This window comes from Marmota monax, unplaced genomic scaffold (assembly GCF_021218885.2).
Source record: "Marmota monax isolate L192 unplaced genomic scaffold, Marmota_monax_Labrador192_F-V1.1 WCK01_AAM20220418_F8-fsc00176, whole genome shotgun sequence".
Classification (NCBI taxonomy): domain Eukaryota; kingdom Metazoa; phylum Chordata; class Mammalia; order Rodentia; family Sciuridae; genus Marmota; species Marmota monax.
Window position 1 is genome coordinate 154,229 of NW_026694774.1, and position 137,179 is coordinate 291,407.

At 32.5% G+C, this 137,179-nt stretch overlaps 1 protein-coding gene across 7 annotated transcripts; it reads right to left on the reverse strand.

The window, feature by feature from the left end:
* Positions 1-20,525: 20,525 nt before the first annotated feature.
* Positions 20,526-118,744, reverse strand: Rps6ka6 (ribosomal protein S6 kinase A6). Of its 7 annotated transcripts, XM_046425386.2 has the most exons (24): positions 118,159-118,529; positions 117,103-117,345; positions 116,424-116,533; positions 86,714-86,773; positions 76,172-76,288; positions 71,143-71,224; positions 70,443-70,523; positions 68,806-68,885; positions 58,487-58,593; positions 57,977-58,014; positions 51,418-51,560; positions 49,809-49,879; positions 49,486-49,574; positions 48,651-48,709; positions 45,129-45,231; positions 44,427-44,557; positions 43,726-43,848; positions 43,163-43,252; positions 41,973-42,131; positions 39,078-39,239; positions 35,434-35,510; positions 33,758-33,875; positions 24,889-25,029; positions 20,526-24,301 (listed from the first exon to the last, which is right to left on the reverse strand). In XM_046425386.2, exons 3-24 carry the CDS (start codon positions 116,502-116,504, stop codon positions 24,176-24,178), a joined length of 2,238 nt encoding a protein of 745 aa, XP_046281342.1. In that variant the 5' UTR covers positions 116,505-116,533; positions 117,103-117,345; positions 118,159-118,529; the 3' UTR covers positions 20,526-24,175. The 7 variants fall into 7 exon arrangements, with proteins under 7 accessions (XP_046281342.1, XP_046281343.1, XP_046281340.1 ...); XM_046425387.2 differs by lacking the exons at positions 116,424-116,533; positions 117,103-117,345 and adding an exon at positions 118,621-118,744 and having other exon boundaries at positions 118,159-118,224; XM_046425384.1 differs by lacking the exons at positions 116,424-116,533; positions 117,103-117,345 and adding an exon at positions 118,621-118,713 and having other exon boundaries at positions 118,159-118,273.
* Between the last annotated feature and the right edge of the window lie 18,435 nt (positions 118,745-137,179).

The following is a 137,179-nucleotide window of genomic DNA, read 5'->3' on the forward strand; positions in this document are numbered from 1 at the left end:
ATAAATATTAGAAATTCTCTCTCTCTCTCTCTCTCTCTCTCTCTCTCTCTCTCTCAAAAAAAAAAAAACTGCATTTCAGTGAATTCCCCTAGTTATTCCCTCTCACAGAGCAGAGGACAAACTGTTTTTTGTCTGGTGCTAAGGAACTGCTGGGATGTACACTCTTCCGCTAATTCACCATCTTCTGAATCCTTACATTGATTTATTTTTGAATTTTGCAGCAGCCTCACATTCCTCTAATAAACCCCATATGGATATTCCATGTGATTATTTTTTATATGTTGTGAATTGTTTTGCTAGTATTTTGTTAAAAATACTGAAATATTCATGAGAAATTTTGATATGTATTTGTTTTGTCATGCCTTTGTCTGGTTTGGGTATCAAAGTAATTGAGAAGTGTTTTTAATTATATACTTAATTCACTGAATAATTATAGGACTGTTCAAATTATCTCTTTCATTTTGTGTAAGTTATGGTAATTTCTTTTGTTAAGAACTTGGACGATTTCATCAATGTTGTCAAGTTTATATGCATCAATCTGTAGTATTTTCCTACTTATCCCTCAGATGTCTGCAAAATCTGTATTTAAATGTCCTCTTTAATGTCTGATACTGTTAGTTTATGTCTTCTTTATTTTCTCTATGGCCATCATGCTAAAAATATGTCACTTTCATTGATCTTTTTACAAGACAATTTATTGATTTTTCTCTATTCTTTCTCTGTTAAATTTTCATTGATTTCTACTCGTTTATTATTTCTTTCTGCTTAGTTTGAATTTATTATGTTCTCTTTTTTCAGCTTATTTGGATGGGAGGTTTGATTACTGATTAAGACCTTTCCTCTTTTCTAATGCATTATTTATTTATGAGTACCTTTTCTAGCCATGTTCCACAAATTTCAATGTTTTATTTTCATTTTCATTCAGTTCAATGAATTTTTAGTTATGCTTGAGCAACTGAAAATTTGTGGCCCATGAATTGTTTATTTTATTTTTTAAAAATTATTTTTAACTGGTACATTAATATTGAACATAGTCATGGATTATAATATTTTGATTTATTTACGTACTGTGTAAGGTTAAAGATATCTTATCAAAAGTTTATCATTTCTTTGTTTTGTTTCTGTGGTGCTGGAGATTGAAGCCAGGGAGTTATGTATGGCAAGCACTCTACCAAATGAGCTATATCCCCACCCCTGATCATTTTTTTTAAAGAGAGACAGAGAGAGAGAGAGAGAGAGAGAGAGAGAGAGAGAATGAATTTTTTAATATTTATTTTTTAGTTTTTGGTGGACACAACATCTTTATTTTATTTTTATGTGGTGCTGAGGATCGAACCCAGTGCCCCGTGCATGCCAGGAAAGCGCACTACCGCTTGAGCCACATCCCCAGCCCCCCTTATCATTTTTTATGTGGAAAATATTTAATCCTTTCTTCTTGCTTTTAAAAATGTATAGTATATTATTGTGACCAATAGGCACCCTACTGCACTATGTTGTTTATAAGTGTCTGGAGATTTTCCTGTTACTGTTTTCTTATTGATATCTAGTTTGATTTCATTGTGGTCAGAGAACACATTTTGTATGTTTTCATTTCTTTTAAATGTTTCAGTGTTTGTTTCATAGAACAAGATGTGATCTATTTTGGTGTAAATTCTATAAATACTTGAAAAATGTGTTTTCTGCAGTTTGGGGATGGAGTCCTGAATAATTGTAGATCAACCTGTTGGTTGTTGACACCATTCAGTTCTATAACTTTGCTAATTTTAGTGTTACTTGTTATATTGAATATTGAAAAAATGTATTGAAGTTCCCTTGATTTTATTTGTTTTTATTTACACTGTTCAAATCATAAATATTTAGGATTTCTATGTCTTCTTGGTGGATTGGAATGCCTCATTTATTGTGGTATAATGTCTTCTTTCTTTACTCTCAAGTCTAATTTATCTTAATACAGTCACTCCTGCTTTCTTGATTACATAATATATCTTTTCTGTCTTTTCCCATCTTTTTACTTTCAACCAAGCTACACCATTATATTTGAAATGATTTCCAGGTAGACAACATATATGATTGGGTAATGCTTTTTAAAATATTATGCCACTCTATATTTTATAATTGGTATATTTAAATCATTTTTCTCTAATGTTATTAGAGGAAAATGATTTAAATATCTAATGTTATTTAAGTGAGGACTTAAAAACTGTCATTTATTTCTTTTTGTTTACTGTTTCTCTATTTTATTTTTGTTATGTTACTTGGACTAAGTGCATATTTTTTTAGAATTCCATCTCAATTTATCTATAATGTTTTTGAATGTATGCCCTTCTAAGGCTTTTAGTGGTTGCTCTAGGTATTTATTACATGTCCATAAGTTATGATCATCTAGTAATATCATTTAGCCATTCTTATGATGTATAGAAAATTTAACCTCTTCTACATTCCTTTATTCTTGTAATTCATAATTTTTTCAGCATTCCATAACCTGAATTTAGAATCATTTCTAACAGTGTTATAAATTTTGCTTCAACCGTAGAAACTCAAGAGGTAATAGAATATCTAATATATTTACCCATATTTTTGTTTACTGTGTCCTTTCTTCGTTCCTAATGTTTCTAGGTTTCTTCTGAAAGGTTTTAATTTCTGTTTAGAGACCTTTCTTTTGTGATTCTTTTAGTGTAGAGTGGTGGCAACAAATCATTCTGGTTTTCCTTCATCTGAGAGTAACATTTTTGGGCGGGGGGCGGCTAGGGTATGAATCATTGTGGCTTTACCACTGAGGAACATCCCCATTGCTTTTTATTTTTTGTCTTGATATAGGATCTCACAAGATTGCTAAGGCTGGCCTTGAATTTGGAATCCTCCTGCCTCAGTTTCCTGAGTTTACAAGTATGTATTACCATGCCCAGTCCACCTGAGGATGTCTTCAAGACCCTCTTTATTCCTAAAAAAAAAAAAAAAAAAAAAAAAACCTCTTTGTAGATAAGACTCCTTATTGACAGTTCTTTCATTTCAGTACTTGAAAAAATGTGACACATTTTCTGCATGCATGGTTTTTAACAACCTATCCTGTCATTAACTGTTTTCTACATATAGGTAAACTATAATTTTCCTCTAGATGCTTTCTATTTTTTTCTTTGTCTTTAGTTTTCAGAAGTCTAGTTATGGATGTGTCTTGGACTGAATTTCTTTGAGTCTATTCAGTGGAGTTCACTCAACTTCTTGAATTTATAAGTTTATATCGCTTGCCAAATTTGGAGTTTTCATACCTATTTGAGTTCTTTTTCCACCCTACTCACTTTTTTCCTTCCCAGACTCCAACAACAATAACGTTAGATAGTATATCATAGTCTCACAATCCCTGAGGCTCTGTTCATTTATTTTCTTTTTCAGGTTACTTTATTTCTGTTATTGAAATTAAGTGATTTCCATTTTTATGTCCTCCCATTCACAAATTATTTTTTGTTTGTTTTCTCCATTCTGCTACAGAGCTCATACACTGAGGTTTTTTTAAATTTATACTTTGGTTATTATATTTTTCAATTATTTCAAAAATTTCAAAAATTTCAATTTAGTTCTTTATGTCATATTTTATTTACTGTGACTTTTTTCCTCCTGTTACAATCATGCTCATAATTGCTTAATGAAACAATTTATTTTAATAATGGCCATTTAAAAATATTTGCAGATAATTCTAACATTACAGTCATATTTGTGTTAGCATTTATTATCTTTTTCATGTTTGTGAACTTTCTGGTTCTTGGTATGATGAGTGATTTGTTATTGAAAACAGTACTTTTGATTACTGTGTTGAGAGTTTGGATCTTATTTAAATCTTCTGTTTTAGTAAGCTTTCTGACACTATTCCATCAGGGAAAGGAAAACTTTTCCCTCATTAGTTCCAGGTGGAGATAGAAATCTAAGTTACCTCCTCAGCCTCTCTTGTCATCCAACGGAAGGAAATCTTTATTACTGCTGGGTGAGAGTAAGAATTACAGCCTTCCACCTATGCCTACACACACATTTCCCATGTTGATTGGAGAAGGAATGTCTTATTACTGTTCTTCATGGGGCCTTCAATGACAACAAAAGGGAGTTGGGTTGCCTCATAATTGCTGTGTGATGACGAAAAAATTGACACTCCACCATGTGTCCTCTGATACAACTCCAGGGTGAAGAGTGAGAGGTGCCTGTGCTGCAAGATGTGGACACAAATCCAGCCTCTCTATAACCCCATATGGTCTACACAGACACTGGAGGGGGATATTCACTTCTGCTCAGCAGGAATGAAAGGCATGTCTCTCCATTCCACCTGCCCTGAAACCATCCTGGTGGGGAATTTGTGCCTCATTTCATCATAGAAGGAGAAGAAGTCTGGAGTTTCCACTTCGCTTTTGAGGGCAGGGGTGATGATGGATCTGCAGTTTATTTTATTGATATTTGGCAGTAGTATAGTAGTCATCATCTAAAATTTTTTCTATCTTATTAAGCTCACCTTTAATAAGAGTAGGCTTTTGTGAGGATTTTTCTTGTCTGCAACCTTGTACATTTGTTGATGGTTAGTTTTTCTAGCACTCAGTCTGGAGTAGATGAGTTTAAAAATTCCAGGAATCTCATAACTGTGTTGTTATTCAGGTCCCAAAGTCCCTTACCAATCGGTCTTCTGTCCATTTTTCAGAGATATTTTGTTTTTTATTACATATAATATTCAGTGATTTTTATTTGTTCTTACCAGGAGGAATAGGGTAGATTACATGTGTTTAATCTTCCTGGAAATGAATAACTTTCATGAATGTACTCCTCACGTTTATTTGGAAAAGTCCCAGGTGCCTTTTCTTTTTTTCTTTTTTTTTTTTTTAATGGACATGTCATTATGCTTTCCTAAAACGTGTGAAGGGAAATGCACATTCCCTTTTCAGAGTTCTATTTATTGACATTAATTCCAGTAAGTCTTTCACTACTCTATTTAACATAGATTTCAATCCTCTATCAACACTCCAATATTAATGAAAAATCAATTATTATCAAATTTTACCTGAAATTTATATTTTCAATAGAACATAGGAAAAGTATTCTTTTTTGTTTGTTTGTTTTTTACTCTTTTCTCTTAGTTTGCTTTGGAGGGATGATTATATAAATCAAATGGCTTGGAGAGAGGGAATTAGGGTTTTGTCTTTCAAGTATTCTTCCATTTAAAGATTGGAACATTGTAATGGAAATGGGATTTGAGACACTACCAATTGGCTACATTATGAGTATCAATAAGCACAATGTCAGTTATTATATCATAATCTGAGTTCAGCATATAAGGGTACACATAGTAGAAGATGAATAAATCTGGTCAAAATTCCTTTGAACTAAAATTTGAAGGAGGAAAAAAACCCAAAAAGAACTCAAAAAATTAAACAGTAAGATAACAAATAACCCAATCAACAAATGGGCCAAGGACCTGAACAGATACTTCACAGAGGAGGACATACAATCAATCAACAAGTACATGAAAAAATGCTCACCATCTCTAGCAGTCAGAGAAATGCAAATCAAAACCACCCTAAGATACCATCTCACTCCAGTAAGATTGGCAGCCATTATGAAGTCAAACAACAACAAGTGCTGGCGAGGATGTGGGGAAAAGGGTACACTTGTACACTGCTGGTGGGACTGCAAATTGGTGAGGCCAATTTGGAAAGCAGTATGGAGATTCCTGGGAAAGCTGGGAATGGAACCACCATTTGACCCAGCTATCGCCCTTCTCGGACTATTCCCTGAGGATCTTAAAAGAGTGTACTGTAGGGATACTGCCACATCAATGATCATAGCAGCACAATTCACAATAGCTAGACTCTGGAATCAACCTACATGCCCTTCAATAGATGAATGGATAAAAAAAAGTGGCATCTATACACAAGGAGTATTATGCAGCACTAAAAAATGACAAAATCATAGAATTTGCAGGGAAATGGATGGCATTAGAACAGATTATGCTAATCGAAGCTAGCCAATCCTTCTTCTTTGATATAAAGAGAGCAACTAAGAACAGAACAGGGAAGAAGAGCATGAGGAAAAGATTAACATTAAACAGAGACGAGTGGGGGGAGAGAAAGGGAGAGAGAAGGGGAAGCATATGGAAATGGTAGGAGACCCTCAATGTTACACAAAATTACATATAAGAGGTGGTGAGGGGAAAGGGGGGGGGAACAAGGGAGAGAATTAAACAACAGCAGATGAGGTAGAGAGGGAAGATGAGAGGGGAGGGGAGGGGGGATAGTAGGGGATAGGAAAGGCAGCAGAATACAACAGTCACTGATATGGCATTATGTAAAAATTGTGAATGTGTAACTGATGTGATTCTGCAATTTGTATTTGGGGTAAAAATGGGAGTTCATAACTCACTTGAATCAAATGTATGAAAGATGATATGTCATGAGCTTTGTAATGTTTTGAACAACCAATAAAAAATAATAAAAAAATAAAATAAAATAGTAGACAATATTGCTAGTGAACTGAAAGGAATTATAATGGAAAGACTATAGGATTTGGAAATAAGAGATGTTTTTAATTCTATATTATATGAGTAATGAGTCATATTACTTGAGATCTTTCAAAACAAGAGATTTCTATGTATATAAATTATAGGTTATATTTATAAAATTTATAAATCATAGACTTCATACAGAACTATAAAGTTAGTCTATTTAAATAGAACTAATTAAAATAATAAATAATGCTTGTACTACATTTACACTCACCATTAGTTCTGAAAATCAACTTCAGTATCATTCTAAATTCCTATCCTGTCTGAGCCTCTTTAAAATTTGAAAGAAAAGTGGTCATCTGATTTTGTTCGAATATCTCTGGTAATGGAAATCTCTTAAGAGGTGTCTCTTATATGCTTTCACAGCTCTAACTTGTATACTTATATGGAAATAAAAAGGCTGAATACAGTCATGTGGTGAAACATGTAGATGATAAACAAAGGAAAGGTCTAAATGAAGTTACAATAATATTCTAGAGAATAGTCAACTAACCAAAGGTATTTGGTGTTGCTTCCCTAACTGTACACAATAAAGAAAAGATGTAATCCTGAGAAGAATGTCATCTCTCAGGAGGACTTCAAACATGAAGTGTCATTTTGATAAGAAAAGTGCTCATAAAAAAATCCTTTACTTGCTATGCTGAACATTTTTTCTTTCAGAAGAGATTAAAACAAGAAAACTGTCACTCTAAATTTTGATCAACAGGGAAAACTACCCAGTGACACAAAAGTGACAGAAACCCTGAGAAGTAGGTAACATATCATGTTGAAGTTTGTGATAGTAAATGAAGAGAATTCTGGGGGGATGGTTATTATCTATCAGAAACTTATTGCATTGACTTAGAAAAATTCACAAATCAGATTGTTATATTCAGAAGATTATAAAAGGATAATTGTGGATCCATGCAATACAATAAATACCATAGAGGAGAGCCATCTAAAACCATGCAAAATAAAAGGGATTTGATGAGTCATCTAAAATTATCTAAAATAAAAATGAATCTGCTGAGATTGAGCTTGTTTACAAGTTTAAATATAAACATTTTAAAACAGCAGGCTCAAAAACTAAAGAAAACAATCAAGGTTTAATTTTTTGAGTGGTACAAATCTGTACAGATACTGTCTAGAAGCAGAGAATGCACCAAAGTCTATAAAAATGCTAATGACAAACAGGGGTGTTATTTTATTTTGGTTTCTTTTTCAGTGCAAATTAAAGGAAAAATAGGAGAGGAACAGACGCATTGTTAAGGAAGATTATATGATTTTAAGAAATTATGGTGAGAAAATATAATTGCTTAGCACATATTTTGCTTATATTTATATATCTAAGAGAATAAACTGCATATTAGAAAGCTGAAGTTAATTATAGTTATGGAGACATGAAAATATAAATAAAAGAACAAGTAAAGGTAATTTCCATATTATATTCTTTGTGCAAAAATTATGATTTAATAAATTCCCTAGGTTTGGTTGCTGATACATGATATTCAGCAAATAATCATAATGTACTATATTTATACATAATAGTGGGGATCATTTTGACATAATCATAAGTGTATATAACATAGTTTGCTCCATTTCAATACTGAGTACTTCCTTATCCCATCCCTTCCTCCTTCCCCCAATCCCCTCATTTACTTTTATCTATTTATTTTTTTATTGGTACATTACAGTTACATATGAAATTGAAATGAACTGTGATATATTCATACATGGTCAGCATAATTTGGTCAACTTCATTCTCCAGCTCTTCCCCTTTCTTTCCCTCTCCTCCTTCCCATGCCGTTGGTCCCCCATTTCTAATTTACTGATCTTCTCTACCATTTTTGAAAGATCCCCTTTTATAATTCATTTTTTCTATCCAAATTTCTCATGTGAGGGAAAGCACTCATCCCCTAACTTTTTTGAGTCTGTCTTATTTCATTTAATATCAATGTTCTCCACTTCCATCCATTTACCAACAAATAATATAATTTCATTATACCTGAGTAGAAATTCACTATGTACATATACCAAGTTTGAACAAGTCACCTAGGCTTGTTCCATAACTGGGCTATTGTACATTGTTCTGCTATAAACATCAGTCTGCATATATGAAAATACTATGCAGATTTTAGTTCTTTGGATAAATACCAAGGTGTGGAGTAGTTCGTTCATAGGGTGGTTCAATTAACAATAATTGATGGCAAGGATATGGGGAAAAAGGTATACTCATACATTGTTGGTAGGAGTTCAAATTAGTACAACCACTTTGGAAAGCAGTATGGAGATTCACCAAAAGCATGTTAAACTTTTTAAGGTGCCATATTATTAGAGAATCCCCAATCCTGAAAGATATCTTGTGCCTTTTCCATTCCCACGCCAGTTATTCTCAAACTTGAGCATACACCAACATCAGCTAAAGAATCACCTTGTTAAACCACAGGATACTGGGGCCTAGTCCTAGAGTTTCTGATTCTGTAGTCTGAGGCAAGTCAATGAATCTGCATTGTTAACAATTTGCATAAGGTATTGATGTTGCTGATCCAAGGGTCATACTTTTTGAACCAACAGCCTAAGTAAATCTCTGGTACCTAGGGGGCACTGAGACAATGTAGGCTGGTAATGAGAGCAGCTTTATTAAGGGAACCTAAATGACTCATATGTCGCCATGGAGAACAATGAACATACTCCAAGGGTGCAAAACCAGGGACTCACTGATCAGTGACTGGCCATTTCTAAGGCAGGGAATTCTTATACTAGTCCATAAGTGTGTTATGGTCTATGGACTGAGGACCATGGTGTATTATTGTTTCCACTGTACCATGATAAAAATGAAAAATTATATTGCAATAATCCTGTTCTCTCTATATATTAAAATCTAGCTAAATTTTTATGAAGCTTCAACAAGTTGATCCTAAAGTCCATATAGAAAAATAACCATACAAGAATGGCTATGAAAACATTGAAAAAAGAACATCTTAGGTCAGGGGAGTACTAGCCATATCAAATATTTAAACATTCTATCAGAAAGCCTCCAAAAGGAAAACAGTGTAGCACTGTAGCACTGAATTGGTAAATAATTGAGACAGAATAGAAAGTCAAGAAATTAAAAACAATTAATAATAAAAGTGTAGGGTGTCATAAAGGTAGTATTTCTCAAATTATTTTGGCACACTTAATGTTTTTATAACTAATAATAGGAAAACTAGTCACTTGAAAAAGGATAAAGATATATATTATAAATACCACACACAAAAATAAAATTTAGAAATATAAAACAATACAAATACTAGAAAAAAACATGTTACTCTATAACTTGGGTACTAATAAACGCTTTCTAGCTACATGGCTAAAAATCCTGATATAACAAAAGAAAATGTGATTTTTGAGTTAATAAAACATTAACATGCATGGGAAAACATCATAAAGTAAAAAACAAACAAAAATTTGGGGAAAATATGTATAACATGCATCACAGATAAAGGGTTAACAGCCCTAATATAAAATTTGAGAAATAGTGCCCAAAATCTTATGGACACATACATAACATATTCAATTTTGCTCAGAATATATACAAACAAAACCTCACTAAAATTTTTCATTCCTTAACTTAGCAAAATTACCAAAGTTTCTCAATGCACTATATTTTTGGGTCTATTGAAAACTGTATGCTCTCCTCCATTGCTTGGAAGAATGCAAAATGGCACAGTGCTTATAGTTGGGATTTTTGCAATACTTAACAAAATTATACATGTACTTATTATCCATCAATGGAGAAATCCTGCTTTCAGAAATTTGCCCTCATGATATATCAAACAGTATAAAAATGTATACATGTGAGATTATTGATTGCAACATTATTTATGGTTGTAAAATATTGGAAACAATAAAGCATAGGTGTTTTATTGATGAACTGAAGTACATATACAGAATGAAGTACTATGAAGCTGTAAAAAGGAAGATGGAGAATACCTATGAGCTCATGGATTTCCAAAATATACTAAGTAAAAAAGCAAAGTATAAGAAAATAGAGCATAATAACTGTGTGTAAGCAATAATGGAAATAATAAAATATACAAACATAGGTTTATCTTTCCATAAAGAAACACAGAAAGGATGAACTAGAAAACAATGACATTATTTTCCTACAGGGGTTGTGGAAAAATGAGGTACAGACAATACTGAAGGGAGTGACAGTTCTCTTGAGTGTATTTTTCTATATACATTTGACTTTTGAAAACATGTCATTGCTTTACATATTCACAAAATAAATCAGTAAGAATAGGAAAAGTGGACTAAAATTGAAATATTAATAAACTTAAATGAATTTGAAACCAAAAATGTAACCAGGCTAAAGAGTAACAACAACAACAAAAACGCTTAGCTCTAAGTCATCTAGCATTTTTACCTAAGAGAACTATACATCACTTAAGAGTTCTTGGTATATTACAAAAGTGGAAGAGACTTGGTATACTGTTTGGGGAAGAGCAGTACAATATATGCAATTTATATAGGCATATATATTTTAAAAAGTGTGTCCTTGCAAGGGATATTGGGCAGTCAAAAGAATAGAAAACATGATTTCTTGTCCACCATCCATTTGTTCTTATTCGAGTTATAATAATTAATTTCTATCAGAAGTATCCAAGCACTTCCCACTTTCAGTTCAAATATTTCTTATGCCATTGTCTCTACCCCCGAGTGCTAAAAGTTAAACCTGAGAGGAGGTATGGTTTGAATCAGGTATTGCCATCATATAGAACCTGACAATGGGCCAGCAAAGAAGACATCAGAAAGAAGGTAAAAAAAAATATTCAATGGAGATCCAACATGGCGGCAGGCGCTGAGAGATCAATTCTGTGACCTCTTCAGCTGCGCGGGCAAAGGGAGTCTTAAACCAACTGAATGCTGTTTGCTCAGGATCACTTGGCAATGCTGGGCTGAAGTGGTCCTGGGGCGAGCAGTCTGCGCCCCTCAGAACTCACACAGAGCCCGGAGGGGGTGAATTCAGGCTCTCCGTTCGCAGTTTCTGGCTGATTGTCTGCATCTCGCTGCCAAACCACCATGACTCAGAGCCTCAGCGCTACGGATGCTCCCGCGAAACAGAGAAACAACTCTTCGGTTCCTCCGTGAACCTTTTGAGGTGATACCAACCAAGCCTTCATAGGCAGCGGGCCCAGGATTGAGAGGAGACCTGGGAGAGTCGGACGGGACCCACCCTTCGCATGGGACACCCGGCAAAGGGAATGAACGGCCGCCCTTCGTGATAGACACCACCATGGCAGAGAACTGACATCACCAGAATTCGGCGAAGGGGATAGCTTCATTAAAACCGGCGACTGCAGGTGTGTGACCCCCAGCCCCTCCTCTCCACACAGCGGGAAATCTGAAGGGCCCCCCCCTCCAGCTCTCCCGTGAGCGCGATTGTCAGACCCAGGGAGCCAGGAGCGGCACCTGACCCCTGGCTACCACTCCCACCAGCGCTGACAACTGAGGTCTCTTGTGCCAGCTCCCAAGGCATGGCTACAGGAGGGCAGGCAGAATAAGCTGACAGTTCCCAGCCCCGTGCTCCACAACCTTAGGGTCTGGGGGAATGGCAAACAGAGAGAGTGTGTCCAGTCGTTCAAGAAAATAGGGATCCCGGGAGCGGCTGACCCGGCGTGTAGCTAGTTTTGTGGTGAACATCACCGGTGAGCAGGGCCTGGCTGGAGGAGAAGCAGGGAAGTGACTGGAGCCCAGGAAAGGCCCTGGGAGCCCAGGTTTGAATAGCCACTCAGTGGGGGAAGAGGAGCGGCCTCACAGGGATTGGTTCCTGCGTATTGAGAGGAGAAGCTTGGCCCGGTGGGCACAGCTCCACCTACTGGAAGAGAAGTTAATCGAACTCTAAGACAGCATTTTTAAAATTTAAAAAAAAAAATTTTTTAAATTTTATTTATTTTTATTTTTATTTTATTTTATTTTTCTGTCCTTTCATTTTTTTTTCAATTTCCTTATTCCCCTTTTCTTGAATTCTAACTGTTTACTCTCATTCCCTTTAGCAACTTCTTCCCTCCCAGGATTACAACGCTGTTTATGTGTAATTTACTAAATGTATATAGATAAATGTTCTGAGGCGTTATATAGTGCTACCAATTCCCTAGCTACCTCCAAATACTCCGGACCATTCTCCTGTTAATATCCCTCGTCAGTAGAGCAACCTTCCAAGGTTGCCATGATATACCAACCTCTATACCATCACATCACTCGACCTAAACATAAGTCCCAAGACCAAACCGCAGATCGCTATATGCCATCAGAATCTGTACGCATTTTATGAAATGAATGAATCTGCTTTAAAGTGCAATAAAATTCATCATCTCTAGTCATAGTCTCCCATCACAAAGGAGAGACTCCGGAGATACACAAAACCAAAATAAATTTATAGGAGTAAACAGTAACTCAGCAGTCAAACAGAACCGGAAGTAACACGAGCATCATGAAAAAGCAAGGAAGAAAAGGAGTACAAACAATGCAGGACAGCCTAAATCTACAGGAGAACCTAGAGGCATCAGAAAAATGGTCAAATAAAGAACTCAAAGAATACCTTATACAGATGGAATGGAATCTTAAAGAGGACATGAGACAGAAAATCCAAACAATGAAAGAACACATTGAAAATGAATTACATAAACAGATAAAAGAAGCAAATAAGCAACTTTACCAGGAGATAGAGATTATAAAAAAATCAAGCAATAATCCTAGAAATGAAGGAAACTATAAACCAAATTAAAAACTCAAACGAGAGTATCACTAGCAGAGTTGAGCAAGTAGAAGTCAGAACGTGAGACAATGAAGACAAAATATATCATCTTGAAAAGAGTCTAGCCAACTCAGAAAGGCTGGTAAGAAGCCATGAGACAAACATCCAAGAGATATGGGATAACACAAAAAAAACAAACTTAAGAGTCATCGGGATAGAGGAAGGTATAGAGGTCCAAACCAAGGGAATGAGCAATCTGTTGAATGAAATAATTTTAGAAAACTTTCCAGATATAAATAAGGAAATGGATGTACAAATTCTAGATGCACACAGGACACCGAGCATACAAAATCACAGTAGACCAACACCAAGACACATTGTTATGAAGATAACCAATATACAGAACAAAGAGAAAATATTAAAAGCTACAAGAGAAAGGAGGCAGATTACATTCAGGGGTAAACCAATAAGGTTAATGGCTGATTTTCCATCACAGACACTGAAAGCGAGAAGATCCTGAAACAACGAATTTAAAACATTGAAAAACCTTTAAAGAAGAATTAATACCAATACTTCTCAAGTTATTTCAGGAAATAGAAAAGAGGGAGCTCTTCCAAATTCATTCTATGAGGCCAACATCACCCTGATTCCAAAACCAGACAAAGACACTTCAAAGAAAGAAAACTACAGACCAATATCTCTAATGAACCTAGATGCAAAAATTCTCAATAAAATTCTGGTGAATCGGATACAAATACATATGAAAAAAAATGTGCACCACGATCAAGTAGGATTCATCCCTGGGATGCAAGGCTGTTTCAATATACAGAAATCAATAAATGTTATTCACCACATCAACAGACTTATAAGAACCATATGATCATCTCGATAGACGCAGAAAAAGCATTCAACAATGTACAACATCCCTTTATGTTCAAAACACTAGAAAAACTAGGGATAACAGGAACTTACCTCAACATTGTAAAAGCTATCTATGTTAAGCCTCAGGCTAGCATCATTCTGAGTGGAGAAAATTGAAGGCATTCCCTCTACAATCTGGAACAAGACAAGGATGCCCTCTATCACCACTTCTATTCAATAAGTTCTCGAAATACTGGCCACAGCAATTAGACAGACGAAAGAAATTAAAGACATAAAGATAGGAAAAGAAGAACCTAAATTATCACTATTTGCGGTTGACATGATCCTATGCCTAGGAGACTCAAAAGATTCTACAAAGAAACTACTAGAGCTAATAAATGAATTCAGCAAAGTGGCAGGATATAAAATCAACACACATAAATCAGTTATTCCTGTATATCAGTGACAAATCTTCTGAAATGGAAATGAGGACAACCACCCCATTTACAATATCCTCAAAAAAAAAATACTTGGGAATCAACTTAACTAAAGAGGTGAAAGATTTATACAAAGAAAACTACAGAACTCTAAAGAGAGAACTAGAAGATGATCTTAAAAGATGGAAAAATATACCCTGTTCGTGGAAAGGCAGAACATCATCAAAATGGCGATATTACCAAATGTTCTCCATATGTTTTATCCAATGCCAATCAAAATCCCAAAGGCATTTCTTGTAGAAATAGATAAAGCAATCACGAAATTCATATGGAAAAATAAAAGACCCAGAATAGCAAAAGCAATTCTAAGTAGGAAGAGTGAAACAGGTGGTATAGAGATACCAGACTTCAAACTATACTACAGAGCAATAGTCACAAAACCAGCATGGTACTGGTACCAAAACAGGCCACCGGGTGGACCAATGGTACAGTATAGAGGACACAGAGACCAATCCACAAAATTACAACTAGATAAAGGTGCTAAAAGCATGCAATGGAGAAAGGATAGCATCTTCAACAAATGGTGCTGGGAAAACTGGAAATCCATATGCAACAAAATGAATCTGAATCCCTTTCTCTCACCATGCACAAAAGTTAACTCAAAATGGATCAAGGAGCTTGATATCAAAACAGAGACTCTGCATCTGATAGAAGAAAAAGTTGGCTCCGATCTACATACTGTGGGGTCGGGCTCCAAATTCCAATAGGACACCCATAGCACAAGAGTTAAAAACAAGAATCAACAAATGGGACTTACTCAAACTAAAAAGTTTTTTCTCAGCAAGAGAAACAATAAGAGAGGTAAATAGGGAGCCTACATCCTGGGGACAAATTTTTACTCCTCACACTTCAGATAGATCCCTAATATCCAGAGTATATAAAGAACTCAAAAAATTAAACAATAAGGAAACAAATAACCCAATCAACAAATGGGCCAAGGACCTGAACAGACACTTCTCAGAGGAGGACATACAATCAATCAACAAGTACATGAAAAAATGCTCACCATCTCTAGCAGTCAGAGAAATGCAAATTAAAACCACCCTAAGATACCATCTCACTCCAGTACGAATGGCAGCCATTATGAAGTCAAACAACAACAAGTGCTGGCGAGGATGTGGGGAAAAGGGTACACTTATACATTGCTGGTGAGACTGCAAATTGGTGCAGCCAATTTGGAAAGAAGTATGGAGATTCCTTGGAAACCTGGGAATGGAACCACCATTTGACCCAGCTATTCCCCTTCTTGGACTATTCCCCAAAGACCTTAAAAGAGTGTATTATAGGGATACAGCTACATCGATGTTCATAGCAGTACAATTTACAATAGCTAGACTGTGAAACCAACCTAGATGCCCTTCAATAGATGAATGGATAAAAAAATGTGGCATTTATACACAATGGAGTATTACTCAGCACTAAAAAATGACAAAATCATGACATTTGCAGGGAATTGGATGGCACTAGAGCAGATTATGCTAAGTGAAGCTAGCCAATCCCTAAAAAGCAAATGCCAAATGTCTTTTTTGATATAAGGAAGGCAACTAAGAACAGAGCCGGGAGGAAGATCATGAGAAGATGATTACCATTAAACAGGGATGAGAGGTGGGAGGGAAAGAGGGAGAGAAGGGAAATTGCATGGAAATGGAAGGAGACCCTCATTGTTATACAAAATTACATATAAGAGGAAGTGAGGGGAAAGGGAAAAAAAGGGAGAGAAATGAATTACAGTAGATGGGGTAGAGAGAAAAGATGGGAGGGGAGGGGAGGGGAGGGGAAAGGGGATAGTAGAGGATAGGAAGGGCAGCAGAATACAACAGACACTAGTATGGCAGTATGTAAAAACGTGGATGTGTAACCGATGTGATTCTGCAATATGTATATGGTGTAAAAATGGGAGTTCATAACCCACTTGAATCAAATGTATGAAATATGTCAAGAGCTTTGTAATGTTTTGAACAACTAATAGTAATAAAAAAAGAAAAAGAAAAAAAATGTTCAATAATATTGATTCTAGCTAGTGAATGTCTCTTGCATATTTAAGTAAGTTTTGAGTTAGGTATGAGTGATTGGAACCAGAGGTTCTAATGGATTCCCTGTAAGACATGGTTTAAGACATTATTCTGTTCAATGCCTCTTATGTTAACTACTTTTAAAATTTTAATATCAGTCAAAAAGATATCTTAACAATAGATGCTTCTTGTCATATAATTATCACTTAACCTGCTGAGTTTCTCTACTTGCCTTTCCTATGAGGAAGTTAAGTTTAATGTTCAAAATAAATAATCTTTTAGCCATACATACTGTTCTCATAGTTTTATTTTTGTGTATCAATATTAACCACCTGGGCTGGGGCTGTAGCTCAATGTCAGAACACTTGCCTAGCATGTGTGAGGCACTGGGTTAAATCCTTAGCACCACGTGAAAATAAATAAAATAAAGGCATACTGTCCATCTACAACTACAAAAAAATTAACCATCTTTTTGTACATGTCAGTTGCTCTGTTCTTTTAGAAAAAGAATAAAAATCATTAATAGTGGCAGGCACAGAAAGACAATACATATTTTGTTGAGTAAAAAGTACACCTATTAACGAACAATGTTTTTGTCAGAAACCAAATAATCAAATGTAAAACATGGTGGCTTACTTAAAAATACTTAATAAAAATCGAAATTACCTATGTTCAGAAAATACACCCAATGTATCTTAGATTATTAAAGTAGGAGAGAAAGGCAAGGACTGTGGCTTAACATATGCATAAGCAGGGAGGTCATGTAGAGGGGTGAGGGAAGGAGACACCTGGAGTGCAAGGATGCCTTATGCTTGGGTAGAGCAGGTTCTAGGTTACAGAAGAGACCAATAATACAAGGACATGAAATTTCCCTTTTAAAAGAAAACCCTAGTATTTTCAGACAATCTGTTTCTTCAAGAGGACACTGGGGAAGTCACGGGGGAAACAAATTGTGGTCTGTGTTTTACATACCTCTCTTATCCTCTGAATCAACCTAATCAAATTAAATCATTTTTAGCCTGGTAGGCCCAAATTATTTCAGGGACCCACTGAGCAAAAAGTACATTCTCTATTCTGGTAGTTAATGCTTAAAGGACAACTGCAGAATAAAGTATTTTAGTAGGAATAAGTTTCTAAAAGTATTGTGATATGCAAATGGTAACCACATAGTTTACTATGGGATTGGGAAATGGGAAACATGGAAAAACAAAAGCAGAGAAGAGAAGAAAAGAAGTGACTAATGGGAAAGCAATTTTTAGACATCCTAAAGCTGGTCTAGGATGTGTACTATTTAAGTTGGAAAAAAAAGAGAGAGGTACATAGAGATACTGATCACTATGCTCCAAATGCATTTCTGAACCACATATGAATTCAAATTTATATGTGTGTATGAAAAGGTGTCATAATTTAACATGGTCTATAATGTGTGATGGTTTTGCTAAAATGTCTATTATTATCAAAGGAATTTTTCCAAACATAGTGACTAAGATTTTAATTTTATATTCACTGTAGAAAAGGTTGTTCACCTTAAGTCAGTAATTCCCAACTTTTCAATTCTGTGAATATTTAAATGTAATTGACACAGGAGCATCAAAATAGGTGGGAATCGTAATTTAGAACCTACACATCAAGTTTCTATTGTGTGTATAGCTGTTATAATTTAACATGACCTACAAACATGTGACTTCTCTTTTGGCTAAGTCTCCTATTATATTTGATTCCAAGTTTAAAAGAATTATTATTATTTAAAAGAATTATTGTTGTTATATAATTATATATTATAACATTAATTTTTATAGGCATGCCACATCTGGGACAATGGGACAAAACAGGTTAACTTACTTGGAGACAAATGCATTCTCCTGATAAGTCCTAAAAATTATGTTTATGTTTCCATCCTCATTTTCTTCAATTCCTTTGTTTTTTTAAGAACATTAGGTAAATGATTGTAAAGTGTGAAAAATATTACAGTTCAGGAAATATTAAAGTTTATGGCCAATAAGCAATATACTGATATTTGTTATATCTGGCTCCTGATGGATGTATGCAAGTTTCAATTAATTCTGCAATTATCTGTGTTTAATAAAAGCAGACAGAAAATTTTATATCCATAAATGATCAAGCAAGCTCAAGTATAAAATGTTAGAAAGTTGCAGCCTTTTTATTTAGTACCAAGAGAATGCCAGTAATTTAACATGATATCTTGATAATTGTTGCTCACAGAGTTTTAACAAGAACAAAAAATATATAAATTTTATGTCTTCTTTGGCATGTTATATATTAAAAATGATAGCCATTTCTTTAGCAGCACTGTGAGGGGAAAACACTGTAAAATACACTACTGGATTTGGTTTATGTGATGAAAATTGTGATACAATGAATCAAAACTTCAATGCCAAAAAGAACCATGCTTTAAAGAAAATATTTGTAAGATAAATAATGGCATGAAATTTATAATAGTCAAAAAGAGAAAACAGATTTATCTGAACACTGGGATCCTTTTTTTTCAATTGTAGCTTTTAAGTTTGTAACTACATGTGAATCAAATTTATACATAACTTCTATTTAACACCATTTCTATCTTGAGAAGTGCAACGAAAGGAAGTAAATTAATACTTCTATATCAGAAAGTAGGTATATAAATTCAAAAGTGCTTGGGAGTGGTGGCAAATTATTTTTTAAAGTCTCTATAGCATAGTATGCTCTCTGCATAAAGCCTATGTAACTCACAACTGCCAATGCTACTTCCTGTCTAAAAACAAAACAACAACAAAATATCAAACTCAGAAAAAACTTTTTCCCTTTCTTGTACTATGGAATTTAGTGCCATATAATTTTCCATTTCAAAACCATGCTAGAATTTGCATGTTTAATTAAGATTTTATATATAGCTTTAAAAATGATGGTTTCTTACTAGGCTGCTTTCCTGCCATTAAATATAATTTTATCATACTAAAAAAACTTATATTTTTGCTATAAGTGGTATCCATATCAGAGAGCAGGTATTAAAACAGAAAAATCAAATATGATCTGAGCAATATTAGTTGATAGGAAAGAAAAAAGTAAATAATCTAATTGGTCACGATATAAATTATTAAAAAACTAATGCACTTATTTAAACATACTCTAAAACTATCCCACATAAAATTAATAAATCTTTTGAAGAGTAGTTTCCATAACTAGACAACTAGAAAGTAAAACAGTCATCCAAAGAATTCCCATTATCCAGAGTTTAGAAATGTAAACACAGAACAAACCCTAACTTGGCAATTGTGTATGTGTGTACACACATGCACAAACACACACACGTCCATATACACATAACAAAAAACACATATGTATATATAAACATTTAGCTAAATTTCTTGCTATATAATAATTGAAAGATGCATCATGTGCCAATACAATATAAGTAAGCTTAAATTTGTCTATCCTAAAAGTACTTTTCCTTTGTCTTCTGCTTCATATTTCAAAGAAAGCTATGCCTATAATTTAGGATTTATTAACTTCCAGTTCCTCCCATCAATCAAATCAGTAAATCAATCAAATTAATTTACTTGAAGTATATGACAGATTTCACTATTTTGTAAGACTAAAACTAAGAATAGTGTATTCATGAGATTAATATGTTGTGAATAATCACTATCAATGCTATTACATTCCTTCATAGGAAGGCAGATAACAACAATATTGATTTATTCTACTAATTTCAGCTGCTGATTTTGAGATAAATGCTAAACTATGCCTGAATAAGTGCTGGAATGTAAAAAACATGTTCTAAAACAGTTTAATTGCAGTTGACCATATATATATGCTTGCATTTTTCTTGCAAAATAAATGATAAATAGGATTTATACATCCTGAAATCTAGACAAAGTGTTTAAAAACTTGGGATCCATAGATAGTTTGCATCCAAACTCTCTGTGCTTTTATTCTTTACCAATATAATGGGAGGAGGTATGAAAGTCCTTGTGTTACAAATTATGTACTTTGAGAAAAAAGAATACAGACAAATATGGGCTTAACAACATACACAGAAATGATCATCAATCACAGACTCTCTCCATACTATCTTGTAACAGAAGTTTATTACTACCAAAAAGCTTAGAAGATGGTAAAAGAAAATGCAGATTGAAAATCAGAAAGTACTATGGAAAAAAGAAACAATCTATTATATAATTGAACCTTGGACCTACTGTGTAAGTTCTTTACATACACACAAACACACACCCCAAAAAAAACTTCATTGATAATAACTGAATTTAAAATTAATTTCTTTTTGTTAGAATTACTGAAACTCCTATAAACTAGAAACCTGTCTGTTTAGTGGACATATTCCTTAGAAAATGCCAATTATCTATTAGCCAATATTGGAAAAATGTGAAGTAATTTAGCATGCATTTCACTTTTAGCTGAAAATAATCGTTCTGAGGGAATGGAAGTCCTGAATTGGGGAAGAAAAAAGGATTGAGGCCCTTTTGGCACACAGAAAACAGGATAAATCTTAATGATGGAGTACTCCCCATGAGGTGTTTAAGTAGGAGAGCAGCAGAAAGAGAATGTAGAGTGCCAAAGACAAACTCTGTCTTGGAGAAAATATAATTTTTCTAGTGTAAAGTAAGTGTTGTTTTGTTTTCCTTCTTTATCCATGAAAGGCCTCTTACTATTAGAATAAGACTATTCAATATGTATGAATAAGTGTCCATGGGCAGTACTATTTTAACATATTGTTTCAATGGGGGAGATATTATAAACACCAAATATCTTTTATTAAGTTTGTGGGTTGCCTAACATGAAATCATTTTGAGGTAACCAGAAGAGCCAACAAAAATGTTTTATTATATCTAGTAGCCAATGAAAATAAACTACAAATAACAAGGTTTAGGTATTCCTAATCTAACAAAAACAGGCTCAAATTTTATCTTCATAAAAGAACGGAAACTACTGTTTTACCCACAAAAATCAGTCAACAGTGCTACACTTCTAATTTTCTTGCAAATAGTTTTCTGAGTGTATTCTTGGTAATATGTGCCTTAGAATGAAAGACTGTTAATCTACTGAGCAAATTTGGTATTTTCCTTTAAGAAAAATAATAAATAAGTTCAATATTGTCTCCCTTTCAGGAAAAAAACTCAAACTGTTATATCATTAAATATTATAAATAACCATTAACTGGAAAGAAAAACAATGTAAAATAATTCATGAATTTATTAGAAACCACAGTATCATTTTGCTGGTCAAGCATTTATAGAAGTCTCATTAAAAATGTTCCATTCAAATCTAAATTTATGGTTAGAGTTATAGCCAAAAAGTAGATAATTAGGCATCCCTAGCTGGGCACCTCCTACAAAATGAGGGTACATTTTAAGCTTTCCTTTATAATAAAGTTGTCCTTACTACTGTAGTTCTTAGGTTTGCAAGTTTACATATTCCAGCAGAAAACTGTCTTACAATTATTGGGTATATCCACTTGTATCTTTCAGACTGTCAGTCCTCACTGGGTGATGAGGAATCATAATGATCACTGCTTATTTCTTATAGTGTTCCTTTCATGATGGAACTGTGTGACATGATCTTTTTGAACATGTTAACTGAAAATTGACCATCTACTTTTAAAAACCATTGAATATAAAAAGCCGGAAGTTTATTTTCTGATCATTTTTCAATTTCACTTCCCTTAATTTTATTACATGAAAAGTATATATGGATATAATATTTGTGCTGAAAAGTTTAGCACTGAAATTATACCTCTGAGTTTGATGTATCAATTCTGATAAGAAGATAGAAGATGGCATAACAACACAAACAAGATAATGACAAGAGGAAAATAAATATATGGACACAAATTGTTACATGCAAGCACTTAATGTAATTAAGCAAAATGAAGAATGAAAAAGCCAAATTGGAACATAAATAGCCATAAAATATAGTACCAATTTAACCACTTCTAAGTAATATTTCCATGTATTATTAGATATTTTTAATGTTTTTTAATTGTTTCAAAAATCACCTCAAAATAAGAACACATACTTTTATATATTACACCCAGAAACAGATTTTTGTGCATGGTATAGATCACTTACATTATAAAGATAAGATGTATAATTGGTTTATTAAATACCAAAGGTACATGTCTTCTAGCCTAAACTGTATACTCAGCAATCAACTGTCTCTGAATTAAGAAAAAAATACACAGCAAACAGTACACCTAGCACACACAAGTAGTTCACTTATATTCACTAAACAAAACTATGATATCCTGCAAATTACATTCATGAGTTCTTTCTGTCAGTAGTAGTAGTAGTAGTAGTAGTAGTAATGGTATTTTATTCAACAACACAATTTTTTTTTAAATTTCAGTATTTAGAGAAAACAATTCATATTAACACAGTGGTTCTGAATCATAAATTTAATAAGATCAATTTGGCCAGATATCTTTTATAAATATGATTTTTAAATGTGCTCAACCTTTTTGTAGATGATTAATATTACTCCTATTTAAAATGTTAGTTTTTCTTCTCAAAGCATAACTATTATGTAGCACTGTCTAAAGTTACTGAAATACATTATACTATACCATATGTGCTAAGAGCACAAGTCCACTACAGTACAACTTCAACTATATAATCATACGATTCAAGGTAGATTGGTATGCTACACTGTAGCTCAAAGCACATAGAAATCAGAAAAATAACAGTGTACTTCATTTATAAAGGGGATAGACGATGACTAAATCCAATTAGTGAACTTGAAAGTCTGGTTACATAACACCAAGATAGTGTTAACACCATGTACTTTATTATCAAAGGACTAACTATGACCTATTTGGAAGATTATAACACCAGTATAAAGTCTTTTGATATTTTTTCATTTGTACAACAATTCTGTTAGTTGTAAATTGTTAGAAACCTTATGAAAACCTTTCCTAGATGAGGCCACTTATGGATAAATATTTAAGTCTGTCTCACACATTACTGGTGATTTAATTCTTCCATAAAAACTTTGGCACCAATCATATCATATATTAGGATAAATGCATCTCGCTCTGGCACCAAACAACTATGACAATAATTTAGTAGCCATAAATGAATGGAGTCCTTTGGTTATGCACAACAAACTTCCACACATTTGCTTTTCTTTGTAGAAAAAAAAAGCCTATCCTTCAAGATCAGATGTTAAAAAAATACTGACGTTGCTTGGCATTACACTAAAAGCATGATTTCTAAACCATTATTATTTGAATCCACTAAAACTAAGAATAATTTTACTTGAAAAGAATTTTAGACATGTATGTGCAGAGAAGTTTTTAAGACCTGTGGATTACAATTATTTCCTGATACAAACACTTGGACATGACTACAAACAACATAGTATGAATATTGTGGACCTGTTTTTTTTTTTTTTTTTTTTTACTTCACTCCCCTTAAAAAAAGGGTCTAAACAGAATATTCAAGTAATATAGCAGAAAACAACGCTATTGATATAAGATTAGGCAAAAAGTCACATGTTTAGTTTTCTCTTCATCCTGTTTAGCTGAGGAACACTGCAAATCTTACAAGCCAGTTGATGTTCGCTTTTTCATGCTCCGTCGCTGAGCTAAGCTTGAAGCAGCTACAGGCTCTAGGACTGGTTGAAAAGTCTTGTGAGTCAGGGCAGAATATGTGGCAACAACTTCTCCCTAGAATAAAGTAATAATCTCAGATTAAATAAATAAATAAATAAATAAATAAATAAATAAATGAATACAAACTTCCCCATTACATTTTTCTAGAGCAAAATTTTGCCCCAGGAAAATAACTGAGTATATTCTATGCACTGATTCTGCCTTGGTGAATTAATAACTGATTATTTGTATGTTTTTCATTTAAACGATCATTCTTCTAATGCAAAATTGTTAAGACACTAAAATGCAATATCTAGGCTCAATGTCTATGAATATAGAAACTGGAACAAATGGTTATAATATAGGAATTAATAGCAATCTTGTTTCCATATGAAATGTGACCATTTAGATCACTCCTAGATCAAGTGTCTCTTATAAATAAGGCAATCAGTAATTAAGACTTTTTAAAAATTTTTTCATCAGAAAGCCAGTAGCAAAGAAAAGTTAAGAAGAGTACATGGTTGCTATTATTAAAAAAAATTAAAAAACTCTAAAAAATAAAGATATATTAAGAAATTAATTACCTATAATTAGTGAATATCATACAATGGCTTCATTAGATAATAAGTTTTAGAAGGCACATGAAAGTATGTTTATTTTACCTTAACAATGTGTGATGAATCATTTCTATATGGCTGATCATTTGGCAGCTGATCCCTGTGGGTTATCCATGAGTGCTTTAATACTTGTTCAGTAGTGTATCTCTGATGAGGGTCCATATGAAGCATATGGGAAAGCAAATCCTAAAAGAAAATGAAAAATATATATGGAAAATCTTGGGATTAGCTACATGATCAAGGGGAGAAAGGAGCTACTGAACTTGGCTGGTAAGCTGGGCCCTATGGTACAAGAGTATGTGTATTTAGACACAAAATAGAAGGGGCAGTCCAATGTAGTTAATTTGCTCATTAACTAGGGGCTTAATGCACAACATACTAAAAAAGCAAAATATAAATCCAATGTTAGCAATTAGATGCTATCATAGCATTGTGAGTTTTACATCAGAGTAATTATAAATATGCTTATTTGAACTGTCATAATAAAATACTGTGTACTTAATATACCCTAATAGTAAAATAAAATTTAAAAAAATTAGTTGTAGATGGACACAATACCTTTATTCTGTTTACTTGTTTTTTTGTTTTTTTTTTTTTTTATGTGGTGCTGGGGATCACAAGCACTTTACCAATGAGACACAACCCCAGCTCAAAATGAAGTATTAAATATTCTAAATTATGTAACATTTTAAATAAAATATCCTTAAAATATTTTATAAAAAGAGGTAGTAAATTCCTTAACAAGCATTTTCTAATAAAGAAAACCATCATTTGTGAATGAACCTTTCATCAATAGCAAAAGCAGAAACTAAAGGCTCTAAGTAGTAATACCAGATTATAATTGGCTGGAACTGTTTAAGGGACTAGGACAACCAAACAAGACAATCTACTAAGAAAACAACAGATGCAAATAAATAAATAAATAAATAAATATGTAGAATATTAAAAAAGATATCGGGGACATACTAACCACCTGATAAATGATGGCTATTATTGTGATTCATTAAAACAACCAGCATCAAGCTGTTTCATAGTGGGGTAGGGAGGGGGAGCATGGGAGGAACAGACAAACTCTAGATAGGGCAGAGGGGTGGGAGGGACATGGAGGGGGCATGGGGTTAGAAATGATGGTGGAATATGATGGACATTATTATCCAAAGTACATGTATGAAGACAAGAATTGGATGAATACAATTTGTATACAACCAGAGATATGAAAAGTTGTGCTCTATATACGTAATATGAATTATAATACATTTCATTGTCATATATAACAAATCAGAATAAAAAAATAAAATAAAATTTAAGAAAATAAGTTGCCGTGACAGAGCAGCAAGGGTTATATTTAAAGCAGACCACTGTTACAATGTCACAATAAACTTCGCTAAAAGCTTCCAGCAAAAAAAGATAATCATTTCAATAAGTTACATCTAAATTGAGATCATAAATTAAAAATAGAACCACTATATAATCTAGTATTCCCACTACTGGTAGGTATCCAAAGGAAATGAATTCAGTATATCAAAGAGATAACTGCATTCCAATGTTCATTGCAGCACTATTCAAAACAGCCAAGAAATAGAAACAACCTGTCTATACAATAATGAATGGATAAAAAAAATGAGTACATATACACAATAGAATCCTATTCAGCTATGAAAAAGAATAAAATCCTGTAATTTGTTACAAACTGGGTAGAGCCAGAATCATTATATTAAGTGAAGTAAATGATTCACAGAACAAGTGCCTCATGATCTCACTCGTTATATGTGGAATCTAGAAAAGTCAATCTCATAGAAGTCCAGAGATAAAACGGTGGTTATAATAAAAGGCCAAGGAGAACAGATGAAAGGGAGAAATGGGTGAAGGTTTATCAATGGGTGCTAAGTTACAGTTATATAGGAGCTAGTTCTTGTGTTACTGCATAGTAGGATGACTATAGATAACAATAAGGTACTGTATTTTTCAAAAGGCTAGAAGAAAGGATTTTGAAAATTTTCAACACAAAAAAAATTATAAATGTTGAAGGAGAAAGATACGTTTATCCTGATTTAAATGGATGTATAGATGTATTGAAATATTACTTAGCATTTTGCTAATATGTAAAATCTTTATATTTTCATGTATCAGTTAAAAATCTGACATGGGCCGGGCATGATGGTGCACGCCTGTAATCTCAGAGACTCAGGAGGCAGAGACAGGAGGATCTGGAGATCAGAGCTAGCCTCAGCAAAGGTGAGGAACTAAGCAACTCACTGAAACCCTGTCTCTACATAAAACAAAACAGGGCTGGGGATGTGGCTCAGTAGTTGAGTGTCCCTGAGTACAATCTCCAGTACCCACCAAAAAAAAAAAATCTGACATTAAGATTTTTAACTGATATATGAAATCTACTGCTATGTAAAATACAATGCACCAAAAAGGATAGAATTTCAATACTCCAAGGACTTCTGCTTCTGGCCAAAATGGAATATCATGAAATACCATGTGCTGGATTTACCCACCACCTACAATTCCAGAAAACAACAAACAAATCTTATGAAACAAAACAGATCAGATGATAGTCAATGAAGGTGAGTGATCCCTAAGAGATGAGAAACAAATCAGATAAGCATTATGTGTACCCCAACTTGAAAATATTTTTTGATTGCTGTGCAGTAAGGAAACCTAGTCAGAGCCTGTAAGTTTGAGTTGAGGAGACAGAACAGAGAATTAAGAGAGACTAAGGCAAACTGAGTTAGCAGGACAGGATATGAGAGAAGTAAATGTAGGAGAGAAAGAGATAATTATGGAGTTCTGGAGAGGATATTCCTCAAGTATTCAGATTGCTACAATAAACATTTGTTTGAAGAAACAACTGAAGAACTATCTCAAAGGATTGGAGTGAAATTGAACAAAAGCAATTTTGTACAAGTACAATGTGTCAATTAAAAAAATATTTTATACTCTGGAAAAATATTTAGAGAAAAAATTGATATACATTATGCTCATTTAGTTCATGCATCTTGCAAAAATAACGCAATTTCTTTTTTGGACATAATTTATTTGTATGCTTTATAAAAATAGAAAATAAAAATGCTATTGGGGGAGGGAAGAACACATATAGGGTAAGGGAGCATGGTTTTCAAAAACAAAGGCAAATATTACCAGGGATAAAGAAGGCCATTTCATAATGATAGAGGGGACAATTAATCAAGAGGACAAACTTAGTTTTATTGGTGCTTTATAATTATACATAATAGTGGGATTTATTGTTACATATATTTACATGCACATAACATAATTTGGTCAACTGCATTTGCCTACCCTTTCTCTCCCTGTCCTCCTATCTGTTTCCCCATCTATCTTCATAAGAGAGATGAGAGGAAGAAAACTTATAAATATTTATTTATGTAAAAATATAGCTTTAAAATTTACATGAAGCAAAAAAAAAACATTAAAACTACAGAGACAAATAGACAAACCCATAATTATAGATGAAAAAGTAAACATAACTATGGAGTCTGTAGATATGAACACAAAAGTAAAGAAATATGAGAAACTTTATGACAATATATCCAACACTGAGTAAATTCCTTGAATGTCAATGTCCATTGACAAAAAGAAACAGATAATCTAAATAGCCATACCTGTTTGAGAAAATGAATGTGAAGCTAAAGACTTAACAACAAGAAAAACTTTAGTCCCAGATTGCTTCAGTGGTGACTTATAAAAAACATTTAAGAGTAAGTAATTCCAGTTCTAAATAAGTGTTCCAGAAATTTAAATAGGAGGAAATACTTCCAATCTCATATATGAGACCAATATTACCCTGATAACAATATCAGACAGATATTACAAGAAACAACAGATCAATATCATGAATATAGATATTAAAACTGTAAATAAAATCAGCAAACAAAATTCAGCTATACATAAGGTCTAACTCATGATCAAGTTTATCCTGGTTGGGAAACGAGGTTTTTTTAACATTTGAAAAGCCACATAATTCAAATGTATGCCAATGTAATAGAAAGAAAATCCATGTTATGTATAAGTAATTAGACACAGAAAGACTTTGATGAAATCTAACATCCATCTCTAATAAAATTTTCTTTAAACCATGAATGAACAGGAAAAAACTTATTCCACTTAAGTAAAAGTACCTATGTAGAATATACAGCTAACACTATCCTTAATGGTTAAAAATGAATGCTTTCTCTAAGATTAGGAATAAAGAAGAATGCCCTCACTCTCCACTTTTACACCACACTGGAAGTTCTAGCCATTCACATAAAGAAAAAGATATCCATATTATAAAGAAACAAAACTACCTTTATCAGAAATAATGTCATCTACATAGAAAAAATGATGCTACAAATATGCCACAATGATGTTCACTATTTTGTATAATTAATACATGCTAATAGGATAAATAAAGAGAAAACTGATACAATCTATATAAAAGCTACTACAATAAATGATATTAGCAAGGCTGCAATATACAAGATCAATATACAAAAAAAAAAAAAAAAAAAAAAAAAAAAAAACTGTAGGTTATCTTTCCCTCTGGAGATAGCTTATATTCTCCCTTAAATGTGTTCTCCTTGCTTAGCCTCCAAAGTTTCTTACTACATAAATGTGCCAACATTCTCCCTTGATGTATATTTCCTACTTTACCCCGCTAAATGTATTTCCCCTGAGACAGTTCACATTCTCACTTGAATGTATTTCGGCTTTTTAAAATAAATGTCGCAAAAAGTGTATCATATAATGATGAAATCAAGGAATTAGCATACTATCACCTTAAATTTTCAAAACTTCTTTAGTAAATATTCAAAATACTCTTTTCCAGCCAGCCATTTTAAGAGGTGTGATGCATCATTTTTAACCATATGTGTGAGTAATAAATTTTAGAGGTCTGTGAAGAATGTCAGTGGCATTGTAGTTTTCTTAATTTTTCTTTCACTGATGTATAGCACCTCAGATAGAGCACTAATCTCTAGGATATATACAAAACTGAAAAACACTAACACCAAAAATCAAACAATCCAATCAATAAATGGGCTAAGGAACTGAACAGACACTTCACAGCAGATGAACGACAATTTATCAAAAAACATATAAAAATATTCATTATACCTAGTTATTACAAAAATGCAAATCAAAACTAAGATTTCATCTCACTCCAGTCAAATGGCAATATCAAGTATACAAGCAAAAATAAGAGTTGGTGAGGATGTGGGGAAAAAAGTACACTCATATATTGCTGGTAGGACTGCAAATTGGTGCAACCACTCTGGAAAGCAGTATGAAGATTCCTCAGAAAACTTGGAATGGAATCACCATTTGACCCAGTTATCCCACTCTTCAGTTTATACCCAAATAACTTAAAATCAGCATACTACATTGGTGCAGCCACATCAATGTTTATAGCAGCTCAATTCACAATAGCTAAACTATGGAACCAACCTAGGTGTCCTTCAATAGATGAATGGATCAAGAAACTGTGGTATATATGCACAATGGAATCTTACTCAGGCTTAAAGAAGAACGAAATTGTGGCATTTTCTGGTAAATAGATGGAACTGGAGAATATTATGCTTAGTGAAATAAGTCAATCCCCAAAAGCCAAAGGCCAAATGTTTTCTCTGATAAGCAGATGCTGATCCATAATGGGGGTGGGGGAAAAGGGACTTTAGATTGTGCAGAGGGGGGCTGGGGATGTGGCTCAAGCGGTAGCGCGCTCGCCTGGCATGCGTGCGGCCCGGGTTCGATCCTCAGCACCACGTACAAACAAAGATGTTGTGTCAGCCAAGAACTGAAAAAATAAATATTAAAAAATTCTCTCTCTCTCTCCCCCCCTCTCTCTCTCTCTCCCTCTCTCTTTAAAAAAAAAAAATAGATTGTGCAGAGGGGAGTGAAGGCAGGGGAGAGGGTGTGGGAATGGGAAGGACAGTGGAATGAGATGGACATTATTACTCTATATACATGTATGATTACACTACCGGTGTGACTCTGCACCATGTTCAGTCACAGGAAGAAGTTGTGCTCCATTTGTATATAATGTATCAAAATGAATTCTACTGTTATGTATAAGTAATTAGAACAAATTAAAAAATAAAAATAAATAAACTTAGAGAAGGAAGAAAAACAACATGGTTTTATTTACATATATACACACATACACACATGATTACACTACTTATAAATAAATAAATATAAATTATATATATATGGGACAGGGTCTCCCTAAGATGCTTAGGGCCTCACTACATTGCTGAGGCTGGCTTTGAACTTGTGATCCTCCTGCTTCAACCTTCCAAACTGCTGGGATTGAAGGTGTGAACCACCATACCCAGCCTCATATGGTACTTTCTTGTAAAGAAACTGAAATTGTCCACACATCTGCAGCACAGTTGGCTGCTTACTCCATACTGCATTTGCTCCAAGGGAGTGTATATGATCTTGTCCTCATTGCCATGTTGACATACCAATTGTCGGCCTGGAGGGAGATGAACTGATGACGTCCCTTCCCTAAAACCACTTTGTGGGTCCTCATCTCACATACACAGGCTCACTCCAAAGACTGATCTGGAGAACATGAAGCACTTTGATCACATACAGTAGGTGCATGGATGTTAAAATATAAACTGAGTTTTGGGCATACCATAGAGAGAAAGTAGATCCTCAATAAAAGTGGAAGATACAGCCATCCCAAAAGATGAATTAATCTCAATATGGAAATATAGGTGACATGAGAAAAATAAAGCAATAAGACTGAAAAAAGATCAAGAATGAGAACAGGATATCCATTCTTCCAATTCTTGTGTTATAAAGTACTAGAAATTTTAGCCAGAGCAATTAGACAAGAAAGAAAAATTAGATACAAATAAGAAAGGAGGAAGTAAAATTATCCATGTTTGCCAATGATATGATTCTAAGAAAACCATAAGATCTCCACCAAAAGACTCTTAGAACTACATTTTGTAAAGCAGCAGGATACAAAATAAAAATTTAAAAAATCAGTAACATTTCTATATAAGCAATAATGAACTCACTAGGAAAGATATCAGAAAAGCAATCTCATTCACAATAGCCCCCCCAAATGAAATAAAATATCCAGAAATAAACCTAAGGATGTGAAAGACCTCCACATTGAAAATTATAAAACTCTGAATAAAGAAAATGAAGAAGACATTAGAAGCAGAAAGTTATCCCATGTTCATATTTAAGAGAATTAATATTGTTAAATTGGCCATATCACCCAAAGTGATCTACAGATTCAATGCAATCCCCATCAAAATATCAATATCAGTCTTCACAGAACTAAAAATAATCCTACAATTTATATGGAACTGAAAAACATCCTGAATTTCCAAAGCAATCCTAATCAAAAAGGGCAATATTGGAGGTTTCACAACACCTGATTTCAAAACATACTACAGAGCCATACTAACAGAAACAGCATGGTATTGGCATTAAATATCAAACAAACAAACAAACAAACAAAAACAAGCACACAGAGCAATGAACTTGAATTAAAGACCCAGAAATAAATCCACACATCTAAAACCCACTGATTCTGGACAATGTGTCACAAACATAAATTGAAGAAGGCAGCCTTTTCAACAAATGATTCTGGGAAAAATGGATATCGATATGTAGCAGATTAAAACTAGATCCATACCTCTTACCCTGTATAAAAATAAATGTAAAAGGGTAACAGACCTAAATGAAAGATTTAAAACTTTGAAACTACTGGATAAAAACAGGCAATACACTTCAAGATACTGGCACAGAAAATTATTTCCTAGATAGTACTACAAAAGCCCAGCATACAAATCAAGAATTGACAAATGGAATTACATAAAATTATAAAGCATCTGCATAGCAAAAGAGAGAGTGAAGGGACATCCCACAGAGGAGAGAAAAATCTTTGCCAGCTGTTCATCTGACAGAGGATTAATATCTGGAACAGGTAAACTCAAAGCTATCAACAAGCACAAATAATTCAATCAGTAAATAGGTCAATGATCTGAACAGATCTTTTCACACACACAAAAAAAGCACAAATGGCCAATATATACATGAAAAAAATGCTTATGCTCAACATCTTTAGCCATCAGGGAAATGCAGTTCAAAATGCACTGACTTTCCATTTCTCTCCAATCAGAATGGCTATTAGTAATAAATATATAAATAAACAAATAAATACTGGTTATGATGTGGAGAAAAAGGAATCTTTATTCACCTTGGAGGGAAAGTTAATCAGTAAAGCCATTATACAAAACACTATGGAAGTTTCTTAAAAACTAAAAATACAATTACCACCTGATTCAGCTATACTACTCCCAAGTATATATCCAAAGAAAATAAAGTCAGCATTCAAAAGAGTTATGTACATGTCCACATTTATTATGACATTATTCACAATAGCCAAGATATGGAATCATTCTAGGTGCCCATTAACAAATGACTGAATAAAAAAAATGTGATATATGTACATAATGAAGTATTATTTAGCCCTAAAAACACTGAACTTATGTGAAGAAAGATGAATGGAACTGGAAGATGTCATGTTAAATGAAATACATCAGACTCTGAAAGACAAATATTACATATTTTCTCTCAAATGTGGAAGCTAGAGGAAGGAAAGAAGATGATATGAAAATAGAAGAGGGACATTAGTGAATGCGAAGGGGCCCATGCAAAAGGGAGTGAAAAGGGATGGGGAAAGAATGTAGAAAGTAGGGTGGACTTAATTGAGGTATGTACATGCATGTACAGAAATGTCACAATGACACCCATTAATTGATATAATATGTTAATAATAAAGAAATACATGACATGTCAGATACTCTGCAAATAAACATTAGGATAAAACTTAGAGATTTTAGCAAATGTAACAAAATAATACATTTTTAATTTATACCTTTGCTCCATCTGAAATATTATCCCAGTTTCCACCACTCAAAGAGAACTTGCCATTGCCTATACGAAGCAGAATCTCTTCAGGAGTATCATTGGGGCCATTAGCAAATGGAGTGTAGCTATTGATAAAATAATTTCAATAGACATAAAAGTCAAGCATGCATAATAAATATAATGAAGGACATGAATATATAATTATATGTAAATATTTATTATAGAAAATTACAATCATCTAATTCTTTCAATGTTAATATCAATTGTATACTTCAAATAATGAATTCTAATCCTAATAAAGTATTTAATAAAATTAAGAATCTTGCCTATATCATTTTTTCCTTTTGTCTTTGGTCCATTAATCAATGTGAAAGTAAATAAGAGTGGCTTTCAAGTAAAGTTAGTTTTAGAACCAGACCACAATAAAACACACATTTTGCATTCTCTTAGGTTAAGTAAGCAAACAAATATATTTACTCTTAGGGAAATGTTATTGATGTATATTTAAAATGTTTTTACTGTGTTAGTTGAATTTTTCATTAATATTTTACTTTTATCAACATTATTAGTGGGATAGGTCCATAATACTTTTAATGACTGTATATAAAAAAGGTTAAATATTTATATCAATATAATTAAAATCTGGAGACATCAAAATTATTATGTAGATCAAATTACTCATGGATGGGAAGATTAAAAATGTCAAATTAAAGTTGTTTTTAAAACTTAATCAGAATGAAAAAGTTAATCATATTTGTGCCATTTTAACAGGTGGAACTGAAATGCTATTCAAATTTTGGACTTGGAAATCTGATCCATAGTTACAAATGTGTGGACTGTACTGTCTGAATTACCTCATATAATAATTAAATTAAGAAAATACTAAATACACATATAAACCATAATTTCTTGTTTAGTCATGATGTAAATATTTGAAAGCAGCAAGTTTCAAATAGTATCCTATGGTTTAAAAACCAATAATGTTGACTGCATTTGATATGAAAATGTTAGCTACCTTTAATTTAATTTGAGCATTTATTGTAGTTTATAACTGAATATTCTGCATAAACTTGTAAGAACTAAAAATTATATGAAATTCAATGACATATGCAATTATCACTATGCCAACTGAAATTTCAAAGCAATTGTTTTACATTTTTATATGTAAAATTTGCATGTTTTTGTACCACTTAAAAAATTAAACATTAGGACTGGGGTTGTGCCTCAGTGGTAGAGCTCTTGCCTAGCATGTGTGAGGCACTGAGTTTGATTCTCAGCACTGCATATAAATAAATGAATAAAATAAAGTATAATTTTATTAAATATATATTGCCAGGAAAACTAGAATTCAAGTACCTAAAAAATGAACATCAATAAGTTCAATGGGCAAGTTCCTATTGAAATACAATTATCTTATGATCAGGTAAAAACATTAAAAAGTAATATGCTCTATGTAAACAATTAAAATATAAATGTACACTTTATTCTTAAAATTTTTATTTCACTTAAAATCCCTTTTCTAATTACTATAACTCAACAGTACCTCATATATAGTATGTTGCGGTTTTAATCTTTTGAAATGTTAGGAAGATTTTTCTTCAGGTTATTTTTTTCTATTCTCTTTGTAAGATAAAGATATATAGGTGAGATTTAAACAATAACATGAGTATATCAGTTTCTTACCCAGCCAACATCGTGTAAAAAAGGACTCCTAAACTCCAAATATCACAAGCAGCATCATATCCCTGCTGCATAAGAACCTAAGAAAGAAATATTCATTATGTGGTATTACTTAGTACAAACTCAATTTTCCCATCCAAAACAAAGTTGTTTTGCTTCTAATAGTCCCACAAACGCTCACAATATTGAAGTGTAAATCAGTTTATATACTTAAGTAGTAGTAAATATTCTTCTGCAATTAGCAAGAAGTGAAAAAAAAATGGCATTATAAATTACTTTAGTCATGGGCCATACCAAAAAACAACCTTGACTTTAATGAGCTTTCACCCCTCCACACAGGACCTGAGATATACAGACACCTAAATTTAAGACTGATACGTACAGAGAGTTTATATTATAAGAGTACTAAGACTTTTAATTCTGATGCTGACTCTATGCCAAAGGTATTATCATTCCAATTTTGAAGATGAGGGAAGAGACAGATGTTAGGTAAATTGTCCAGCATCACAAAGCTAGGCAATAGTAGAGCAGGCATTCTTACTCTAGAATATGTGCTTTTAATATCTATCATAACTGCCTCTTTAGTACACGAGAGATGGTAGGATAATATTTTTTTTCTTACATATGATGGATAAATGTATATTTTACATACAAGGCTGATTTATTGAGATCAGCAGTGTATTTCTAGACTACAAATACACATTTGATATATGTTGAATAGCTTTTGTAATTTTGCATACAATAATTTACAGAACGTTTTTGCTCACTGGGACAGTATTAACAAAAATCAAATAATATCTTAATATTCATGTGGGATTTCTCTATGAAGTTAATAGTTTGTTAGAAAAATAAAGATATGAAATGAAGCCTTTTGTATTTTTTTTAGAAAATAAGTCTACTGCTAAAGCCTCTAGACACAGAAACATTATTGATGCATTAACCCTGAGGACTACATAAACACTAGAATGGACTTTTCACCTACAAAAGGCTAAAACTATTAATGTTTGGTTTTACCAAATGGCAGGCATGAATAATGAGTACGTTACTGATTTAAAATGAGATATAATGAATTTTCTTATTCAAAGAATACATGTGCAATAGTGAGAAGCTAAAGAAGGTATCCCAAAATATTAAAACACATATACACAGAGGGACAGAGATAGGGAGGGAGATGGGAGAAGAAAAAGAGAGAGATCTATTTGCCTTAAGTAAATAATAGAAGTAGAGAATACAGTGGCCTTAATAAATACCACTATAGATAAACTACTCATATCAGAGTAAACTTAAGTTGGTATGCTCTAGTAAAACATAAACCTTTACTGCTAGCTCTTTTTTTTTTTTTTCATTACCTCTTATAGTTGTGAGAATCCCATATTTTCTCTGGTTGCCTTAAGAAGCTTTGAAAGCTTCCCTGATTATCCATTGCATAGCCACACTTGAGGGCCATTGTTTAAGCTGGGTAGGTGAGGGTTAAACAACAAATCAGCTATTGGTATTTCATATTTCTATATCCTTGCCAGATTCTGTGGCATGCACCTGTAGTGCCATCTACTCAGGAGGCTGAGGCAGAATGATTGCTTGAGCCCAGAAGTCTGAGGCTAGTCTGGGCAATACAGTGAGTCTTTTTCTCAAACAAAACAAAACAACCCATACTTTTATAATCTTCCTAGTTATGAGAAAGTGTGCAGGAGGTGTAACCCTGCTTAAATAGGGCTGACCATGAAAACCTGATTCTTAAAACACATACTGTATGGGTAAAGAAGAAGCAATTCACTTTTGTTCTAGATCTAGTCTCAAATGTCCTACAATAGTGAGAACATTCAGTTACAAAAGAAACATGGTAGGGAGATGTGATGAATAAACATACAGTACAGAGGCTTTGTCACACATGTTTTTACTTGCATTAAATTAAAGACAGAGGAGAAGGAAATCACAATTCAAGTAGTCACTGCCATAACTTTATCTGAAATTTGGCTTCTTAAGTTAGCAAAAAGTAAAATATACAGATATTGTCATTCCCTTTGCTCTAAAGTTTAAATTAATTCACATTTGGATCAAAACATATGCCAGAGCCAGTGAAAAGCAGGGTAACTTCAATATTACTTTATCAGAAGCTGCAGACACAACATTCCTCAGATCTGTCATAAGCTCCATTCAAACTTGAACATTTAGACCTTAGTAGGCATTAAATACAAGTTTAATAATATGACATCATAATTTTTCCTTCATAAAGTAATAAAAAAATTGGAGATATATTAACTTTTGGGACACAGTTATGTAGTAAAGCACATCTATGAAGTAAACCTTAAGAGGCTGATTGAAGTGATGCATATCCTAAATGGTGAATGAATATTCTCTCTCTATAATAAGGCTAAAGCTATAAAAATAAGTTGTTCTCTTAGTAAACCAGGACTCCATACAAACTATGATGAAATAATCTCAAATCATAAAAGGCCCATAAAACAGTGTCATGCCTGTTTTTAATATCAAAATCTTAAAACAAAGGCTGGTCTGTAGCTCAGCAGTAGAGCACTTGCCTAGCAGGGACCTGGGTTCAATCCTAGTGTAAATAAATAATATCTTAAAAAAGATTCATAAAATTTTAAAATAAGAACTTTTCATTATCAGAAAGTTATATTTCTATATTTCTAGTTTGATTATTAGAAAAATATTTTTCCAAGCTACTTTAAATATATATTACATTAATATAGCTTGAAAGGGCTGCCATTTATAAAAATAAAATCATAAAATATGCCTATGAGATATTACTTCATCTTTAAATTATTGTCCGATTTTTCCTGATTTGAAAATTCAAATTTTCAAACTTGAAATGGTATTCTGATTTATATTAAACATACAATGATTTATACCAATTATCAATATCCATATATGTAAGAACAATTCCTAATTTACAAACAAACTTATATAGAAACTTTTGTAGCCAATGCCATCCCTAACTCATTTTTCACCAAACTTACTTTCACTGCTGTGGGAGGTGCTAGTATCATAGTCTCTATCCCATGGTTGGAATAGTTAGAGCTTTCTATATATGAAATTTGCTCCTCTACTAAGCCAGTCTGACCTCTTCTATTTCTTCCCCCTGATATCTACATCTAAATGCATTTACCACTGTAAAATAAACAATGCCCTGTTTATAAACATTCCTGTGAGGTTATTTTCTCTGGCAGTTAGAAGATCCTAAAGAAAATCGGGGATACCACTGATCTTATATATTATACATCATGCTAACTAATATAAATAACTGCATGTTCAGCACAAACTGATTTTGTTGCTAAGCCATTGTTAGGTTTTGAAAAATCATTTAAGTACTTTGAGCCTCAGTCTCCTCATTTAGAACATGTAATATGTTGAGGCTGTGGCCTGTCTTTACCCTGTCGCCCAGTTCTAAAAATGGTACGATTCTAAAACTAGTATAAAGCCTGACAGAACAGTCTGATTATGATATTCAGATTGGTTTAAGATGCTCATTATTAGTCTGAATATTTACCTTAGGTATTACTGCAATTCACTAATTGAAAGAGTTTACAGCTGGGAAGGACAAGATAACTCAGCTTTTACCTGCCTGCCTTAACATATACATGGCATTGTTATGTTAATGAAAGGTGAACACAGAAGTATTTAAATACCTCAGGCGCTACAAAGTTTGCAGTGTAGCAGGGAGTTAAGAGAAGTCCATTTTCTCCTCGAAGCTGTTTTGCAAACCCAAAATCACAGATCCTAATTGAATCTGCATCCGCTGATTCATCCATGTATAAAATATTACTAGGTTTAAGGTCACGATGAACAACCTTGAAAATAAAGGAAAAGAAGCATTACATTTATATAGCTAGCTAAATATTTGCCAAACAAAACATTTCAATGTTTCCCAGAAAAGAAACTCCTAATTATTACATATTGAAAATGAGTATTTCTCTGATATATGGTCTAAAGTATACACAGAAAATTATCTCTATCAGATATACACTCCGGTTTCCACTCAAGCCACCAGTGTTGTTAACCTTTTCCAATTTCAACTCTTAGTTCCACTTTTGGATATTATGGACTAAGACCTTACCAAACATACCCCTACACACAGTAAACAACTTAAAAGCTGGATATAATATAAAAACTCAACTATATGAAGGTGCTGTGTGAATACAAGTAGAAAGAATCTGGTAAAAAACACACATTTGGTGCAAAGAAGAAATACAGTGATCTACAGGAGTAGGTTCCGGTAACTGTGCAATCCCTACAATACACAGTGGTGATAAAAACATGTATGGAAAATTCTGCAGTATTTCTGGCTTGAAGAAAAAGAAAATAGATTCTGGGGAACTATTAATGCTGACTCAGGAAATACTATATATAAGTGAAAGCCTGAACAGACTCCTGAATCAAAAATTTGTAAAACAGCCAGGCATGGTGGCACAGGCCTATAATCCCAGAAGCTCGGGGAGGCTGAGACAGAAGGATCAAAGCCAGCCTCAGCAAAAATGAGGCACTAACCAACCAGTGAGACCCTGTCTCTAAATAAAGTACAAGTAGGGCTAGGGATGTAGCTCAGTGGTGGAGTGCCCCTGAGTTTATTCCCTGGTAAACCACTCCCAAAAGTACAGAAGATGGTTTAAGTAGTTCCTATAAAGACAAAAGATAGGAAGAGACCAGAGCTGCTGCCCTCCAAATAGGAATTTTTAGTTCAGGAGCAACAGAGAAAATTACCAACTGAAACAAAGAAAATAACAACTAGAGAAAAATAAAAGAATACAAATATATCAATAACAGTATCAGAATAGGACAAAATTAAAAATTATCACAAGAACAAGGAAAACATAATACAGTCCCAAGAAAAAAGAAAATCAATTCTAACTCTGAGATGAACCAAAATGGAGCAGATTGGGACTTGCAAGTGACAATTATAACTCTTCTCAATGAAGTAAAACAAAACAGGTTTATAATGTATGAATTTTTAGCAGAAAAATGAGAAGTCTCAGGAAAAAACCAGAAACAATGAAGAAGAACCAAATGAAATGCAGAACTGGAAAAAATTCTGAAATTACCTATGTGATGACTTTCCTGCTATTACTATCTACTTCATTTAATTTAGTTTTACTTTTAAATTTTTTTTTTTAGTTGTAGATGGACATAATACCTATTTTTATGTGGTGCTGGGGATTGAACCCAATGCCCCATGCCTGCTAGGCAAGCACTCTACCAGTGAGCCACAACCCTGGCCCCTAATTTAGTCTTACCTTTAATCAGCAGTTTATAAAACTGAAAGTTCTTTAAGGACAAGGACCAAGTTTTACTCCTATTTGAATCTGTAATATAGTTTATAATGCCTAGTATGTAGAAAGGTTCAATATGTGTTTCTTATTAATTTATTTTATTGATGTAAAAAACTGAAAGAGTATAAAATAATAAACCAAAGATGAAATGATTATCATTCTCTTCTCGAAACTTCTGGTTGTCCTTTAGAAAGGACAAAGACAAAAGAGGATTTAGCTTGTAATAGAACTACTCTACTCCTTTAATAAGATGTACTGAAAATGTACTCTATTAAGCCATACACAAAACTGATTAGTTTAATTTTATTAAGATTTTTCACTGTACGAATTTTGCAATGTCAATTTTATTGTTTATAGTTAAGGTGTATGTATACCATTATACAAAGGGTGTATGTATATCATTACAACTGTTTGAAACTTAAATTTTTGAATTACTAGCTATTTTGATTACTTACACAGCTATATATAAAATATATAGCTATATATATATAAAATAGTTGACTTTTTGTAACTCAGTTCATTTGCCTTCTTTTTGAAGAGACAGGTATATCTGCACAAAGTGGTGTCTGCTTATGATTCAAGCTATTCAGGAGGTTGAGACAGGAGAATGCCAAGTACATGACTAGGTTGGACAATTTAGCCTGACCCTATATTAAAATAAATTTATAGGGTTAGAGATGTAGCTCAGTGGTATAAAACTTTCCTAGTATGTGTGAGGTCCTGGGGCTAACTCCCAGTGCTGAAAACAAAAACAAACAAACAAAAAGACAGGAGGCAAAATAACAAGTTTGCCTGCCTCTCCATCACAAATATATTAATATTTCAAATGTTTGGAATCTAAATTTCTTACTATATTTGGGAGAGTGATAATAAGGCACACAGGAAAACTGCAAGAACTTCACATGTCAGGTATAATTTCAACAATTGTTACAATATGTCCTTCAATAATTGTTTCACTTTTAAGTTTGATTAGGTTTAATAATTTTAAAGGCAAGATTAGGCATATCTGTATAGTTCAAACCATGTTCAAAACTAATACGCTATTAAATCAAGGCCAAGAGACAGTTAGAAGAAAATTAATAAAGCACTAGCCAATTTCTTAAATTCATAACCTTTACTACATTATGAGTTTTATTAAGATATTCTTTATTAAATATACAAGTGGCAGAAAAAGCAATTCATTTTAGGTGGCATCAACTCCTAATATAATTTCATGACGATATAGGTCCCATAATTATATGGAAGACTATAACTTACTCCTTGACAATGAAGATAATCAACTGTCTTAGTTATTACATACAGTACATCACTAGCTTCCTGTTCTGAGAAACATTTTTGCTTGAGAATACGGTCCAGTAGTTCTCCTCCTTTCATCAAATCCGTAACAAGGTAAACATATCTACCATCATCAAAGACCTAAAAAAGAACATATTTTTAGGTGTTATTATTTGCAATTATAATTATAAACTGTTTAAATTATACTTACTTTGCAAGTGAACCTCTAGTATATAAAATAGATACATTATTTTTTTTTAGTTTTGTAAGTTATAGTTCATCAAATGATATAAATGAAAAAGTAAAACTCCATGACTTTCAAATGATATACATCAAGTTTTTTTAATATATTATAGCTATTTTTTCATCCCTAGCAGTGAAGTTTCTTTCCAACAGTAAGCATATTATTTGTCAGTCCATTTTCTGACCTGGTATCTTAAGTCTATACAGCATTCAAATAGTGTTTCAAAGCAAATAAATCAGAAAACTATTTATACCCTTTACACTCCAGGCATGTGACATAAGAGGAGCGTGTTTGTATGTGTACATACAAATCAATATATTTTCATTCTACAAATACTATTTAACTCAAGGAACAATCCATAATGCCACAGCCAACTGCTATATAATCAAGAAAATAAGCCAGGTGCAGTGGTGCAGTCCTGTAACCCTAGTGGCTTGGGAAGCTGAGGCAGGAGGATCACAATTTCAAAGCCAGCCTCAGCAAAAGCACGATGCTAAGCAACTCAGTGAGACCCTGTCTCTAAATGAAATACAAAACAGAGATGGGGATGTGGCTCAGTGGTCAAGAACCCCTAAGTTCAATCCCCGGTACCCTCTCCCCCAAAAGAGAAAGTAAAATCTTCAAGAACCTGGTAGACAACTATAGAATGATAAATGGTGCTAATTACAATGTTAACTACTTAACCAGCCAGAATATATTGAAGTAATGAAGACACTCTCTTTTACCAACCACTGTAGTGTTTTGTTCTGTTTGTTTTGTTTTTGCAATTCTATGAGAGTAGGAGTACAGAATCTTAGGAAAAGAGAAATAATGTGGTAAATTTAAAAGTCTTCACATTTTATAGTATGACATTATAAACAGTACAAATATAAAGATCCAAGTCATAGCTTCTCTAATATAGATTATATCTATATTTCAAAATACCTACATCCTTTAAAGTAATAATGTTGGGATGCTGTCCATAGCGCATCAAAATTTCAATTTCTTCTGAGGGGTCTCGCTTACTTTTGTCAATGATCTAAGAAATTGGATGAAAGAAAAAAATCATTTTATTTGTCTAAAATGAATGGAATATTTTCCATTTGTTTATACATATAAACAGATACTTAAAACTCAAGGATACTGCTTATTACATTAATATTTAAATATGTTCTATTACTGAAACTTAACAAATAAGAACTTTCTTTAATATTATATTCCATTTCTCTGAGACTATATTAAATGATAATGTGTTCCAAATGAATTGTAACTGTCACTACCACTCAATCTTAATATGGTACATTAAAAGTATTCAAAAGCAAAAATTTCATGAAATGCATTGTTCCACCAAAAAAAAGCCTTGCAAAGAATTTCAAAATGAAAATATTCTTAGAATTCTTTTGCATCATATTATCTCTCCTCTCTCTTTCTTGTTCCACTGAAAATGTCTGCAGTTAACCTATACTTTAAATTGCCAATATCAAACAAACAAGTTAAGCTTAGTGACAATACCTTCACTGCAAATTCCAAGTTGGTAGTTGTGTGTATACATCGCTTGCAAACAGAATAAGAGCCAACACCAATATCCTCTTTCAATTCATATATTTCACCAAATTGTGCAGCATTTCCATTTATCTGTTTTTATTTTAAAAAGTAAACAACTAAGAAGAATGAAATATTTTCACATTTTCTATCTTTTGTTCTAAATATACTTTCATCTTAAATCTTAAAAACTCCAAAATAACTCATTCTAGAAAAGTTTTATTAATATTTATAAATTGGTTATATAGATTGTGAATCAATCTTAAATTACAAGCTTTCTGGTTCCTCAAGGCCAATATGATCAATCAATTAGATTTTGCCAACATTTTCTTGCCAATACAGATCATTAAGTATAATTTAAGGTTTTTAACTCTCTTTTTTTCTGAACCACACAGAAACACATTTAAATTACTTTTTAAAAAAATTATGGAACTGGGGTTGTAGCTCAGCGGTGGAGGGCTCACCTAGCAGGTGTGAGGCCCTGGGTTCAATCCTTAGCACCACATAAAAATAAATAAAATAAAGGCATTGTGTCCAACTACACATAAAAAATAAATATTTAAAAAAACTTCAAAAAAAATTATGGAAAATCCACCATCAATAACAGAGAAAATAATTATCCCCAAACTTATATTTTCCCAAACTGAATAATGTGATTAAGTAGAATTTACCTGAACAACTGGCAATACATTCGCACTTGTGATTGGAGTGATTTTATATTCTTCGGCAATAGAAGTTGCAACAAAGCTAAATCCTTTGAAAAGCTGATGAGCATTTGCACTAGCTGGCAAACCAGGAGAATCTAATGTTCAAATAATTATATAATTAAAATTATACAGAATTTTATGGTATAAAATGTGAGCAGTTTTTCAAATGTAAAGGAAACCATTAAATTTGACCATCTGACATACTATTTTATTTATACTATTTCATTTGTCTCTCATCCCTAGTATGCATATTCCATGTGGTCAGTAATTTTTGTCCTCTTTTGTTACTGCCACTTCCTCACTGTCTAGTACCTGGTAGGCATTCAATATTTGTTGAATAAATATATGACTAAATAACACAATCAGTAAACCATAGCAAAATCTAAACCGAGTCTCTATCTCGCGTCTTATTTCTTGCCCTTTACCCTGTATTTCATTTGCATGTCAAAAGAATTACGAAATGGGAAAAAAAGTGCCTCCCACTTCTCTAGTCCCTGCTTCTCTGATAGATATGTTCTATTTAAAGACTCTACTTCACAGGAGGCCAAGAAACGTTGTACATTACTCCTTGAAAACTTATTATTAATATTTTACCAAGGATTATAGTTTATTTAATCATCAATACCATAAAAATTGTGATTTTATGTGTAAGCGTGCATTACTTACCTTTGGGTGTTTTTGCAGTAAATTCAGGATCAAAACAAAAAGTATCATCTGGTTTTCCAGAAGCAGGTTTGAAAGGTGGCTGAATTTCTCTTTTATATAATTTCTAGAAATAACAGAGAACATTTAAAATGTTATTATATATGTTGAGCATTCCTAGTCCAAAATCTTAATTCAAAATGCTCCAAATTCCAAAATCTTTTGAATGTCAACAGGATATTATTGCGGAAAATTCCACAATAAATCTCACATGACAGGTTGCAGCTAAAATGCAGGCTGACTAAAAATCTTCTGTAAAATGACCTTCAGGTTATGTGTACAAGGTATATATGAAACATGAATGAATTTCGTGTTTAGACTGGCCCCATCCCGAAGGTATTACATACGAATATACAAATATTAAAAATCTGAAATCTATAATATTTCTATTTCCAAACACTTTAGACAAAGTAAGGTGAAGTAGAACATAATATTCACAGTTCTTAAAATAAGACTCATAATTCCTTCAGATATCTGTTATCTAAATTCTTAAAAAATTTAGAGACAATTGAGCATTTGCACTAGCTGGCAAACCAGGAGAATCTAATGAGACCAAAAAAAACAGCAATTATGCCACAACTTGCATTCACAAGGAATAAAATATTCAATTTCAGGTATAAAAAGCTGATTAGAATTCTCACTGGTGCTATAACCATATGGAATATGTCCTAATGTCAACCTGAAAATTAATCAATAATGTTTATATTATTAAAAATCAATATAGACTATTTTCAATAAGTATGTATTTTAATTAAAGTACTATGATTTCCCATTGAAATGCACATTAAATATACTATTTAGGGCTTTATTCACAGAATAAAATGCAGTATTTTAAAAAATATTTTTTAGATGTTGATGGACCTTTATTATTTTCATTTATTTATATGTGGTACTGAGAATCAAAACCCAGGGCCTCACACATGCCAGGCAAGTGCTCTTACCACTGAGCCACAACTCCAGCCCATAAAAATGCAGTCTTGTTTAACAATTTCATTTGCTAAAATTTTTATATTTAAAAACACAGTGGGGTGGAGCAAGATGGCAGCTAAGTTCCTCTGGCAATCTTTTCTCACAGATGCACTGAATACCTATTCATCCATCAATCCTACCTTCACAAAAGCTGATGAAATCAAGTCAGAGATTATAGTTCCAGTTTTTAGTATATAAAAAGGAAGCATCATATAAGGCAGGAAGGAAAGCAATATGGTGCCTACAACAAATATGCTTCATCACTAATGACACACTTAGACTGTAAGTGGAGGCATAGAATAAAATAGTCCATACAAAAGGAACACAAGAGTAGCCATACTTTTATCACATTAAACCAATCTTATCAAATGCAGAGACAAGGAAAAGTCACTATATAAGGATAAAAGGGTCAATTCAGCAAAGTTAAATAACAATCCTAAACATATATGTATCCAATATAGTAGTACCTAAATATATAATGCAAATATTAATATACCTAAAAAAGAGGTAGACTCGTACTACACTACTTAGGGACTTTTAACACCCTAGTCTCAGCAATGGAGAGATCATCCAGACAGAATATTGACCCACAACGAGTGGAGTTAAATTGCACCAGAGACCAGTTTTTACCACTAAGAAATAACAAATATTTGAGGATATTCGTTAACTTAATTAAAATACTATAAATGTATCAAAGGACTGTTACTTAAATAATATGTATAATTTTCTGCTTTTACATGTTAGTTCAAAGTAAATTTAGTTTTAAAAGATAGAAAATATATGTATGCAACAATGTTTTAGAAAACTACTTTTTCACAGCTCACAGTTCCATAGAAAAATTTAGAGAGAGTTACATTAAAGGAATTTTCACATATTGAAATATGTAAACTTTCCACTAATTTATTTAAATTAAAGACAATGAATGGTGAGAAACATTGATCAATGGGTACTAAGTTACACTGGGGTAGAAATCAAAAGTTCTGTTGAACTATTGCATAATAGGTTTACTATAATAACAATAATGTACTGTACATTTCAAAAAATTTTAACAAAAGATTTTGAACATTTTCAGAATAAAGAAATGATAAATGGGGTAAGGGGTTGTGGCTCAGTGGTAGAGCGCCTGCCTAGCACATGCTGAGTTTGATCCTCAGCATCACATAAAAATAAATAAATAAAATAAAGGTATTGTGTCCAACTACAACTAAAAATTAATATTTTTTAGGAAAAAGAATGATAAATGTCAGAGGCGACAGACATGTTTACTTTGATTTAAACATTAAAAAACATACATGTCTCTAAACATTGCATGGTACCCCATACATAAGTACATATTTATGTTTTAATGTATTAGTTAAAAATATAAATCTAAAAAAATAAACTATTTAGATATAACAATGGGAGAAATGTACTTTCCTTTTTTCTAGGTAAGTGGAAAGGAAGAATAGAAGAGCACTGTGAGAAAATGAAAAAGGAATACAAAGATACCTAAGATTTACATAGATATGACAAAGAGCTAGCTCCCATGCAGCATTCCCACTCAGTGGTGTTTTGGGGTATTACAACCAATGGATTACAAGATGATACGGTTTTGCAATAATCAAATTTTGCCAACTGAAACTGTGCATGGTGGCACATGCCTGTAATCCTAGTGGCTTGGGAGGCTGAAGCAGGAGGATCATGAGTTGAAAGCAGGCCTCAGCAAATTAGTGAGGCCCTAAGTGATTCAGTGAGATGTTGTCTCTAAATGAAATACAAAAAAGACTGGGGATGTGGCTCAGTGGTTAAGCACCCCTGAGTTCAATCCCTGGTACAAAAAAATAAAATAAAATTGCCTACTAAAACCTGTTCTACAAGCCAGAGGAAGAAATGATTTGATCAGTGAATAGCAGCTTTCTATCTCTGCATTAAAATAGATACTCTTTTCCTTTTGAGGGGATTTCAATACTCATGACAGAACCACATAATATCAAAAATGTTTAACTATGATTATTATTAACACATAAAATATATAAAGCTGCTCTATAAATCAAACAAAAACTAAATCTAAGAAACTCTTATTAGTTTGAGAAGAGCAAATTTTAAAAATCTATACATGACCCAGTAGAATTTATCAGTCTGATTTCCTATCCTGTCAAAAATTTAATAAAATTGTAAGATTCTTAATACATTTAAATTTTTCAATTAAATACACCTTACATTCTTCATATACATTTCCTATAAGAACTGTTACATACTTCACACCCTTTCCCTTTTTCTTCCTCTTATATTCCCTAGCTTAGAATAAGGGCAAAAGATTAACTACATTAAACAGATATAACAATTGATAAACAAAAATATACTATTATCACACACCTACTGGTTCATGATAAATTCCATGATTTGCAATATTTATAAAAAAGAATCTCACTCTAAATATGACACATGGATTATCAGCAAAGTCCATATATTTTACTTATAATTTTATGCTCCTTCTAATATAAAGTTATTTAATAAAAAAAATTCTACTCAACTTACATTCCAGTCAATATTTGCAAAAAAAAGATGTCTTTTAATTTCCTCAACTCCTTCTGAACCTATAAAAATGGAAAGAATACTTTAATGGCATGCTTTAAAAAAATCTTGCTACTTGGTTTAATTGGCTATTATCTGTTAATAGGACTATACACATTTCATAGATTTCTCAAAGTGAAAACATCTATGATTTCTTTTCTGGCATGTTATTCATTTGTCCTTTTACTTCACTACAATAAAAAAACCTGATGTTCATAATGAACTGTACAGGGTAGTGAATTCGTGTTCAATATAACATTAAAAGTATATTTTCTTTACTTCATAATTCAACCCAATACCTCAGGTGTGTATGACAAATTAAAAACTACAAGGAATAAAATCATTCTATTATTTTAACTAAACAATTCAAATAGGATAATAGGATCACATCTAGATCCAGAGAAGGCTATCAGAAAGTAGTCATATAATAAGTATTAATGGCAACATTCTATTTACTTTGAAAAATATTAGGAAGAACAAAATAATTATCCTCAAATATCTAAAAGGGTTACCTATACAAGGTAAGATTCTGTGAATTATGTAAAAATAGGTAATCCATAACATATACATACTGATATACATAAAATAAAAGTTTTGATTAACTAGTCTAGTCTATTTTTTAACCTTTTAAACTTTTATATAATAAAGTTTATTGTTTCTAGAACAAAATGCACAATTCCAGGCATAATTGTGTAGCAAACACAAATGAACTTAACACTTAAAACAAGAAAGAATAAAGATGTAGTTATACTCCCCAAGTTGCAGTATATAATTTTAAAGATAAGAAAATAAGCATTACCCAATCTATTTGATGGATTTCTTTTGAATAACATCCTTAGAAGACTCTGTGCTTCAGCACTAAGAAACTGAGGCATTCCAAGTTTTGCTCTGAAAAAGAGGATTTTAAAAAAATTTACTTAAACTGATCATACTTGTAAATGGACAAATCTAAAAATAAATCTTAACTTTTTTTTTTTACAATGGCAAATAGTGTCCCTTATATTGTAGGGAATATAACAAAACATTAAAATGTTCTTTTACCTCAATGTAAAATCAAATTAATTTTTCCCAAACTGAAAGCAAGTGATTTGTTTCGAAAATAAAATGAGTGTGCATACTTACTTTAATATCATATTCATGGTCTCATTTCTGTCTTTACCTTGAAATGGCAGAGTACCAGTAAGCATTTCAAACTAAAAGAATAAAATAACCTCAGAGTCAATTTAGCACAACTTAGAATATATAATAAAATTTCTTAGAAAAAACTTGAAACTTATAGTACATGAATATTAAATTATTCAAGATTTACATGAGACTGGGTCAAAATAGAACTAGAAAACTTGGTCACGTAAGGAAATAACATTGTTGACATGGGAATCTTAACAACCCCTCAAATGCTACATTTGTTAAAAATAAATTCTTTCCCCACTAGTTGTCATTACCATTTTCTATTAATGTACCACTCTTCCAATCCCTAAATTTCATAAATTTTAGTGATACCTTTTTCTTTGATCTTTATCCTTGCTTTCATCTGTATCACTTTTCCTGTTATTAAAGTTAGTCATGACTTCATTTGAAATGATTTCCTCTTCTTAAATTCTAGAATCTTACAAGTGTCTTGTAAGGTGTTCTTTTGGTCACCCTATTTCTAGTTTCTTACACTTCCAATCCACTTATATATTGCTGCCAAAGCTAATATTCATAAAGCACATATTTTCTCTAACTTGCATCCTGTTTAAGAATCTACAATACTGTATCACTTCTCAGAAAAACAACACAAACACTTACAGGTTTGCAGTTTCACTTCCTCCAACTTTGCCGTCTTTCTTCACTACTCTAGTCAAACTAGTTCCCAAAGCCTTTGCTAATATCATCATAATCCTCTCCTTCTTGACATGCAACAATTCAAATTTTACCTATCACTCAAGGCATAACCTGAGTTCTAGCTCCCCTACTTTTTCTAGGTCAACTTTTATGAAGTTTCTCTGAATCCTAAAGTACTTCTGGATAGTTTATTTAGCTATTGCAATTGTTTCCCCAACCAGATTGTATGTGTTCTAGGTCAGATAAAATGCCAAATATACTTCAAATCAGTTTCCACCTCACTGATGTGTCATACACTGTGTCATTCAGTGATAAATAGGCAAAGTGGATTATCAGATGTCAGAAGCAAATTATATCTGATTTAATAGCTATTTACCTATCATCCTACTTACTGCTATATATTCTATGTGTAATCTCATATCAAATTAGTCAGTCTGTCTTCAATAAGCATCTAATAAATGATCCCTAGTCTAGTTACTGTGTGATGAAAAGTAACACAAAACACAATTCTTCCTTTCAAGAGGATTACATTCTAGGCAATGCCTGAAACAAATGGACAATAAAACATTGTATGTTAAGGTGATAAACTCTAAGATATCAAATTAAAATAAAAATATCATATAACTGCTAAACTCAGCATTCCGAAATCTAGAATCTGAAATACCTTGCTCAAAGTCTCAAATTTGTAAAGTTTATAACAATGCTGCCATTTACCTTTGTAGTAACAACTTCAAAAGACTAAAATCCTAATTATTTTAAAACAGCTAGCCAACCACAACTTTTAAGCATTAATCATGAATTAATAGAAGCTTATTTTTAGTGACACATTCCAAAATTTTAACTAAACTAAAATTCTAAATAATATGAACTATATTCTGACATGATTAATAAAAATAATACTACTTACCATAAGTACACCATATGACCACCAATCAGCACTCTGTGAATGGCCTCGCCTATTTACTACTTCAGGAGCCATATACTCTACTGTACCACAAAATGAGTAGGCCTTCTTTTCCTGATCTACTGACTCCTTGCTGAGTCCAAAGTCTATAACAACAATATAAAAACATTGAAAACCTTCAGAAAATAGAAAACAACAACAACAAAAAATAAGGTGTTAAACATGAAAACAATTAATGGATAGTCTACAATTACTCCTAAGAAAACTATACAATGAGACCAACAATAGAAAACAGCCTATATTTCATAATGATACACTTGAAGAAGCGAAATACTGTTGGATTAAATCTCATGATCACAATACCTACCTTCAGGTCTGTGCTACAATATCATGCAACAGTTTTGAAAGAATAACATTTAAATCAAAGTTGTCATATGGATCTAAATTTTAAAACAGACAAAGGCGAGGTAGCAATTTAGTTTTAAAATATTAAAAAAGCAAAATTTTGCTAAGGCAAGTTGCATTTTTGTTTAAAGCTTTCAAAAAACTAAATATACGAATATAAAATAAATTTTATTTTTATATACTAGGAACAGAGATATGTAAATTGAAATTTTAAAGGTACCATTTTTAACACTCCCCAAATCCCAAGAAACCTACAGGCAAAAATATACAAAATATATGCAAAATCTGTATGCTGAAAATTGAAAACTTTCATGAAAGTAATAAAAGTAGACCTAAATAAATAGAGAGAAGTATTGTGTTTATTGGCTGGAAGATTCAATGTTGTTAAGAGGTCACCTTTCCAAAAACTGATCTATGGATTCAATAAAAACTTCAATAAAAACCCCTGTGATTTTTTTGTTAATTCAACAAATTGATTCCAAAATTTATGTGAAAAGACCAAACCTGTACCTTCTCTTTCCTTCCACTGCTAACTCCCTCTGCCCCATGATGTGCATGCTTTAATCTACTAAACCCCCTTCTATTTTTATTACTATTTTCATTAGTATATTAAAATTATATATGAAATCTGTATTCATTGTGGTACATTTGTACATGGATACATCATAATCTGGAAATTTCATTCCCTGTAACTTTCCCATGTTTTCCCCTGCTCTTTTCCTCTCAAACCCTTTCCACTACTCTACTAGTCTTCTATTTTCATGAGATTCATTTTTTTCCTATTTTTTTTAAATCTACAAATTCCACATATGCAAGAAAACATTTGACCCTTGGCTTGCAGGGTTTTTTTTTTTTTTTCATCTCACTTAGCATTATGTTCTGCTGTTGCATCCATTTACCAGCAAATAACATAACTTTATTCTTCTTTATGGCCAAGTAAAACTCTATTGAACATGTACACATTTTCTTTATCAATGTGTCTTTGGTGAACACCAAGAGTGATTCCATAACTTGCTGAGTGTGTCACTGTTTAAAGATTTTAGTGTTACACCTCTAACTCCATTTCCCCTGTAAGTTCTACAACTTCTACTATATGTATGGTTTTGCATACTGCAGTGATTAAGATCATATTAGGACCCACTGTAACAGAAGTGGCTATATACTGCCAAATGATTTATTGGAATATTGCAAAAAAAAATTCCATTGAAGGTAAGATTTTTAAACAAGTCATGCCAGAATAGGAAAAGTATTAATAAAAAATCCATCCTCATTCCAAAAGCAAAGATTAATTCAAAATGGACCATAGACCTGTATTCTCATAAAATTTCAAACTATAAATTTCCAAAAGAAAATGTAGAAAAAAAAAACTTGGTGAACCTGTGAGATAAGAATTTCTTAGATACAACATCAAAAGTATAATACATAGAATAAAAAAAGCTTATGTACTGGATGTCATCATAGTAAAAACTGGTCTTTAAAATATTCTAAGAGAATCAAAAAGAAGCTAGATGGGAGAAAATATTTGCAAATCACATATTAGATAAGTGACTTATATTTTTAGTATATAAAACCCACAAAATTCAATATGAAAAAAAATAATCTAATTTTTCCAAATGGGCAAAAGATTCAAAGAGGCACTTCTCCAAAGAAACCTATACATGTCAAGATGCTCAGTTTCATTAGTTATTAGAGAAACACAAAATAAAACCATAATTAGATATAACTACATGTCTATTAGAATAGCTAAAATAAAACATACTAACACCAGGAACTGGAAAGGATAAAGGGCAACTATGGGTCTCATACACTGCTAGTGGAAAGGCAAAATGGTACAACCATGCTGGGGAAAAGTGTGGAGTTTTCTCATTAACTATACACTTACCATATGATCAATTATGTCATACTTAGGTGATTACTCAAGTGAAATAAAAAAGTATGTTCATGCAAAAACTTATATACAAATGTTTACTGCAGTTTTATTCATTACTGCCCCAAACTGGAAATAATCCAAATACCCATTAATTGCCAAATGGATAAACAAACCAAGATACCACCATAAAATGGAAATATCACTCAGCAATTAAAAAAGTAGTGATACATTCAACAATACAGAAGAATTTCAAATGCAGTATCCTAGACAAATACAGCTGTGCTTAAAAGGCCATATAATGTATGTCTATGTTTATATACTTCGTGGTAAAGGCAAAACTGTAGTAACAGAAAGTAGGTTGTTGTTAGCTTGAAGTAAAGGGAGGACTGATTTTTAATGGTCTAATTTCAGGAGCTATAGAACTATTTTGTACTATTATCTTGTTGCTAGTTATAAAAGTGCAGTATTTGTTAAGACTTGCAGAGTCATATTTTTAAATAAAACTTTATATTTTTAAATAATTGCAGTTACATAAAACATTACAGGCATCTTATTTACCCTTTCCCCAGTTCCCTCATGATAACATCTTGCAAAATCATAATACAATAAAATAGCCAAGATATTGACACTGGTGCAATCAAGATACAGATTCCCATTACAAGGATCAGAAAGATCAGTTTTACTGTATGTGAATTATATACAATTTTAAAAATAAAAAGCTACATGACCAATATGGGTCACATTAGATTGGGTAGAGAGAAGTAATGGGAGGGGAGGGGAGGGGAGGTGAGGGGGGGGAATGGAAGGACAGCCAAATAAAACAGACATTATTATTGCTGTGGATATATTCATGACTGCATGACCAATGTGATTCTGTAACCTGTACACTTAGAAAAATGAGAAATTATATCCCATCTGATTCAAATGTATGATATGTCAAGATCATTGTACTGTCATGTGTAACTAATAAAAAAAAGAAATAAAATAAATAAAATAAAAAGCTACAAGACCAATATTACATCTTATGATAGAAGAGAACAATAACAATTTTAGGGCCCCTCAAAGCAGATTTTCTCACAAATGCTCAATATTTTCATTTAAAGTATCTCTTACCCTTATTTAATAACTTTATATACTATAATTTTAATTTCTAAAAATCTTTTTAATATCTTAAATATTAACTTGCTGTATTTTGAGACTTTTAAGACATGCACATTCCTTTTAGAAAATTAAATATAATAACAGTCTTTGAGGTCAGTTCAGCTGCATCTCTTATAGAGAAGGATACTGGCTTCTTCATTCACTTCAGGGAGAGGGGGAAAAGGGAGAGAATTTTTTTTTTTTGTCTTTCTGTTACTTTCCAGAGATTTACGCCAAGAGATAAAAAGTTCCTTTGTCATAAAATTTCTGACAAAACTGATGTTTAACACTAAAGTCTGCTCAGCAATTAAACGACAAAAATTTTACCATTATAAAACAAGCCACAAGATTAAATGAGATAGATATTAAACACTGGTTTCTCCAAGCAACTAGTTTAGGAAAAAAATATAGAAATCAGAGACATAAAGGAAGGGTTTTGGGAAGAGGAGGTCAAGGGTGTATTTCAGATGACTGTAAGCTTAAATGACTCTAAGATTTTAAATTTTAAAATGCATGCCCAGAACACAATCAATTTGATGAGGATTTATAATTAAGCAAAAGCAATTCCAATGATAAATTAGCAAGTAATCTTAAAAATTACTAAAATTATTTTCTTATGTACACATTTTCTCTTAAATACTTAAGAACTGTGTGATTTAAATTTCTATACATTTCTCATTCCTACCTTTCTTACCAACCCCTAAATTATGGCCCTCAAAACCACATTATAGCAACTACAGAATTTAATTCTGAGTTCAAGTTATATTTTTAATGTGTTATTATTATTAGATATTTTTTCTACCAACAGGCAAGTCCTTATATAATTAAGATTTTTTTATATACTATAGGGGGTAAGTTTTCAGAAATATTAAGTCGTGTACAATATAAATAGTGCATAAGCAAGTATGCAGATATCTGTGGATATCTACTCTCCTTTTAGTAATGTTTGGCTATACAATCTAATCTCAGTATGAGACAAATAATCCTGAAAGCACCATTAAAGCAGAAACTTTTCTATAGTCCATTGCCATTCCACAGTAGCTTGTTAAACATTAGGTCCATTCCTAAGGTTTGTTTTGCAATACCAGAGATTGAATCCAGGGGTGCTCTTACCTTGAGCTACATCCCCAGTCCTCTTAATTTTATTTTGAGACAGTCTTATTAAATTTCCCAGACTAGCCTTGAACTTGTGATTCTCTTGCCTCAGCCTCCAGAATAAATTGGATTATAGGTCGATGCTACTAACATCCAGCTGTCTTGAGAAGCTTGAATATCAACAGGTAGGGGGAAAAAGACCAATGCTTTTGTCTAAGATTACTCTTGGGAAAGTTTACAATGTTGGAGATGATTCTGCCTAGATAAGACATTCCTAAATCACTGTAGTCCACCCAGAGCCCACTGGTATCAATGAAAACAGCAATCAGCCTGCTATATTTTGATTATAGTGTTTAAAATATCAAATAGAAAATAGGAAAAGAAAGACAGAAAGGGGGTAGGACATACAGAAGGAAAGACAAAGCAGGGAAAAAAGGCAGAAAAGAAGAAAAATTAAAAGGAAGGGAGGAAGGAAGAAAGTATAAAGAAATTAAAGAAAAAATGTAATAGAAGAAAGTTTTAAAATAATTGCTGTAAAGGGTCTCACTTTAACAAACCTTACTGGAATACTTCTGAGGTTTAATTCACAAGTGTACTTTTTATCACAAAACTCTGAATTAGGTTATAATCATAAAACTATAAATCACCAAATAATATTCATTACTGTATATTTCCTTTAAAATAAATAGTGGTACAACTGTAACAAAAATACTCTGCATTGTAAAAAGAAATAATAAGTCATATTTTCTTACTATCACATACCTTGTGTCCAGTGCTTATAAACTAACATTGATCCTAACTACTCTTTCCTCCTCAGCCAGTTTAAGTCTCTAAAAGCTATACAAAAGCAGAATTCCAATTAGAAGACTAAATATAATACAACTTAGCATAATTATTCACCCAACTAAACTTACTCTTTTTTCCATCTCCTTTTGTCATCTCTGACAAAACAGATATGACTTATTAAGAAAAAAATGAAAGGAGCAATTAAATTCCAATTAGCTTTTTGATTAATGTTCAATTGCTTTAAAATAAAAAAATTATATGTTATATAAAATTTCAAAATTCTTTTGTTCTTTCTTCATACTTTTTCTTTTCAGCTTTCAATCCCTTGCAAACTTACATTGTTTCTTAGATATATGAAAAAGAAAATCAGGCTATGAATCAATAAGATTCACTAAAATTTATATTAACTTTGACACATTTACTTTTGATTTCAAAGTAACACCTTTATACTTTAATTTTACATTGATGCAGTGCACTAAGGAATTTAGAGCAACTAACCTTCTAAACTTCTACCAGTATAAAATTGTCTGTAAAGATCAAATCTTCATTTTTTCTTGCATGCTGATAATTAAACGTAGAATTTACCATCTACTCAAAGCATATGTAAACTTTGAGATTGGTCCACTCAGCAAAATGCCTTTGAAACCCATGCAAATTATACCAAGAATTAATGGTACTTTCCTTTTCATTGCTGAATAGGATTCCATTATATGGATGCATCACTGTTTATCCATTCACCCTTTGAAGAACACCTGGGTCTTTTCCAGTCTTGGGTTTTTACAAACAGAGGAGCTTTGAACATTCATGGATAGGTTTTGGTGTGAATGTAAGTTTTTACTTCTCCAGCTAAACAGGAGTGTGATTGCTATGTGGCTCTACAAAACTGGTTTATATAATACTCTCAGAATAATAAAATTATAGATATAGAACAGAAAAGGGTTTGCAGAGTAAATAAATGGGGAGAGAGGTTGTCACTATATTTCAAACATCATGAGTATGGTAAAATCTTTCAGTCTATGCTGAAAATAAGATCATGTATTTTTAGCTAGAAAATCAAACATTTTTATTTGTACAGTGCCTGAATTTTAAATTTTAAATCATAATTAAAATTTAATAAAAGCTACCTAACCTTTAATTAAACTTATTTCACTAGATTAACAAAATGCAAATCGAATGATGAAAGAAAAAAAAAAACAGACTGAGACAAACAATAAAATAATGAAAAATGAAAAACACTGGGTTTAGTACATATGAAAATTTGCATACCTGTTAACTTGATATGTCCTATTTCATCAAGCAAAATGCTGCAAAACAAAATTCACATTCAGTAAGATGGAATAAAATATTTCATATAACACATTTATATAAAAACATCAGGTCATTATTATGCAATAATGACCTATATAAAACAGGTCATTATTTGGTATATTAAAAAAATTTTAAGTAATTAACTTAAAACTAAGGTTTGTTCATATGAAAATTACTTTTCACAAATCAGTTTCATTATGTAATTCAGGGATTGTGGCTCAGCAGCAGAGAACTCGCCTAGCATGTGTGAGGTGCTGGGTTCAATCCTTAGTACCACATACAAAAATAAATAAATAAAATAAAGGTATTGTGTCCAACTACAACTAAAAAATATTTAAAAATTAAAACATGTAACTTTTACAGAATTTCTTATAATTTTTTAAAAAAAACTTAATGGGTTATGTCAAAATGTAGTTCTAATAGTAGAAATATAAAAAACAGTGATACATAAGGAGAATATAGTTTTACTTTTCTGGCTTCAGGTCTCTATATACAATTCCTAATTGATGCAGATGATCCAAAGCAAGGGCCAGTTCTGCGAGGTAAAATTTCACATCTTCCTCTGTAAACAGAACCTGAAATAAAATAATAATATACCATTTGATCTTTCTTCTAATATTGAGTATTTTAAAAAATGTACTTCTTTAAAAACCAGTAGACAAATTTGGGAAAATAATAAGAAAATGAGTGTAGTCAATTCTTATTGATTGGAATAATGATTATGTATACAAAGAATTAAGATTTCTAGATAGGTGAAACTAATTTCTTTATGAATCTTTTTTCTTAAATATTACCCATTTTAATGTTAATCTTTCTAAGACATGATGTTTTTATATCTTCTTATACTAAGTATACTACATATAATTCACCCTTTTTGATTATCTTGTGGTACACTTAGGTATTTGAAGTATATGATATTTTGCTTTAACACTGGTAATTCCATTATTTGTTACTCTCTCTTTCACCATCTACTCTCACTTCTCAGGTATTTCATTTCATTCAGCTACACAAACTGAAAGTCTCTAATATACCACTATGAGTTGTTGAACTAGTAGTTATTATATCACACACAATTCTAAACTCATCTCTGATCTAAGAGGTACCTCTAAGCCTCTTCTGTTAGCAAAGTTTATGAATTTAATGACACTGTATTCCAAAATCTTTCTGTGCTTGGAAAGAGAGCTGTTATAACAAAATGAATATAGTACTAAACTTGAAACCAGAAAACACAGTTTAAAATCAGACATCACTTAGCCCCCTTAGCCTCAGTTTCTAAGTCTAAAAAATAAGGAAAATATCTGTATTATCTCCCTCGGTTCTTGTCAGAATTAAATTAGTTTATATGGGGCAAAAATATTTTTAAACTGTAAAATATTTTATGTACAACAAGAAGCTATTGTTGTAACAGTTTACATCTATATTCATTCACAAGTAAATGTTAATTTATATTACCAAATTGGGAACTATTCCATGATTATATGTAAATTTTAGAGTTTATTAAGGGCTTCCAATTGGCAAAAGTGTTTTTTTTTTAGCCCTGAGTTATTTTCATTAAAAAATGGGTCATTAATAAGGCTCGAAATTTGAATAAAATATCATAAAATCCAATAACCAGTTTCGCCATTTAGTATTATGGCCACAACATTTCACAATATATAATTCAAACTACTAATAAAACTCAAGAGAGTAAGCAATTAAAGATACATTTTAAAATGATCAATGGAAAAAAAAAAACAAATATTCATTATCTAAGTTTCAGAAGTATTAATTTGGACTGTTTATATTATAGAAAACAATACTTGTTACTTGTTTAAACTTATGGGCAAGAATAATCAAAATGTTCATTGAAACCTAACACAAGAGTAAACCCTAAGTAAAAGTTTTTTACAAGTATAAAGGAAGAGGGCTAGGGATGTGGCTAAGGGGTAGAGAACTTGCCTAGCATTCATTAGGGCATGGGTGGTTTCATCCCCATCATCAGGGGAAAAAAAAAAACTCAAAGGAAGAAACATTGTCTAGGTTAAAGTTTATGTCAAACCTAACATCAAGCCATGAAGTTGTCTGGGTACAAAGCCTCATGATTTATACAAATAAGAAATTTACTAAGTAACAATTATGCACCAACTACAATTAATTATATGTTAAACAATGTACATTCATTATTTTAAGAGTCTTCCAAACAACTCTATGAAGTAGGTATTATCCACATCTTACAAATAAGATTTAGTGAGTAACTAATTTGCCCAAAATAATATACCAAGTATGAAGGTTAAGGATTTAAACACAGGGATAGGATATGTGCCCCTAAGAATGATCTTTTCCACAGAAGCCACTTCTATCACCTGACATACTATGATTTCTTTCTAAATTTTAAGTTTACTGCCAATAATGCTTTCATATTTTTTAATTATCCTACTCATAAATCCCTCTCCAAAATGAAAATCATTCAAAATTTCAGTATGAAGAAAAACTTTCTTAATCTGTTATTACAGTTTTATTACATTATTTGTGTATATATGTGTATGAATGTATGAATTATATTAAAATGCTTGAAATCATGCTACACATATTAGTGTTCTCCTTTATCAGAATTTAATATTATGTTATAATATTATATTATTTATCCTGACTTAAACAGTTTTCAACAACTGCACAGAATTAACCATACTCATTTGCCGTGATGTACGTCACTGTTCTCCTGGATAATTAGGATATTTCCAGTTTTTCACTGTTTAAAATAACTATGAAATGGGCATACATCTTTATAAGTATAACGATTATTTTCCCAAAATGAATTCCTCAGGAATAAAACAGGTATAAATAGGTATAAATAGTCCAAGATTCCTGATATACACAATAAAATTGGTTTCCAAAAAGGTTACAATAGTTTCCACTCCCATCAGCAGTTTAAGATGGCATTTGTCTTTCCACATCTATGACACCATGAAATAAATCATTAAAAATCTTTCTACATTTGATATACAAAAATGGGATCAATGTTGATTTAATTTAAATTTTTATTCTTATCGTGAACATTTCTTGTGTTTAGTAGTATGTTTTTATTTTCATGAAAAAACAGTAATGTTTTTGCCTGTTTTCCACTATTAACTATTTGGTCAATTGGTACAGGCCTTTTAAGTGTTAAAAATGTCATTTCTCCATCATATCAGTTGCAAATATTTTCCAACTATGTGTTGTTTTTTAATGTTCAATAGTTCTTACTTTTATATAGTGTAATTTATTCATCATTTCTGCATGCATTTTCTTAACTGCTATAATGCTTAATAAGACCTTCTCCATTCAATGGTCAACTTAATATTTATCTGTATTTTCTTTTAGGATACAGTAATTATTTTCCAGACTTAGCTCTTTAATATAAGAAAAATTTACATTTTATATGATAGAAATGGTATTTTCAATTAAGAAAAAACTAACCAATTCTCAAATGCCATTTACTGAACAATTTGTTTGCCACAAATCTATGATACTTCCTTTATACATAATAATATGTATAAAATTATACATAATAATATGTCATATATAATAGGATATTGTTAGGCCACATAGTATGCTTCTAATCTTACTTTGAAACTGTGATGTGTTGTTTATAGGGCCTTTATAAAGGCTGTTGTTGTTTTTGAGGCAGATCTCACTATATTTCCCAGGCCAGTCTCAAAACTCCTGGGCTTAATAGATCCTTCTGCCTCAGCCACCCAAGTAAGCTGGGACTACAGGTGGACACCACTGCACTAAGTTCAAAGCTTTAGAATTTTAACAAAGAAATAGAGAAATGGAAGAGTGCCCTTTAAACTTTTCAAAATTTCTTAGTTTTTTTCATTTGTTTAATTTCCTGCCCATAGTATAAAATAATTATGCCAATTTCAAACAAAAATTCCTATTGTAGCTTTGTTCAAATTTTGTTAAAATAATGAATTAATTTTAACCAACAGCTTAAAAATAACCAGTCATTCATTAAACCATATTTTACTGATGTTAGTAAAGTAGTGCCTAAATTTTGTGTGTTTGCATGTGTGTGTGTGTGTGTGTGTGTGTGCGCGCGTGTGCGCGCGCAATCTGTGGAAAAGAGATATTTTGAAACATAACTTTCCTTTAAAATATAAATAATATACACTATAAAATTCCTTAAAACATACCAAAAATGTACTTTCAAAAGTGTATTTCTAAGGAAAAGAATAAGTCTTATATTGGATTATTTAACAATGTTTTTATATATACAAGTGAAGTATAACCAACAAACAACTAATTATAATACTCTGCCTATAGAAGTAAACATTGAATCATTTTTTTTAAAGCCTGTTCAATGAATAAACTAATTTATTTTCTTTGGGAAATGCATTTAAAATGCTTGCTCTTACCTAATATTCCAGACTTTTAGGAATCAAAACTTACTGACTGCATCTCTGTGCTAGTATGGGTTTAGATAGTCCCACATCGAGAATGGAGGTCTGAAGAGTTTAAAAGAAAATTAGAAATGACTACAAGTAAGAATTTTGCACAAACATTTGTGACACTTCTATAATCTAATACAAGAAATAATGAACTCTGGAGCCTTGTCATATTGTTGTCCCTATAAACCTTGGGATCAGCTTTTAAAAAATTCTTTAAAGAACCATCTTGGAAGGGGATTCCTACACAGACCCTATCATATACTGAATTGTGTTCTATAATGATAAGTATACCAAGAACGCACTCTATGTTCATGCATGGCATGTCACTGTAGTAGAGATAGAGATATATAAGGCAGAGACCTTAGCCACTTAATCACTGGCTAATATCCCAGAAACACATTCTTCCTTTTTCACAGCAAGTTCCATAGCTCTGGGAAACCACAATAACTCTCCCACACCCAACACTGTAAATTCTGGAAGTGAGATTTTGAACCACTATCATCCAGTTAAAACAGTCCTCCCAGTCTATTTCAGGACAAAATGAAGTAGACAAGGACTAGAGTTGTTCTCCTGACTGAAACATCTAAAACACAGGACAAAATATATGAAATGGTATTTTTAAAGACAATGGACAACTGGCAACAAAAGACAGCGAATACTGAAAGATGAAGAACAAACAAGGCATGTCCTAAAATTTCCCCAGCTTACCACCTGAAAAAATTTCCAAGTAGTAGTGCAGGGAGGGCTAAATTAAGTGGAGCCCAGAAGAGTATCCGATGTAATGGGTTGGAGCTATCAGTCTGAGAAGAGGACAGAATTCACAGGATAAAGAAATAGAACAAAGAAAATAGCAGAGAGAACTCTAGAGAGATGTAGACAGTCTCCTCAAGCATACAACAGAGAAATGCTTAGCATATAGAAGTGAAGATATTACTCTGAACCAGGAAAAGAAACAAGGATTATAGGGATTGATCCATGGAACTCACACTAGGCCAGTAATAGTTCCCATTTCCTCCAGCCAGAGCAGAAAAACCTCATACATAAAGTATCAGATAGAGTAATCAGAAGGGTTTTACTTCAATAGTACAGAAAAGTTAACTCCTGGCCAAATGCTATTCTGGACCAGTTTAACAACCAGTAAGACCTGAAGATAATACTACTTTGACCTCCTGAAAAAAAATAAACTCAATTAATATCCACAGATATTCATTACCTTACAAGGTACATTTCACAGTGTTTGAAATCTAGTAAGAAACTCCAATCATATATCAGAGGAAAATACCTGAGCCCAAGAAAAGAATACCTTTAAAGGATTATGAGAATCTACCAAGCTCACAAAGGACCAGGATAACTCCAGTTCTCAACATTCAGAATACAATACCTCACAATTTCAAGTATATTGGTTAAAGCATTATGAAGAGTCTTGCTTCAATAGTGGGGAAAGATGACCCTAATCAAAATGCTGCCCTAGTCCCATATAACAAAGCTTAAAATCAAGACCCAGTGCTGCAGGTGTAACCCAGTGGTCCAGAGCTTGTCTAGCAAGTGTGAGACCCTGGATTCAATACCTAGTACTTTAAAAACAAACAAAACCATAACAAAAACAAAAACAAAACAAAAGATGATAAAAGTATTTCAAGAACAAAGTATTTTCAACTTTGTTTTCAACAACTTCAGTTAAGAACAAAGCTATATATCATATCATTTATAGGAAAACAAAAGTATCTAGCATGCAAAATATTATATTCACAATGTCTATCATCCCATAAAAATGATCATGCAAGTATGCTGCCATTAAAACATGACAGAAGTCATGGACAATACTTGCACAAATGGGGATGGCTGTATTCCAATTAAAATTTATCCATAAGGAAAAAAATCTGGCCATATTCAGCCTAAAGACGATAGTTTCCTGACCCTAAGTTAAAGATTCATATTATAAGCACTAAAGAAATTACTAAACTAATAACCAAAATGCTATAGTTAATATTGATAAGAAAACAGCAGTGATTAAAAAATAAAATAGTACAAAAATTATTTAAAAGGAAAAAAAAAGAATATATGAGACTTAAAAGAGTATAAGTAGCAACTGGTAGATTTAACCCCAAACATTTCAATGATCATATGAAATGTAACATATTTAAAATCCCAGTTAAAGATATTTCATATTGGATAAAAAGCCAGGAAACTTTATGATTCCTTAAATACCACACATTAAAATATGAAGATACAAATGGGTAAAAAAATTAAAATTTGGAAAATGATATACTAAACCAATACTAATAGTTTTTTTAAGCACCTAGAGTACTTTGATATTAACATCAAAGTGGATTTCAAAGTAAAAAAATGAAAAAGTAAGTCAACATAATGATAAAAGAGTCAATCCATCAAGAAGAAATAATGTTCGTAAAGGTTTATGAACCTGCCAGGTGCAGTGGAGCACACCTGTAATCCCAGCAACTCAGGAGGTTGAGGCAGGAAGATTGCGAGTTCATAGCCAGCCTCAGCAATGGTGAGGTGCAGAGGAACTCAGTGAGACCCTGTCTCTAAATGAAATACAAAATAGGGCTGGGGATGTGGCTCAGTGGTTGAGTGCCCCTGTGTTCAATTCCCAGTACGGGGGGGGGGGTGGGGGGTGGGCGCGGGGACAGATTTATGAACCTAGTGACAGAACTGCAGAAATAAATGAAACAAAATTTGATAGAGTTTAGTAACAATACAGTAGACCAAATGCCACTATTAACAAACTTGACCTAGCTGACATTTATAGAACATTCTACCACCCAATAACAGAACAAATATTCTTCTCAAAGGCACATAGAATATTTACTGAGACACTGTATTTTGAAGCATACAGTTTATTCTGAAGCGTAAAGCAACTATAAATTTAAGAGAATTCAAGTCATAAAAAATGTTTTATGACTATGGTGACATTAAATTAGAAATCAATATTAGCAAGATATTTAGAAAAGGAACAAATATTTGTAAAATAAATAATGTTTCTAAAAACCCAATAATTTAAGGAAATAAAGGAAAATTAAAAGTATATTGAAAAATGAGCAGGGGACTGCCACATACAAAATTGTGAGAATGACATTAAAGCAGTAATTAGAAGTAAATTTGTACCAATACCCACAATAGAAAAGATGAAAGTCTTTGAATGAATAGCTTAATATTCCATCTTAAAAAATAGAAAAAAGAAAAGCTAATGAAACACAAAGTAAGCAGTAATAAAGGCTAAAGCAGAAAAAAATGAAATGGGGAATGGAAATACAATAGAGGAAAAAATAAATAAAACCAAAATCTGGTTCTTTTACGAGAAAAATTAAATTGATAATCTCCTGACTGGACAAAAAAAGAGAAGACATTTATCAACATTAAGAATAAGAGCAGTGATACCATCAACAACTCCATAGTTAGAAAATAAAAATTATAAGGGAATATTATGAGCAACTTTGTGCCTATAAATTTGGTAACACTGACAGATAATTCCTGGAAGACACAGGCTAGCAAAGCTCACTAAAAAACAAAGAATACCTTAAGTCTACATGTAAATTGAATTTTTTGTTAAACATCATTGTAAACAAAACCCCCAGGCTCTGATGGCTTCACTGGTGAATTGCATCAATCATATAAGAACCATTATCACTGAATCTACATAAACTCTTCATAAACTCTTGAACAGGAAAAGAACAGGAAAAAAATCCTACCCAACTTATCTTATGAGGAAAGAATTACTGTGCTACCATAAATAGAAAATAATATAAGAATATTACAGTCAAATATCCATCATGAAAATATATGCAAAAGTTCTTAAACTTTTAGCAAATAGTATCCAACAATATCAAAAAGTATACTGCATCATCATGAAATGGGGCTCATATACAAATGCAAGTTTGGTTCAACATCTGAAAATCAATTACTGTAATTCACCACATCAAAAGACTAAAGATGAAAAAACAAAATCAACTCAATAAAATGGAAAAAGTATTTCACAAAACATAATATCCATTAAAAAACTCTTTACAAAGCAGTAGAAAAAGAAAAACATCTAAAAATACCAATGTTTAACTTAATGGTTTATGGTGAAATTCTGCTTCCCCCTAAGATCAGAACCAAGGCAAGAATGTTTGCTCCCACCAGTCCTATTAGACTGGAGGTTAAAGGCAATGTAGCAAAGACAAAAGAAATAAACAATGTTCATAATCGAGAAGAAGAAGTAAAACTACTTGGTCACAGAAAAGAAATACAATGTCCTTGAAATCTATTTTTTTAAAAAAAGTTCTAGAAGTAACAATTATGTTGAGCTACATAAAGGTATACAAATTAAACATAAGAGGAATAAGTATTTCCATCCAATTTAAAATTAAGAAGTCTGTTTTATTGATTTTTTATTGATAAAATTTATTGACTTCTTAGCATTAAAATAGGAACCACTTAGAGATAAATTTGACAAAAGATGTGTAAGCCCTATATACCGAAAAAAGACATAACCGAGAGAAAATAAATAACTGGTAAATAAATGGAGAGAGAAATCATGTTTATGGATTGGAAGACTAAATATTGTTAAAATGTCAATTAAATGCAAAGTGACCTATAGATTCAATGTAATCCCAATCAAATCCTATCAGGTTTCTTTTAGAAAGAGAAAAGTTAATCTCAAAATTAATATGAAAATTCAAATGAACCGGAAGAGCCAAAACAACTTTTCAAAAGAAAAACAAAGCTCAAGAATTATACTACCTTACTTCAAGATACATTATAAAGGTACAGTAGTTAAGACACTGTGGGATTGTCATAAAGAGATGAATTAACAGAAGAGAGAATCCAGAAATAGTCCTTCATATATATGATCCTTTGGTTTTCAAATAAAATAAAAAACAATTCAATGAAAAAAGGACAGTATTTTCCAATGATGAAGCTAGAAAAACTGGATATTCATATAAAAGACTTCAATACATACCTAAAACCATATATTAAAATGAGATTAAAATAGATGAGAAATCTAAATGTAAAACCTGAACTACAAAACCTCTATAATATATAGGAGAAAATCTTTACCTGAAATGAGGCAAATATTCCTTAAACAGGATATTATAAACACAATTTATTAATGCAAAAACTATAGTAAGACTTCATAAGAATTGCTAAGAACTTCTGTTTGTCAAGCGGTACCATTAAGATATTGAAAAGACAAACTATGAACTAGAAGAAAATCTGCAACAAACATATATGATCAAGGAATGTCATCTGAATATATAAGTAAATTTTAAAACACAGTAAGAAAAGAAACCAATTAAAATGGGGAAAAGGGTTAAACACATTTTATCAAAGAAGACTGACAGAAAATAGGTACAGGAAAAGATGCTCACATCATTTGCCATTAAGTGTGATGAAATTTATAACTACAATGAGGTACAGATTTATCAGATTTCCCAACTTATAAAAGACTGACCATACCAACATTACTAATGATATGAAGCAACTAAAACTCTTATATGCTGCTGGTGGGAATGTAAGTATATAACCACTTTGGAAAACAGTTTGTCAGTGTCTTTAAAAGCTATAATATCCACCTCGCATATGACACAGCCATTATATTCCTAGGCATTTACTCAGGAGAAATGAAACGTATGTCCATACAATCACTTGTGCATGAATGTTTACAGCAGCTTTATTGGTAATATCCCAAAACTGCAACAACTCAAACATCCATCAACAGGTGAAGAGATGAACAAATCATGGCGTATCCATAAAATGGGCAATGTTACTCAGTAATAAAAATGAACTGTTGATACATACAACAATGAAGGATGAATCAAAATAATTATGATAATTTAAGCAAGACTAAAATTAATATATATTGCATAATTCAATTTACATAACCTCCTAGAAGATACAAACCACATAATGACAAGAAGCAGATTCAGTAGGTTAGGGTAGGAATAAGGCATTACAAAGGCACTTTTGGAGATGATGGATATGCTACTTATTTTGATTTTAATTATAGTGTCAAAATTTATCAAATTGTATATTTAATGTGTACAGTTAATTGTATGTCAATTATACTTCAATAAAGCTATATTAATGAACACATTAAAAACTAACCTGAAAGGCATTTAGGTATCTTGAGGAGCCAAAGTTCTAGGCTTGATCCTATCTACTTCCATCAGTTACTCATATGATTTTTGTGTTTAAAAGTATAATGAGTAATAGACTAAGATGATTTAAATGACATGCAGACAGAAAATGCCATTGACTATCACATCACTAAATGTTATGTAATGAAACAATAATTACCAATTGAATTTCTATAGGAAAATATGAGTTTTCTTAATTTTTGTTTCTATAAAACAGTAAAAATTTATACATACTCACCTCTTTGGATAATCTTGTAAAGACATCTCCTCCCCTGAGAAAATCCAATATTAAATACAGCTTCCCTTCAGTCTGAAAAGCTAATTATAAATCATAATGTAGTAACAGTATAATCTAAAAGGCTTAAAAGCTTAATATACTTTTAAGTTAATATGTCTGTTTAGAATCTTATCCCTAAACACTATAAAGCAATTAAATATTTACTCACATGATCCATTGTTGGATAACATTTCAAAATTAAATGCATTGCTTAATCCAGTGTTAAAATAGCTATGAATTCCTTTTCAGAACATAATCAACTTTGCCTGTGGCTTTACGCCTTTACACAGAAACTTCTATCACCACTGTTTCCCTGATTTTTTGTAGTATGTTTTTCTACCAGTCTGAACTTTGCCCCCCAGCCATCTTTTGAAAATCAATTAATTCCATAAAGCTCAACAAAAATGATACCTCCTTCATTAATCCTTCCATGATTTCTCCCTTTTCTTACTTTTCTATAGCATCCTTAATCCCATCCACATGAAAATTATTTGCTATTACTCTTGATATCTCATCATACTTTATGTATGCCTCTTTTATGATACTTATTTCATTTTGATTTATAATTTTTTTTTCATTTGCATGTCTATCTTCTCTATAGAGTATAAATTTCTTGAGGTTCAAGACTTTAATTCCATAATCACTGCATTTAGTACCGTGTTTTGCATAAATAGATGCTTAATGATTAATGACATACTGGAGATTAAAAGTCCTCAGATAATACTACTTATATTCTATAGGATAACAAAGAGTGAAGGAATAATGGATGCACATTTTTTTGTAGGTTTCTTAAAATACAACTGGGTAGGGCTGGGGCTGTAGCTCAGTGGTGAAGCACTTGCCTAGCATGCGTGAGGCACTGGGTTCGATCCTCAGCACCACAAAAAATAAATAAATACAGATACTGTGTGTTCATCTACAACTAAATATAAAATATTTACCAGTAAATATTTTAATGTAATAGTTGTCGAAATTACTCTAAGTATAAAAAATAGCTGCTCCTAATTTTTTAAATGTAGAAAAATGACAGTGACACAGTAAACTGTATCAGTAGTTTAATTTTATCTTTTAGTTCCCCCGAGAACCATAATCTCATCCATAACTTAACCCTGGAGCCATGATTCAAATTCAGAAATACCTGACTCCAAAGCTCCTATTTTTTTCTATGATACTCAGTATTTTAAATGATAATTTGTTACTTCTATGTATAAAAAATAGTTCAAATAGACTAATGTAACTACATGGTCCTCTTGAACAAAACCAGGAAATAATTAATATTGTTATTATGAACAAATACCCAAATATTTTACATAAATTATCACAGTAGCATATTGCCTGAGATCACTGGAGGTGCAGACTAGTATAGGAATATTTCTAGACAAGTAAGTAGAAGACAATATCTTGTTACTTTGGACAAATTAACGAACATAGACAATAAAACAAATAAAACTAAAAGTTAGATGTTTATACTCATTTCAGATAAATACATTTTACATAGTTGAATACATTAATATGCTTGAAGTATTTGTTTCTTATTATTTTACTGTGTAAAAGGGAATCTTCATTTTCTAATTCTCTAAATAATAAGGATTACATACCATAGTGCAGTTTGACAATAAATGGATGATTTACTTCCACCAGTATATCCCTCTCCATCTTTGTCCGAACTCGGTCTCGAACTAAAAATTACAGGAGTAAACTATATTAAACTTGTTGATAATTTCAGTAATGATCTAATCAATGATTTACCAAACAAGAATATAAAAAATATATAACTTCATAGGTGCCTAAATTTACAGTATATATATTCCTAGATAATAATGACCATATTCTCAGAACATCAACACATTCAATATATATCTAGAGATAGGATACAGTGGCATAAATCAATATTTGCCTACTATGTATTTCTTGTGTATAAGCCTTTAATTGTGCAAATGAGTATATCATTTAAAACTGAGCTTATTGCTATTTCTATCACAGCCTAAAAGATAGTATAAAGTTTATGTGGGTGATTGTGCTTTCTTAATATGTAACACTAACACAGATATTACAGGAAAAAAACCCCAAAAATCAATGAAAGAAAAGAGTATATCTTGATAAAATTAAATTAAATATGTCACATTTCTAAGCATGAAATATTTACCCAGATATACTATCTTTAATCACTTACTTGCTGGTTAGAAAACTTAACAATTATTAATGTTAAGAAGAAACTACATCTACTCACATTATACATGCAATATATAGCATATTTTTTAAACAAACTGTGTTTTAATAAATTTTCTAATTTTCTACCTTTTAAAGAAGCTTTTTTTAACACCTTCATTGCATAGAGCTGCCCAGCATCAGGTCCAGTCTTCTTTCTAACCAGAAACACCTAATAAGAGAATTTTTTAAAAAGTGAAATTCAAGTCATTGTTCGTGTGTGTGTGTGTGTGTGTGTGTATTCTTTTTAATGTTGATGGACAAGTACTATCACTTAGACAAGAGCAAGAAGTTCTGGTATGCTATTGCAGTCAAGTAACTACAGATTTAAAAAAATAGGCTATATGTTTCAAAAAGCTAGAAAAATGAAGACATACTTGGCTACCCATAAACTCACTAGCACCTCTTTATTCTTGAATTTTCTCTAATGTTATAAAGATAGACCTTTCCCATAAGTATACTGTAATTTATATTTTTAGTTAATATACTCTCTCAATCTGCGTCACTGAGTAAAATCACACTATGCATAATACCACTTTAGAAATGAAAATTTTAAAAGGAGATGACACGGTAATATACTTTGAGAAGTTTGTGATGTAAGAAATTAAAAAAAAAAATGAATGACTAATTTGAGGTGGAAACCTCCTTCTAAGACCCAAGTCCATTTCCATGTCCTTAATAAAGCACAAACAAATCTTATTACTGTGAATTTAATACCTCCATTTCTATTCCCTTATTGGTCTATTTTAGAAGTTACCAGGCATTTTATTTTGTAGAAAGAAATCAGAGGCAATGCTTATCTTCTGTCTGCCACATGAAAGAATCAAGGTGACACATTATCTCAATAAACAAGTAAATGTTAACTCTTTAATATTACTAGCAAACTTAATTTATATATATATATATATATATATATATATATATATATATTCAAATTCAGAATATGATTCATTAAAAGCTAGATTTTGACAAGGCTTCAGTTATGAAGAGAAATACCAAAAGATTATAATTTTATAAGATGTATTATAAAATATTTATTTCCTTTTTAATTAAAAAGTAATTACTGTTCTCCATCTCAACTTGCTACACAAATCCTAATAAGTTCTAATCAAGTGTTGTTGCTTTAATTTAAAATACAACTACATAACACAAACTTATTCACCTAAAATTGCAGATGGGAGAGCTGTTACAATTATTTAATTTTCATGTTTTCTCTTCCCAAAGTATAACTCAAAACCCTTAATTCCATATCATCTATGTGATAATTATATTTCAGCAAAATGGGTAGGAACCTTAATTCAAAATCTATGACATGGCATCGACACCATTTAATAGTAATCAGTTTTCAAGTATAAATGGTAATATATTAAAAATTGGCTACTTCAGCTTACAGCTCAAAAAATTGCACAAGTGTTCTGCTTTAAGACATCTATTGTATTTCAGGATGCAGTTAAACGGTTTTATGTGTACTTCCCATTTCATCATAGAATATTAAAAATTAAGAGTATTTGAAGGTTGAGTTTTCATAAAATTTTAATAAACTGTTTTAATAAATTGTTAATCTCTCATCATGGACATCCTTAAGAGTGGGGCAGTAAGGAATACAATGATTACTGGTACTATTTGGACTCCCTACATTTATTGTGCCAATGTGCCAGCAGTTGTACAATTAATATCTTAGAATTACTATAAAATTGCTTTGACCTGTGCATTCCCTGAAAGGGTCTTGGGGATGTCCAGCTATATGCAAACCATACATGAGAAATACTGTTCAAGAACACAGTCCTTAGTGGAATTGCAAAGAACAGAGTATACAGGGTGAGAAGAGGGAATAAGAACAGAATAGTGTAGGCTTTCACAAATACACTGTCATACACAGCAACCATTTTTTTCCTAGCTCTTCTAACCTTCCTTAGAATCCCAATATGTCACATAATAAAAGTCATCATTCACAAACTAAGTAACCATTTGTTCATTTCCTGATCTGCCTTTTTTCAGCACAAGACATCATATCTCTCTGTCCTTTTTCCACAAACAGAGGTATTTCTGTGGCTCCCAACTATTGTATCTAAAACCAAATCTATCCAAACAGGAGAGAATCCTTTCCAGTTACACTAAAATAATAATAGGAAATTGCCCAGAAAGGAAATGAGTAATTCCAATATATTTTCTGTCAATCACATGGAATTTTATATTTTCCATTAAGAAGTAAGCAATTAGCATTGATTCAGGTGAACTGGAAAGTCACACATATTTAAATGCTGATTACAGAGAAAAGATCAACTGTAGGATATTTTAAAATATAAGAATATATTTTTTAAATAATTACTTGACAGTTATTCAGTTATTTAATAGCACAAGAATACAATTTTTTTAAATTCACTTTAAGTCTTACAATTAAAGGCTTTATTATCACAAAAGTAAAAACATTCTTTTTTATAATTCATGTATGATTTATATAAATATGATTTGGTATATGATGTATACATAAGTCCAATCTCATAATTTCAAACATGTTTTATGTCTGAATTTGTATATAATAATTTAAGTTGTTAGATATTCTACATTTTAAACCGTGCTATTGATCATTAATAGCATAATACTATATATGCTTAGTAAGGAATTTTGTAACTTTCGTGATGATAAAGCTTGTTTTTTAAAGAATAAATTTAATTGACTTTATTAGGATTCCCTCCAATTAAGTACACTATGAAGACATTCAATATCTTAAGAATTTACATGAACTAAAAATCCCATTTATTAACTTTTCAGTGCAAACTTTACAAAAAAATTAAATAAAACTATGCAGTCTCAAAGTTTCTTGGAATTGTTCCTACCCTTATCTGATTCACAACCTTTTCCAAATTCCTGAGTAGGTTTGACATATAACAAGTCATACCCACACAATGTCTACACAAATGATATATAACACTGATAAGAAAGTATATTCACATCTTAGGAAGGAAAAAAATAATAATATTTCTTTGGTTTGGTTAACGAACTGCATAAACATCACTATTCCATATTTTAGTGTTAGGAATTTTAAAAAAATTAGCATTGTCCTTGTTGAACCAAAGTTCTTACACAAATCTGAGTGTTCTATGAAATTAGGACTACACTGACAACTCACCATCATGTTGCTATATTGATTGTGAAGATATGACTGAAAAAAAGTTCAATAAGTTATACTATCATCTTTATGAAGATCCATGAGAGAAATTTTTCTAGTCTTTTTAATCTGTTTCTACCTGAAAGATACTATCAATAACCACACATTAGAATATATCAGCTTCCCTATATTGGCTGCCAGAAAACTGAAGTCTTCATTTTTGGCCCATTTTTAGAAGTCTTATAGGACCTTAAATCAAATATTTGTGAAAAACAAGATGAATTCTTGGCTTCATCTAATCTTTCCTGCTCTGATATTTCTGCTTTCATCTACTTTGCCACTTATTTTTAATTACATTTTATTTAATATTCATCTATTAATGCATTAAATCCTTTCAATAAGGCTGGGACTAAATAAATGCATATATGAATAAATATATCAAATAACAAAACAATTAATTTTAATGGTTTGAATGTTTGCCTGGTGAGATTTTTAAGTCAAATACTTATACATTTGGTATATAAAAGAAATTCATCTCTGTTCTTCTGAAATTAAAATCATAAAATAGCTAAAAATTAAAAAAATAGAGAAAGAAATACTCTCAGAATCATTCAAATAAAGGTATTTAGAATGCACATGCCTACTCTACAGGCCAATTTGAAAACCACCTATCTACCACCACTAATAGCCCTTTTTAGTTTTTCTCTCCCTGGAACCCTGCCTTATCTGCTGTCTTCAGATATCTCTTTTTACCAATTTACTTCCAAGCCATAATTCATCTCATTTTGTTCTTTGTGTGGCCTGAAAATGTTTCTATATATTTCACATATTATATTCTACAGTGCAGATACATTAAGTTACTTTAAGACAACTAATGTCTCCAATATATTCACCAATACTATTCATACAACTGTTGTGCACATACCAAGTACTCAATAAATGTCTTTCTTTAAAAATGTTCCAGAGCACTATAACTAATCACTGCTCAGTTGCCTTCCTTTTTCCCTTTGAAACTACCTCAACTAGTAAGAAATTAGTTTCTACTTAACTTTCCTCCTCCTTAAATTATTGTTGTTGCTGTTTTACTAAAGGCTGTTACTTGTTGCACATATGCGATAATCATGTCTCAGATGTTATATGTACAAAGGTCAGGAACCAGACCCACATACTATTTTTTCCAAGAAAACATGGTATCAAACACTTAATAAACAATCCTAATAATAAGTGTATGAGTAATTTTTTCAAATTTTTGCTTTCTTAAATTTTCAATTCTTTAAAGGCAGGAATTTCACATAATACCTATCAGCCAGTACCTACCCTTGTTCTACTATATACATCCATGATCTACTTCACTTTAACATATGATAGATAAACCTACAAATTCAAACATCAACTAAAATATAAATTCTAACTTCAAGGATAGACCTAATGTACATGTAATCATCATGACACAGCAAGTTGTGTTTGTAACATCATAAACAGGGAGACAAGGAATACTATTATCCATAAAAATCTAACTACCTTGATTTAGGCACTTAAAAAAGTGCATGCTGCATTTTTTCATAAAGAAATCAGTAATCCCAGGGATTCGAAAATCCTGACTATTACACAGAAGTATAAGAAAATAGAAATAAAAGAACAACAGAAATAAAATTAATAAAACTGGAGTTACCTATGTGTTTTTCCATTTTTATTGGTTCTTTTTAATTATATATACCATCAGGATTAATTTTGACATGGTTTATAAAGGCAGGTGTGCATATTTTGAGAAGTTTAGAAACATTTATCAAATTTATATTCATGTATATACTTTTTACTAAATGTTTACAAGAAAAACAAATGTAGAAGGCTGGGGCTGTAGCTCAGTGGCAGAGCATTTGCCTACCATGTGTGAGGCAATGGGTTTGATCCTCAGCATTGCATAAAAATACACAAATAAAATAAAGGCATTCTCTCTGTTTACAACTATCAAAACATTAAAAAACAGAAATGTAGAAAATTATTAATTACCTTTCCAAATGATCCCTGACCAAGAACCTTGAGCAACTCAAATTGTGCAGGATCTGCTTTCTCATAACCTTCCTTAACATGATGAATGATAGGGATTTCTTTAACAACACCTTCATCCTGTAAAATATAAATTCAAATAATACTCAAATATAGTTCTAACATCTTGTGATTATCTTTTTAGGAAAGAAATCATATAATTTCCACCTCTCTAGATCTATCACATAGTTTTACAGGCTACTGATATGCCCATTTAACTGTTTTCTAACTTAACAAACAGATAAACCACAACCATCTTCCCTACCATATATTTTCCTGTAAATGGAAGCAAAATATAAAAATAAAATAAAATCTCTGCTTCAGTTTCCAAACAGAAAACAATAAATGAAAGTATTAACAACTAACCTTCTTAACACCCTCACTGTAGTGTGACTTATGAGGCAGAGGAATTTTTACATAAAAATCTTGTAAATTGTGAAGCATGGAAAAAAATATAAACTTCAAGAGTTACTTTCAATACTGTTTTACTATACCCATTTTAATATTTTTAATACCTTTATTTATTTAATTAATTTATCTTTATGTAGTGCTGAGGATCGAACTCAGGGCCTTGCACATGGTAAGCAAGCACTACACCGCTGAGCCACAACTCCAGCCCCCTGCCATTGGAATATTTAAGTGTACAATTAGACACATCAATGCAAAAGAAACTGGCATAAACAAAAGAAAATTTTGAGAACCCAAACAAATGTTTCCAGGCTATGGCCCTAGTATTATTAAATATTTGAATATAAATTACATGCCAGATTTTCTACCATCTGGACCAGGCAGAAAGGAAGCCACTCAGGAATATTTGAACCCTATGATACAGGGCTCCACTCAGCTGTGATGACTACACTCAAGTGAGTTTTGATTCTAATCCCTAAAGAACACATAGTTTCTAGGGGAAAAAAAACTCAGCTACTTTACTTATCACAAAATAACACATCTGGAAAGATGTGGAAGGGATCTTATCCAATCCTTTTGCACAGAGTTTTTCACATGAACGGTTAATCACAATGTCTAGAAGTTTGGAAAGTTTTCCATTATACCATATTAATTCTGGTTTGGATGGTAAGAATGGTCTTGATCAATTTACCCTTAAATTGACTGACCAATTAATGATGGCCGTGGCCAAAGTCAACAAGGGTATGGTCCCAAATTAGACAGGCTTCATGGCAGCTTAAATAACTGTCATGTTACATAAGAGATGTGCATAAACAGAGAAATTTTAGTTTTAGGTATTAGGAACCATTAATAAATGAGTCAGAAAAAAAATATTAATTGACTCACAAAGTATGTCAATGGATGTTTCTTATACATCAAAGTAACATTTAACCAGATAGTTTTAAGTATTCAGTGATTTATAAATATTTTTCTAAAAATAAGGGCTGAGGATGTGGCTCAATGATAGAGCATTTGCCTAAGCATGAGGCCATGGGTTCAATTTCTAGTGTTCACCAAAAGATACATAAATCTACTGTGTCTGCTTTACCATTTGAACAGGTCCTTTCTTTTTATAGTGGAGAATTTTTTTTAAAATGTAAAAGTACATGCTCTGCAGCTGACATTTTGGGAATGTATTGAATTATGGTGTATTTGTATGGATCTTTACAATATATACACACCCCAAACAACAATAGATTACATGTTTTATTAATATTATGGATGGTTTCACTACATATTATGCCTATATTAGTGGTCTTCAAAGTATGAAAGTTTCTGAAAGTTTCCTCCTGTGGGAAGAACATTAGAAGAGACAACAGACTTTCTTTTGCTCAGCTCTGCCATGCACAAACTAAGCACCTTTGACCACATCACAAACTGTACTCTACTTCAGTATTTTCAGATGACAAAGAGATCTTGTTAGATGGGTGTCTAGGCCTGGCTTCCATATTGAACACAATATACTATTTTCATGATTAAGAAGGCACTTCAAATACTTTGCATGTTTAAGATCATTATAATAAGCATGGATCATGATAACATTAGGTTTTTTAAGAAGTGCTCTAAGTGTGGAAACAACTATATGCTAATTAGGTTCACCAAACCTAAACAAGTCTTCCAAATAAAAAATGTTTATTCAACATCCCTTCCTCCCTTTATTAAAATCCACACATGCCCATCCTTTAAAACTGCAATATGTCTTTTGATTTTCAACAGAAGTACCCTAAAAGCTCCAAACAGTAAAATGCTAGTAGATAAGAAATAACACTATTCCTAGCAGGCAGCTATCGTATAATAATGTTATAATGGGTTCTATATCTTGTCTTTCTTTCCCACTGGACTGTTAGTTTCTTCAATGCAGTTATTATCACATTCATCTCTGTACTCCTAACATTTAGTATAATACTTGTTTGATCTTATGGGAGCAGAAAGCTAAACATTTTTATAAGAACAGAGGGAAGAAAAACATACTTTTAAAAAGAAAAACAGCTCTTACCAAACATATGAAAAAAGGTAATTCTGTTCAGTAACAGAGTAATTTGTTTCACTATATTAAGCATTTCATTATACATATTGAAATATTTTGTATACTTAAATGCATACAATAAAACAAATTGTTTTAAAAGGTAAAATTAACCAATAAGAAAAATCAAAATTATTTTAAACAGTTAAAAAATTATTGGTAGATATTGTACAGAACAGTGGGTTTCATTGTAGTATATTCATATGTGCATATAACATAATTTGATCAATTTCAATCCCTAGTATTTCCCCTTGTCCTTCCCTCTTCCAGGCCCCTGACCCCTTCCTCTATCCTAATGGTCTCCTTCTATTTTCATGAAATCTTTTTTCCCCTTTTTCCCCCTCTAACTTCCACATATGAGGAAAAAAAATATATAGTGCTATCTTTCCCAGTATGGCTTAAATGGATAAAACTGGAGATCCTTAAGCTAAATACTTTCTAAAAAGCAGAAAAAAAATATATCCAGAATTTATTTTTACTATACAAAGGAAACAGGAATTTCATTCTGGGTAATGGAACTCTGTGAATTTTGAATATCATTAACCTTCTGTTAAGCAATATTTATAAATTTAATAAAATGAGCATTTTCCCCTTAGAATGTGGATGATGTTAACAAACTTTTCCCATTATTCATAATTAGTACATTTATTACACTGTACTGTATTCAACACAAATGAAAGGCATAATAACCCATAACCTGTATTTTTAAATGCTGATATTAATTTAATACTTACCATTTGCCTTTTTAATAAATACATTTGTTCATAGGAAACTGAAAACTACACATTATATCACTAAATTATGGCAGGTTTGCCTTTAAGTAGATAGTACTTTATATTATAGTTTGTCTTTAAGCAGATAGTAGTATATAATGACCTATGTACACATAAGGATCAGCTACAGAAGAAAAATGCAATTGATACACTTGTTTGGATCACAGTTTGAGAGATTATGGTTCAGGAAAACTAGGGTAGGTAAGGCACGTCTACTTTTAAATCTCACCAGATTATTTTGATACTTGGCTAGATTTTAGGTGCTTCCAATGGGTAGCTAAAGATATATATATATATAGATATATATAGATATATATATATATATATATATATTTGCATATATATAACTTTATACTGAAGAAAGACACAAAATACATATACAGATATATTTAATGTATGCACATACGTATATGTAAGTGTTTATAGCTACTTATTACAGAGCTGTTTTTATCATTTGTATTCCACTTTTTTTTTACTGTCAAAGTAACTGATGCCCTCCTCTGTCACCATTTCCAACATTGTTTTTTCTTATTTCCTCAGTTTCCAGCCACATTCCTAACTATTGCTGAACATGTTGCAGCATGCCCAAGTTCATTGTTTACTATTATAATTTTGTTTTATTGTCTCTGAAACTCCCCCTTCGCTCTCTACCTCTCTACCTTTCTTCAGGTTCTATTCCAAAAGCTTAAGAGTAGCAACAATCTAGCTTTATATAAGGTAGTAGTTTACTTCTGAGTCTTCTGTTTTTCCCTAAGGGTAAATAATGCTCAAGAAAGTTCTTTATCTTTGTATAATAAATTTGTGGTATATCATCTTATATCCCCATGTATATACTCTTTTAAATTATACTCAAATAATTGACAACATTCATTAAGCAATATTCTTTATCAGACACTGCTACACACTGGGGATACAGAGGTAAAATGCTTAGAGACAGAGGAGTCTGTCAGAACCATATCCTTAAAGAAATAAAAACCCACAAGCATGTTATGGGCTGAATCAGGTCCCCTCAAAATTGACATGTTAAAGTCCTAACACCTAGTACCTTAGACTACGACCATATTTAGGGGCCTTTAAAGAGGTAATTCAGGCAATATGATGTCATAAAGGGTGGTGCTTAAACTAATAAGACTGATATCCTTCTAAGAAGAAGAAATTAAGACACATCCACACTGAAGAAAGATCATATAAAGGCACACAGTGAAAGGACAAGTTAAAGAAAATCCAACCCTGCCAGCATCTTGATCTCAGACTTAATAGACTCCAGAATTGTGACAAAATACATTTTCGTTGATTAAGCCATTTAGTCTATAGTACTTTGTAAGGGTAACCCTAGCAAACTCATAAATGCTATCTAATCTTAGTGGATCTATGAAAATAAAGCTGCTACTAGGAAATGAAGATTCAGAAACTACCAAACAAGAGACTACTATTCTATTCACATTAAATGATAAATCTAAGGCAGGAATGACTATAAGTTGGGTTAGTTCTTCCAAGCTTGAAGTAATTGTTTAGGGAAAAAACATGCCATTTCCACCACAAGAGAAACAGAATGATCAAACCTCTAAAATTTTTGATCATTTTTTAAAATTCAGGTGGAGAACAATGCTGCAACACTGAAAAAACATAATGATAAAGTAAAAAATTAACTGCCAAATACACTACTGCTCTGTTTATTTGAAAACTGATTTCTTTAGGAAAAACAAATCACTTGTTAAAGAGAAAGAGAAAGAGCTGATAACAACCATTAATAATGTACTATACCTGAATCACAACAGTTTCACAGGATTATGGAATTAACCTCCAAAAAACAAGTCAAAAGAGAGGGGAGGAAGTGGGGGGAGAAAGAAACAGAGAGAGATTTTTAAAGTTTAAATGTTATTTTTTAAATAATAATAAAATATTTATCTGTAGAAAAAAATGCTTAATAAAGCAATAAATATATGTGTAGACTGTGACCTTTGGTAAAAAAAAAAAATTTAAAGATCATACTGAGATTCTAAGAAGCATTTAGTTATGGATTTGTTAAAGCATATGTGGAGACTCAGAAAAGCAGCTTGATGTATCCTTCTCATGCAGAAAAAAATTTAAGGGCCAGTGAAAACCAAGCCAAATGACAACATACTTTGAAAGAAGACTTAAGGTAATTACTATGTAAATGTCCAATGCCATTAGGTTGAAATAAATATATAAAAATAATACACATATTGGAAAGTAACTGCATAAAATGTAGCTTTGCAAACTTTTGTATTAAAGAATGGAAAGCAAAGAAGGGTGGCAAACTAATTTCTACTTGGGAAGGTTTATTTTTCTTATAAGTTCGTTAGTTTCTTCATCAATAAAATGGAAACAATATCTGCTCTATTTATTTCAAATCTGTTATATGAGGATCAACTGAGAACTTTGAACAGCTATTTAAAAACTAAAGCTACTGAACTTATTTATAATATTTATCTTTGTTTACTTCATTGGGCAGCATTAACTCTACCTTACAGTCACTGCCCAATCATTTTTATGTTAAACAAAATAAATACTCATCAGTGAATTTTGCATTTTGTAGTACAGGGTTCTAAATTTTAAAGAAAGAGAAATGAATAGAAAACAAATACAAGCATTGCAACAGAAAAAATATTGAAGAATGGCAAGGCTACAGTGCCCATCAGAATGGAAAGGCAAATACAAGAAGAAAAATCTATAATATAGGAAAAGGTTCAAGCCCATACTTGAAATACTACCTTCTTAATACCCCACACGAGTTTAACTAAGTAAAACCAACTTGTAGAAGATCATTTTAAATTTTTTAAAATGTATTTATTTCAGATAAATATAAGACTAGGATACACCCTGACATAACCACAAAAGCATGGAACACCACTGGCCCCATTTCATTCATCAGTACCTCCCCCAATTCCCACTCCCAGCTCATCTCCCTCTATTGCACTAATCTTTCTTAAAACCATTTACAGTTTACTTTTTTGTTGTTTATTTAATCAGTGTCTTGTGGATATACTCAATGCCAGGACCCACCATTCGACATCTATGTATACACATACAACAATTTGGTCAGACTCATTCCACTGTTCTTCTGTTTTCCCACCCCTTCTTTGTCTTCCTCAATCCTTTCATCTACTCTAATGATCTTCCCTCTATTTTGATGAAATTTCCTCTCCCTTTTTTCCCATTTCTTTTTTATTCCCCTCCATTATTTTGGATTAACTTCTGCATATCACAGAAAATATTCAACCTTTGACTTTGGGAGACTGGAGTATTTCCCTTAGCATGACAGCCTATAGATCCATCCATTTACTGGCAAATGCCGTAAGGGCATTCCTTTTTATGGCTGAGAATACTCCATTGTGATTGTGTGTGTGTGTGTGTGTGTGTGTGTCACATTTTCCTTGACAATTCATCTGTTGAAGAGTACTTCAGTTTGTTTCATAGCTTGGCTGTTGTGAATTGTGCTGCTATAAACACTGATGTGGAACATCACTGTAGTATCCTCATTTTAAGTTTTTTGGATATATAGCAAGGAGTGGGATAACTGGGTCATATGGTGGTTCCATTCCTAGTTTTTTGAAGAATTTTCATACTGCTGTATTTTTTTTAATCCTTATAAGGGGCATATATCAAGAATGGCTTTTCCAGGTACAATGGCATATGCCTGTAATCCCAATTACTCAGGAGGATTCCAAGTTCAAGGCCAGCCTTGAAAATACAGCAAGACTCAAAATAAATAATAAAAAGGGCTAGGGATCTAGCTCAGTCACAAAGAACCCCTGGATTCAATAGCACTGCCAAATAATACTAATAATTAATAGTAATAATAATAATAATAAATTTTTAAAATTAAAAAATAGGCCTTAAAATATTAGGAAATTAGTTATTTTACTATACATTTTCAGTTAAAGGTAACATTTGTATTTCTGGGTAGTAAACTATAAATAAATTAAGAGACTAAATATCTTGCTGACCTTGCACTAATGGAGTAAAAAAAAAGTAACCAAAAAAATAAATAACCATTAATTTAATCTTCCTTGGAAATCCTAAGATATTGATAGAATCAAAAATATGTCTATTATTTCAAGGCAAAAAAAAATTGGTACCAGGGATTTAACCCAGTGGCGCTTATCCACTGAGCCACATTCCCAACTCTTTTATAACTTATTTTGAGACAGGGTCTCGCTAACTTGCTTAGTGCCTTGCTAAGTTGCTGAGGCTGGCTTGAATTCGTGATCCTCTTGTCTCAGCCTCCCAAGACACTGGGATTACAGGCATGTGCCCAGATCCATAAAGCTTTAAATGTAAATATAAATGGATCATAAATTATCAAATGTAGGAGACAGATATACTTATTGTGAAAAAATATAAGAAATTAACTCATATCAGCCATCTTATATTAAAAGAGATGAATGGTAACATACTTTTTCTAAACTTGATATTGTTAGGAGACTAGGTGGTAAAATTTTATATCAGATATCTTTTATCTGTGACCTGTTACTTCTTTCCCAATGTGAAGGTTGTTTTGAAAAATAGAAAATGGCTCATGATAGAGATATATGGAAATTATAATTGGCATATATTTCAGCTTTGCTGATCATATGTTAAATATATATGGAGCCCAGGAAACATCTGATTTAATTTTACTTGTTTTAACTGAAAAAAAAATGACCAAATGACTATGAAAGTCTACAGTAACACAAGTTGAAATGGAGTAGATTAGTTGTCTAAATCAGTCAATCAGAAAACAGCATCAAGTCACACAGATAAAACAAAATTCAACTAGTGTATCTACTTATTTTTCAATGCTGGGGATTGAATCCAGGACCTCATGCATGCAATGCCCCTTCTCTATCACCAAGCTACATTACCAGTTCCTAATGTTCAAATCAAAGATCACTGTTTAAACAATGTGTAACACAGAGCAGTTTTTACAATCCTATACTATTTTACAACAAGAACAAAAAAAAGCCAACAAAAACAAACAGTTATGAGCATCACATTGGAATAAGCAATGACAACCAAAAAATCTTATAAATGAAAACAATTTTTAAAGGGATAAATTTATTCTGAGTCTGGTGATGCACACCTATAATCCCGGTGGCTAGGGACTGAGATAGGAGGATCACCAGGTTCAAAGCCAGCCTCAGCAACTTAGCAAGACCCTGTCTCAAAAAATAAAAATAAAAAAGAGCTTGGATGGTGGAAGGAGACCCTCATCATTATAGAAAATACATGTATGAAGATGTGAAAAAAAAGAGCTTGGAATGTGGCTCAGTGGTTAAGTGTGCATGGGTTCTATTTCTGGTACCAAAAAAGAAAAAAAAAGGATAAATTTAAATGGTTAGTGTTTTTCACTCATATAGTTTTACTGATAAAAACTGTAACACAAAACCATCACACACCAAAAGTATTTCTTTTTAAGTCCAGCCATGAATTAATCAAATTTCTGAAAGTGTTTCTAATTCTATTCTCTAAAACTTTGAAATCTACCTTCTAGCTATTTAAATTTATGGCATGCAATAAATCATATTAGCATCTAACAATATATATTTTTACTATCTTTTCAATAAAATGTATACTTCTTAATTTTAAGAGAAAATTAGAAAAGTGAATATATGAGTCATGCTACATTAATGGTTATGAATTTATTTTGACTTCCCATATAAAGATATATACATGTATACATACACAAAGTGCATGCACAAGCACACATATGCACACATACACACACACACACACACACTTTTTATCCTCCTGTGGTGTAGCGCTAGTTGTTTCCTCATTAATTTATTAATGCTAAAATATAATAAGGCGCTCTTTTCTTTTTTAAATATTTTTAGTTGCAGACAGACAAAATACCTTTCTTTATTTAGTTTTTCTATGTGGTACTGGGGATCAAACCCAGTGCCTCATGTGTGCTAGGCAAGCACTCCACTGCTGAGCCACAACTCTAGCCCCTAAATTAGTCTTTTCTAGTGCTTTTTGTAGCTTTTTAAACTCCTTTTATAAAGTAGCAACATAAATATTTCTATGCCTCATAGCCCATATGATCTGTATATAAATATTTAGATGATTTTGCTAAGAGTTAATATTTGATTATACTAAAAATTAAAATGTTATTAAGTAAAATGCAAAAGCTAAAATGACAACATTATACTGCTTGTCAATTGAAAGTGTTTCATGATCAGAGTTTACAGAGATAGTTACATATAATATTTCAAAGGAGAGTGTTGAACAAACCCAACTGCTGGCTTCTATGTTAGATAAATTAACTTAAAGACACATTTTACAAGGGAAAAAGAAATAAAAGTTAATTTTATACACAACTAAATGAGAAAACAGTGGTATTCCCCTTACTTCTTGGGGTGTACACAACATATAGCTAAACTAAGAGGAAGCACACTGTATCATACGTCTTGATTCTATTACTTACTAATTTTATCCTGTAGTATAAATCACAATCTCTCCAAATATCAATATACTAATCTATGCAATGAAAATATTACAAAATACTATTTTCAAGGCTCATTCCAACTTAAAAAATCTATAACTATGTGAAAATATCTACAGAAATGACAACCATAAAAATTACAGCATAAATGGAAATGCCTACATTAGTCAGAATTAATTAGCTAGTCTTTAAAATAGTTAGTAACTTCTGAAATAATTTAAATTTAATTCTCTCTGACATCCAGAAAATGAATTTTAAATTACTTCAGACTATTCTTAGAGTTCAATATTTCCAAATAAGAGCTCTTTTCTACCCTGATATTAAAGATAATCTTATTCAGTTTATTTCAGATGATTCTATATTTAGTAATACAGTTACTTATGTACTGTCAATTAAATCTTTCACCTATTACACTTAAAATGGGACCTTATGGCATGTAACTTTTTTTCAAAAAAGTTGTTTATTAAAAACATTTCAGTCACAAAAATTTCTGATGGAAAAAGCTGTCTTATACTTTAACTGCAGTTGATTATTAATAATTGCATTTACTTATTAAAAACTTACCTGAGGGCTGGGGTTGTGGTTCAGTGGTAGAGTGCTTGCCCAGCCTGTGTGAGGTGCTGGGTTCGATCCTCAGCACCACATAAAAATAATAAAATAAAAGTTTTGTGTCCAACTATAACTAAAATAAATATATTAAAAAACTTACCTGATTAACTATCATTAACTTATAGGACCCTTTTTTCCTTTCCCATTATTCTCTTTCTTTATATGCTAAAAATATTGCTTAAAAAATCAACATGATTACTTACAAGGCAAGAATCTGCTTCTCCCTCGTCCATTGGCTCATCAACCATTTTAAGACCATTTACCTGAAAAACATCATTCAAAAATTGATAGTCAGGAATATTAAACCAAGAGTAATAACTAAGAGATATATAACCCTAGGCATTTCCCTTCACAATCTACTAAGGCCCGCACTTACTGAAAAACAGGAGGACAAAGGACACATAGGAGGTACTTAGAAAAGAAAAACTACTAATATGGTTCCCAGATTGACCTTAAGAATCCTTGATTTTTCAGAGCTTTATGTTTCATTTCATATTGTTTAGGACTTTGCTAGGACATATGATCATACACTAAGTACATTAATCATGTATTTTCATTAAGATTGTCCTAAAGAAAATGTCTATGACATAAAAAAAGTGTCACAGAAGAAATCTAGCTTGGATATGTTCAAGAAAATTAGAATGGAAATAATTTTACATTATTAAACGGTTATAAATTCCACTCCATCATATGAGTTCTATTTAAACACATAAACTACTACACAGAAGAAAGAATATACTACAGAAAATAGACATAAATGGCCATGAAAAGAAATTATTTCAACATACACATCTCAGTATATAATTAAACATATTCTTCAATCACTAATTAAGGGAAAAGTAAATATAAACAACTTAGATAAAGGGTCTACAAACTACGATCCATAGGCCAAATCTGGCCTGCTGTCTGTTTCTGTATAAAATGTTCCTGGAGCACAGCCACACCCAATTGTTTCTAAACAGCAAAACTGAACAGTTGTGACTGAGATCCTATGCCTGCAAGGCCTAGGATTATTATTTGGCCATTTATGAAAAAAATCTGCCAATCACAGACATAAGATGTTTGAAACAGCAAAATGGTCTGGGGAAAAAAGGAATTTTATCATTGTCCACTTCAAAGAGTCCAATAAAAAGTAGAAAAAAATGAAGTAAATTAAACAGAGCTACTGGTGAGAGTCAAATGGAATAAGCCCACAACACCTATCTCTCCCCTGATTATACCTAAAACCCTAGGCATAAAACAAAAGGAAACTACCTAAGAACTCTACAAACTAAGCAATAGAATTGGAAAAAAAGATCAAAATTTGAAAAATAACTGATGAGTTCCCTGACTTTATTTTTCACCTTTATCCCCCTGAAATTGACCCAAGGACAGGCTAAGCCATGGATCTCTACTGTACATGAACAACATTTCCCAGAGAAAGACTACTTTGTAGACACAGAACCAGGGGGAAAAAATGCACTTCTGAGGTGTTGAACATAAGGAGAAGCTAAGAATTTCCCATGACAGTCTTCTTTTCAACTCCCATTCCTAATCTAAGGTAAACTCCATTAAAAAGAGAACCTGTCTCTCTGAGGAGAGGAAACAGGAAAAGAGGATTCTATAATAGGAAAGGCATGGAAGTAATCCCTGTTAGTTTTTTCACTATCTTCTTCACTTCATTCCAAGGGCAGAAAGACTAAGACTTTGAGACAAACTCATATTGCTTGCCAGAAGAACAGCATCAGGGCCTCTGAGAAACAAATAATTTGGAAGAAATAATGGGAAAAACAGAATGACAGAAAGATATCTCCTAATTATTTGTATGAATTAATACATGTGAGGTTCAACAACAAAATGCATGTGCAGCAAATAGAACCAAAGAATACAAAAAAAAAAAAAAAGATTTGAAAACTGACCTGCACTATAAGCCATTGCTCAAGTTTTAGACCAACAAGTGAATTAGGAAGTGCACTCAGTAGCAAATGCACAATAATACCCAAATGCTCTGAAAACTAACTTAACATTGTAACAATTATCCAAAGAGGGGAGGACAGAACTTAGGAGTATGAACCCAACAAGGTAATTTTCTTTATGAAAGAAACAAACACTAATGGATCAATTCCAAGATGCCTCTCATAGTCAAATATCTGTCAAGGATTTTAGAACAGCTGTATCAACTAAGATTTTTTTTTAATAAAACAAAACATATCTGAATGTAATGAAAAATACTTCTCAGCAGATACATAGAAAGTAAATAAGAATCAATGTAAGTAATTCCAGATCCCAAAATCATAATATATGAAACAAAAAAAAAAATACTGGATATAATCAATAAAAGAATGCAGATAGAAGTGGATACAGTAAAGTTGAAGATAGGTAAACAGAAACAATCCAATATGAACACAGTGAAAATGATCAAACAAGCTACTATGCAATCCAGAAATACCACACTGGGTATATACTCAAAGGAAATAAAAATAAAATGTCAAATAATACCCACCTGCACCTGTACTCCCTTGTTTACTGCAACACTATTTACAATACACAGGATGTTGAATCAACCTAAATGTTCATTAACAGGTGAATAGATAAAGAAAATGCAGTATTTATACACAATAGAATACTATTCAGCCATAACAATCATAAAATTCTGTCAACTGCAACAACACAGATGATGCTGAAGAACACTGCACAATCTCATTTATATACAGAATATAAATCTAAAAAGATAATCTCATAAAAATTCAAAGCAAAATAGTGGTTACCCAAGACTGAGGGAAATAGTGGGAAGGGGTTTGGGGATAGATCCGTTACAGGTACAATGTTATTGTCAGCAATGTGAATATAACATACATTTTTTTCATTCTCTGTCCCAAAATAATTAGAATTTGAAAGAACTCACCATAAGGTAATGATAAAAATTTAAGGTATTGGATACGCTCATTACTTAATTGATCACTAATCAAGATAGCACATGAATACATACATGCATAAAAAATAAATTAACAGAGCCTCAGACACATGGAACAATATTAAATGGTCTAGATCCATGTCATTAGTATCCCATTAAAAATAGAATCATACTAAAAAAATTACTTAAAGAAAGATGTTCCTATTCCTATGAAATGCTGAGAATAGGGAAATCTATAGAGATAGAAAACAGAGGTTGTTCAAGGCTGATACATGTGGAGATGAAGGTAATAAAAAAATAGTACAATGGTCCTTTTGGATGTGATGAAAAATTTGATGATTGCAAACATTTGTTAATATAATAAATATATCAGATTATATATTAAATGGGTGAATTATATGATATATGAATTGCATCACAATAAAGCTCTTTTAAAAAAGCATTAATAACTGAAAATGTACTAAATTTATAGATTTAAGATCAAAGAACCCCAAACAGGACAAAGTTATAGAAAACCACCCAAAGACATATCTTTTCTTTTAAATATTTATTTTTTAGTTGTAGTAGACACAATACCTTTATTTATTTATTTTTATGTGGTGTTGAGGATCGAACCCAGGGCCTCGCACATTCTAGGCGAGCACTCTATTGCTGAGCCAGTCTCAGCCCCAAAGATATATCTTAATTAAGCTACTCTAAACCAAAAGAAAAATGGGAGAAAAAATATTGAAATGAGAGAAAAGTTTTAAATAAAGGGAACATCAAATTGACTGGCTGCAGATTCCTCAATGAAAAATCATGGAGGTCAGAAAACAGCTGAAGAACATTCACCTGAGAAAAATGGAAATGCATGTTAACAAATAAATCTGTATATGAATGATTAAAGCAGTTTTATACATAACTGTCATATATTGGAAAGAGTCCATGTGTCTTTGATCTGGTAAACTGATATTAATCATCAATAAAAATGAGAAAACTACTGATACCTGAGAATATATAGATGGATGTTAAAAACGTTTTGCTAACTCAAAGAAGTCAAACCCAAGTGCTAAATATTGGATGACAAGACACTGAAAAAGGCAAACTACAGGGAAAGAATTTATATCATTAGTTTCCAGGGGTTGGGAGTTGAATAAGGCAACTCACTACTAAGCAGTAAAAAGGAATGATTTATTGATACACTCAACAACATGGGTGAACCACCAAATAGATCATTGTAAGTAAAAGATGCAAGATAAAAAATGCTATATAAGGTGATTCTATTTATAGCATTCTGAAAAAGGCAAAACTATAAAGAATGGAATAGATTAATGGTTGCCAGGGGTTAGGGCATACTACAAAGAGGCACCTTAACGGGCATCGGGTGGTGTGCCAAGGGGGTGAAGGAACTACTCTGATCTTGATTGTGGTGGTAGTTACACAAAGTTATTTATATAACTACATTTGTCTATCCTCAAACCACACATGAAAAGGAGCAAATTTGAGTATATGAAATTTTTAAATCAACATATTTTAAGGCAATTTACACAATTTAATGAATATCATCTAATTAAAACCAAGTAAAGCAACTAATGATGTCTATTTTTCTAATTTTTAATTGATTTTATTTTTAAATACATGACAGCGGAATGCATTACAATTCTTACTACCCATATAGAGCACAATTTTTCATATCTGTTTGTATATATAGTATGTTCACACCAATTCATGTCTTCATACATGTACTTTGAATAATGATGTCAATCACATTCCACCATCACTGCTAACCCTATGCCCCCTCCCTTTCCCTCACATCCTCAGCCCTCCCATGTTCCCCCTCCCTACCCTACTATGAGTCAGACTTCTTACATCAGAGAAAACATTCAGCATTTTTTTGGGGGGATTGACTAACTTCACTTATCTTTATCTTCTCCAACTCCATCTATTTACCTGCAAGTGCCATGATTTTATTCTCTTTTATTAATAAGTAATATTCCATTGTGTATATATGCCACATTTTCTTTATCCATTCATCCACTGAAGGGCATCCAAGTTGGTTCCACAGTTTAGCTATTGTGAATTGTGCTGCTATAAACATTGATGTGGCTATGTCCCTGTAGTATGCTGTTTTTAAGTCCTTTGGGTATAGACGAAGGAGAGGAATTGCTGGGTCAAATGGTAGCTCCATCAGTCCTTTTCTTATTTTAATCTCTGCAGCATATTACAGGTGACCAAACTCCTATTGGATTTTTTGGCTTCTTTGATATCACTATCTCATTTTCTATTTCTTTATTTTCTTTAATTGCTCTTTTTTCTATATCCTTGAAACATAATAACTCCTCAGGAAATGCAATCAATTTACTCATGAATCTCAGATTTACTCAGATACTACTCTTCTCAACTGCATACTTAATAGTTCCACTAGTTTATCTTACATATGTCTCAAAAATAACCAATACACAGAGGAATTAGTGTCCCCCTACAAATATGCTCTCCCTCTAGGGTTCACTATTTCTATAACTGATGCCACTATCTTACCATTTTACCTCAACAAAACTGTCAAAGTGGTGTGTGTGTGTGTGTGTGTGTAATTTTTTTCATGAGATAGATTTGTCATTAATATTGAGCATTCAGCAAAATAGTCCAAAAGTCAATAAGGCTGAATCCTGATAATTATACTTTTACAATAAAACAACACTAAGGATTATCTAAAGAAAAAGTGTTATGCATAGAATAAAGATGATCCATCAAAAAAGAAAAACACTGCTTTCCTCTGTTACCTAGTGGTTACTTCCTATTCACACCATCTTATGACTAATTTTTCATGAAGCTGTGGGTCTGAAGGCACTAGAAATAAAATAAATTTGAGTCAAGAAGATCTCTCTATCCTGGAAATCATCTCTTATCTCCACAAATTACCTTTACAACTCTACATTTTTTTTTCCATTTCATCTACCCTCAAGGTACCAGATTTTCAATATAAATTATTCATTCCTAAAGAGGACCAGAGTATTTACTGATCCTTACTAAAACTTAAATCATTTCTGCCCATGTGGAAACAAAAAAAAATATTTTTATAATTTTCGCTGGAACAATGAACTTTTATTTCAAAAATAAAATATGTAATTTTACAAGTAAAACAAACATGTTGTTTCCCCCAATGAAGTGTTAAATGGAGAAGAAATAATTTTCTATAGAAGAGTCTAGAAAACTGATCAGTAGTTATAAGTACAATAATATTTACACAAATACTACAAAACCCAAGTGAATAAACTCTCATGTCAAAGCCTAGTGAAGAATATTTTAAATTTGTTTTTGTTTTATCAGAAAAGAATTAAATAACAAATCTTCCAGGCAGAAATAAACTGAGTTGCTGTAATCATCTAACCTCAGAAAATCATGTGGGTCACTTCAAATCTATCATTTTCTTACTACTTATTGACAAACACAGGTCATCAGGGAAACCTAAACTGAGAAAGAAAAACAATTTTTCCCTTAAAATTTTTAGAATTGGAGGAGGTGTGGAAAGTGAAATATAAATACATATATTTTTGGAAAGGTTTTACTACTATCTGGCCATAATAGTATGATACAAACCTACCCATCAGTCTTACATACAAGAGTAAAGTAACAGAGCTCATAGCATGATGCTGAAAAATACAATGAAGTAGTAAAGAGATACACAAATAAGGAAAAACTAGGGGAAAAGTAGGAAGAAATATGGGTGATGGAATCTAACAATGTAATTAACAAAACCTAATAGTTTTCTCAACAAATTTGAGACTGTTATAAATTTAAAAGTAATCTCCAGGATCCTTAAAATGTACCAACTAAACAAAATCATTGTATTCATATAATACCTAATATTAAAAATGTTTAATACATTGGCATTATAAGGAAAAATTGTTTAATAAGCTTTATGTTGCCTGATAGCCTTTGTAATACTTTATAAAGAGTTCAACAATTTTTATTCACTTTACATAGCTAGAACAAATTGTATCTAAAACTTAGAGGTAGATTCGTATCTATGTCAGCATACTGAATTAAGCCTAGGACAAAACAGAAACCTCCACAGTTGATCAATGTGGCAGACACATTCTAAGATGGGTCCCCAGAATCTTCACCTCTTCATGTCCATGCCCTTGTATAATCTCCATCCTCTAGAGTATGAACAGAACCTGTGGATAGATTCCACACAAAATAATATGGCAAAGGTGTTGGGATGCCACTTACATGATTACATTATATCATAAAGGTCTCTAGAGACTTTCCTTTTTAACGATATTGAAGTAGTCATATGATATGGGACTCCAGCCAGCTCTCTACGAGCTGAGAGCAGCCTGCAGTCAATACCCAGCAAGAACCCAGAGCCTTCAGAGTCCTACAATCACAAGGAAAGGAATTGTGCCAAGAATCTGAAGGAGTTTAGAAGTAGATCCTTCCCCACGCAAGCCTCTATATAAGAATGTAGGAAAGCCAAAACCTTAATTACATGTTTGTGTGACTAAACAGAGGCCCTGGCTGAGTCACACCCAGATTCCTGACCCACAGAAATTGTTGATAATAAATGTGTTTTGTTTTAATCTTCTAAATTTGTGGTGAACTGTAAGGTAACAACAGATAATTAATACAATCAATATTATTGGACAAAATACTGGTGATTTAAAATTATCCCCCAAAACAGAGTTTTGGAAAAAAAATTATATGTTAATACTTTTAAAAATACATATTTATTAAGTTTATGTGCTTTTTCTCATTTTGTAGATATGAAACTGTCAATTACATGGTACTAAGTAACCTAGGAAAAATAGTAGAGTTAAATTTGTGTTAAAATATTTGACCAACAGGGCTACCTAATTAATTTTTGTTTTAATTAGTGAGATTGAGAAGTCACACATTTGCCCTTTAATTTTGCTTTCTGAGAAATCAATTACTAACTTAATAAGTACATTGTAAAGAACATTATTTCACACTCTTTTAATAATCAGGGATATTTCAGTATCTTATCTCTCTGAACATAAATTATCAAATGCACAGATTTGTTGTTATAAGAGGCAAAATATAGAATACAAAAAATTAACCCCACACATATCATGGAGTTTACTTTTTCAAATACATTCTAACAAAATGGAACCTCTGTATAGTATTGGTGATAATGTAAAATAGTATGGCTACCATGAGAAACAGTATAGGTATCCCTCAAAATAAGCAAATAATTAACATATTATATAGCAATTGCACTTTGGGCAAATATCCAAAAGAAATGAAAGCAGGATGTCAAAGAGGTACTTGTACAGCCATGTTCATCGCAGTATTATTTGCAATGGCCAAAAAGCTAGAATGTGCCTAAGCATTTACCGACTATCAAAAGATGAATAAACAAAATGTGGTACATTCATACAATGGAATATTATTCTGTATTTAAAAGGAAAAATCTAACATACAACAACATGGGTGAATCTTGAAGAGATTATATTAAGTGAAATAAGCTAGTCACATAAATAGAAAGTTAAATCTCTAGTCATGGGTATCTAGATTTAACCTCCTTAAGGGCAAATAATGTGCTTTATTCTTGAAGCAGACATACTACAGTGGTATCATGAAAAAAAATCAGTGCTTTAGGATCCAACTGAAGTAGATTCACATTCTATAGGTCTACTTTTACTACGTTGGGAAAGTTTCTTAAACTTTCTTAGTGTCAATCTCTTCATCTTTGAAATAAGCAACATAGAGTTGTTGTTGAAATTAATATGTTTCTAAAGCAGATGGCAGTGTTTGACACATGCTCAGTAAATGTATGATCTGTGAATGTTTTTCTGCCAACAAACGGAATATAGGAAAAAAAGTATAAGTATTTTAGTTAATAATATCACCAAAGGAAAGTACCATCGCTATGGAAAACAATATAGAGGTTTCTCAAAAAATTAAAAAAAAAATAGAACTACCATATGATCCAGCAATCCCACTCATGGGTATATAGAGTCATGTGTTAATTAATCATTGGGACTAGTTCTGAGAAATGTACTGTTAGGTGATTTCTTCATTGTGTGAACATCATAAAGTATTCTTAAAAAAACCATGGTGGGTAAAAAATATCACCAGGAAACACAATCTTACAGGACCACTATTATATACACAGCCCTTTCACTGATCAAAACATAATTAGGTAGCGCATAACTATATATCCAAAGGAAATTAAATCAGTAGGTTGAAAAGATACCTGAATCTGTATGCTTACTGTAACAGTATTCAAAACAGTCAAGATATAAAATTAATCTAAATGTCCACCAAAAGTTAAAGAAAATATGTATATTTACGCAATGAAATATCATTTGGCCATAAAAAAAAGAATAAAATCCTGTTGATTGAGGCAACATGTATGAGCCTAGGAGTCATTATCTTAAATGAAATAAGCCAGGCACAAATCTAAAGACAAATGTAAGCTAAGTCCTAAAGCTTATCTGAAATGTCTGGGACCAGAAGAGTTTTGGATTTTTGATTTTTTGAGATTTTGGAATTATTTTTAATTTATTTTTCTCTTTTTAAATTTGCAAATACATTTTAGCTATCTTGGAGATGGAACCTAAACCTCAAAATTTGTTTTATGTATGTTTTATAGACATACCCATTTTTTTTCATGCAGCACTAAGCACTAAACATAGAACTTTGAGTATGCTAAGCAAACACTCTACAACTGAGCTACATCCACACTTCCCTGAACATAATTTTTTTACCAAATGTTTTCTCTGATATAAGGGGGGTGACTCAAAATGGGTAGGGAGGGAGAGCATGGGAGGAAGATTATTTCTAGATAGGGAAGAGGGGTGGGAGGAAAAGGGAGGGGGAAGGGGAAAAGCAAGGATGGGGGTATGTGATGGTCATCAGTATACAAAATACATGTATGAAGATTTGAATTTGGTGTCAATATACCTTATATACAGAGATATGAAAAACTGTGGTATATATGTGTATTAAGAATTGTAATGCAAAAAAAGAGTAAATGTATAATGGCATAATTTGGCATGAACATACTTTATATACAGAGTTATGAAAAAATGTTCTGTATATGGGTAATAATGAGTGTAATACATTCCACTATTGTCATGTATTTAAAAATTTTTTAAAAAAAGATTTTTAGTGTGTCTCATGTGAAGTCTAGTATGGAATCCTCCGTTTGTGGCATCATGTTAGCACTGGAAAAGTTTGTGATTTTGAACCATTTTGAATTTCAGATTTTCAAATGAAGGATGATCTCTCCAGTGAAATTTAAAACACTGATTTTAAAGAGGGAGAGAGTAAATAGTGTTACCAGAGGCTAGGAAGTACACAGGGGATGAAAGGGTAGGGAGACATTAGTCAATAGGACAAAGTTACAGTTAGATAGGAGCAATAAGTTCTATTGTTAGCAGACAACCAGTTAATAATATTTTGTTCAGAAATATTTTGAACATTTCTTTTACAAAGAATTGATAAATTTTTAAGGTTATGGATATATTAATTACCCTACTATGATCATCACACAAAATATATCAAAACATCATACTATACCCCTTAAGTATGTATAATCATTATGGGTCATTTAAAAATAAACTTTAAAAAGGCACAAAACCAAAAAATGTTATTTGTATACAAAGTAATACACTATAAATAAAAACTTACATAATCATAAGCTTCTGACCTCACTGTTTTAGTTTTAATATGTCATACTTTTGTGAGAAGATTACTTTTAAAATAATGATAGAATTATTTTTGGTTAACTTGTAAAGAATCTGTCAAAGGAACCCAAGAAGGTACATACATAGTCTTGCATATATCCCTTGCTTTAAGAGTAACAAATTGAAGCCAGGCATGGTGTTGCATGAATGTAATCCCAGCAGATCAGGAGGCTGAGGCAGGAGGATCACAAGTTCAAAGCTAGCCTCAGCAAATTATTGAGGCTGTAAGCAACTCAGCAAAACCCTGTGTCTAAATAAAATATAAAAAAGGGCTAGGCATGTGGCTCAGTGGTTAAGTGTTCCTGGATTCAATCCTCAGTACTCAAGAAAAAAAAGAAATAAAAAACTGGAGAAATTTAAAAATAAGCATCTCTGTGTATTTTTATGCTAACAACACTCTCAATTTCTCTTTAAGTCTTTTAGCAAGGCATTTCCAAAAATAAGGAAGGGGGTGTTTTGCTTTGTTTTGCATTCACATAAAGGTTTCAATTTGTGAACTAAATTTTAAACTACCAAATTTTTTCAAACTTTTATTAATAGGTATGGTCGCCAGGAAACTATTTACCTTTTCAATCTTTTAGACTGAATTCCATAGTTTATATACTGTTATGGGAAATTTGATGGCATTTATAATTTCATGCAAAATGATTCACTTTGATCCTTTCTAGTTTTCGTAAGGATTTTGTTTTTAAGTTCTTAATGATTTTACCCCAATAGGTTAGTCTTTTGAAACACCCCCACCTAACTATTGTCACTGCTTCAAGGAAAAGTTTAGAAAGAGCAATTCTGGGAGCTGGGGTTGTGGCTCAGCAGTAAAGCACTCAACTAGGACGTGCAAGGTGCTGAGTTTGATCCTCAGCACCACATTAAAAAAATAAATAAATAAAATAAAGGTATTGTGTCCAACTATAATTTTAAAAAAGAAAGAAATAGCAACTCTGTTTCAAGTCAATCTGATAGAGTTGTCTCTTAAAGAGAATCTAAGGATGGGGAAAGCATATATAGCCTCCAGGCTTATCCTTTATGTATTTAAAAGCAATTATGAGTTTTGCTACACAATGAGTTAGCTGAAAAAAAGTCAATATTCATATCCAGGCATAAAAACAGAGTCAAAGTAAATATAAATGATCTTTGACATATTCATTTTGAGTCATGTATATGTTTTTGAAAGTCAAGACTCAATTACAAATCTTTCCTTTTTCCTCCATCTTACCCTATACAGACATCAATGAATAAACACTGTCTTATTAAGTTTCTTATTAATCTATCAGACTATAAGCTCCCTAAAAAAAGTATCACACCTTATATACTTTGCTATCCCAAGATCTAGCATACTGTCTAGAAAATAAGATATCCTGGAAAAATATTTATGTAAAATAATAACTAAATTTGGAATCTAAATGAATTAAATTTATAAAATAACTTCAATAACTGCATACTTTTCCTTAGATTTTCTTACTTGAAATGTCTAAAAGCAACTTTGAAAGCTAATTTCATAAAGTTATTTTCAGTAAGTCATTTTGCTTATCATTTCTGACTCTTAATTTTAAATTCTAAAAGCCAACAGGAATCCAGCTCATTCAAAATTATTTTTAAATTGCAGAGCTTGGATGAGTCATAAGATTTTTTTCAAAAGAATGTATCTTAGTATTTCTTCATATTTTACAATGTGCATGAAATAATTTCAAAGGGTTAGCAAGATTATTATAAACTTCTCAAATTATATCCTAAAGCTGTTTGTCTATACTTCAGAGCATGTGCTAAATTTTGCCAATTGTTGTATGGCTTGTTACCTAAGAACTATTTTTATTCCTTAACATCTTTCAAGATTTCTTTTTAAAATGATGAAGAATATATAACAGAGGTCTGAGTTCTTGGCTCACAAAATCTAAAATATTTATCATTTGGCCCTTTCTGGAAAACATTTAACATTTCTTGGCCTAAATATACAATTTTAATGAGCATAAACTAAAAAATATGAGACTCCATTACCAATGATTCTGCAACCTGTACACTCAGAAAAATGAGAAATTATATCCCATCTGATTCAAATGTATGATATGTCAAGGTCATTGTACTGTCATGTGTAACTAATTAAAACAAATAAAAAAATAAAATAAAAATATGCACAAAAATTATCAAGTTGACCTAGAAAGAAAATAATTAAAATTATTTACTCTGTGTGATTATACTCATCACAGTACACAAAGGATATTGCTATATCCAGAATATATTCAGTATTTCATAAAATTCAACCAGTATTTTCAACTTACTTTTACTCCAGTGTTCCTTATACCTTTGTAATTTTTTCTTAAAAAGTGGCCAGAAAAGTGAATTCTTGTTTCTTTTCTTTTTCTTTTTTTAATATTTATTATTCAATTGTAGTTGGACCCAATACCTGTATTTATCTGCTATCTATCTATCTATGTATTTATTTTTATGTAGTGCTGAGGATTGATTGATTTGATTGAGGATTTATTTTTATGTAGTGCTCTACCGTTGAGCCACAAACCCAGCCGCAAATTCTTATTTTTCAATGCATTTTTAAAGCTAATAAGACAACCAGACTTGGTTGGCATAAAGTTGTGAATTTATCTTGCTGACAGATTTAGAAGCTGTTAATCTTAATAAAAGACTAATAGATAAGGATATTTAACTCACATTTTGGAATTGGCATAATTCGGCCAAATCATTTTAAATATTTTGTTTGAACCATAGTACTGTTAACAATATTTAATACAAAGTAAATCAAGCACACCAGTTAGAATGTAAAAACTGAAATGATGATGATGACTTGTTTTTCTCAAATTCAAAAGACAATGACACCCAAGTTGTAAAATTTATTCAATCTGGATAAGCTCTGAAAATATTACCCTAATACAAACATTACTGTCTATCTTCAGAGATGCTGTTATTTCTAGAAAAAAAAATGACCATGCTATATGGCTTCTTAATAAGCTTTCTGAAACTTAGAGCCTAACAGTTTAGATAAAAGGGCTAAAGTCAGCTAGTTTTATGTTGTCTAACCAAGCCCATGTTTCCCAAGGTTTGTTTATATAGGGATCAGGATGTGGCTCACAATAGAGCACTTGACTACTAGATACAAGACACTGGAATTGATCCCCAGTACAACAATAAAAGGGTCAAAATATGTTGTGTACCTGTAATTCCAGCTACTCTCTAGGCTAGAGATGGGAGGATCACTTGGAACTGTAGTTCAACATCATACAGGTAATGCAGTGAGACCCCATCTCAAAAAGAAAAGTCACATAAACTATCGTTCATATTGTAATCCAGGTTCTGAACAACTTCATTTTGAAAATAATAACAATCAGAATTGTTTAAAACTTCTGTTATTGCTATTACAGCCATATATATTTAATGCCAAAATTTCAATATACACTAGCAACTAGATATGGAATATACAAAATCAAACATCAATGAATTAGGAACTATCATTAGTTCTAGGGTGAAAACCAGCCACATAGAAACCTCATCATTTCAATATCAATGTTGAGAGTCCAAGATACCTAAGAGATCAAAAAATTGAAAGCAACTTATTTAAATATTAATATTTTTAAAAGACCAATGCATTAGCAAAAGTAACTTTCCTTCCCCATGTGGGAAAAATGACTATAGGAAACACCGAAAAATATCAACAGGGGTATATGCCCAAACATAAAAAACCCTCTCTAACTTCCATAATCTAGTGCTAGGAGTAAGGGGAACTATGTAAGGCAAGAATGAAGTATAAATTGAATTGACATATATACTGAGGCTTATTTACTTTCTCTTGTTTTTTTTTTCTTTCTTTTTTTGGTACTGGCATTGAACCCAAGCATATTCTGCCACTGAGCTACATCCCCAGCCCTTTTTATTTTAAGACAAGGTTTCAGGATCTCACTAAGATGCCCAGGCTGTCCTTGAACTTGTGAAACTCTTACCTAAATCTCCAGGAGTACCTGGTAGGTGGGATTGTAGGCATGTGCAAGAACACCTTTTTTTTCCTTAGGCTATACTTTCTTGACAGTTAAGTAAGAGGAAATCAGGTACTAATATTTTTAAAGAATCTAAATGGTGGAAAAGATCAATCAGCAAACCTATGAGTAATTCCACATGAATTAAATAAAACATTAATACTTCAGAAAAGTATTTTTAAAAGCCTTATATAAATCTAAATTTGTTATATATTATCTTTCCATTTACAACATTTCCTTGCGATTACAGAAGAATGAGTAGATAGTTAATTGGTTCTCAGTTACAAGGCAGAAACCTGGAACAATAATCAAATCAACTCTATTAAGAATCTATCCTACATTACACATACTAGACATTCATTTGGTAAACAAATGCATGCAAAATAATATTTAGAATCAATTAAAACCAATCCAAATATCATTATGCTTTAGAAAGGACTAGTGATTGTACTACTATTATACTACTACTGAGTTGAACTAAGCATATCTCTATAGTACACACCAGAAGGAATTTGTGGAACATTTGACTTTTTAAAAACTTTGATTCAATGACAGAAAAGCAGCTTCCTGGATTTCTATTCAAGCAGGAATTTGTTTACTCTGCTTAGTTGAAACCAGAGCTAATGGCTTTAATGGTTTTGAATAGCTCCAAAGTACTCCCAATGCCAATGCACTAGCCTTCTGGTCAGTTTCATGTGGGCTACAACTTATGCCTTTAATAAATTTGCTTCCAAAGAATGCACATATTATATAGGATATAAATGGAATACACATAAACACCAACCTGTGTACATACATGGTATTCTCTTTTTTTAAAATATGAAAACCTGTTAATAACCTTCAATAACTTGGCTTAAGATGTGACACATTTGAAAGTAATAATATTTTATGAGTGCTTACAATGCAAAAGGTACTCTTCCGTGTGTTTTATATGTATTATATTCTACCGTTATCCCCATTGTATAGTTAGAACAAGTAAAATAAGTAAGAGAAGTCAAGTAACTTGTCCAAGATCACACAGTAAAAAAGAGTCCAGAATTTGAACTCTGGTATTTTAGCTCCAGAACATCTCCTTTTATACTCTATGTTGTCCTGAGTGTCTAAAGGATCTGAGATAGCTAACAAAGTGTTTATACTTCTTTCTTTAAGTCAAAGAATAACAATCAACTTAATTAGCCCAATATTCTCATACTTCCACTTTGACATAGAAAGGCAAGAAGCACTTAGTACCATTATTCATGCTTAATTAAAGGAGACAGTTAAATGCTTCTCACAGAACTAATGTCTTTCTCTGTTAAAAGCAAAAAGAATACAATCTTTTACTTATTATGGGATCCCTGGAAAGAAGAGAATGCATGAAGGTGATTTTAAACATACACAAGTGGTGACTGCACAGAATGGCTGACTCAAGTGAATCATTATAGAGGATGTGGATTTCTATTTGGAAAAAAAAGACTACAGATAATAATGTAAAATGGTAAAAATATAAATATTTTCTTTTCATTTATATGTTGCACCCAGATATATTTTGCTGCAACTTATTGGATCTCTACAATCAATAACACTGATAATTTTACTCCTTTCTTGCTTTTTACAATTTATAGTTTTATTATAAACCAAGAATTTTGGACTTTCAATATTGTACTTTTCATACTTGAACCTTATTTGCATGATATAAAGTCATTATTTTAAACAAAATGCAATTTAAGGGAAACATGTTTATAAATTTTGAGTAACTTATAACAAAATAATTTCCTAGGGTTTGCTAAACCAAACTAAAGAAAAAGAAAAAGGTGGCTGGGTTTGTTCCCCATGAAAACAGAAAAGAGATCAGTGGAGTAAAGGAAGAGGATTGAGAAGCAGGGAGGAGGGACAGGAAAAGGAAAGAATGGTAGAATGAATCTGAATAATTTTCCTAAGTATACATCTGAATATGCCACAGTAAATCTGATCCTTATGGATATCCATGATGCAGTAATTAAAAAACTATGAATAAATAGAAAAGATTAGTAGAGAAAAGGAAACAGGGAGAGGGGGATATAAGGGAAAGGGGAAGTTCTAGGAATGAAAAAAAATTCATTTGGTGTTCTATTTATTACATTTCATAAATTAATTTTCAGGTCAATTTTATGATAGAATTTCTTAAAGAAATATTTTAAAATGTAGGAAGCGGTCACATTTCTTTTTTAATATGTTTGATAGATTCCATTTTTAAATCTCAATACCTTATTAATAAGCTTTGAATCATGGCATTAGCTAACTTCTTTACTTTAACATAATCCAAGTAATGCTTCCTTTACTATTACCTTTGGAGGGAAAAACAATAAAGTTTAATAAGGAAATTAGGACAGTTTACTTTATAGTACAAGGTACTCAAAAACAAGAATAATGCTTGATTTTTCAAATTACTTTCCTGTTTGAATTGTTTCAGTGAAGTAAAATGTTGTACTTGTTCTTTTCAGAGTTGCCCACCCCTTTTTCTCCTTTGTTCAAAATGGTCCCTAATAGAATGAAATAATCCAAATACACAAACACACACACACACACACACACACACACACACACACATAGGAATATCCAAACTTTGTCAATTTAAAAAAGTGAAATATTTTTTTAAATAGCAAAAATAAGTCAATGTTTATAATGATTAACAAAATTATAACACTCTAGGATTCCACTTTCTTGGCAAATAATGGTTTCTAGAGTGTCTGCTAAAGTTTGTTCTGTTTGGTAATTTTCATGTCTAGCCCTAAGCAACTAACAGGTCACCCTCTACTAGAGAGAAATAAATTATTAGGGATACTATATAGATATGGGTAAGGGGATAAACAGAATAGCATAATTTCAAAGTGAAAAAATCCACATTAAGAGATACTTTAGCCCAGTGTGGTGGCATATGAGTTATGCCAGTGGCTTGGCTTAGGAGGCTAAGGCAGGATCTCAAGGCCCACCTCAACAACTTACTGAAGCCCTAAGCAACTTAGTGAAATCCTAAGCAACTGAGTAACACTGTGTCTCAAAATAAATAAAAATATAAAAAAGAGCTAGGATGTGGCTCAGTGGTTAAGCACCCTTATGTTCAATCCCCAGTACCAAAAAAAGGGGAAAAAAAGATAAGAAATTCTGGCACCTTTATTTTTCCTCATATTTAAAGGTAAATAAGAAAAATCACCTTAATGTGTTAAGAAATAATGACTACAGAGAAAATGTACAACAGAAATTATTTTCTTTCAAAAAAGCAGAGCACTAATCTCTATCAGAAATAATTCCAAAAATAGTATTAATACCATATACCTATGTTCAGTAAGTGTAAATTTTAAAGTTCCATATAATTCATTAATTTTTTCAGGAGAAACATATATACATGACAAAAAGATAAAATAAATTTTATAACACTACAAAGGCAATTCAATGGAGAACAGACTTTTTTTCAATAAATGGTTTGAAAACAAGTGGACACGTGGACACTAGGCAAAAATAAATGGACCTCAACCTATACTGTCGACCATATACAAAGGTTACCTGGAAATAGACTAGAGTCCTAAAAACTAAGGCATGAAACTAAAAATAATTCTGGGAGTAAAGATGAATGAAAATTTTAGTGAACATGTATTTAGGGAAAGATTTCTTAGCTATAATACCAGAGGCAAGATTCACATAAAAATAAAACTGATAAACTGGACATTGCTGAAATTAAAAACCTCTACTTCTTGTTAAGAGAATGAAATGTAAGCCACAGAATGGGAGAAAAATGTAAATTAATACTTGATAGACTTATTTCAGAACTCTCAAAACTCAATAAGAAATCAAAGCCCAATTTTAAAAATTACAAAAAAATATGAAAAGACAACTCACCAGATAAAATTTGTGTATGCCAAATAAGTGTATGGAAAAAAAGCTTAGCATCATTTGCTATTAGGGAAATTCATTACAAAATCATAACTAGCAGACTAGACCACTTGAAAGACAGTTTCAGGCAATGGAAACAAAATATATATTCTTGAAAATAAAGATGACAACAGAGAAAAGATGTTAAGAGACAATAAATAGAACTTCCAAGAAATATTGGATAACATGAAAAGACAAGCTTAAGATTTATTAGGATAGATGAAGGCTCAAAGATACAACCCAAAGTAATGAAAAATATTGCAATGAAATAATATATGAAAATTTCCCAATCCTTGTGAATGAAATGAAAAACCAAATATAGGAGGCACACAGGACCCCAAAAACATAAAATAACAACAGACCCACACCAAGGCACATTATTACGAAAATGGCTGAAGATGTAGAATACGGACAGAATTTGAAAGGCAGCCAGAGAAAAACAACAGGTCACATTTAGAGGGAATCCAATCTGGATCTCAGCTGATTTCTCAACTCAGACCCTCAAAGCTAGGAGGTCTTAGAATAATATATACTAATCTCTGAAAGAAAATGGATGCCAACCAAGAATACTATACTCAGCAAAAATAAGCTTCAGAATTAAAGAGGAAATAAAAACCTTACATGATAAAAGTTAAATGAATTCACAAGAAAGCCTGCACTACTAAACACACTCAATGGACTCAATAAAATAGTTCATCAAGCAGAATAAAAAACAAAATGGAAAACCAGCAGGGGGAAAACTACACTAGAAGTATAGTAAAAAAAAGGAGAAACTAATATAAAAGACACAGGATGGAAGACAAAACACAACATTATGCTCTCTCCCAGAGACTTACTTAATAGGCAAAGAAAATCACAGACTGAAGGTGAAAGGATGGGAAAAAATATCATTCACATGGATTTGTAAACAAGCAGAAGTTTCTATCCTGATATCTGATAAAGTAAACTTCAAGCCAGTTATTCAGAAGAGACAAAGAATGTCATTTCATACTACTGAAGTTAATTATCCAACAACAAAAAATAATAAGAGTAAATACTTATGCCTCAAATAATGAAATAACATACATCAAACAAAATCTTTTCAATTTCAAGAATCAAATGAACCATAACAAAATAATACTGGGCAATTTTAACATACAACTGGATAGAACTTCCAAGCAAAAATTAAATAAACTGAAGTAAAAAATGCAATTATTAATTTAGACTTAAGAGACATATATCAAATATTTCATCCATCAAAGTTTGAATACAGCCGGGCATGGTGGCACACACCTGTAATCTCAGCGTCTTGGGAGGCTGAGGAGGACGATTGCTTTCAAAACCAGACTCAGCAAACCAAGGCACTAAGCAACTCAGTAAGACCTGTCTCTAAACAAAATACAAAATAGGGCTGGGGATGTGACTTAGAGGTTGAGTACCCTGAGTTCAATCCCCAATAACAACAACAACAAAAAAGTTTGAATACAACCTCTTTCTCAGCAGCACATGGATCATTTTTTAAAATAGAATATACCTCAGGCCACAAAGCAACTCTTAACAAATACAAAAAAAAAAAAAAAACAGAGATAATACCTTGCATTCTATCACATCAGAATGGAATAAAATTAGAAAGCAATGACAACATTAAAAAATAGAAGCTGCTCAAACATCTGGAGAGTGAATAACACACTACTGAATGGTGAATGGATATCGGGAATAAAATTTTTAAAAAACAGGTAAATGAAAATAGCAACATAACATCAAAATTTTGGGGACACTAAGAAGGCAGTTCTAAAAGGAAAGTTCACAGCATTGAGCTCATTCATTGAAAGGATGAAAGACATCAAATAAATTCTCTAATAATGCATCTAAAAGCCCTAGAAAAGGAAATAATCCACACCCAATTCAGTTGAACATAGGAAATAATTAAAATCAGAGCAGAAATGAGTGAAATTAAAACAAAAATTTTTAAAAAAAATCAATGGGAAAAAATTGGTTCTTTGAAAAAAAATAAATAAAATTGATAAAAACTTAGCCAAGCCAACCAAAATAATGAGAGAAAATCTCAAGTTATTAAAATTCAGGATGAAAAAAGAAATAACACCAGAGACACTGTTGAAATACTGAGGATAATCAGAAACTATTTTGAAAATTTATACCCAATAAATTAGAAAACCTTAAACACATAGACAAACTTCTACAGACATATGACCTATGCAAATGAAATCAGGAGGACATAGACAATTTAAACAAATCAGTTTCAAGCAATGGAATTGAAGATGCTATGAAAAGCCTACCAACAAAGAAAATCCCAGGACCAGATGAATTCTCAGCACAATTCTACCAGACCTTCAAAGAACAACTTATACCAATATTCCTGACATTATTCCATGAAATAGAAAAGGAGAAAATGCTTCCAAACTCATTCTATGAAGCTAGTATCACCCCAACACCAAAATCAGACAAAGACACATCCAGGAAAAAAAGTTTCAGACAAATATCCCTGATGAACATAGATGTAATATAATACTGGCAAATTGCATACAAAAAGACATTAAAAATATAGTGCAACATGATCAAGTTGGTTTCGACTCAAGGATGCAAGGTTGGCTCAATATATGGAAATCAATAAATGTATTTCACCATGTAAATAGATTTAAAGACAAGAATTACATGATTATCTCAAAAGATGCAGGAAAAACATCTGACAAAATACAGTATCCAATCATATTTAAATAATAGAGAAAGAAGGAAAAATGGGAAGACACCTCAAAATTGTAAAGGCAATATAGGTTAAACCCAAGGCCTAAATCATTCTAAGTGGAGAAAAACTGATATCATTCCCTCTCAAATCTGGAAAAAGAAAAAGATGTCCTCTTTCACCACTTTTATTCAAAATCATCCTTGAAACTCTAGCCAGAGTAATTAGAAGAAATAAATTAAAGGGATTTGAATAGGAAAAGAAGAGCTCAAAGTATCTCTGTGTGCTGATGAAGATTGTATATTTAGTAGATTCAACAAACTCTACCAAAAAACTTGTAGAACTCATAAATAATTTCAACAAAGTGGCAGGATATAAAATTAACATTCATAAATCAACTATGTTCTTTAGGCTGGGGTTATAGCTTAGTGGTAGAGCACTTGCCCAGCACATGTGAGGCTCTGGGTTCAATCCTCAGCACCATTATAAAAATAAATAAAGGTATTGTATCCATCTACAATTAAAAATATTTAAAATAAAAAATTGTGTTCTTATACACCAATGAAGAATCTGCTGAAAGAGAAATTAGGAAAATTATCCCATTCACAATTGTCTTAAAAAAAACTTAAGAATCATTCTAAAGAAACAGTTGAAACCCTTTATAACACAAATTACAGAACCCTAAAGAAAGAAACAGGCAAATCTTAGAAGAAGGAAAGATCTCCATGTTCTTGGATAGCCAGAATTAATATTGTCAAAATGGCCATATCAAGAAGAGCAATATACAGATTCAATGCAATTCCCCATCAAAATTTCAATGACAATGTTCATAGAAATAGAAAAATCAGTTATGATATCCACTTGTAAAAATTAAGAGGCCCAAAATAGAGGAAAAAAATCCTTAGTGAGAAATGTGAAGCAGAAGGCATCACAACACCTCATCTTAAATGAGACTGCAGAACTATAACAACAAAACAGTATGATATTGGTACCAAAACAGGCATGAAGACCACTGGACCAAACTAGAAGACCAGAGACAAACACACATAAATACAGCTATCTCATACCAGACAAAGACGCCAAAAATATACATTGGGAAAAAAGATAGCCTCTTCAACAAATGGTGCTAGAAACTGGAAATTCATATGTAGTAGAATGAAATTTAACACCTCTCTCTTACCCTGCACAAAATTCAACTCAAACTGAATCACAGAAGTGGTACTAAACCTGAAACCCTGCACCAACTAGAAGAAAATAGATGCCAAACACTCCAACATGTCATCTTAGGAACTAACTTCCTCAACAAGACTCCTAAATTGTAAAAAGTAAAATTAAAAATATGGGATGGTATCAAACTAAAAAATCTTCTTCACAGCAAAAGAAACCATTGAGTATGAAGAGAGAACCTTCAGAACAGGAGAAAATCTTTGCCACCTGCACCTCAGATAAGGCATTAATTTTCTGGATGTACAAAGAACTCAAAAAGCTTAACACCAAAAAAAAAAAAAAAAAAAAAACCAATACCCTAATCAATAAATGGGCAAATGAACTAAACAAACATTCTCAAAAGAAGCATTATGAACAATCAACAAATATGTAAAAAGTGTTAAACATATCTAGCAATTAAAGTAATGCAAATTAAAACTACAGTGAGATTCCATCTCTCTCTAGTCAGAATGGGAAATATCAAGAATACAAGTAACAGTAAATATTAGCAAGGATGTGGCTAAAAGGCTAAAAACATACATTATTAGTAGGACTGCAAATTAGTACAACCACTATGGAAAGCATTATAGAGATTCCTCAAAAACTAGGGATAGAATCATAAGTTAGCTTAGTTATTCTACTCCCTTATACATATCCAAAAGATTTTAAAATCAGCATACTACAGTGACACAGCCACATGAATGTTTACAGCGGCATAATTCACAATAACTAAGCTTTGCCACCAACCTAGGTTCCCTTCAACAGTTGAACTGATAAAGAAAATGTGGTTTATATACCCAATGGAATATTACTCAGGCATAAAGAGAATGACTTAATGACATTCATGGATAAATGGATGGATCGGAGACTATCATGCAATTGAAATAAGTCAATTCCCCCCACCAAAAAAAGGTAGAATATTCTGATATGTGGATACAAACACGTAACAATGTTGGAAGGGGACGAACAGAAGTTGAGTGGATTATACAAAGGGGAATAATGTCAAAGGAGGGGGAATAAGATTAAGACAGTGGAGTGAATCTGACATAACTTTTGTATATACATATATGAATACACTACCATTTATCTCAACATCATCTACATCCACAAGACTGAGATCCTAATTAGAATAAGGTAATTTTAAAAAGAAGAATTCAGAGAAAACAGAACTCTTACACAGCAACTCCAGTAATATGTATTTACCCAAGACAAATGCAAAGTTATTTCAAACCAAGATCTACAAATTCATATAATGACTTCATTGATTATTGCCCCAAACTGTTAATAACCCAAATGTCCTTCATATGATTAATGGATAAACCAACTATATTAAATATATGCAACAGAATAATGCAGAGCAGTAATAAAAGACCTGACACAAAATCATGGACAAGGACCATACGAAATAAATAAAACTAACATTGTGTACAGATCTTACATTACTAAATGATCCTTTTTATAACATCCATATTTGCTTCTCTTAAAAAGGTCTTATAAGTATTCATTTACTGTTACACAAATTCCCTATATATGATAAACATAATAAATACTGAATTATTGTGCCAGAAATTCTAGAGATAAACATTTCCATTTGTAAAATGAAGTATAAAATCAAAATCATCTCTATTCCAGTATATAACTAATCAATATGTGGTTTTCTGTATACACCCATGTAAGTTTGAAATGAAATTATTTCAGACAGTATTCACTTATGATTGCAGCTGCCCCAGGTCAACAATCATGAATATAAATGACTTTCATTACATCAGACCTAATAACTTTTTCTTTTTCCTTCATTCTTGCACTTTGGCTATTCTCATTTAGTACAATTTCTTCTTTACAAACCCCACCTCTCCCTCCTAATGCTGCATTGAAGAAAAAATAAATGTTGTTTAAAATCTGATATTTGGTCCACGTTTCCACTCATGAATTTTTTCTCCTTTGTTTTCGGAAGTTTTATCCACTCTCATCCTGAGTAATTTAATACACCCATAATTACTCTCTCTTATCCATCATACTTTTTTTAGAATTTGTAATCCATTTTTATTTACTCATATCTTTATAGCTAGTTTCAACTGTGTAATTGACACTAGCAAAATACTAATGTAAGATTTTCCCCAGAATCCTCAGTAAATATATATATATATATATATATATATATATATTTTTTTTTTTTTTTTAATTTTCTCATTTTGAGACAGAAAATTTCCCCCTTAAATAATCTTTAGCTTTATAAAATGATTTTAACCAATTAATTTCATTTTTCTCAAAAATTAATTGAGCATATTTATGTAGGTTCACTTTTAAGTTCTCTATTCTGTTCCTTGATCTGTGTGTATCCTTTGACAAATACCACATTGTCTCAATGTAGTTTCATGGTAAACTTAACATCCAATAGAATGATCCCTGCATTTTACTTTTCTATTTTAACAATATGTTAGAGCTTCTAGGTACTTTACTTTTATAACTTTAAATTAAGTTTTTCCATGTCCCCCAAAAACAAACAAAAGAGAATACAGGATTGCTGGGATATTAATGACTTTTATTTAAACCAAGTAGACACATGTTTATTGAATCAGCATATCTGATATGGTTTCCAACAACTTATCTATGTCTTCTCCTTGTCTTCAATGTTATCCTTATGGGAAAACTGCAATGCAAAAAAGGAAAAGGCATGGACTTAAAGCAATCTAGTTTCAATTTCCAGATAGTCCTTTCACTGATTTTCCTCTTTCTCATATGTGTAAAAGGTCCATTTGTCTTAGTGAGCAATTATGAAGAGTGAAAACGCTGAATGAGATAATCTATATGAAGTATCTAATAGTGTCTGTTCCATACTACATGCTCAATAAATGCCATGTCTTTCTCAGGTTTTATTTAAGAGGGAATGAATTTCAGTGTATTTGGGGATACAAAAATTATAGTAGGATTGCTATATTTACTCTTAAAGTTTGTCCCTAACCATTTTATACAAGAAGCAGATAAGTTCTAAAATAATGATAATTACACATGGCCTTTGGGATTTTTGTTTAGAGATTTAATGGAATATTTATTATTTAAAATGGTAACTAGCCCCTTACTTAGCTAATAATGAGGTACACAGTTTATTTAACCTGCTAACTTGGGGGCTGAACCAGATCGAAATTATTAGGACACTAGTATTTTATTTTTACTCTTACAGAAAAACAAATTCTTCTAACTAAACAGCATGAGCATACAAGACAGCTCAAAAACCTCTTTTGGCCCCAGTCATATCTTAAACAACAACATAATAAAACATACAAATTTATTTTCCTAATCACTAGCTGAGAAACTGATATTTTTTTTTTCTTTTTGCTCAATAATGAGAACTACATTCTCTTTTGGCTTTGGCCTACAGTTGTGGTTTCTTTACTCTGGCTATACATCAAAATTATGGGGAATTGTGGGGAATGACGTTCAAGGCCCCCTCCATATCAGTTAATTTGAGCATCTTTGAATTGAGCAATGGCATGAGTAATTTTTTGAACTCCCAGGTTAATTTAACATACATCCAGAGTTGAGAAATACGAGCCCAATACTTGCCCAAGGAAATTCAAAGCCAAATTTATAACAACTATATTTAAACATTTAGTAAACCCCTAGAACCTAGTTACCTATGTTCTATTTCATACTGCACATCCATTCTCCACCCTTTGCATACATTTATCACTTTATTTTATCCCTTACACCCTAAATATCAAGCATTTGTTATCTGATTTTATTTCCTATACCAAACACTTAATGAAATGAAGCAAGATATTAAGTAATACATACACTCACTCTCTATATCTCATATATAGCAGCACCAACTACTTCAAATGTATGGATACAGGTTAAAATCTATCAGTAAAATCAGTCACAAAGAATGCCTTCAGGATATTTCAGACAATCTCTCTATCATCTACAAAAGCCAGATGACATTTGGCTCTAAATCTCCTTCCTGTCCAACTCTTTTTCCCATCTAAAAACAAATAAAAAGAAAATAAAGTGTATCAAGAAAAGAAAAACTATTAGCAAGAACAGTATATAATCCTTAGGAATAACATAAATGAGTAAACATTATATGACAAATTCTTACAAAGTACTGAAAGGCTTACCTCTAGATGCCATGTGCTTACCAACTCTAGAGAATGCTGCTAAATAGGGTAATATCACCAACCAAGGAAACAATTATAAGAAAATTTTAAAAATACTGATTTCCTTCTTGAAATTATAGATGAAAAAGACTATGAGAAGGGTAATTTTGAAATAATATGGTCTAAGAAAGCAACTGTACCACAGATGGAAGTAATGATTAGCTCTCTTGATGAATATACAAGATAGTATAATACAGAGGCCCTGCCCTAGAGGAAGTGACCTGAATATTTCCAGACAAGACTAGCTTAAAGAAAGACAGACTTGGACGAATTTGATGGCTTTTAGTAAACCTAGTAAAATCGTACAAGAAATATAGATGTCCCTGTTCTCTTTTTCACATTCCAGAAAGAAGAACTAGTCACTTCTGTACCCATGTACTCTAAACAACACTCTATACCCATAGCTGATTAGAAAAAAAAACATGAAAATTTTCTAGCTAGTAATAAGTACATTCTCCTTTAATAGAAAAGATTTTAAGCATGCCAAGCATGACCAGAAATCTTTATTGAATGATTTGTTATTGCACAAGACAATATTAAAGAGGAGGGAAGTTTACATTGGTTTTTTATCTTACCATGCTACAAAGATCTATTTATCATTTTATTAATCTAGTGGCTAGTACAAACATAATGACATACACATATTAAATATATGTTAAATTAAATTAATTCCTATCACCACACTTCTAATCTGTTATATATTATTCCCTCTTATTCCCCAACATATAATCAGTTACTAAATTCTAGTTAGTCTACCTCTGCCAAGTCTTTCCTCTTGTTCATAGTTCTACCCCTTCCATTCTAGTTCAAAAATTTCACTAATATTTCCACTAACACAATAACCTCATAGCTGGTATTCCCCACCTTTAGTATCTCCCCTACTACAATCCATCCTCCACACTATCATTAGCTATTTTTCAATGCACAAATTTGATAATGTCACTCATGTCCTCAAAAACCTTCAATAGCTCCCAATTATAAGACATAACTGAACACTTAACTGGCTTTAAAAGCTCCATAAATCTGGGTGTCGTCTTTACATTTCTTACCTCATTTTGCACCATATCCCCACTTCTACACCACAAACTTCTATTCTCACAATATCACATATATGAACAATATTACACATATTTCCTTCTTCCAAGAACTCCTCTATGCTTTTGCTTATATTGTTTCCCATTTACCTGAAATATGTTCCTTCAATCTCTGTCAAAATATTACTACTCCATAATGCCCTCAAATTCCATTTCCTTCACAAGGCTTTAACAGACTCATTCTAAACCACTCCCATCATTCTAACCCAATTATTGATGGTTTTGTGTCTTTTATGATAATAATTTATACATAATCCTATCTAGCTCACCTGAATTTAAACCTGTAGGAGTAGGGTGGGATTTTGTGATGTAATGATATATTGTAATGTAATTTTAATATGGCATTTCACATTATAACTCTGTGTACTGCATTGCCTATATTCAATAAATACAATGAATTAAATGATTCCTACTATAACAAGAGTTCCAAATAGAAATTTAAAAAAAGAATCAATGAAACACTTTATTGCCCAGTTATAATAATGAAATTGTTTATCCATATTCCTCAAAGTTTTCCTAAATATAACCTCATATTTTATTCCTGAATCACCCTATTTGTGATTACAAATGTGCAGAATAAGAGCTCCAATATATTTAGATGAAGTGGTCATATTTATGAAGAAGGTCTTTAAAAAAAAAAAAAAAAAACTTTCCATTAGTGAGGGATCCTGGGGATATCTAAATCCCAAGGTTTTTCATATAAGTGAAAAAAAAATTCATAGTTTAGTGGGGAAAGACAAGGACCTATTGTTAATGGAGACCTACCATGTGCAAAACACCTTGCTATGTATATAAAAACTTACACTGCATTCTCTTTACTTAAAACTTTTTAAGATATTTTTCTCCCATTTACAGATAAAGAAACTGAAGTTCAGAGAGCTATACACTGGATCCCACAGCTAGTATGGGAATAAGTTTGGAACAGATTTATCTGCCTCCAAAGAACATGTTCTCTGCTCTATTACTACCAGGTCACATAAAATTAAACTTTCAGTTTTTTTCCCCAATCTGCAAAAGAGTTGCTATCCTAGTTAAATTTTTAAAGTTTGTAACTTTAATCTCAAATTGTATTATAAATGACATAATATTACTCTTAAAACTAACTTCCTTAAACAAAAGCAGTATTGTTAAAGAAATAATATAAAAGCAGCAGTTTATATTATATGATATGCAATTTTAAAACCCTACAATCATCTACTCTTTAAAGAAGTAGGCACTCCCTCACCAAAAAATTAAAAAAAAATAAGTACATGAATTCTAATGCTCATGAAACTAATTTGTATAAAGTTCACATTACTCAAATAGTCTATATTTCATACACAGCCCACTAATGACATATACTCACCCCATCTCAAGTAATACCTCTTCAGTGATCCTGAAAGTATCAGTATCCAGGCAAAAGCTAAAACTAGCTTCCTGAGTTGGGGGGGGGGGGGGAGAATAACCTTTTAAGTTCCTATTCCCAGTAGACCTAATTGAGATAGTACCTTAACTCTGAAAACCAGAGCTTCTCACTTAACCTATATCCCCTCTTCCAAGAACTCTCTTCCCAGAAACCATGAAGCCCATATTTCCCTTTCTCAAACCCATTGCCATCTTTCACTGGAACCAAACTCCTTCTTATTTAAAACCTTGACACATTTTACCAAAGGATAAATTTTCAAACAGTGGTTAGGCTTTTCATCATTATGCCTGCTTCTTCTATTATGCCCTGATCTAAAAATGTAACTATTCATAATAAGTTTTTCTTGTGCAAAAACATGTTAAGAGTCTCAAAATGCAAATATACAAACTTCTGAATGGCAAGTCAATGGTTAACAATTGCCCATACAAGTAAGATAGGTAAAAGATAACACTGAAAGAGATACCAAAATATATTGTAGTGTCTATAATCTTTAATCTTACCAGGATTCAACCCACACAAAGAAAGTAACAGAAATTATTTCCTTTGACATTAAATTTAACCTATTCTTACCTACATTTTCTTTCAGAATTCTACCACATTTAAAATATGCATATTATATAATAAAAGCACCTTAGTCCTAAAAACTAACAGTTATAGGTTGTAAAGTTCATACTTGAAGCAAGCATTTCTAAAGCCAACATCAACATGAAATTAAACATATATTCTAGGAAGTAAAATTATTTCCTTCTTATCAACAGAATATCATTAAAAGCAAAAAGTCTTCTAAGTACTAAGTGTATCTGTTCAAATGTAGCATTAAATTTTCACCTATTTTAATAAAGTCACCAACAAGGCTAAATTTAACCAATCTTAATTGTTTTAGACAAAGAAGGCAGAAATACTACCTTCACCACATTACCTTCACCTTTCGTTTTACTTCATAGGGATTAACAATTTCCACTTGAGTATTTTTCCAAATTGCTGAGGTAGAGAGACCCATTGTTAAATCTCTACAATACCTAAAACATACTGCAAACAATAAAAAAAACCATATGTGGTAATTACAATTTAAAACATACTACATTCAAAATTAGCTAAAATAATAAATAGTACACATGCAAATGGCTCCCCACCTCCCATTCCATCCTTATATTATAGCATTTAACTTGTTATCAACAAAATGTCTGTGACTATATCAATTGATTACACACATGAAATAAAACAAATAGTTTTATGTAGTCTTGAATAGTCTAGAAATTAAGCCCCTCTTTGTTTAGTATATACTAGTCATAAGAGATGAAGAATGTTAAACCATATGTTGGTATACCCTAGTTCCCTAGTAAAATATTTCCTAAAAAATATAAAGGGTTCAACTTCAGGGTACTTCTGATTTTATTTCCACCATATTTCTTATTGCATGTTATTCTAATATGTAATCTAACCCATTTAGTTGCAAAAAAAAAAATTAAGGAAAGCAAAACAGAAGAAGATAACCATAAGAAAATCATACAACTGTCCAAAGTGTTTTTTTTTAAAGATGGAGCAAGTACTTGAAGACAAAGTTGCACCCTTGAGATGTACAGGAGTGCAAATCTTACCTTAAAATAGCCTACTAGTAATCAATTCGGCATTTGTCAACTATTTTTAGGAGGTGTATAGTGGCTTCTTCCAGAGTAATATGCTGTTGATTATTTACCAGAAAAGGATCTGATGTTCTGTTGTGATAGTCATGTTTTTTATATTTAAATGTTGCCCGCTTTTTATAACAAAGTACTTGTGCACATCTAATTTCTCGCGGCACTGCTGACCAAGGCCCAAACAGAACAGTTTCAGAAGAGAAGCTGGAAGAGAGGCGAACCAAAATTTTGGTTGAACCTCCTTAAGTCTTACTAAAGATTCGTCTTATAAAGGCTGGCTAGGGTTCACTTTAAGTCTTCCTTTACAGACCAACGGGGCGGGGACTGAGAATGGGGAAAAGCAAAGGAGAGAAGGAAAAGGGCAGCAAAATAAGGGGACTTGAGAAGAGGCAGCAGAACTTCACCTGAATGTAGATAAACCCGGCCAACTGTTCATCTCTACGTAAGGTGAAAAAAATAATAATAAGCCACAAAAAAAAAAAGAGAGAGAGAAAGCTAAGTTATGAAGAAACTCTCGTCCCTCTGCAGAAATGTCCCCAGGGTAACTTCGTCACCTTGGTGTTTTTGTTGTATTGAGTTCTAAAGCTCCCAGGGTTTAAAAGCGAGTCGTATGGAGTCTGCAGAGGTCCCCTGAAGTCTTCCCAGCAAGCAAACCCAGCTCATAGGAGAAAGAGGGACGCGCCAAGTCAGGCACGGCACCCCAGGCGTCCCCCAGTCTTACTTCGGGTTGGAAAGTGGAGAAACTTAGTCACAACAACTCCAGTATAGCCAGTGAGACAGGCGTTTCCGAGGCCCGGCTGGGGCTGCACTCTACACAGGAGCCTGCCGCCTCATCCCCACCCGCTCCCCAGGGAAGGCACAACTGGGACAACGCGTGCTCCACCGCCCTGCAGCCTCAAAGGGGCTTGCCTGGGAGCCCCGCTCTCTTCCCCCACGCCCTTTCTCTCTTGGCCCCCAACTAGGGTCCTGTAGCAACAAGGGTAGTTGGCTCCAGGCTATCTTGGCCACCACACTAACCTCGCCACTGTTCGTGCCGCCGCCGCCGCCACCGAACACCTCCATGTCTTGGTCCCAGGGCTCTTCCTGAGGAGGGATTGGTAGCATCGCGCTTTCAGGAGCACTCGAACAGGAGCTGCGGACCGCCAGCGCGGCAGTGCATCCTGTCTATTGAACTGGCCCGCTGCTGCCGCCGCCGTCTCCGCTGTGACCCCCAGCCCCGCCTTTAGCGACCGCTGCCCCCGCCACGGGGTCCCTCAGAGGCTGGGACCCGGGGGTCTCCGCCGCACACTGCTGCTCCCATAGAGAAGACAACTCTGTGTTGCCTCTCCAAGAGCTGCTGCTTGGCTCTTGCGCACCACTGCCGCCGGCGCGACGGCCGCTTGACGGTGACCACCCCCCCCAAAACCCCCAGCTAACCCCCTTCCTCAGGCCCCCTCCCCGCTCCCTGCTCTGTCAATATGGCGGCAGCGGCGGCGTTACCTGTGCGGCGCCTGGAACCCCCCACGGCGGCAGCACGGCGGCGTCACCAGAACGTCAATGGAGATTCCCCAGACTGGGGTGAGGGGGGTGGGAAAGAGGGGCGGGGTGAATGCGGGGGACCGCGTGGTGGGGGTGGGAAAGAGGGGAGGGGGGCGTGCTAGGCGGGGGAGGCGGGTGAAGAGTAGTAAAAGCCACTGCTAGCGCCTCGGTAAACCTGCCCACTTCACGGAGCATGCGCGGCGCTCTTTACACATGCTCAGCAGGCCCTCTTAGAACTACAGAGCAGCCTTGTTGGCGGGAGGATTCCCAAAAAGAATGTGGGAACTGGGGGACCCTCCGGAGCGCTTGATTAGTCGATGCTAGAGGAGGATTCCGGGAGTACCTACTTGCGGGGTTCACGAAAAACAGGTGTCCTATATGCAGAACCACGCCCATTTCAGTACTTAGTGACAAATACTAGGGCGGGGATTTTACTCCAGTAGACGCTAGCCTTCCGGAAGCTAGAGGCAGGAGAGAATGGATTTAAAAGAAATTAGAATACCTGTGATCCTTACTCACACCTCCTTATCCCTCTTCAAGATCTTCCGGATACATGCCTTCACGTTACTGATAACAGATTGTTTCCAATATGTGTGTGTGTGTGTGCGCGCACGCACACACACTATTTATTGAACTCTCCTTGTGGCGATGAAGACAGGGTGTATGATGCTAACCCTCCCTCGACCCGCTCTGAGAATACTGGATCTTTAGTGACAGTAATTGTAATTCTTCTATCTTCTCCAAAACAAGCTTTACTGCTTTGCTCCTGTGAGCCTCACACTGTAGTCCTCAGTAGTGATATTACGGAGATAAAGTATGGTCTTCTACATAGGTAATGGATGATCCAAACCACTCATCAAAACATTTCAGACTTCAAAACAAAAAACAGTTATTCCAAACATTTGACACTTAAAAGAGACTTAAAAGAGCAACTGCAACAGCTCCTAAGCTGGCTCAGTACCTTGGAGAGGTTTCTAACATTCTGCATAAAACTCACACCACTCCTTCCCCCTTCTACACTTACAGTTGTGTTGTGCTTGCAGAGAACACTGAACTATGCCCTCCATTTATTTCACCATCTGGCCTCAAGAGCTAAGAAAGCAAAACAAGCTACAGAGGTTGGCAGTTAATTACGAACAAGAATCACCAACAGTGCTCTCCCATTTATTCTGCTGAAAATCCAGAGAAAAAGGCGAGCTTTAGAGATAGGTTTTGTAAAAGTGAAAGATTTTAAAGTAATGGGAATATGAGGCTATCACTTTTGAAAATGGGTTTGTGAGTGCATACCGGCAAATAAATTTGTTTGGCAGAAGTGACAGTGTTTTAACTAAGGCTAATCCTTTTGAGCTGAGTCTATTCCCCTATTGCTTACTCAAAGGCTTAGTTCTGGAACCACAACCAACCCCCCCCCCCCACACACACACACACAAACACACACACATCATCTTCCACATCATCTATTTTCTTCTTTCTATTGAATCATTCCCACCAGCAGAAAGCATGCTGTTTTGACTTTACCTTGGTTGACCACTTGCTAGCATCTTATACACTTCAAGACTCCCTTTTCTTTAAATATTTTCTTCACCTGGCCTCCAAAACAAACGGTTCTTGTTTTGCTTCTACATCATCGGAGATTTCTTCTCAGTCTTCTTTGCTGGGTCATTCCTCATCTTTCCAATCTTTTACTGTTGTAATTTCAGACTCAATCCATGACCTCTGTCTTCCCCAGAATTCCAGGTATCCCCACATCTCATCTAGACCTATGGATTACTCATTCTTAAAGTCATGACTCCTGCCTGCAACTGTCTATTCAACATCTGTACTTGTATATCTCAAATTTAACCTATTCAAACCTGACTCTTGATTTGACCCCAATCTGTTCCTCCCCTAGTTTTAACCAAGCCAATTAATGATCTGCCCCCATTAACCTAGTTTACTGATTATTTCTCACTTCAGAGTATCCTTCCATAATCATCCTATCTAAAACACTACCCCCATAAATCTTTCCCCCTCACTCTGATTTTTCATCTCACCAATGAACGTGTGATGTATTTGTTTAATTATTTTCCTCAGAACATATCTGGAACATAATGGTTCTTGGTAAGTGTTTTCTGAATAAATTTGTTTTATTGCTATTTTCATGTACTTTTGATAAATACACTATATCACATATATTAGGAAACTTCCCCAGAATTAATATATTCACCTTTGCTTCATACATAAAATTGAATCTAGGGACTGGGGGTACAGTTCAGTGGTCAAGTGTGTGCATGCTTTGCATGTACAAAGCTTTGGGTTCAATATACAGCAGCAAATAAACAAACTTTCATATGTGTTCATTCATCATCTCTTTAGATTGAAGGGAGAACAGTAAGGTAGAAGAAGGTGGTCAGGGGGAGGAAGGAGGGAAGGGCAAGGGAAGGTACTGGGATAAGGAATTGATCGAACTATTTTATGTGAATGTACAAGTGTTCCACAATGAAACCCACTATTACGTATAATTATTATACACCTATAAAATTTTTTTAAAAAAGAAAAATGCAAACTCTTACTAAATCCTCTAAACTACCCAAAGGCAAATAATATGTATTATTCAATGCTTTCCATACAAACTGTGAATATTAAATGATTATTTTCAAATGTTTAAAAGCTATTTTTTTAATTTTCATCAAAATATCTATATCTATTTTTTATATAGATTCAGATACTTCTACAGAAAGACATATATTCCATGGAAAGTTTAAATCCATATGCCTATGCCTTTGTAATCCTTAAATAATTAAAACCAGTGAGTGTTTATGACAATTATTATATCTTAGTAAATAGAGAAACACATCTAAATCACAGGATAATGAGAGTTTAAAGGTCCCCTGACCATATACCCTTTAAAAATAGTAATTGGATCTGAGAAGCTTACTAAGTACACCACCATACTATGTACAAAACACTGCCTAGGTGATCTGGAGATTGCCAAAATCAAGACTGCCCTTGGTATTGGGTTATACAAAAAATACACACAAAAATGCATTCAGATATTTATGGGGGATTACGTGTTAGAAAATTACTATAGTCAGCCAGGCAAGGTGTCTCACACCTTTAATCCCAGAAACTCAGGAGGCTGAGGGAAGAGGATGATGAAGAGGATGATGAATTCAAGAGCAACCTCACCAACTTAGCAAGATCCTAAGCAACTTAGTGAGTATCTGTCTCCAAACAAAAAATAAAAGGGACTGTGGATGAAGCTCAGTGGTAAAGAGCCTCTGAGTTCAATCCCAGTATAAAAAACATATAAAAACAAACAAATAAATAGATTATTCAAATGATTTTTTAAAAATTACAATAGTAATAGTCACTCAATTCGTATCTCATATTCCCTGAAAAGTCATTCCTTGACAAACTGAAATACTCTCTCCCTGTGGTAGTAGAAACAACATAAGATAGGCAACTTGATTCCTTGTTTTATGTTGGGGCTCAACCACCACCTAGATATTGGAAAAAATATTATTGATCTTCAGAATACTCATTTGTAAAATAGGGAGAAGGTTAGGAGTAAATGAACTTATTAAAGTTCCCTTCCTGATTTATGGTCCTAGCACCAATTGTCCATACTAATTCATTCCACCTCTTAAGTTTTAATTAGTGTGATCAACTTTATGCCCCACAGGTTGCAGATCTATCATCATTGTTTGTGACAATTCTCCAGGACCCTTACCCTAGCCTTAATTCCTGTTTCTTTTCCAGTGACTCTTTTCCTTTATAAGTCATCTCTAACCCTTTGATGACTGAGCTTAGTTTCCCTGATTTTGATAGTACTCTCTAAAGAACTTGGTTTTTACAAACATTCTGGCTTTTGTTAATACCTGGACATGACAGGAAAATACTCCCACCTCATCTACCTCTGGCCCTAGGGATCTAAGACTGAGTACCTGCCTATCTGCAGGACAGCCAAAAGAAACACCATGACCCAAGTACTAGCAAATTTTCAGGTACTGGTTTTAGATATTTTTACTGTTACTACGTTAGTTGTTATTTAAATATTTTATTATTTAACCTCTTGTATGTTTTATAAATCCACAATCTCCAAAATTCTTGAAGTCATACGTATTTTGGAATTCAGAACTTGGTGCTTTCAAAAGATACTATAGCACATATACTTTGTAAAACAGAACACAATAATCAAAAGTAATACCTTCAATGAAACATGAATGAATATTGTTTTCAGGTGGAATAAATGAGGACTATAACTAGCTTTAAAACCTCCTCTTTTAAAAATATTTATTTTTTGTTATAGATGGACACAATATATTTTATTTTTATGTGGTGCTGAGAATCAAACCCAGTGCCTCACACATGCTAAGTGAGCACTCTACCTCAGAGCCACAACCCCAGCCCTAAAAACCTCTTCATTAGTACATAACAATGCATACATCTCTCCCTTATTAAAAATGATAAAATATCCTTCCTCAAATCTATAATATACCAGACTTCTGTTTATGACAACTTTCAATGAGTTATCAAGTCTTTTTAACTTCATCTCAAATATTTTTTAAATGCCTGCTCCATACCCATTGCCATTTCCTCAAATCACCTCTTGCGATACTTACCTGAGCTAATGACAGACACATTCTCTTAACTGGTCTTTCTAATTCTCAATTTATATTCTCTTGCATATAAATCCATTCTCCCCACTGTCAACCTAGTGACCAAAATTCTCCATATCTCCATTATCTCTGAAACTCCTTAGCTCTGAATACAAATGTTTCACCATCTGCTTCTAACTATCTTTGCAGCTTCATCTTCACTATCTATCACCATGTACTTCAGTAAAATCTATATACATATTATTGCCTCTTCTCTTTCCCAGGCATACTTACAAAATTTACTCTTTTTTTAAAGAGGGGAGGGAATTTTTTAATATTTATTTTTTAGTTTTTGGCGGACAACATCTTTGTTTGTATGTGGTGCTGAGGATCGAACCCGGGCCACAGGCATGCCAGGCGAGCGCGCTACCGCTTGAGCCACATCCCCAGCCCATAAAATTTATTCTTAATAGCAATCAATACAAAAAACTACTATTTATTAAGAGTTTATTATTCTCCAAGCATATGATCTTCATAAATTAATTTAGCCCTTGTAAAAATGTATTATCTGTATTTTACAGACAAGGAAACTGAGTCTGGGAAATGTTCAGTGATTTTCTCTAAAACTATTTCCTCAAAACTATTAAATGGGAAATGTTGAATTCAAAACCAGATCTACCTGATGCCAAATCCTTTACCCCACTTGATGCTCTGTGAAGCCTCTCTGATCTTATCATCCCTGCTCCACACCCCGCTCCACTCATCCCCTGCAGAGAACTAGTCACACATTCTTTCATTCTTCCACAACATATTTTTCATATCCTTATTTAAGTACTCCTTAATCTTTCCTTAGCAGCAAGAATTTGAACTTTTTGATATATTGAATTAATTTAAAAAGCTCTGCATTTATAGCGTTTGGTTGGAGTTCAATAAATATGTTGTATGGACAAACAACCCTTCATACTCTAATAAGACTTTGTGTTAAAGCTGTGAGGTGATACAAAAATTGGTAAGAATTAATTCTGTGAAGCTTAATTGCTTATTTATTCGATGTAAGCTATGTCAGAGATACATTGTCTTATTTTAAACTATTAGTAAAGAGGGCCTCTTAGACCTCACTCTACTAGCCAAGAAGACACTTGAACTATTGGTGAAAATTATGATAACATCTTACATAAACACAAAAGCAAATATTAGGGAAAAAATTAAAATTCTCAGTGTTCTGCAAATTATACACAGCAGAGGTTTATGCTTTCTCTTCAGTCTTCAGGATGTTTTTGGCCTGAAATTATGTATGTGCCTATGCATCTCTGTATTTTCTATTACTATAGCATAATGTTAAAAAATACAGAATGGTTGGCACTATTTTGATAGTTTGAGAACTGGGATGTATTGTATCTAGTTTCTAAATAAAATATTTTTCATCATAAAATATGATGATATGCACTACACCACCATTAGAACATGTGTTCTGAGTGTTTCCAGGACTAGGAACAGGATATACTGAAAAGCTCCATAATGACTTTTTTTTTTAACCCTGTAACAAATGGCACATACTAGATGACCAGGGTCAGAGGTGAAAGTGGGTGTTCATGTAATTTAAGTGAAAAATGTTGACTGACTCATCTTGCCCTCACTAAGGGAGTGTGAAATATGAACCAAGGGCCTTTGATAAATGGATCACAGACCACCCACAGTTCCCAAACTGTGGCTTTGATTTTTAAACTGTGACCTATACAAAATAATACATATTTGGGGTATAATTATAGACAGTGCCATATAACCTCTTAGTATTATTTGCCTAGTTCCTCAAATAGTATAATCCAAATAGTTGGAAGATGTTGAGCAATTACAGCATAAAAGCACTACTAGAAAAACATCCAAAGATCTTATTTTAGAAATATAGTGACTTTAAAATATGGGATTCATGTACAGAAACATGAAAATTTATAAGTGTATAAGTATTAATATTTACTTACTTATTATCCTTAGATAATACCTTTGGAATTTCAGATAACTTATTCTAAAAATACTGAGTAATATTGTACCACTACAAATCAATTGCAAAAGATAAGCAATTTACACATATTTGTGAAATGTAAACCCACTCTTGTCCATATGTTGAAATTAATGAAACCAAGCAACATATAATCAATATCATAATTTAAAAGCTTTTTCTTTGAACAGTAATTAAAATTTGTATAATACATAAGAGGGTAAAATTCCTTAATAATACTAGAATGAGGGAGGAGTAGCAATCGCTGTTTATAATCTAATTCTTAAGATTTCTAAGAAAGGTACTTATATTTCATGATTTAACTAAAACTTCAACCTCATTTCATTCTAATTATGGTATCTGTTACAAAGAAGTATTGCTGTATTATATATAAGCAAACTGTCAAAAAACAAAAATTTGCTCTCATTTTTTATCCATATTTTAATTGGTTCAGCATGGTTGTAAATAATGGTGGGAATTGTTGTTACACATTAGTACATGTACACAATATAGCAATTTATAATTTGACCAATTTGCTCTCTAGCACTTTCCCTCTCCCTTCTCACATCCCATCCCCTCCCTGGTCTATTTCCTCTATTCTACTGTTCTCCTTTTGATTTTCATGAGGTCTTTTTTTTCCTTTTTCCTCTCTAGCATCCATATATTAGAGAAAGCATATGAACCTTTACCTTCTGAGTTTTACTTCTTTTGCTTAACATAATGTTCTAATGTTTCATCCATTTTCCTGCAAATGATATAATTTCATTTTTCTTTATGGTTGAATAAAATTACATTGTGTATATATACCACATTTTCTTTACTATTCATCCATTGACAGAAACTTAGTCTGGTTCCACAGTTTGACAATTATGAACTCTGCTGCTATAAACATTAGTTTATATCTATCACTATAGTATGATGACATTAATTATTTAGGATAAACACTAAGGAGTGGTACAACAGGGTTATGTGGTGCTTCCATGCCTAGCCTTTTGAGAAACTTTAAACAGATTTCCACAGTGATTTCCATAGTGGCTGACCAATTTACAATCCCACCAACAGCACAAAAGTGTTTCTTTTACTCAATATCCTCTCCAGCAAGTATTATCGTTTGTATTCTTGTTGACTGTCATTCTGAGTGGTGTCAGATAAAATCTCAGTATAGTTTTGATTTTAATTTCTATTCATATGCTTTCTCTCATATATGGATGCTTGAGAGGAAAAAAGAAAAAAAAAGATCTCATGAAAATCAAAGGGAGAGCAGTAGAATAGAGGAAATAGACCAGGGGATGGGATGTGAGAAGCGAGGGGGAAAGTGCTAGAGAGCAATTGCTAAAGATGTTGAACATTTTCTCATAAATTTGTTGGCCATTCATACTTTTTCTCTTGATAAATGTCTGATTCATTTGCCTATTTATCAATTGGATTATTTGTGGTTTTTATATTAAGATTTTTTTTAGTTCTTTATATGCTATAGATTTTAATCCTCTTTCAGAAGAGTAGCTGGCACAGACATTCTCTCATTCTGTGGGTTCTCTCTTCACATTCTTAATTGTTTCCTTTGTTGTGGAGAAGCATTTTAATTTGATGCCATCACACTTCTTAACTCTCAGCATTTTTTTGTTTTTTGTTTTTGTTTTTGTTTTTTTTTTTAGCTTTAGGTGATTCATGACAAAAATAAAGGGAAATCAAACTCATTTTTCCTTTGAATCTTGCAGCTCATGTGACCAGATTCTCCTTTTTTATTTCTAAATCTCTTTAAATTGGATCAAAATATTTGATTATAGTGTTTGTTTTTCTGAAAAACAGTAGTAATATTAGTAGTAGGTTTCCCAAAATGTTAGAAATATCTGACTACTGAATAGGAAATGAATTTTGTGAATGACATAAATAAATAAAATAACCAGCCATAATTGAAGAAATAGATACATTTGTATAAGTCAAAATTATAACACTAGTCATGAAGGTAATCTGTCTGCAATATTCTTTATAGCATTGTTCACTGAGATTGAGTCAACCAATATGACTGGTTATTCAATGTCTCTCTAGCACTTGAATAACTTACAATTTTCAATTTGGGCCCTTTTCCAAATCTTTGAACTTTATTTCTGAAATAAAGTTTAACCATCTTTGGTTAAGGATATGAGAGTAGCTAAGTTACGCTGGCTCAAACTTCAAACATAATTCTGAAACTATAATAATAACTACAATAAACATGTGCTTCCACCAATATGAATAGTTTCAGGAATGTCTTTTACATATAATTTGCAAATCTATTATCACCTAAAAGATAACATATGATTAGAATTCCTACCACTGAAGTAATGGTAGAAGATTTCATTATATCCCTGCTTGTCTCCTATTAGGTACCCTTAGAATTGAAGTTTTTATTTTTTAAATAGGATTTATGTTAAACTACACTAGATGATTTCAGATTTATGGTATTTCTCTAACTTATGAATAAGTGTGCCTCAGAATTATTTGTAAAGTTTGTCAAAACACAAAGTGCTGGGCCAATGCACTTTCTGGGTAAGGAAATGTAGGATGCAGACTAAGTGTATATATATATATATATATATGTATATATATATATATATATATATATATACACCAAGTTATCAGATAATTTTGGTGCTGCTGGTCTGTAGACTATACTTTGAGAACTGCCTCTCTAATTTTTATTGGTTCTTTTTAGTTATACATGACAATAGAATCCATTTTGATATAATTATACAAACAAGGAATATATCTTATTCTAATTCAGACCATAGTACCTCCCTTCCCCTTCCCTTTCCCCAATCCCTGCTGCTTTCCCTCTATTGATCTTTCTGCTTTTAACCCATAGTTATTTTTAATTAATTTCTTGTGGGTATAAACAATGATGAGATTCACCATGGTGTATTCATATATGCATACAGGGAATTTGTGTCATACTCATTCTACTGACTTTCCTTTACCTCTCCCTCTCCCTCCCTTCTTTCCCCCTTTGTCTAAGCCACTAAAATTTATTACCCTCCCTTATTGCATGTATCAGAGAAAACATTTGAGCTTTACTTTTGGGAGATTGACTTATTTCACTTAGCATGAGTCTCCAGTTCCATCCATTTTCCAACAAATGTCATAAAGTAATTCTTCTTTTTGGCCAAGGAATACTCCATTGAGTATATAAACTACATTTTCTTTATCAGTTCGTCTGTTGAAAAGTACCTAAGTTGGTTCCATAGCTTAGCTATTGTGAATTATGCTACTATAAACATTGATGCATCTGTGTCACTATAGTATGCTCATTTAAATCCTTTGGGTACACACCAAGAAGTGTGATAACTGGGTCAAATCGTGGTTCCGAAAATTCCTAGGTTTTTGAGGAAACTCCATACTGCTTTCAAGAGTAGTTACACCAATTTACAATCCATCTATCAATGTATGAGTTTACCCTTTTCCCCATATTCTTGACAACATTTGCTGTTACTTGTATTCTTGATTATTGCTATTCTGACTGGAGTGAGATGATATCTCATTGTTTTAATTAGCATTTCTCTAATTGGTAGAGATGTTGAGCAGGTTTTCATATATTTGTTGACTGTTCATATTTCTTCTTTTGCAAAGTGTCTATTTAGATCCTTTGCCCATTTATTCATTGATATTTTTAAAATATTCTTTTTCAAAGAACTCAGATTTCAGATTGTTTGAACTTAGAGCAAAAATTGAATGAGAACTTATTAAGTAAATACAAATTTACATTACAATAAAATTAACAAAGGAAATCATATAAGTTGCAAATGCTGTGAGGCAATTAAAGACCTCATTACATAAAAGGAGTTGGCATGCTAATAACAAATGATTAGTTGTATGCATAACTGAACATAATAAAAGTGCCTTTTTTCCTGATGACCTGTTTAGAAATTTAACTGGGAAAATGGGCAAATTTGGACATGACTACATATGAGGTTATGTGTTTATTCTCCAACTTATAGATTGATTCATTCTGAGAAAAGATGGGACAGGTGATAGGCTTCTATGTTATTTGTGGTCAACAAGTCAGAGATAATCATATTGAAATTAGGGGGAAAAAGTAAACATTGAAATGAGCAGAGTTTTACCCAGAGCATCAGGACAATTTCAGGTATATGAAATTTTAGTACCCTGGATAGCTCCCCAAGAGAGAATTTGTTTTGAGTCTAGGCCTGGTTTCACTTAGTCTTTTTTCTGATTAGAGCTTTACCCTTTCTTAGAATTCTGGATGTTAAAGGAGTTCATACATTTTTGTAAAATTTAGTCCCTTGTTTATAGAGTGGAAGATTATTGAAATTTCCCAAGTAACATTCAGACTCCCTCTTAGATAAAAGGGACACATATTTTGGTCTAATTTAGAGCAAAATAGAGTTAACAGTAGAAATAGAGTCTACAGTACAGGCTTTCATGTCAGGGTTCTTAAACAAAAAAAAAATACTTATAAAAAACAATAAAGGGGCTGGGGTTGTGGCTCAGTGGTAGAGCTCTCTAACGCATGCAAGGTGCTGGGTTTGATCCTCAGCACAACAGAAAAATAAATAAAGTAAAGGTTTTGTGTCCAACTACAACTAAAAAAAAAATTAAAAATTACAGCTGTTCCTTGATTTCCATGGTGGATTATTTCCAGAGACATTCCCCTTCATCTTACCAAAATTTCTGAATGCTTAAGTCCCTTATATAAAATGACATACTATTTGCATATAAACTATGCACACCATCCCATATATTTTAAATCATTTGTAGAGTACTTATAATAATTTATATAAGTGCTATGTAAACAGTTATACCATATTTTTATGGAATAATGAAAATGATAAAAAACTATACATTTTTTTAGGAGAAACACAATTTTTTTTCCAAATATTTTTCATTGGAGTTGGTTACATTTATGGATGCAAAACCCAAAAGAATACAGAGGGCCAACTATACTTTTATTTCACTCTAATACTTATAGTTATTTTTAATATTCTCTTTTTGCACTTAGTGATTCAGAGTTCATTTGGTAAGGGTAACAAAACAGGGTTTTTGAGGTAGTGATTCTGGGATTGACCTCAGGGACTTGCTCATGCTAAGCACAGGCTCTATTCCTAACTTCTAAATGAATTTGTGAATTAACCTACTACCTAGTTTCAAGAGATTTTCACAGTGAATTATACACAGAATAATCTTATAATCCCTTAGTATATTCCTAGAAAAAGCACCCTATATAGCCATAAAAATTATTCAAATGTAACACAAATTCTAGCATTTCTGCTATTTATGCTTTTGAGTATGATCTAGTATATTTGAATGGAAGTTTAATTAAAGCACGATTAAAACCTACTTGGAATCAGAAGTCCAACAATAGCATTTCTTGTCTCATGAATTTTAATCCATTTAATGAAAATATTATAAAGTTTTCTTAAATGAGTAGTTATTAATGCTGAATTTAAAGCTTGAAAACTTTTGTTGTTTATATGACAATAAAATGAAAATATATCATTAATATATACTTTAAAATGAGAGATTAACAGGCTTTTAAAAATTAATAAAATATTAACATTGTAACACATTTTATAACCGTAACAGATAACTAGGCATGTACACAAAGAGGTATGTCACTAAGGGAAACTCATATATGTTCTTTCAGTTTTATTTAATCAAATTGATTTTTAGAAGATATCGACCAGTGCTACACTTCATCCAAGGATATAAAAGATGAAAAGATCATTGTTGTACCCTAACAACAACATAAAATATAATTAAGGAACAAAATCATAACATTTCTTGAGGCCATTAGAGAACTGAATACACAGGGCAAACAAACAGCCTGAAATCCAAAAGAAGACAGGCCTTCCAAGGAGAGATGGGATGCAAGCACTGGCTCACGTATAATGGTACATATAACTAAGATATATTTTTCAAAAGCAGTAAGGATAATTAAGTTAAAATTCTTAATGAATTTCTAAAGGACATCTCCAGGATCCCATGAAGTTATAGAACTTCTTGGTGCTGTGGAAACAAGGAAATAGGTTTCCACTCTCACACTGTTCTCCAGAAACTTATATCTGCTGATTATAAGAAAGATGGACAGAATAATAGAATACAAGAGAAGTCTTTCTGAGCATTGCAGGTCTAGAATAGCAGGGACAGGTGCTGTTGGCAGGAAAGGTAAAAATTCTGCATAAATGATACTAAGTGGCAGAATGAGGAGGGTCAGCATACAATGTTGCTCTACCCCCAAGAAAATATGATCTCTATTGCCACAAAGCTGAGATGAAAGTAACCCTTATTCCTATGAGAGAGGCAGAACACTTTCCTAGGCCCAGATAATATAACTAGAATTGATGACAATTAATAGTGCTTCCTACCAATGAGCAGGGGCAGAGCAATCTCCATCTCCAAAGCCTGCCAGAAATACAAGGCAGACTTTGGCTACCATGATGACACTAAATGGATGATTCATTTAAAAAAATGATAAACTGCAGCTTAGCAAATTTTTAAAAATGACTCAGAAATTTTGGAAGGTGATGGAAATGTTCTCTGGTCATGATTACATGTGTTTATCAACCTCCTACGACTGCATCCTAAAAATATTGTGGTTTGATATGCCAAAAGTATGCCTCAATAAACAAGACTACAAAAAGTAGTCTTGACATCAAACAAGCCAAAAGAAAAGAACACACACACACACACACACACACACACCACAATATACACAGTGATGCACAAATTATGAACAATAGGGGAGGGTAATGTTTAGAAGCTTAATGATGGAATAGGGAAGTAGATTTTGCAAAAGGGCATTTTGAGGTCTAAGGTGAATATTTAAAGGGGTGGCAACATTTGTAACCCAACTACCATTGTTACCTTGATTATGGGTGGAGGTGTTTATGTGCTGCTTGTATAAGGACATGTCAAATTGTTTTTAGCAATAGCATGCTGTCATCTGATATTCCCTCCCACTAATATACTGAGTCACTCTCCTTTGCATATCTGTGTACACAAGGAAATATTCCTTGTAATTGTTTAAAGAATCTGAAAAATGGGAGGTCCACAGTGATTGCTCTGAAATGCTATTGTCTAAAAAGATTTTGAAGGACACTGCCAAAAAGAAATACATCATAATTTGCATACTTTTAACTTTATATATGTTATTTGGATGTAGCTGCAAAATATCGTATACTGCTTTATTAAGTATTAGAGAAATAACTTACATTCTTTAAATATATTTTACTCACATACCTTTAGCATATAATATAAGAAGAATAAGAATCATTATATGACAACTCTATCATTTCTTGAGAACATGTTTGAAATATACATGGTTAAAATAATATGTATTTGGGGAAAATAATTTCCTTAAAATAATATTTATATTCAATATCAGAGATAAACACACTATTTGTATAGATATAAATACACACTGATTTTTGAAATATTTTATTTTTATTTTTTGAAATATTTTCTTAAAATTCAAGGTAATAATAATGCTGCTTACATATAGGTTTTCTTGTAGTTTTTTATGACCATTTGGACCTATGCTACTGACTTTCTGATTATAATATTATTGTTTTCACATTATCACAAATTCAATATGGATGTAATTCAGAACAGAAAAAGAAGTGATATTTTAAATTTCTTCAAACAGAAATGATAGCCACAATACCAGTCTGTTCAGTAGCTAACACTCCTCCCAACCAGGTGGCTACATGCCATTGCTAATTATCCTATTGCTTAATCTTAATTATACCTGTTTTGGGAAGATAAATTTATAATGGAAATGTTAGAATTATTTATTAATACACTTTTACATATATAATTTATTTACCCTTCTTTGCCCCAAAATGATTTGAGGAACCACATTGTTTATATTCACTGATGCAAAGAAATGGAAATTAAATAAATGACTCAAATTAGCAGAAGCTAAATTATCCACAGATGCCATCCATCCTCTTTACTTAATTGTAATAACCAGCTGGTTGCTTCCACAGTACACCACCTCCCTCAACCTCCCTTCTTTCTTACCCAATCCCCTCCCATTTCTGCCTTCCTACTTTCTTCTTATTCCCCTCCAGGTTCAGGTTCCTTCAGACTCCTTATACTCCCTCTTGACTGCCTTATCCCATTTTTTGACCCTTCAATAAGCTCCCTTTCTTCAGCTTTTCATTCATTCCTTATTACCTTCTTCCCTTCTTACCAGGCTGGAACACATCCTTATGTCCCCTTCTCATTCACCCTTTACTGCTTTCTCATTCTCCTTCCTTAGCCCTCCCCTTTTTGTCCCTCCTTTGATTTGGGGAACACTCACTTCCTACCTAGTACTACTTGGATGATGACCTAAAACCTACCAATATGACCTCTGGGACATTTCTACCATCCTTCTAGTGTGACTTTTTATTTTCTGCAGGTAAGCTTATTACAAAGTGGCCATCTCACTTCACTTGGTATGTTTAAAATCCAGCTACCCACTTCTCATGACATAGGGCCCAGTGTCTTTTGATTGAGTTCCCATTCTTATATAAACATTAGTAACTCTATGTTCTATTATTCTCCTTACAATAGTATATCATGAATAAAGGGATAATAGAACTCAGAATATGTGTAATAAAATAGATAAAGGATAATTTAGAACACATATTAAAAATAATGATGCTTCCAAGTTTAAACATCATAGAATAATATACTCTGGCTGACCATCAGCACACTTTTAATACAAGAAATTTAGCAGAGGAAATATAACATCTGATAAAACTTTTGATTACAATAAAGAAATGACACATGTAATATCCAGTTACACATGGAAATATTCCTATTATATCCATTCATGTTCTATGGTAATGGTTTTTATTACTTGGGTAAGGTAGTACTACAAAATCTAAATATGTTCCTTCTTTAGTGGTTAGAATAAAGAATTTATGGTAGTTGTGGTATAGAAAAGAGTCCAATCATCAATTTATGTGAATAGAAAAAAAAATAACTTGAGACCATGCTCTCTTCAAAGCTCTGAAACTACAGTGGAAAAATCTCTAGTAATTTAAGAAATCTCTAATAATTCACTTACCTTTGTTATATTGAGCTCCAGTAACCTAAAAGTATACATAGAATACATCTATTCAGTAACAATTTTAATTTTGCCATCAGCAAATAGGCAGAGTATGAGACCTCCATAATGTCCTCCCCATGGCTACCATCAGCTATTGGCAATAAGCAGGTTCAGTCCATTGACCCACCAATAGAGTGCTTCCTTTCCTAGCATGCTGAATATCTCTTCTTCTATTATACAGAGTTTTAAGGCTTTGCTATTTTATAAGCACTACAAGAATGACTGGATAAGTAAGAAGAATCTTTAGAATCTATCTATATAGTCTTTACATACATGTTAATTTACCAAAGAATGATATTTATCAGTTCTAATCATCTTACTGTAATACAGCTATCTGCTCAGACCTGAATTACTGCTACCTACTTATTTCACATGCATTATAGAAAGGAAACAATGCAATATTGTTCTCAATTTGAATAGAAACAACACTCAAACCTTTATCAAAGGCACAAGTCTCTGCTTAGATTAGATGACTTCCATCTAGCATAGAAGCTAATATGCTTGCAATTTTTAAAGCAGATTACTTTTATTTTCCTACTCCTATGTCTAAAAATAATCTGCATTTTGATTTACAGGCATACTGGATACATTAGAATTAGATCCAGTGTATATGGTATGTCCTATTTACTTGAATAAACATCCTGATTTAGAAATATTTATTCATTGTGATAAATAATCTCATCTTCTTTACAGAGATAAAAATAAAGCTGCTAGGAAATATTTAATCAACCTGACTTTATAACCATTATAGAAATAAATTGTGTATCAACTCTGATGCAGTCTCTGGCAGGTCTTCCTTTCCAATCATTGGTAAGAAGAATTTGTTTATAGCTAAAATATTTATGATTGTTTCCTGCTTTATCAGCTCTAGAAGTAAATAAAATGAATAGGCATAATTTATTGAAAGAAAGTCATGATTAAAATACCATAATTTAAAACTTATTTTGCATTACCAGTGCATTCCCTATGAGGTTGTATAATCAAAATCCTGGTCAAAGGCAATACTGTAAGAAAGCTGGTGTGACGAAAAAGGGTAACTCAAGGAGTGACACCTCTCAGTCCTCTCTCTTCCAGATCCTGTCAGAATTTCTATAATTTATTTTTGTACAGCAGATTTTGGAGAAAAGGCAAGATGACACTCTTTTCTTCAAAGGCTGAGACTCTTTACATTCATAAGAATTCACTTGATACATAGTATGTCAAGGGAAGTCCTTAGTCACCCTAGTGCCAGCAGTATTTAGCTATAAACATCTGTCATCACAACTAGTCTGTTTGGGAAATTCTCCCATTTCAGAATTTGACCCAGAATCATCTGTTACTGTTTCTATAAAAAACCCTCAGTCAAAGAAATTTAAGTCTGTGGAACTCCCCCCTCATTCCCTTTACTTTCATTTCTTACACATGTCTCCAGGTAAAACACTCTTTTAAAACACATTTACTACGTGTTTCTTCCAGACACAGACATACTACTTTTGATTATTCATGTAAGTTACCCTCTTTGTTTATCCAGTCTAGGACCAACTCCACAGGGAAAATACCAACACCTATTGTAGATGCAAATTACTGTCAGGCTGGGAGATCAGCTAAGTGATACAACACTTGCCTAGCATGCTTGGGGCCCCCAAGTTTAACCTTTAGCACTGCAAACAAACAAAATAGCTTCAACATACTTGTTTGACCACATGGTTTATAACATCTGTCTTTCCCAATGTCCTAAGTGTTTAAGAATAGGGGTCTTTAAGGGTTTTACCCTGATTCTTCTCAGTTCACCTGAGCCTTATCAGCATAATATTATTCTTTAGTTCCTACTGGGTAGTGCTGTCTTACAATTGGAAATTTTATTAAATCTGTGTCATTACAACATTATTCTTGACAATGGTGGTTCAAAATAATAAGATACCTCAATGAGTTGTTGTGAAGCTCAAATAAAATAATACATGTGAAAAAGCTTTGCAAAGAATAAAGTATCACAGAATCTAAGGAATTATACATTTGGTTATTTCACTTTCTATTTCAATGGACCATTTTCCAGTTGACATTCAAAGTCATTTTGAACATTTGATTGCTGCCCCCAACCTGCTCGGGCAGCTGAACTTAAGGTCACTCGGGTGAATTTCCAGGGACACCAAATAAAACACAGACACACACTTTACCTTTAAACAAGCTTCAGGGCGGCTTTTCAGCTCTTGGGCCTCAGGCTTCCCAAATGGAAGAGCAAGAGAAAGCCAGGAGAGGCTGGCAAGAGAGAGCGAGCACTTTAGGAAGTGGGCTTTTATTGGGGGGACCCTTGTTCTTTGAAAGTTCCATCCAAAAAAAAAAAAAAAAGCCAGAAGGGGCAGGGTTACAAGGGATACATGAGTGTAATTCAATCCAAGGGGCGTTGCCTACATCTGAAGACACGCCCTCAAGTTCCTGAATCAGGACAACTCCAGATCACTAGGAAATGTAGTGATGGTCAAAGCCTCTCGCTTCAGGATGGAAGGCGTGAGTCATTCAGAGTGGCTCCCCACTTTTGATTTTGTACTTGGAGATTAATCATACATAGCAGAATGTGAAATATACAATTTCAAGTTGATATAGTTAAATTCACAATTCTATTCTAAAAATGATATCACTACCAGGAGAGATAAAAGTTCTTTGATGGAGACTACTAGCTCTTTATTTTTTCTCTAAACTAAAAATATACAGAGAGAGGAAAAGAATCACTAGATATTTGATGGCATTTTACATAATATAATTCACTAATTTATGCACTTATTCTTTCACCCACACAACAAATTATGCATCTACAGACACTCTAGTAGGCAGTGGTGGTTGTGAAATGAAAAAGACATAGCAATTCATGTC

Coding starts and splice junctions, on each gene's coding strand:
- Rps6ka6 (XM_046425384.1), bottom strand. CDS start 118,245: ATGCTACCAATCCCTCCTCAGGAAGAGCCCTGGGACCAAGACATGGAG. Junction 70,524..71,142: donor AAAAAAAGCTTCTTTAAAAG/GTAGAAAATTAG, acceptor TGTAATTTTTAG/TTCGAGACCGAGTTCGGACA. Junction 33,876..35,433: donor TTTTACACGATGTTGGCTGG/GTAAGAAACTGA, acceptor TTTTATCAATAG/CTACACTCCATTTGCTAATG.